Consider the following 144,179-nt stretch of genomic DNA (forward strand, 5'->3'; position numbering starts at 1 on the left):
TACAGTGAATATAGTTGAACGTGGGTGCCAATGTCAGCAGCTTTTTGTAGAGGCTCCCCACAAATCTATGAGACATGCAGTGACAATTCTTAGAACAAGTAATCAAGGTTATTTCAGCAAGCAGCTGTCTTACAAACACCTCCAGGATACCTTTGAACGTTGAAAGATGTTTATCAAAGCAAAGTCTCTTGTGAGACTTCAGAGACATTTCAGCAGGACATTAAAACAAAACGAGGGAACTGACATCAACTTAACTTCCCACCCTGATGTGGTTAGTCCTATTGGCACCATGCCTCTGATGTTACGCATGCCCAATGATTTAGATGACAACGCATTGCTGTCACCATAGCAAAAATAGGATCATAGCTATTAGTGTATGCTCCATGGCCCATAAATGTTTAGGAAAGAAAAACACCAGTTTACTAGGATTAATTTCTCTTTTATAGGCCAGCATGGTACCTTTGAAACTTTGCCTTTCCCCAAGGAAGGGCTAAGGAGAGGTCATTCAGTAGTTCTACAGAATTAATCCTGTTCTATATCAACTTTTCACACATGGACAGACAAACAGAAGACCCCCAATTGTCTATCCCTATCTTGGGCTCCTGAAGAAAACACTTCATTGGGTATTAACTGGTAAGACTCAGAAATGCAGAAAGACATTGATTTAAAAAGGCAAAGTCTTAAAACTCTCTAGTGAATAGATTTGCAAGGGTGAAAATCATTTTCTCATCCACATTCCATTGGGCACATTTGAAGTTTTAAGAAATTCTCTGAACAAAGTATAATATGGATACACATTATCCCGTTCTATTAAAGTCACAGCATTCCCAAACAGCCAAGAACAGGAAATATGTCTGAAGGATGCTGCTGCTGCTGCTGCTGCTAAGTCGCTTCAGTCGTGTCCGACTCTGTGCGACCCCATAGACGGCAGCCCACCAGGCTCCGCCATCCCTGGGATTCTCCAGGCAAGAATACTGGAGTGGGTTGCCATTTCCTTCTCCAGTGCATGAAAGGGAAAGTGAAAGTGAAGTCGCTCAGTCGTGTCCGACTCTTAGCGACCCCATGGACTGTAGCCTACCAGGCTCCTCCATCCATGGGATTTTCCAGGCAAGAGTACTGGAGTGGGGTGCCATGAGCCATCAGAAATTTCAATGTTACAAGATACATATAATAAAATATTTAGTTTTTAAATTCGGATACATGTTACCTCTTCTCTCACCATATTATTGTTTCCCTGAACAAAAAGATTAACTCCAAGTCTCCACTGAAAGAGAAAAATACTGGTTATCCTATCACTATGGACATATGTAGCTTACTTACTTAGTACAGCTCTGCTGAGCTCTGTCGCTCAGCTGTGTCTGACTCTTTGCAACCCATGGACTGTAGCTCGCCAGGCTCCTCTGTCCTTGGGGATTCCAGGCAAGGATACTGGAGTGGGTTGCCGTGCCCTCCTCCAGGGGATATTCCCAACCCAGGGATTGAACCCAGGTCTCCTGCATTGCAGGCAGATTCTTTACTGTCTGAACCACCAGGGAAGCCCACTTAATACAGAGAAAGGGGAAACCATATTCACTTTCCCGCATGCTCCTCCTCCCTTCCTCCTTCCACAGAACTTTCCCCCCACACACTCACATACACACGCAAACAGGAACATTTAGGTGTACCAGAGAACTCTGATGTATCTAGCTCTCCTTCCTTTTTTTTTTCCTTTTTGTCTTTGTATGAGGACAGAATCAGAAGGTTGATTTCAGTTCCTGTTCACATAATTATCAAGGAAAATAGGACATTGTCTCATCCACCAATAAGGTAACCTAAACTTTGAAACTAGGGGGAATACAAGACTATAATTGTGGCTTGTTACACCTAATGGGCTTCCCTTGTGGTTCAGCTGGTAAAGAATCCGCCTGCAATGTGGGAGACCTGGGTTCGATCCCTGAGTTGGGAAGATCCCCTGGAGAAGGGAAAGGCTACCCACTCCAGTATTCTGGCCTGGAGAATTCCATGGACTGTATAGTCCATGGGATCACAAAGAGTCGAACATAACTGAGTGACTTTCACTTCACTTCTTACCTCATGACCTAGGATTACATGGATTGTTCACTTAATTTAGTGAAATCCAGTGTATATTAACTAGATAGAGGAGAAAACATCCATGAAATAGAAGAAGTTCACAAAAGCTGGCGGTCTTAATAGACAATGAACACACTGCTGTGAGAAACTGGATTAAAGTTTGAGTTTTCCTTACCAGAAAGCACCACACATTGATGTTTTCTAATTGTGATTGTAAACTCTAAGACATTTCTTGATTTGGCCTCAAACCGTATTTCCGAGCATCACATTCAACTTGTCATGCTTTTCCTAGCGTGACTTTTATGCTGTCCCAAACCTGTCCCTGCATTTGCTTGCCTGAAGGACTTGGAGTAATTTTCATTGTCCCCAAAGAAAAGTGCAAAATGTGGAATTATTTCAGTCTGTCCTGTTAATGGACTTGGATCATGCCATTATTATAGCACTTAATGCATTCTGATTGTTCTTAAACTGAGTTCTATATGTCTCTAAACTGTAAACTTCTTGAGGGCCAGAGCCATTTGTTACTTAAAGTATTAAGAGAATGAATCCTAGAGTCACATAACCAGAAATAATACCTAGCCTTTATAACCTAGAGGCCGTTTGGACTTGTGAAAAATTCATAACCTCTCTGAGCCTCAGTTTCCTAATTCATGCCTCAGCAATATATCTGATACAGCTGTAATGAGGTTTAAACATGATGGTATATTGAGTTAGGGAGTATGGGGTCGACATGTACACACTGGTAATATTTCAAATGGATAACCAACAAGGTCCTACTGTATAGCACAGGGAACTCTGTTCAATGTTATGTGGCAGCCTGGATGGGAGGGGAGTTTGGGGGAGAATGAATACATGTATATGTATGGCTGAGTTCCTTGGCTGTTCACCTGAAACTCACAGTATCGTTAACCAGATATAGTGAAAAGAAAGTGAAAGTGTTAGTCATTCAGTCATGTCCAGCTCTTTGCCACCCCATGGACTATAGCCTACCAGGTTCCTCTGTCTGTGGAATTCTCCAGACAATTATACTAGAGTGGGTTGTCATTCCCTTCTCCAGGAGATCTTCCCAACCCAGGGATTGAACCCAGGTCTCCCACATTGCAAGCAGGTTCTTTACCAGCTGAGCCACCAGGGAATCTAATATAAAATTAAAAAAAAAAATCTCTTACCACAGTGGCAAACAATGAATACTGTTATTATTATCTATACATCCCAGAGTGCCTAGCATAGGGTTAAGATCATATTGATCCTCACCATAACAGTTTTAATTACTGAATGAGCAAAAATATTTTCTTTTTAAGTCACTGAAGTTTCTTAGTCTTTTAAAAAGTTTGTGACAACTAAGAACAACCAACTAAAAAAGTTAGTTGTGTGTGCAACAAATAAGTCTATGCAAACATCCAGGCCAACGGGGAACAGTGTAAGTGGTGAGCTGGATCAATTTTCTCCTGGAAGCACTTCCTTGGAAGAACAAAGAAATGCAAAGATATGCACAGGACATCATTTATCTGAGATAAGTGTATTAGTGCTCTCATTGACACTACTAGGAAGCCCACCCGCTAAAGCCCTGTCTGGGAATCCTCAGGGACTCTGATGCAAAATAACAGCCAGTGTACATAAAAACCAGGTCACCGGCCTGGAAATGGCCCTTATTCAACCCACCTGTTCTTGTTTGGACTGTGGTGCCACATATAAGAGAAAGAAAATTTTGGCTTTATAGATGAAAGAAAATGATTAACTTTTGCCCCATGGAAATATATCTTTATGATAAAATAAGCACATCGTATGGTTTGACAGTAAACTGGAATGGGAATTACTTATCCAATGGAAACCGAGTTGTCCACTGACAAAGAAAAGTCTTTGAAAGTATTCTTGTTTATTAATCTTACCTTAATGTTAAAAGTATTCATGTAGTTTTCTATTATAACTAAAATAGGTACTTGTGGCATTTGAGCAATGATGCTTCATTATTAAAATTGGCTAATATAGGCCATCCTCATCCTCAATTTTACCCACTCCAGTGTTCTTGACGGGAGAATCCCAGGGACGGGGGAGCCTGGTGGGCTTCCGTCTATGGGGTCGCACAGAGTCAGACACGACTGAAGCGACTTAGCTGCAGCAGCAGCAGCAGCAGCAGCATCCTCAATTTATTGTGGAGAAAAATAAAATATTTTTCTTAACTTGAAATGCTTTCAGCACAGTGTTACAGCCACTGTGGAAAATAGCATGGAAGCGCCTCAGAAAGCTAAAATAGAGTTACTATATGATTCAGCAATACCACTCCTGTGCATATACCTGGACAAGACTATAGTTCAAAAAGATACATGCCCCTCTATGTTCACAGTGGCACTATTCACAGCAGCCAAGTCATGGAAGCAACCTGAATGTCCATCAACAAGTGAATGGATAAAGAAGATGTGGTACATATACACATATACTTGGCCATAAAAAAAGAATGAAATAATGCCAGCTGCAGTAACATGGATGCAACTAGAGATCATCTTACTAAGTGAAGTAAGTCAGAAACAGAAAGATAAATACCATATAACTTATATGTGGAATCTAAAATATGGCGCAAATGAACTTATCTACAAAACAGAAACAACCTCACAGAGAACAGACTTGTGGTTGCCAAGGGGGAGGGAGGGTGGGAGATGGATTGACTAGGAGTTTGGGGTTAGTAGATACAAACTATTACATTTAGAATTGATAGACAAGCTCCTACTGTAAAACACAGAGAACCATATCTAATCTCCTAGGATAAACCATAACTGAACATAATAGAAAAATAGAATGTATGTATGTGTATAACTGAGTCGCTGTGCTGTACAGCAGGCATTAGCTCAATATTGTAAACCAACTACACTTCAATAAAAGGTTTTTTTTTTAATGAAACGCAAGTGTCTATTGGAACTCCCTTCCTCTTGAGATATAGAAAAGTTTTATTTTAACCACAATTCCATAGCCTGGAAGCCCAAAGCCTGATCCAAAATTTCTGAGACTACCTGGGATTATGATTAGCTGATCAATTCTAATTTAGGGCTCTTGCTTCTTTTGTGTGTGTGTGCCCCCATGAAATCTACATTCTGTACAACATTAACCCAGAGGTAAAACTCTACCCCTTTGCTGTTTTCTACAAGACTATGATTTTAGATTTACTATTGATTTGGGCATCATGAGAGGGGGCCATAATATGCACTGAAGAATAAAAGAATGTAAAATGTCATGTAAAACACTCCTTTTCTTATAACAGGGAAGAACAAATCTAACTCCACATTGGATCTATTTTTTTTTTTTTTAGTTTAACCTTTGTATTCTACTGCTTTTGCTGCAAGTTTAGAATATTGCTTATAGACTGAAATATATAGGATAGCCCAGTTCTCAAAGCTCTGACCTTTAAAGATATAACTCTTTCCCAATCATATAGAGATACAAAGTTGCAGAACACATAATAGCATTTGTCCCATCGGAGGATGATAGGAATATCTGGCCTGGTCTATTTGGACAGCTATAAGAATAAAGGATTCTGACCCCAAGAAGTTTATAACAATCAACCACACTCCTCCCCTTTTGTTATGAAAGAAGCCCGAATCCTAACTTGGGCAAGATGGTTCTCTGGTCCACTAACTTCTCAGTCTTCTGGATTTCCAAATCAAGATCTCTTCCCCCGACAGCTTGTCTTACTGGCCTATTGTGCAGCAAGCAGTATGAGATTGTACTTGATGAGTATGAGATTCTCATACTTGTACAGTATGATATTCTTTAAAAAAAACTTTCAGTCACACCAGCTCTCAAGGAAGAGCTTTTTTCCATCTCTATGGTTCCTTCATCCTCCAGATTTTTTTCAATCTCTATGGTTCCTTTCTCTTACTGCTTCATTTTTTCTCCATTTCCCTTCCTTTTCATAGAAAAAAAAATACCAACAATAGTAAACACCTACAAAAAGTTTTATCGATGAAGTCAGTATTGTATGCTGGTTGTGGCACGGACTGTGGGTTGAGGCTTCTTAGTTCAAATCCCAGCACTGCCTACAGAGGCATGACTTTGAATAAGGCACTTAACCTCTATACATCAGGATCATCATCTGTAAAACTGAGGAGAAAATAATTCATCATTCATAAGAGTAGTTATGATAATTAAATGAGTTAACATGTATTAGTACCTACAATAGTTCTTAGCATAAAGTAAGCAACAAAATGTTTATTTAAAAAATCACCTCCTTTGTTATTATTGCGCGGACTCCCCCAGCACCTCATGTTCAGTCTCCAGTGAATTATCAAAATAGTTTCTGGCAGGAGAGTGGGCAAGATGGTTGAGTAGAAAGAGCCTGAACTCATCTCTTCTCATGAACACACCAAAATCACAACTATCTGCAGAACAACCACTGATAAAAAAGATTGAAATCTACCAGAAAATATCTTCTACAACTAGAGACAAAGAAGAAACAACATTGAGATGGGTAGAAGAGATGCGCATGATATAATCAAACCCCATACCTTCCTGTAGGGGGACAAACCACAGATTAGAGAATAATTATATTTTCAGAAGTTCTCCCACAGGAGACAGACCTCAGTGCCCTAGCCTAGGGGTACAGCACTGGGAAGATGAGCCCCTGGAGTATTTGGCTCTGAATGCCAAATGGAGGAGGGCTTAACTTCAGGCCCCAAAGGACTGGGGGAAGTAGAGACTTTGCTTTGAAAAGGTGCACACAAAATCTTATATGCACTGGACCCAGGGCAAAAGCAATAATTTGATAGGAGCCTGGGCCAGACTACCTGCTGGAGAGCCCCCTAGAGAAGTGAGGGGTGGCTGTAACTCACCTTGGAGACATAGATACCAGAGGCAAACATATTTGGGAACATCCAGCCATATGAACACATCTGTTGCTGGCAGTGTGTACCTTGGCTCATTCACACCAAGGCCTGGTCCCACCCAACAGCCTGTGGATGCCAGTGCTGGGATGCTTCAGGCCAAACGAGCTGGGTGGAGGCACAACCCTACCTCTTAGCAGACAGGCTGCCTAAGGACTTTCTGAGCCCACAGTTGCCTGTAGACATGGCCCTGCCTACTAGAGGGCCAAAACCCAGAGCCAACCACCAATTGGCAGGAACTGATTCCTCCTGCCAGGAAGCCTGCATAAGCCTCTAGATGAGCCTCATCTACCAGGGGGCAGACACTAGGTGCAAGAAAACTATGATACCACAGTCTGAGGAATGAGCCTACCAATATAGGCCAGAACCTATCTTGGGACCGGCTAGGCCCAGACTCTACTTACCAGAAGGCCAACATAACCTTCAGGACACCCTGGACAGGACACCACACACAAGTGTATTAGGAACTTCCCCTTCCCCAGAACAATCCGAAATGAGCTCTGGGATCCCTGGGCCTTGCAGCCAGACTCTCTAGGAATCAGCTCTGCCTGCCAGTAGTCTGGCAGTAACCCTAGGACCTGGCTTCACCTGCCAGTGGGTGGCAACAGCCCCAGAGTCTTTGAGGCTCTGATTCCACCCACCAGTGAGCCAGCACTGTCCCTGGGGCCTCTTAGGGTTCCACAACCTGTCACTTCATAACCAGAACTTGCTAAACAGCATCTGGCAGTATCCATACAAAGCAGAGTCTGGAAACCAACTGGACTGCACATGTGTGTGCTAAGTCGCTTCAGTCGTGTCTGACTCTTTGTGATCCTATGGACTGTAGCCTGCCAGGCTCTTCTGGCCATGGGATTCTCAAGGCAAGAACACTGGAGTGGGTTGCCATGCCCTCCTCCAGGGGATCTTCCCAACCCAGGGATTGAATTTGCATCTCTTATGTCTCCTGTGTAAACAGGCAGGTTCTTTACCACTAGTGCCACCTGGGAAGCCCAACCAACTGGACTAGGGCCCAAAAAAACCTACCAAACCTACTAAACTGTCCACACAGTCTACCACAGCAGAAGGACCAGTGTAGCCCTATTAGGGGGAACCCCTGGAGCACACAGCTTAGGTGGTGAGAGGAATACACTGCTGGGATGCATAGAATGTTTCCTACACATAGAGCCACTTCTCTGAGGTTAGGAACTTAACCAACTTACCTCATACAAAAAATACAAATAGAAACATAGATAAAATTAGGTAGCAGAGGAATAAATTCCAAAACCCTAGAAGAAGAACTAAGTTATACTTGGACATAGGCAATCTATCCAAGAAAGAGCTCAAAATTATTATCATAAAGATGATCAAAGAATTCAGGAAGAGAATAGATACACAAAGAGGGGAAGTTAAAAGTTTTTAATACAGAGTTAGAAAATGTAAAGAACAACCAAACAGAGAAGAAGAATACAATAACTAAAGTGAAAAGTACACTAGAATCAGTAGCAGATTAGCTATAAGAGAACTGATCAATGAGCTAGAATTCAGAGTAATGGAAATCTCTGTCACTGAATAGAAAAAAAAATGAAAAGAAATGAGGACTGTTTAAGAGACCTCTGATACAACATCAAGTGCACTATATTCACATTATAGAGGTCCTAGAAGAAGAGAGAAAAGGCCTAAGAAAATATTTGAAGAGAATTATAGCTGAAAAAGTCCTTAACCTGGGAAGAAGGAACAGTCACTAAAGTACAGGAAGCCAGAGTCCCATATAGGATTAACCCAAAGAGGAAGAGACAAAGATACACTGTAATCAAAATGACAAAAATTAAAGATAAAGAGAGAATATTAACAGCTGCAATGGAAAAGCAACAAATCATATACAAGGGAACACCCATAAGGTTATCAGTTGATTTTTCAGCAGAAACTCTGCAGGCCAGAGGGAGTGGCATGATATATTTAAAGGGATAAAAAGGAAAAACTTAACAACTAAGAAAGCTCTACCCTGCAAGGCTCTTGTTCAGATATGATGAAGAAATGAAAAGTTTCACAGATAAGGAAAAGCTAACAGAATTCAGCATCACCAAACCAGCTTTTCAACAAATGTTAAAGATACTTCTCTGGGAGAAAAAGAAAAAGTCACAGCTAGATATAAGAAAATTACAAAAGGAAAAATTCACTGGTAAAGGCAACCATAAAGTAAAGGTAGAAAATAATCCACACACAAAAATAGTGGGAGGTTAAAAGGCAAAACTAGTAAGATCATCTGTATCCACAATAAGCAGTTAAGGGGGCCACAAAAAAATTACATGTAAAATATGATCTCAAAAACAGTAATCATGGAGAGAGGAGAGTACAAATAAAGGGTTTTTAAAAATTCATTTGAAATTAAGAGATCAGCGACTTAAAACAATCATGTGTGTGTGTGTATATATATATATATATATATATATATATAGACTATTAAGCAAACACTTCATGGTAATTGCAAATCAAAAATTTATAAAAATATATATATATGAGAAATGAGTCCAAACATAACACTAAAGATAATTATCAAATCACAAGAGAACAAAAAAAGAATGGGAGAGAAAAGATTCTACCAAAAAAATGCAAAACAGTTAACAAATGGCAATAAGTACATACATATTGATAATTATCTTAAATGTAAAGGGATTAAATGCTCCAGCCAAAAGACATAAACTAGCTGAATGGATAGAAAAATAAGACCCACATATATACTGCCTACAAGAGACTCACTTCAGATCTACAGACATGTCCAGACTGAAAGTGAGGGGATGGAAAATGGTATTCCTTGCAAACAGAAATCACAAGAAAGCCGGAGTAACAATGCTCATATCAGACAAAAGAGACTTTAAAATAAAGACTGTTTTAAGAGACCAGAAGCACACTACATAATGATCAAGAGATCAATCCAAGAAGAAGATATAACAATTGTAAATATATATGCACTCAACATAGAAGTACCTTAATATATAAGGCAAATATTAACAGACATAAAAGGAGAAATCAATAGTAACATGGTAATAGTAGAGGATGTTAACACCTCCTTTATATATATGGATAGATCATTCAGGTAGAAAAATAAGAAGGAAACACAGGCCCTAAATAACTTATTAGGCCAAATGGACTTATTGATATTTTTAGAATGTTCCATATGAAAGCAGCCGAATACATTTTCTTTTCAAGCGCACATGGAATATTCTCCACAATATATCACATTAGGCCACAAAACAACTCTCAATAAATTTAAGAAGATTGAAATTCTATCAAGCATCTTTTCTGACCAAAACATTATGATATTTGAAATCAAATACAAGAAAAAACTACAAAACCCATAAACATATGGAAGATAAATAATATGCTACTAAACAACCAATGGATCACTGGAAGAAATCAGAGGAAATAAAACAAATGAAGATGAAAATGGGACAATTCAAAATCTATGGGATGTGGTAAAAGCAGTTTTAAGAGGGAATTTTACAGCAATATAAACTTACTTCATGAAACAAGAAAAATCTATAATAAGTGACCCAAGCTTACAACTAAAGAAACTAGAGAAAGAAGAACAATCAAAACCCAAAGTTAGCAGAAGGAAAATCATAAATATTAGAGTAGAAAGAAACGGAATAGAGACTAAAAAATAGAAAAGATCAATGAAATTAAAAGCCAGTTTTTTGAAAAGTTAAATGAAATTGATATCCCTCTAGCCAGACTCAAGAAAAAAAAAAAGAAAGAAAGAAAGAAAGTAGAGGGCCCGAATCAATAAAACCAGAAATGAAGGGGAGTTACAACTCACATCACAGAAATACAAAGGCTTATAAGACACTACTACAAGCAACTATATACCAATAAAATTGACAATCTAGAAGAAATGGACAATTTCTTAGAAAAGTACAATCTCCCAAGGCTGAACCCAGAAAGAAATAGAAAATATTAATAGACCAATTACCAGTACTGAAATTGAATCAGTAATTTAAAAGCTTCCGACACATTGGTCCAGACCAAATGGTTTCACAGTTGAATTCTACCAAACATTTATAGAAGAGTTAATGCCTATCCTTTTGAAACTATTCCAGAAAAATTATAGGAGAAGGAATACTTATGAACTCATTATATGAGGCTATCATCACTCTCAAACTAAAATCAGACAAATATGTCACAAAAATGAAAATTACAGGCCAATATGACTGATGAACATAGATGAAAAACACTCAACAAAATACTAGCAAACCAAATCCCCCCCTCTCCCAAAATCCATTAAAAGGATAATACACTGCAGTCAAGTGAGACCTATCCCAAGGAAGCAAGGATTTTTCAAAATCTGTAAATCAATTGATATATTATCAAAATGAAGAATAAAAAATACATGATCATCACAATAGATACAGAAAAGTTTTTGATAAAATTCAATATACATTTATGATAAAAGCTCTCCCCAAAGTGTACATAAAGGGAACATACCTCAACATAAAAAAAGCCATATATGACAAATGCACAGCTAGCATCATACTCAACAGTTAAAAAATAAAAGCATTTCCTCTAAGATCAAAAACAAGACAAAGATGTCCACTCTTACTAGTTTTATTCAACATAGTTTTGGAAGTCCAAGACACAGCAGTCAGAGAAGAAACACGAATAAAATGAATCCAAATTGGAAAGAAGTAAAACTGTTGACAGTTGACATTATAATATAGACAGAAAATCCTAAAGACACTACCAGAAAAGCACTAGAGCTCATTAGTGAATTCAGTAAAGTTGCAGGACACGAAATTAATATTACAGAAGTCTATTGCATGTCTATACACTAACAACAAAAGCTCAGAAAGAGAAAGTAAGGAAACATTCCCATTTACCACTGCAACAACAACAGAAAAATAAAAAACTAAGAATAAGCCTACCTAAGAAGGCAAAAGGCCTGTACTCCGAACATTATAAGATGCTGATGGAAGATATCAAAGATGACATAAACAGATGGAAAGATATACTGGTTTCTTGGATTGGAAGAATCAATATTGTTGAAATGACCATACTACCCAAGGCAATCTACAGGTTCAATGCAATCCCTATTAAATTACCAATGAAATTGTTCACAGAACTGGAACAAATAATTTTAATATTTGTATGTGAATACAAAGAGCCCCAAATAGCCAACAATCTCGAGAAAGAAGAAGGGACCTGGAGAAATCAGGCTCCCTGACAAAGCTACAATAATCAAAATAATATTATATTGGTACAAAAACAAACACATAGATAAGTGAAATAGGAAAGAAAGTCCAGAAATAAACCCATGCATTTATGGTGACAATCAACAACAATGGAGGCAAGATTATACAATGGAGAAAAGACAGTGTCTTTAGTAAGTGGTGCTGAGAAAACTTGACACAACATATAAAAGAATAAAATTAGAATATTTTCTAACACCACATACAAAAATATGTCCTAAATGAATTAAAGACTTATATGTAAAATTGGATACTATAAAACTCCTAGAGGAAAAGATAGGCAGAACACTCTTTGACATAAACTGCAGCAATATTTTTTGGATTTGTGTCCTAGAGTAATGGAAATAAAGACAAAAGTAAACAAATGGGATCTAATTTAACTTAAATGCTCTTGCATAGGAAAAGAAACCATAAACAAAACAAAAAGACAACCTATGGAATGGGAGACATTTTTGAATGATTCAAAAGATGAAGGATTGATTTTCAAAATATAAAAACAGCTCATACTGGTCAATATAATAAATAAATAAACAACTGAATCAAAAAATGGGCACAAGACCTAAATAGACATTTCTTCAAAGAAGTCATACAGGTGGCCAAGAGGCACATGAAAGCCTGATCAACATCACTGATTATTAGAGAAATTCAAATCAATATTACAATGAGATTTCACCTAACTTCAAAGCAAATGGCCATTGTCAAAAAATCTACAAAAAATAAATGCTGAATATGGTGTGGAGACGAGAGAATTCTCCTACACTGTTAGTGTGAATGTAAATTGGTACAGCCACTATGGAGAACAGTATGGAATTTCTCTAAAAAAACTAAAAATAGATATATGATCCAGCAATCACACTCCTGGGCGTATATCCAGAAAAAAAACCACATGATTTTGAAGGATATATGCATCCCTCTTCATTGCAGCACTCTTCACAATACCCAAGACATGGAGGAAGCCAGCTAACTGTCTATCGAGAGATGAATGGATAGCGATGTGGTATACATATACAATGGAATGTTACTGAGCCATAGAAAGAAGGAAATAATATAATTTGCAACAACACAGATGAACCTAGAGACTACCATATACTAAGTGAAGTCAGAAAGACAAATATCACACGATGTCAGTTAGACGTGGAATGAAAAAAAATGATACAAATGAACTTATTTACAGAACAGAAACAGACTCACAGACATAGAAAACAAATTTACAGGTACCAAAGGGGAGAGGCAGGAGGGATAAATTATGAGTTTAGGATTAACAGATATACACTACTATATACACTACTACTAGAGCTTCCCTGGTGGCTCGGATGGTAAAGAATCTGCCTGCAGTGCAGGATACGTGGGTTCAATCCCTGGGTTGCAAAGATCCCCTGGAGAAGGGAATGACAATCCACTCCAGTATTCTTTCCTGGAGAATTCCATGGACAGAGGAGCCTGGCAAGCTATATAGTCCATGGGGTTGTGAAGAGTTGGACATGACTGAGCGACTAACACACACATATAAATTATAAGTATGCATATGTATTTTTTATCCTAGAAATTGTATCATATTTGTATCTGCTATGTTTTTTTTCTGTTAGTCTTACTATACTATATACTTACTTACTATACTATAAATAGATGTCTACACATAAACTGGTAACTAACATAACACTATATGAGTCTTAATCTGTGGAACATGATTTCATAGGAAGTATAATGAGAAAATGGATATTGTATAATTTCTAACAAGTTTGTTAAGGGAGCAAAGCTTTTCAAACTCAAAGACAACATCAGATCAAGACTCTTACTTTGGATTGTGTCACATAAACACTATCACCCAAAGCAAAAAGATTTTTTTGAGGTACTGAAATGAAGATGTCTATAATTCCAGCAGTGTATGGTATAATGACCAAGACCCAGCAGAGGCCATTTAAACTTGTATCTATAGTAGAGTGTTTCTTTCAATGAGATGATAATCAGAACTACTTAAGGTCATCTTCTGGGTAAAGGAATAGCATGTGAACAGTAGCTCCCAGGGCATTTAAAAAAAAAAACTGACATAAAAGCAGGTGTTGTTAAAAGTAAGGGAGAGTGGTGGGAAGGGGGAAAACTGATTAAGGAAAAATTAGTGCCAAATTATCTTAAGACCAAGACAAATTCGACTGGGAATGCTGACTTCTAGCTGCTCCAACTGGCCATTAGCACCACCTGGGAGCTTATTAGAAATGCAAATTCTAGAACTCTCTTCCAAGTGAACTCAATCATACTTTTAGAATCTCTGAGGGAAGGATGTAGGAATCTGTATTTTAACAAACTCTCCTGGTGATTCTTAAGCACGCTCAGATTTGAGAAACAATGAGGTATATGCATTTTTGAGTTGCCCACATTCTCTAAAATAATTTAAGTGAGTAATTTGAGACAGAGCAAACTCAATTTGGCATTTTATTTAACATTTGCTGTTTAATCCTCTCGATTAAACTGAACATCTCCTTTCACTGTTTTGAAAATGGTCACTTGGAAGTTAGTGATTTCATGCAGAATTCTAGGATTATTTAAATAAATAAATTTCTATCAAATTTGTCATTGGCAGGAAGTTCTGAGCAATTGGATGTCAATTTCTGTAGAAAGATGCTATGTCTTCTTTATTTGTCTGAGACATTTGGGGCAATCTATATGGTATCAGGTTGTATGAGAGAACTGAGAAGAGGGGGTCATTCTATCAAGAATTCTATAGATGCTGGTCTTAATCTAGGTAGAGATTAATGAGTATTTTTTTGGTTCAATGATAGCTCTAAAGGGCTGATATGGAATCTGAGTTTCCAACACTAAAAGTGATAGGTTTTTATATATTGAATAATAAAAGTATACCAGAAGCAGGAGTTTAAAAATTTCTTAATAGAATCTAAATTTGAATAAAATGGTATAGAATTCATTATTTATTTAAAAAGGAAAATGTAGCCAAAGTAAGTGATTTTGAAGATGTAGCCAAAGGTAGGATTTAAGTACTAAAATATTGAATGTATACATGATAGATATAATTAAATTGTAATGAAATGGTATAGGTTATTGATTTCAAGTGTAAAAACTAACCACTTTTTATATACAAAAGCTTTCCATTTTTTCATAGACTTGGTTATGCATTAAATCTTTGCTGTACTGAAATAGTACTGTGTTTATATCACAGTGGTTGTAGAATATTAGATTTTCCTTTGGAATATAGCTTTAAAATATCTGTTAATTCTTAAGATCAAAAAATACAGAAATGTATTCTCATGTAATTTTTTAAAATCAGTTTTTAGAATTCTAAAATGGTTCCATCTTTGGCCAGTGGGAATCTTTGACTTGGCTCCTGCGTCTTTTTGTCATGATCCCAGTGGTCTTTGATAAACTTGTTTTCTGGTGTGACAAGTTTTCCTGCCCTAGACCTGGTATCAGCCACTTTTTCCCCCTCAGTAGACCTGATTCTTCGTAATGGTGACTAGTTTTTAGAGACTGTAACTGTGGTTAGGTATTGCTCTGAACAATTTTGGAGTAAACCTTAAAATGTTCAAAAGGATTTTTTTAGTTCTTTAGAGTTGATATCAATTTGCTCTTCCTTACTCACATCCAAACTGGTTACTGTCATTTAAAAAGAGTCCCAGTTTTATAAGGACAAACTAAAGTATTTGAATGGTTTTATGAACACTTGCTAGCAAGATGGAATGTTCTGTTAGTGTTTATCAATTATTTATATTGTTTTGTAACTTTTCTGTTCATGTTCTCATTTGATTTGCTGTATTCTTTCTCCATATATCAAGAATAGAAACTCTTGTCTTTCATTAATTTTTAAAAAATGAAGTCTTATGTGTTGAATCAGCATTCTAAGAATCAATTTTTAATTAAAGATATTAGATAAACATTAATTGAATACCAATTCTTTGCCACACCACAAATATTTATTGGACACCTGTGAGATCCTGGTGATGCAAAGATGAATAAAACAGAAAGTAATTCCTGTTCTTCTTGGGCTTCAATTCTAATTCTAATGGGAATATTAAACTTTTATGATCTCAAAACTACTTGTGTAGGAAGGCCATTGTTATAAACAATTTTAAAAATAAGTAAGAATAAAAATCTTCACTTTGGTTAATATTTGTCTCTTTATTTTAAAATGGCTTATGCCTAAATCCCAACATGATGTAATTCGGAATCCTTAATATTTTTAAGGACTTACAACGTCCTGTAAACTCAAGAATTAGAATTTCAACCCTTTCAGTGAAATAATACTTCCAGTTTTACTTCCTGTTTTTAGAACACACATTAGATAGATTTAGCTATTATTATACAAATATTATTATACAATTATTATGGTGACAATAATAATGAATATAATATTACTATGCATTGTTACATATATACAGATGATTCTGTTTGTAAATAATATTTAATATATTATTTGAAACTCTTATATTGGTTAATATTAGCACATCTGTATATGATGAAGTAACATTTATTGTGAAAAAAACTTGCTTACTCACTCTGAAAATTTAAGAAACAGAAATTAGAAGTGCATTTGTAGATTTTTATCAAGCAATGAAACATGCATCTTGAATTTTCTTAGTCATGCTTTATAATATCCTATTTCATTGACTCTAAAATTATATTCAGAATTTTCCAATATCATGAATCCAATCTTTAGTCATAAAATACATTATTTGTATTTTGTATTATTATTTGTATTTTGTAGTCATAAAATTTATATTTTGTATTCATATTTTGTATTCATTTGTATTTGTATTTTGTAGTCATAAAATACATCATTTGTATTTTGTAATCATTATGGGAAAACATGTGAATGTTTTAAAGAAATAGATGCTTTCATTAAAAAATAAAATTGACTGAATATTAAGTATTAAATAGTGTAATAGTAGAAATAGTTTGTTTAAAACAAATTCACATAATTGTTGTAAAGAGACCTGACCTAGAAAGGAGAATACTAAGAAATTTATAAAATATTATTTGTTTATCTTTACTCTCACAAAGTGACCACCATGAATAACACTGAGAGTGTGTTATGGGGTCATTTTAATTTCCAAATGAGTTTTAAACTGCATAAATTAGCAGATAATTGCTATCTGTGTATGATAGGAGCTAGTTTTACATTGAAAGCACATGAAAAGATCCCCATAATATACATATACATATATTTTTTGTTTACTTTACTATTTAATAAGATGCAAGTTGAATTTATGCTTAAGCCAAAAACATCTTCAAATCCTCTAAGATGGAAAAAACTAAATATGACCCACTGTCATGAAAAATACACAATGCTACAAACTAAAATGACAAAATGGGTTTATCTTAAATATTGAGACAGTTATCAATTAAGATCTATTCCCAAATGTGAGATTGCACAAATATATCAGTTATAGCAAAAGATAAGTGATGCTTTCTTCTCCAAATTTTCAGGGTAATAAAAAAAATGTGTTTTTAAAGGTGTTTTCTTAATGCTATTTTGTTTCTTCTGGAGTTTTGCTGCTTTCAACGATGCTTTCCATACCATACCCTCAGCGCTCCTCCCCCACTGCCCAAAGCACATATTTGCTCTATTTATAATAAAGATGCAAAAATAAAGCAACTACTCTTTTTTGAATGCCTCAGTCATGTTGGTATTATCAAAAGTATAACAAGTGAAAACACTGACAGACAGGATTTGGATCATCACTATCTAGAGCAGAACTATGAGGAAAGGACTTGAGGATCTGGATTAGTTAATAGAACATTGCAGTTGCTTAGGCAAATTATAAGGAGAAGAGAAACAGCAATTTTATATTATCAACAGAGGGAAGGGGACAAGTTAGCCAAACAGTATAGGCAGGAGGTGGTATTGCTGTTTATCAGTAGGATTGTACTCATTGCAGGAATACTAAAATTCTTCCACAGCTTTTGGTATATAGCTACTAGCCAAAGCCCCTGACTTTTATACTCAGCCCATTTCCTGAAACCTCTAGATTTCCCTATGAACCAAAAAACCATAATTTTAAGAAACTTCAGGGTGGGAATCCTGTGTTCTGCTTTAGCCTTAAGGCTTGCAACTCTGCAATGCAATGTTGCCTGTTTCACTCAGATTGTTAACTATTTGAAGTATCACTTCTGTCTTTAAGAAATAGAAGTGGAGTTTTCTATTTACCCTGAACAGCACTTGATATGCACTTTCAGTATAAGGATGCATGTGTCTCTTCCATTCAGGCAGATTCCTAGCTAGTGCCTCTTCAATGATTCCCGCCCCCACCACTTTCTTCTGTTACTACTACTGGACTCCTTTTGAACTCATGAATCTTCTCTACATGTCTCTTAGTATGATTTTCCTATTTTTCAGTTCAGTTCAGTTCAATCACTCAGTCGTATCCGACTCTTTGAAACCCCATGAATTGCAGCACGCCAGGCCTCCCTGTCCATCACCAACTCTCGGAGTTTACCCAAACCCATGTCCATCGAGTTAGTGATGCCATCCAACCATCTCATCCTCTGTCGTCCCCTTCTCCTTCTGCCCCCAATCCTTCCCAGCATTAGGGCATTTTCCAATGAGTCAGCTCTTCGCATCAGGTGGCCAAAGTATTGGAGTTTTAGCTTCAACATCAGTCCTTCCAATGAACACCCAGGACTGATCTCCTTTAGGATGGATTGATTGGATCTCCTTGCAGTCCAAGGGACTCTCAAGAGTCTTCTTCAACGTCACAGTTCAAAAGCATCAAGTCTTCGGCTCTCAGCTTTCGTCATCGTCCAACTCTCACATCCATACATGACCACTGGAAAAACCATAGCCTTGACTAGACGGACTTTTGTTGGCAAAGTAATGTCTCTGCTTTTAAATAAGCTATCTAGCTTAGTCATAACTTTCCTTCCAAGGAGTAAGCGTCTTTTAATTTCATGGCTGCAATCACCATCTGCAGTGATTTTGGAGCCCCCAAAAATAGTCTGACACTGTTGCCACTGTTTCCCCATCTATTTGCCATGAAGTGATGGGACCAGATGCCATGATCTTAGTTTTCTGAATGTTGAGCTTTAAGCCAACTTTTTCACTCTCCTCTTTCACTTTCATCAAGAGGCTCTTTAGTTCTTCTTCACTTTCTGCCATAAGGGTGGTGTCATCCGCATATCTGAGGTTACTGATGTTTCTCCCTGAAATCTTGATTCCAGCTTGTGCTTCTTCCAGCCCAGCATTTCTCATGATGTACTCTGCATATAAGTTAAATAAGTAGGGTGACAATATACAGCCTTGACATACTCCTTTTCCTATTTGGAACCAGTCTGTTGTTCCATGTCCCGTTCTAACTGTTGCTTCCTGACCTGCATACAGGTTTCTCAAGAGACAGGTCAGATGGTCTGGTATTCCCATCTCTTTCAGAATTTTCCACAGTTTATTGTGATCCACACAGTCAAAGGCTTTGGCATAGTCAATAAAGCAGAAATAGATGTTTTTCTGGAACTCTCTTGCTTTTCGATGATCCAGCGGATATTGGCAATTTGATCTCTGGTTCCTCTGCTTTTTCTAAAACCAGCTTGAACATCTGGAAGTTCACGGTTCACGTATTGCTGAAGCCTGGCTTGGAGAATTTTGAACATTACTTTACCAGCGTGTGAGATGAGTGCAATTGTGCGGAAGTTTGAGCATTCTTTGGCATTTCCTATTTTTAATATACAATTATTTTATATCATTAATACAACACGCTAATACACATATTTAAAAGTCATTTTTGATTGTTCTATGGTTTTCAGTTTTTCTAGGGAGAATTCAGCTGGTTGGTTTTATTGCTTCACTTGCAATTAGTTTTACTCATGTGTTTTGAATTGCTCATCAATAAGGAAATCTACATTCTCTTGCTCGTCTTTCTCCTCCTCTTCTCAAACACTGCAATGTCTACAAATTTTGTAAATGTTTCTACCTGTCTCCCTAGGGGTCCCAATCCAGATGCAATTATACCTTTATAGCTCAAAGTTCTTGATGAGGTGATAATTTGGGACACCACAGCCACTGAGAGATACTAGCTTGTCTAAAGTCTTTATCTGCCAGGATATGTCCCACTACCTTCTCTCCTGAGTTTTCAGCTTCATGTTGTTGTTTGGTCACTAAGTTGCATCCAACTCTAGTGCGATGCCATGGACTGTAGTCTGCCAGGCTCCTCTGTCTGTGGGATTTTCCAGGCAAGAATGGGTTTCCATTTCCTTCTCCAGAGGATCTTCCCAACCCAGGGACTGAACCCACGTATCTTGCTTGGCAGGTGGATTCTTTACCACTGGGCCACCAGGGAAACTCTCAGCTTCATGTAAGTAGTGACAATTCAGGGCAAGTTTGAGAGGTTATTTTTGCCTCCTTCAGTAGGTAGATAAGGAAAGCTGCAACCACACTTTTCATGTAGGGGGCCTAGATCCAGTCTGCCTTGCCCTCAGGTGAAAAACTTTTATCCCTCATTATCCAAAGGAATAGAGCTCCTCACTTTCAAGCCTGAGGTTCTATAGATCTGCTTTTGGGGACAGATTATTACTCTGTGTCCCTCTTTCACTTGTGATACCATAGCAGTGCTTATCTTCATATTTGGACACCAATATTTCATTTCACTTTTTATCATTTTATACTTTATTATTTCTGTGGGCTTAGAAGAAGGGGAGATGGTGCTTTTATCAGTCACGGTTCTAGCAGGAAACAGATGGTATGCTCAAATTAGGATAATTCAAGGCAAGTTTTAAAAAGGGACCACTGGAAAAGATGTTTTCAGGGTGTAGGGAATCAAAATTGATACTGTCACTTTCCAGAATACTGTCATATTTCAGTATGGAGTAAGACTTTAAGGCATGAGAAAAGGGACTGGTCAATGGAAGCAGGAGGAAAGAGGACAAGATTGTCCTTTGTACGGACAAAGAACAAAAATCCAGGGTAGAATCTTCTCTCCTTCACACATACACACAATTTTACAGAACACTCATTTGGGGTGATTTTGGCAATTTGCATCTTACCTTACTGTTGGGGTGCACCCTGCAGGCTTGCAAGCCTTGTAGGTGCCCAGCCTTGAGACCAAAGAGCCTGAAGACAGCCACAGAGACCTCAGTTGGTTACTCGACAGGGGACTCTTCACACAGAGTCCTGGGGTGACACCTCACCCTGTGCAGCAGGCGGTGGATAGGACACAGCAGCAGTCTTTGTTTGCTGAGAGAGGAGGAGGTTACCATTTATAGGGAGTTGATGTCAGGTGGGCTCATCAGCTACCAGGGACTAATTAAGCCTAGTAATCAAGAGAATTGGGTAGTGATGTGAGTGAAGGAGGGCCTGGTTGAGCAAGGAATGTACCCAGAGCAAGAGAATAGAATGGCCTGACCATACACATAGCTCTACACTGATTTATGGAGAAATCAAATGTATGGATCCTTTACATGACAACATATGTGTGAGAGAGAGAAAAAGTATGTAAGCTTATGCAATTTTATCACTGTGAAGACTCAGAACAACTTGAAAAGTCTGAAGCAATAAATATGCAATATACATTCAAGAAAATGCATGGAGACTTTTAGTCAAGATGATGCTGTACGTTTGTGTTTTGTATGTTGGGCTAGATGATTTTCTTTGCCACTCCTATGGCAGAAAGCAGGGTAAAGAAGTGTAGAGAAGGATTTGTTTCATAAATATGTGTGTGTGTGTCTGTGTGTCTGGGTAGAAACAGGGGCGGTTACATTTATTCCCTGTGGCAATAGTGTGATATCCATACCTGAACGGTGACACTGTAGATGGTGCTTTTCACCCAAATTTGAATGCCAGCTCTCTTCTCTTCTTCCTCTGATTTCTATCATCTCTTGTTCTTTTCTTTACCCTTCCTAAGTAAAGACTTGACTAGGTTTTCTTTACTTACAGAAAATCTAGGACATGATATACAGAGACAGACCACTGGACTTAGGAGTGAAAAATTTGCTGTTTGCCTTTGGCCACAACAATTTAAGGAACTGGCTGGACCCTCTGCTTCGATGCACTTCACCCAGATACTTGAGTGGTAAACTCCCTATCACTTCAAGTCTTTGCTCATCATTTCCATCATAATGTGGCTTATTTTAATGACTTTATTTGATATTGAAGCTAGAGCCCCCAGCACTTCTAATTCCCTTTCCTGGACTCCATTTTTACCATAACATTTATCACTTCTAATATATACTATAATTTACTTGTTTACTATGTCTTTTTTTTGACACCTCATCATCCCTAGAACACCTATGCTAGAACACAAGCTCTATGTTGGCAGAGATTTCTGTTTGCTCATGAGTGTATGCCAAGCACATAGGATAATGCTTGGGATGTAGACTATGTTTCACAACTATTTTGCTGAATGAATAAATGTGTCACTCTGATAGTTGGAAGCAACCATATCCAGATTTCACTGATCACCAGCTGAAAAATGGCATATAACATAATTGGAAGGTTTAGAAGAAACCTGACCACAGGGGCTGACCATAGGGCTTTTGAAGTCTTCAGTGACTGAGAATGAAGTTAGAGAAGTTCTGTATATTGCTTTCCTACATCTTTCTTCTTTCAACCCACCACCAAGGCAATTTTATCCATCATCTGAGTGTACAATAGAAAAGTTCTTACAAAAACTACCACCATTCTGATGGACAGTCAGATCATGTCCCCTGAGGATGACAAACACATAATTTTATATTCCAAAAGGCAGTAAAAGTTTACTTAAGTTTCAACCTTTGTAGGTTGTTTTGAATCCTCACAGTGATAACGTTGTAGAAGTTCACACAGTTATCTCTCTCATGGTTCATCGTGTAAAGCAGTGTTCCTCAAACTTTTGCACCAGGGACTGGCTTCATGGAAGACAATTTTCCTATGGATGGGGGGGGGATGGTTTCAGAATGATTCAAGAATGTTTTACTTATCATGCACTTTATTTCTATTATTATTACATCAGTTCCACCTCAAATCACCATGCATTAAATCCTGGAGGTTGGGGACTCCTGACATAAAGTGTCCATACATGACCGTGTGACTTATTCATAGAGGATGTTTTATGTGAACTCTTCTTTAAGCATCCTAAAATTAAAAAATAGAAATGTTAAACTTGTTCAGTATAAGATGCTAATTCCAAAAAAAACTGTGCGTGTATGTGTGTGTGTGTTTTGGGAATGGGAGAATAGAGACAGTCATTAAACCACTGTACATAAAACCTTAAATGAAGAAAACTAAGGCAAAGTTTTGAGACTATAGAAAAGCAATTTCTCCAAACTTGAATAAACTGCTTTGGGCAACAGACAAGACACCTCAAGCCGCAGACACAAGACAGAGCCTATAGAGGAAGACTCCTTAAACCTGATACCAATAGTGTCAGAAACATGGAAGAGTTAGTGACAACCAATCAGCTGTGTTTGCCTACAACCTCTCGGTGTATTTGGGCACAGTACTCAAATAAGAAGCTGTTCTTCCAGGTTCACAAGACCCCCTTTTCTTCAAAGGAAGGACTAAATTTAGACTTTCACTACAGAAATGCAGAAATTCGTAAATAATGCTGTCATGTATGTCTATTCAAAAATACTCTCCATCCTTCCAGAAGGTACCATTACCTCACACTGGATGTGAAAACCTGATTTTAATCTGTAGTGGTACAATACAGGTGCCCATTCTTGGTTCCTTCTGATTTACCCTGAATTCAACCTTGGGTATTAAAAATATTTTCTTGTGTTTACTTACTACCTCCACTAATTAATGGGAAATAAGACTTAAATTTTTCCCCACCCATATCTGCAGTGTTTATGAAAGTGAAAGTGTTAATAGCTCCATCATGTCTGATTCTTTGCAAACCCATGAACTATAGCCCACCAGGCTCCTCTGTCCATGGAATTCTCCAGGCAAGAATACTGCAGTGGGTTGCCATTTCCTTCTCCAGGGGATCTTTCCGACCCAGGAACCGTACCCAGTTCTCCTGCACTGCAGGCAGATTCTTTGCTGACTGAGCTATGAAGGAAGCCCTCCCATTATATATGATGAGCAACTGATCACAGTGAATGCTATATTCTCTTCTTCTCTACAACATATGTGTATTTGTATATATATATATATATATATATGTATACCTAGATACATATATATAGGCAAGGTTTATTGTAAATAACTATAGTCTTCTGGTGTTATGTCCCACCTCTTCCCATCTCCAGCTACTCTGATACCAATCTCATCACTTTTAGATATTTAACTGATAAGTTCTAAGTAAATATGATTAGACTGTTTGCTTTTACAATATTAGGCATAATGACAAGATCTATTGATATTTATAATTCTAATTTATTGGAAAATTAGAATTGACTCATTCATGACACTGCCCTCTCGCTTTCTACATACACATACACAAACCTTTCTTCCTCCAAATCTCAACATAATGATATCTAAAATGTTGTCTAAGTCAATATTTATTATAGTATTCAGTTCAGTGGCTCAGTCGTGTCCGACTCTTTGTGACCCCATGAATCGCAGCACGCCAAGCCTCCCCGTCCATCACCAACTCCCGGAGTCCACACAAACCCATGTCCATCGAGTTGGTGATGCCATCCAGCCATCTCATCCTCTGTTGTCCCCTTCTCCTCCTGTCTCCAATCTTTCCCAGCATTAGGGTCTTTTCCAATGAGTCAACTCTTCACATGAGGTGGCCAAAGTATTGGAGTTTCAGCTTCAACATCAGTCCTTCCAATGAACACCCAGGACTGATCTCCTTTAGGAAGGACTCCTTATAACTATGTAAATATAATTCAGCATTAATCTATACAGTAATACATTTATTTCTTTTCCTATAAGTTAAAAATGGTTGTTTTTTTCTCCTGTGAAACTTTTCAATGGATAGATCATAAAATATTCCTTACACTCTTTGACAGAAAGACAAATTCTTTCCATTGGGGACAAGCACACCAACAAACTAAAGGTTCAAAATTCTTCTGAAATATATCACTTCCAGAGCCATCCATATTTCTGTTCCATCTGGACTGATGGCTTGGTGGGCCTTGCATATTTATCCAGTGATTTTTCTTCATTATTTTAGGAATTTCCTTTGTCCCTTTTTTCTTTTTACTGTTGTTTGCCCTGTTTTTGTGGATCCCATTTCTTTCTCTTTCTAGATTTACTCTTTCACTTTAGTGACCACATGCCTACAGTATGGGTAAAAAGAAAGTTAAATTTTTGAGTCTTTTCCTTTTCTGAAGGTGGAGAGGTGCTGCTGTGTTGTTTGTGAGTTCTTAGTTCCCCAGTGAGGGTTTGAACTCAGGCCCTCTGCATTGAAATGGTGCGGTCCTAAACACCGGACGAGCAGAGAATTCCCTTTGATTCTTTTACATGACTAAAAATACCTTTATTCAACCTTGGTTTTATGCAGAATTCCACTTGTCTGTCATCTCACCCAGTTACTTTTATAGAGACCTTACAGTTATTTTATTTTGGAAATTTTGCTATAAATGAGCATTGCTCAAAAGTTAGGCATTCTACAAGTTTCTTTTTTTTTTTTTTTTTTTGGTATGGTTCAGGTAGTCATCTTGGCTATACCTGATGTAAAACTTCTCTAGATGAAAACTGCTATAACTATGCATATGACATAAACCCTTGGGCATTAATTACATATGTAAAATATGTTTACTTAACTAGGGATATAGTCTGAAATTTTATACGTAGAATATGTGGTTATATTTTCTTTATCTAGGTAACTAACTCTACTGGTAAATTATCATAGAAAGAATGACTGCTATTCTAAATCCAATATTACTCTAGGTGTATATTCAGGTTTATAGTCCCTGAGCATATGGGGTTTATGTAGAACTAATAGGATATAGGCCATAGGCTAGTATACAAGAGATTTTGGAAAGTTGAACTGAATTTGGAGCGTTGTGACTAGAAATTTTAAGGCTGGGTTGGATCCCCTCAGTAACACCTAGAATTAAATTATGACGTATTGTCTATCAGGAAGGCTCATTAGAGACTCAGTGCCCAAGGTTTTTCTTGGGGCTTGGTTAGAAAAGCACCCTCTGCCTAGCATGGATGAAAATTTGAGATTCCCAGAAGAAAAGTGGTTGTTCAGCATAAACCATATAGTTTGCACAGGTTAGGCACAGTGAGCCAATAATATCTGTCAGGGAATGGTGGGAACCTACAAGAAAGCCAAATTCTAAGAAGTTAGCCAAGGACCAATCTTGCAAGCAGGACTTTATAGCAGTCTTAGTCTTGCTCTGTTAACTCTTTTCTGGGGAAAAAAAGGCAAAATAAGGGAACTGAATTTTATCAAGTATCTCTGTGTCAAAATTATTGATAGGCGTTTTAACAAGCATGCATGCTAAGTCGCTCCAGTCATGTAGTGTCAGGTGACGTTCAACTTTTAAGGGATCCAATATGTTGTTTTCTTCCTTTGTGTGCCGTTTCTCAGGACTCTCTGTTCCTTATCAGTTCCTGGAAAACAGGACGAGCAGAGCTGCACGCAGTTCTCAGGACTCAGATCATGGGAAAGGGCACCTGCTTGGATTCCCTTCAGTGACTCCCCTCAGTGACCTTTTAGGACTATCCATTTTGCTGCAACTGGTGGAGTTTCATTCTTTTTAATGGCTGAGTAATCATTTTATTGAAGATATATAAGCATGCTTTTCTGCCAATAAAATACCCTTGTTTCACTCGAGACTTGGGTCCCCTGCGTCCTTCTTCTCATCTACTCCAGTCCCCAGGTCCCGGTCTACGAAGACCGTGACAATGTAGGACTCTTTGTGACCCCATGGACTATAGCTTGCCAGGCTCCTCTGTCCCTGGGATTCTTCAGGCAAGAATACTGGAGTGAGTAGTCATATCCTCCTCCAGGGGATCTTCCTGACCCAGGGACTGAACCCACAACTCCTGCATTGGCAGGCGGGTTCTTTACCACTAGCGCCACCTGGGAAGCATTAAAATGTTTTTAATGTATTAAAATGTTTTTAATGCATTAAAATATATAGTAGCTCATTTCATTTTCATGAAATCTCCATGAGGTACAGTGACAGGAGTGCTGAGGCTGAAGGGTGAGGAGAAGTAATGAGGAGTTCCCTTTGTCCCAACCCTTGATTGCCTAGAGATCCTGCTTTCTATATTATGGCAATTACAAAAGTCTAGAATTGCCATTCAATACACTCAATCAGTTTAGGACTCATTTCCTGATTTAGGAATTTCTTTTTTCCTGTGGATTGCAGTAGGTCATGTCAATTATTCTTTGAAAAATTAAAGTTGGTTTCTATATTGTCTCCCATCCAGTACAATGCGCACCCATATTCTGTTTGGGGTTTCTAAGCTTTCTGTGTTTTATCTTGGCCTCTGAACCTCCCGCAGAGAGTGTAAGCACACAGAGGTAATTTTGTATTTTTCTGAGGAATGGGTGAATTTGGTAAATGGCAGAGAAATCAAACATATGTAAATGTGTTTAATTTGATGAATTGTATCCCTAATAGCCATCTGCCCATGGCACAGGAAGATGTAGCAGGGATCAATGCTTTCTGTTATCCCCACTCCCTTAACTTTCTTTGATAACGCAGACCTGCATCACCATTTCTCCCCAACTGGAACCTTTGGGGAAACTCTTTATCTTTCACATGCGGTTCAAGCAGAGTCTGACATTTGTAACACGTCATTTACTGACCACAGATAACGTTGAACGTGTGTTCAAGCCAATCAGAATCTATTTCTGTCTCCCCCAAATCTTTTGGAAGTGCAGTGGGGTAGGAAGAACCCTTTTCTCTCTGCAGGGTTTGGAAGGGGTGAGCATAGAAGCTGTTGGTGACATATAGTGGGGGAGGGGAGGAAGGTGACTGGTGGGGAACATCAAGAAAAGGAAATAATATGCTGTCCCTGGTCCATCTCAGGGTCTTCCTCATCCTCCCCATGTTCATAAGCCTTTTTTATTGGCCTAATTAAAGTTACATTTCTGCCTCTACCAACCTCAATGGCCCTGACCACTAGAAGGGCCCTGACCTCTATTGTACCTAGAGGGTATTCTTGGAGAGAAGAAAATTAAACTTGGTATCCAAGCTCTCTAAGTGAAATAATAAGGAAAATTATTCTAGGAATACATATTCATGAATAGAACAGAGATAAATCAAGACTATAGGATTAGGCCTACTCTCTCTAAAATATCTCAGGACGAATTTTCTTTTGCTTAGAATTATAGATCAGGGACCTCATTGCAGGCCTGCTTGAACTAGTCCTCCTGAAGCCTGCCAGGCTCCTCTCTCCATGGAATTCTCCACCAAGAATACTGGAGTGGGTTGCCATTTCCTTCTCCAGGGGATCTTCCCGACCTTGGGATAGAACCTGGATCTCCTGCATTGCAGGCAGATTCTTTACTGTTTGAGCCACCTGCGATTCCCTCCTAGTATTAAAGGGAGGATCACGTTCCAGAGCAGCTCTTACCCTGAGGTGGGTATGAAGCTGAAGCTTTCCTCTGATAAGTCTGTATTCTTGGTAGAAGTTCTGAGCAGGTACCTTTAAAATTATAAGAATGCTTCTCAAACAAGATGAATGTCTACTTTTATTTTGTTACCTTTATGATCTTTTAAAATATTTATCTCTATAATAAACCTGAAATATGTTTTGTTTCCTGGCATAGGACTCTAACTAAGAGGAAGACTTTTCTACAAACATATAGAAAAAAGTATTCTGAATATTTTCTTTTAGAAGTGCTTTAAAGTATGATTTTATATAGTCTCTCTAGATGATCTGAAAGAGAATTCTGTACAATTCTTTTTAAGCAACAGGAATAAATTGCAGCATTTTGTTTTCATATCATACAGCAAGTATGTCTACCTCTTGGAAACATATTGAGGATTGCTATTTCCAAATAATACTTGTTTGTGCCAAAGTGAGTTGGTACTTTTTGCTCTATTTTTCTAACAAGAGAGCCGGTTAATGCAAATTGTGTTTAGGTAGACATCAATATTTTGCTGGGATAAACGCTGGCAGATTTAATTTCTCTTGAAAAGTGGCAGTCATATGATGTTTCTAACTGATTAAATAGAAATTTGATTATTTGGAAGTAATAGCAAAAATCCATCTTTAATTTCATGCATTTTGGTGAGGAGTCATGCAGTTTCCATGCCAGGTTAATGGGAGTTTTCTTACCTGAATGACAAATCTAAAAAGGCACCTCATAATATAATTATAATGGCCTAGGTAGCTTTTCATTCACAAACTCATATTTAGGTAGTTGAGCTGTATTCTCAAACTGCTTTCAGCAAGTAAATGTTACCATAGCTAGTCATTAATCTTGCTTTTACTTTTTATTTTGTTAAATGTTAGTTCATTGTTCCCCAATTTCCTAACCCAAATTACCCTTTTCTATTAATTTATTTGGGCACAATAGACTACTATCTGGCTATCTGTGAATGGTTTATAAATAATTACATTTTCACCAACACATGCATACCAAATCACAGAATAATGTAGTGAGATTATGTGCTTTAAGAGTTTATTTCCAAACTCCTTTTACTCTATGTCATCCTGGGTGTAACTCTGAGGTTGTATCTTTTCCTCAGTAACTTGGAGAAATGCTCTCTTTCTCACTGTTGTTCAGGAAAGCAATTTCCCCTCAAATGTGCTACTGCAAAGTAGCAGGAGCTGGTTGCTGTGGGATGTTTGTGTGTTTGCATGGTGCACATTTTTCCCCTGATGACTGCTGTCATATCGACTCACTTTGATAGTCAAAATAAGTCTTTTAAAATGTTTCTCTATACACTCCAGATTAATCCAAACCTAAAACAATCAAGCTGACTTTGTTTGCCTCTTGCAGCACCAGCAACATCAAGATAGCAAACAACACTTTCAGCTTCAAAAATGATTGCCATTGTTGAACATGTGAGAACCTGATAGAAGGAAGCTTGACTTTCATAAAAGAAATTGTCTCTGGAGGGCTTAGAATGGCTCAGAAAGAGCTTGCCTGGGGAGTCAGGAAGATGCTATCAATGGCACATACTCGAGGTGCCATTTCACAAAGAGTCTCTTTTCTCTTTCTTCCCCTCTACTCTCCCCACCCTTGCCAATGTTAACAGAAATTCTTGCAAAGTTATAGAATGAAGGTGAACAGGACAAAATTAGTAGATTTCTGTGAGTCATGACAGTTTCAACACAACCCCTAGCTGTTCTTCATGTTAAATTATAGTGTGGTGTATTTTAGCGTGCATGGGGATGATTAACCATGAGGCAGGCTCACCTCCAAAAGTGGTACTTTATGTCATTGTGCTACAAAAACTGAGAGAGAAGTAGAGATGAGGTAGGGGGCCAAATGATTTGAATTTATATGATTTTCATCTCATTATCTTAATGCATGGTATGGACAGCAGACTTGCTAACTTCAAACGTCCCCATTAATAAAAGAAATCCGTAATAAGACCTGGGTTACACAATGCCAGTGCTCAAACGGCCCCAGGGATCTTTCTTAAAGACCTGATATTAACTATGGGGATCCTGACATGACATTTAAAACAAAACAAAACAAAAGAGGTATCTTTACAGAATGAAGCATCAAAATGATCTCTTATAATTAGTGAAGTTTAGGAAGAAAGGATAATACCTTTTCTACTTGAGATAGACCTGCATTCAGACAGGAAGCCAGAATTTTTGTTTTAGATGTCCTAGAGTAGTGGGATGACTTTGAAATAGCAGTAGCTAACAATTATTGAGCTCTTATTACATGCCAGAAATTATGCTAATTGTTTGTACCAGTACACGATGGACTCACATCGCCTCTATGAATTAAGTATGTACTTAGTAGGTCCATTTTATAGAGGAGGGTACTAAGGCTTAGAGAGATTAATTTCTTTGCCACCTTGCTAGTCAGTGGTGGGCCTTTGAGGGTTTTCCCTCTCTTAGTGGGGAAGAAACCAAAGTGAGAGCTGTACTGCTTTGAAAATGTAAAATCATTGGTATAATTGGGAGGCAAAACTCCATGGTTCATCTTGCCGCATTTAGTGTCCTAACTGAAATAGGACCCTGGTTTTCTGAGGCAAGCTCACCAGTATCAAACACAATTTTTGTTTCACTGCAGATGAGAACTATGAATGCATTTGTTTCTGTTTGCACCCTTTTCCAGCTGAAAACCTCTCTTGTTAGCTGTCAACAATGTCACTTCCACATTTTCATGTGATGGGTTTCTACTGCTGCTTATTTTGAAACAGAGGTGATAATTAATCTTCCCACATTCACGCATGCAAACATATTTCAATTTCAAATGAGATAAGACCCAAGCTGAAACACCCACACTTGTATTTTACATAGCTTTGTACATGCATTGTAACTGGCCTGATTTTTCTCTGTGGCAGTCACATTATTGATGATGAGTATAGAAGTCTTATTTCTAACGGACAGCATCAGCAGAAAAGGAAGTAGACACATTAGCAAAAGCTGGAAGGAAGAAAGGAAATGGGAATCAGGTTAGTCATTTTGCTGATCCTATACATTTCTCTGATTCATCTACTTGTTTTTAAACAACAGCATAATTTTGAAACTTACCTATAGTATCAGGTAAATACATCTTTTCCTACATTCACTGTCACTGATTTTGAAGTCAAATCTGATCACAGCACAGAATCAGAACTGTAAGAGATTTGTCATCATATTGTTTATATTTACATGTATGTGTCTGGATACTGATTTCTGGACTAGGATTTTAATAAAGATTATTTATTGGGGGCTTCATACCGCTAGTTTAGGATAAGTTCACCTCAAGCCATAAGAATAGAGAATAAAATTTTAAGGGGTTACATTCTATTATCTTCTGTTTGTGTATATCATATATCGTTCAGTTTTTTTCATGGAGTTTCTTTTGAAGAAACCACAAATCCCACTTAGAACCCTAAATAACATGATGTGTTGTAGGTGTGAGCATACATGCTAAGTTGCTTCACTTGTGTCCAACTCTTTGCAACCCTATGGACTGCAGCCCTCCAGGCTCCTGTGTCCATGGGATTCTCCAAGCAAGAATCCTGGAGTGGGTTGCCATGCCTTCCTCCAGGGAATCTTCCTGACCCAGGGATCGAACCTGTGTCTTCTGCAGCTCCTGTATTGCAGGCAGATTCTTTACTGCTGAGCCACCAGGGAAGCCCCTTCTTATAGGTATATATTCCTAAGGAGGCCAGCCCAGGGTCTTACACACATAACACGCAGTTCTTAGCAGGCACATATTCTGGGTTCTCATATTTCACAGAGAACTGCAATAAATCTATCTCTTTTTCTCACTTCTTTTTGTTTCCTCTGGTCTTTTACATACTTTCCAGCTGGAAGTGACTTCCAGGATATCTGCAGCCACTCATGAATGATGAAGGCTGCTTTGGTGATGGTTGGAGGTTCAGCAACTTCATAGCACCTGTACAAGGAAGTGTACAATTTTCTCACTCTGAATGCTGTTATTAAGATCTTCTGGTAAATACATTTTTTTCTTCATTTTATAGATATGTACATATACATGTGTAGATTTATAAGTTTGTATTTATAAAAACAAAGATGGTAATTTAGAGTCATAGCTGAAACAAAATAGAAATATTAAGCAAAGGAAAAGGAAAAAAAAGGTGAAATAAAAGTTGTGTACTGCCTTTTTCTTATTTGTCCTATGACTCAAAATTTTATTTGTCATGTTTTGCTTCTAGATCAAGTTTTAAGATAGTCATTTTAGTATAAAATATTATTAATAATTATCTATTTAGGTTTTAATAATTATCTATTTAGGTATTATCCAATTAGGTTTTAAATTTTACTTAAAAATAAATGAGGCAATTCTGAAGAAAAAATCCGATTTACGGTTGTTTGGGAGGCATATTCTGATTTGGACTCTTTTTCTGTATGTAGAGAATAGTATAAGAAAAGTAATGATATAGATGGTCCAGCAAACATGGAAGGTGTGATTTGGAGAAGAATAAATAGTAAAGTTGGGACATAATAATTTGAGGTACTGGGATTTTGATCTAGGAAGACATTCTCAACATAAATCAGGAAATATAAAGATAAATCTTAGAACAGAATTGAGAACCTATACTGTTAACTTAAAAACCTGTAATCTACTGTACAAGAAGGTGACATTTAAGACTAATAATAATGGCTAACACACATTGAGCATATTTTGTATGCCACAGATTGTCCTAAATGCTTTGCATAAATTAACTCACTTAATTTGCACAACAAGCCTAGGAAGTAGGTATTATTATTGTGCTTATTTAACAGACAAGGGAAGAGAGAACAAAAGGTTAAGTAAATTCCACAAAATCATTCAGCTGGCAAGTGTCAGAGTCATGGTTTCAAACCGAGGCAATCTACTCACAAAGCCAGAATTTTAGCCAGTAAATAGGATGGCAGAGAAAGAGAGATGGATCACAGAACATGATAATTCGCACTACTGGGCAAAATGAAGTCGGAGTTGGTGAAGAAGAGAGCAAAAGAGAGCATGACTTGGAGAATTATTAGGAAAATCTGAATTGTGTAGTTTCTCAAAATCCAAGATAGAAAGGCATTTCATAACAGATCAACAGTGATGGGGAGATCAAGGAGAATGAGGACCTAGTGAGGTTTGCTAGCTCAGGTGACTTAGGAGCATGGTCTCTGCAGGAGAGCTACTTCTGGAACACCTAGGACTGAAGAAATGTGGCCTCATCTATGGCCACACTGTCAATGATATACAAAGTCAGCATTAGTTTCATAGAATTGAAGATTCTAATGGTTGTAGGCAATCAAAAAAAAAAATACACTGATTTGGTGCACAAGTACTGATAAGGACTGAGGAGATAAGTACATGGCCCACTTCTTCCAGTTTGCACTTAAATGTTACTGAAGCTGTCCCTGAAGACACTGCAGAAAATAACAACTTTCCTTTCCTCCTTATCTCCCTATTCCCTATCCACCATTTCCTTTTATATTTTAAGGGGCTAATAAAATATAATCCCTTTATTCAATATTATAGTTGTAAACATAAATAAATTTTCTCTAAGAAATTAAAAAAAACAAAGAAGAAAATGCCACTTAACATTGTTGGTATGTAAGTATAGGCCAGAAGGAAAAATATTGATAATATTCATTATCAGGTGACAAAGCTACTAACTTAGTAGCTGAGTACTCCTAAGCTCTCAGTTTCCACAACCTGAGTTGTCAAACTTCATAAAATGCACAAGATTAAGGTGCTTGATTTTCTGGGATACGTATACTGGGTACCAAGGATGCTACTTTTTGTTCTTGTGCAATGGCACCCTACTCCAGTACACTTGCCTGGAAAATCCCATGGACAGAGGAGCCTGGTAGGCTGCAGTCCACGGGGTCACTAGGAGTCGGACACGACTGAGTGACTTCACTTTTACTTTTCACTTTCATGCATTGGAGAAGGAAATGGCAACCCACTCCAGTATTCTTGCCTGGAGAATCCCAGGGACGGGGGATCCCGGGGGGCTGCCATCTATGGGGTCGCACAGAATCAGACAGGACTGAAACGACTTAGCAACAACAGCATATCATGAGTGGCTTCCAGGTTTGTTTTTTTTAAAAAAGCCTGGTTTCTGAAGGAACCAAATTTCTATTTCCAGGACTTCCTGGCTACTATCTGGATATCTTTTCTATTTATGAGAATAGACTTTAAACAGTTGATTTTGCTTTTCAGGAAATGGGCAAAAAAAAAAAAAAGGAGGGCAGTACCAGGGAATTGTTTTCTGGAAAAGGTATGTCATGTGCCTGTACTTATTTTAGTATAGAAGAGGCAAATTGGGACGATGACTATGGTATTGCCAGGTGCTTTTATGTTCCTTGTGAAGAACAGAGGAAAGTGGGTTATAGTCTAGGTCTTCTGGCTGTAGGGAAAATTTAATCATATCCCTCAATCCATTGGCATGATGTATCAGGATTTCTGCAGGATATTTTATAAACATTTTATTGGTTACTTAAGGACAAAGTAGAAAAGTGTGGACTGGGTGTTCAGGCAATTAAGAGGCTCTGTTGCAAGCTAAAATCTTCACCCCAAGAATGTTTTTTAATCAAGTCACTCAAAAAGATATAAATGAATGATGAAAGAATTCATGTCATCCTGGAAGAGGATTTCAGTGTTGTACTCCTGAAACCATTTTAAAGGCTTTATTTTTGTAGTTAATAAAGACTTAGAGAACTATATTGTAATTATCTCCCCAACTAGAGGGACTTGTTCAGTAGATGATACTGTTTTTTCTTCACATTGAATTGCCTTAGTGTGAATTATTTTCACTAAACTACCAATGTGGACAGTCTGTAAAGAATGTCAGCTCATCCTTCAAGAGCAACCAATTTTAAGATGAACACCTGGGTATTGTCCATGACATCAGGAGCATCTTCAAAGTCAATATACCTCTTCATAGACTCCCAGCAATTTCTGACATATATATCTGTGTAATATATGAGAATATGAGGGACATGTAGCAAAGGAGAGAGAGAAGTGAAAAGAATGGGCACTTCAATTTGTAACTTCAATTCTAATGAGAATACTGGGGGAAATGACTATGTCTATTTGTAAAAGTCAGAAAAACAATATGATTCACTACCTTAACCTTTTTCATTAAAATAGATTGTTTTCTTCCTGTATCTGTGTTCATCTTCAACCACAGAAAATTAATCTGAATGTCAAAATAGAATAAAGTGTCTTGCACTAAAATAGCATTGCTTATCAATAACATATCTTCAAACGCATGCTCTAAAAGGTGTTTTATTTCCACTTCGTACTCTTAGAAACATTCTCTGGTGATCAGACACCTTTTCTCTGGACCTTTCTCTTGGACCTTTTCTCTGCCTTTCTGTAAACAAAACTGGAAAATGAAAGGACAGAATGAGAAGGCAGACTGCTATGAGAACAAAAAGAAATGGCACTAGGCAAAGTAAAAGGGAACAGTTTAAATCAATTAGTTGAGAGATACAGATGATTAATACGTTCAGAACATACCTCCTTGGTTTGCATGAGAGTCCTGTTTGAACTCTATTATAACCAGTAAATAATTTCTTGCCTCAGATGCTTGTAATGTATGGGCCAAAACAGCTGGAAGCTATGAATACACAGTTACTCGTGTGCTACTGCTTCTCCAATAAAGTCCTCCAAATAGCGCCTGTAAATGTCCAAAAACCACAGGCCTTCCTCAGAAAGAACTGACAAAGAATATCAATTATATTTTTAGATCTTTAAATGGAAATAAGTGAATAATTTAATTCACTTCTAGATGGCTGTGGATTTGAGCTACCTAAGATTTTCTGGGTAGATACAAGCAATATGGCTATATATAGAAGGAGAAGTAATATTTTTAGTAGTGTAATTACAAAGCAGACAGGACTCACAAAAATTATACCTGGAAAAAAAGAGGCTTCTGCTTTTGTTTTTCTGGAGCTTTTCAGCGATCAATTTTGGATCAATTCTGAAACATTTTCAAAACGTTAAATACAGGAAAGAAAAAAACACTGGTAAAAAGGAAATGGATAGCACAGTTTCTTTAATTTGAGTTTCATATATTAACTTGCTCCTAGACTTCCTAAAGATCATTCTGAAACTTTTAATCTATAGTATTTGTTTATAAATACATAGGAAAACAATAAATGTCTTGAACACCATCTGCCTGTATTTTCCCTGAAGGGCTTTGCATATTTTCAGCAAAAAACAAGTCTACATGTCTTGTAATTTTCACCAAAATGTTTCATAATTTCACAGCAGCCCCACTAATGAAATACAGTATGAGCCCTTATAATAAGCCAGAATGATTCCAAATTGCACACAGTGCTTCCTAATATTGTGAAAACAGCAAGAATTGCTTGGGAGTAGGAGAGTTGCTTCCTGCTCTGGGTAGAAAAGAAGGTTGAGAGGAAATTTCATTTTGAAAGCAGAATGAGAAAGATTGATATGTGTATCCACCTTAGATGAAGTTCAAGGAACTCAGAAACTTAGAGAAATGAGTCTGAGAGGACTCAATATTAGCTGTGATCACTGAGATCTAGCAACGATTTTGGGAATAGATACCAGATCATTTCCTCATATATGGTATATGAACATCGATGTAGAAAATCAACATCTAGATACCTGAAGAAAAGGATACTGCAGGTTGCAAAATTGAATCTGAAATTAATTTCCTGGTTTGCCACTGTCATAAATCCGAGCTTTCAACATGGGAAGGAGATAGGCCAGCACATGAACGCTTATTAAGTAAGATTGGATTCATCAGTATTAAAAAGTTACTCTAGGAAACAACAAGATGGTGGAGGAGTAGGTGGACCGGGAGTACATCTCTCTCCATGGATACATCAGGAATGTACCTTCAGACACAAGCGCTTGCAGAACACCAGCTGAGAGCAGACACGAGTACCTGATCAGAGGAAAAGAATATATAGAACCATGCAAAACTCGGTAGGATGAAGGAACTAGGGGGAAAAACAGGAGTGTTAGTAGGACTGGACCTGCCCTTGGGAGGTGGGGGAACTGAAGCAGGGGTCCGGTCCCCACACTGGGGCAATTGTCTGAGTCAGAGGAGAAACATTTAAGGGTGAGAGTGTAATAGCTGATCTGTGGCAGCCTAAATAGAGTGAGAATCAGACAGTCCTTGCTGCAGCCGTACATACCCTGGACAGGAACGATGATCCCCCGGAAGGTGCAGCAGCTGGGAGCTGGAGTTTAGGGATTGTGAAGAAATCCCAGGGCGAGGGCTGCTGTTGATTGTGAGAGACTGATTGAGGGGATGTAAGGGAGGAGACTGTGGAGGAAAATGCCTGTGGAGGAAAGCTGGGCAGCCATGGAAGCAAGGCAATACTACTTAGTCACGTGTAGGGGGTGGAGCCATCACCAGAGCCTCTCTCTCCCCACATGCCAACATGGGGACTGAACAATAGAGAGGCTGGCCCAGCAAACATCTGATGCCCTGAACTGCAGAGTAGGACCCCAGCCAGGGGACCCCCTCTATGTGCCTGATGCACTGAACAACAGAGAAGGACCTCAGGCAAGGGAACCCTCTATGTGTCTGAATGGGTGGAGCTACAGAGAAAGACTGGCCAAAGAGGCCTACTGATTGCCAGCTACAAGAGGCTAGAAAAAAGTCTCTGATAGGGCCATAACTCCTGTGGTGGAGGGTGTCCCTGCATACTTGGAGCTGCCAGGGTCTCCGTAAACCAAGCAGCTGTGCCATCTTCATGCTCAACTCTCACTGGGGCAGAGCTCCCACAGGCAAAAAATATCTCGCGTCTATGCATGCAGGGCTGCTTCGGTCGTGTCCGACTATTTGCGACACTGTAGACTGTGGCTGTCATGGAGGGGGCTCTCCAGGGAAGAATATTGGAGCGTATTGGCCACTACTGGTTGTCATACCCTTCTAGAGCACTGTATTTCCTGCTCCCCTAGCCGCCAGCTCCCCTGAGTACCTGGTACTGCCAGAACCCCTGAAACCGAAGCAGATGCAACACCTTTACACCTGGCCCTCACAGGGGCAAACCCAAGTCCTCCAGGGAAGCCTCAGGAACAAACCCACAGTGGATGACCCACATGTAGAGGTGGAAATGAAACCACAATTGAAATCCAGGGGCAGTTTGGCTAAGCCTGCTGATGCTGCTAAGTCACTTCAGTCGTGTCCGACTCTTAGCGACCCCATGGACTGTAGCCTACCAGGCTCCTTCATCCATGGGATTCTCCAGGCAAGAATACTGGAGTAAGTTGCCATTTCCTTCTCCATGCAGCTAAGGAAGGAGACCCAAAACCTTCCCACCAGCTGTACAAGCTGCAGATTAAATCTACATAATCAACTAGGCAGACTCTGTGTCTATGAAATATATAAAGTGTCACTGAGAGTTCCCACAAAAGAAAACACACTAGTTCTGATAGCTGTGGACATTGAAGGCAAGAACACACAGGAGTAGGACCAGATTAGAATCTGAGCTGCCCACACAGCAGGTCCAGAGATCAGCACAGTGTTGGAGGGAATCCTAGGGAGGTAAGGTGGACTGTGCCTCCCAGCAAGGGAAAGGACAGCAGTGACTCAAGAAAAACATTATTCTTATTTTTTGACTTGTTCTGTAGAATTTTGGGGGTTTCTTTTTCTTTTTCCTTTTATTCCCCCCTCTATTGTAGTTGTCGATTTTCTTGGCAGTATGAAATCAAATTAAGCTTTTGAGCTTCCCCCCCCCCACCGTCACATTTTTTATTGTTGTTATAAACATCTGCCTCTATCTTGGGCTTTTGCAGTTCTGTGGAGTTTTCCTTTTTTTTTTTCCTTTTCACTTTATTTTTGTTGTACTGTTTTGACTTTGCTCATGGGTGTATATGTATATGTGTATATTCCATTATTTTAATTATTATTTGCCTGATTTTGTAACTGCCATTTGTCTGGGGTTCAACTTCGGTTTCTCATTTTTGCATATTTGTTTTAATATCACTTAATGCCACAACACACCACTTATGGAATCTCCATTCCTGACCAGAGATCAAGCCCCAAGCCTTTGGAGTGGGAGCACTGATTCCAAGACACTAGACTACCAGAGAACTAACCCTAGGGAGTATCAGATACTGAGAACTCACACAAATGAAACCACTTGAATATAAGACCCAGCATCACCCAACCACCAGTAGCACCCTGTGCAGGGCACCTCATCTAAACAACAAGCAAAACAAAAATACAAACCCAATCATCAGCAGACAAGATTACCACCTCATTCAACCTTGCCCATCAGAGGAAAAACAAACAAAGAAACAAACAAACAAAAACTCAGCACAAATCTCACCCTATATTAAGGTTGCACATACCACTGGATCAACCTTAGGAGGGAAGAAACCAAAAGGAAGAAAGAATTCAACCTTCTTCAAGGAAAGAATTTAACTTTCCTTGAAATATGGGGAAAAAATTTTAAAAAAAAGTAATGAAAAAGCAGAGAAATACACACAAATGAAGGAACAAACTAGAAACACAGAAGTCCAAATAAATGAAGAGGAAATAGGCAAGCTACTTGAAAAAGAATTCAGAATAATGATATTAAAGATGATAAAAAGCCTTGAAAACAAAATGGAGAAAATGCAAGAATCGATTAACAAAGACCTGGAAGAATTAAAGAATAACCATACAGAGACAAGCGACACAATTACTGAAATTAAAAATACTCTAGAAGAAATCAATAGCAGAATATCTGAATCAGAAGAACGAATCAGTGAGCTGGAAGATAAAAAGGTAGAAATAACTTCTGAAGAGCAGAATAAAGTAAAAAGAATCAAAAGAACCCAGGATAGTCTCAGAGACCTCTGGGACCATATTAAATGCACCAACATTTGAATTATAGGGGTCCCAGAAGAAGAAGAGAGAAAGAAAGGGTATTGGAAAATTTTTGAAGAGATTATAGTTGAAAATTTCCACAACATGGAAAAGGAAACAGTCAATCAAGTCCAAGAGGCACGAGTCCCATACGGGATAAACCCAAGGAGAAACATGCCAAGACACATACTAATCAAACTGACAAAGACTAAACACAAAGAGAGAATATTAAAGCAGCAAGGGAGAAGCAGCAAGTAACATACAAGGGAAATCCCATATGCTTAACAGCTGATCTTTCAGCAGAAACTCTGCAGGCCAGAAGGAAATGGCAGGATATATTCAAAGTACTGAAAGGGAAACATCTACAATCAAGATTACTGTACCCAGCAAGGATCTCATTCAAAATTGATGGAGAAATAAAAAGCTTTTCAGACAAGCAAAAGTTAGGAGAATTCAGTACCACCAAACCAGCTTTACTACAAATGTTAAAGGGACTTAAATAGTTAAGAAATACAACAGAAGAAAAATGATCTACAAAATCAACCCCAAACAATTAAGAAAATGGCAATAGGAACATACATATCAATAATTACTTTAAATGTAAATGGATTAAATGCACCAACCAAAAGACACAGACTGGCTGAATGGATCCAAAAACAAGACCCATATATATGCTGTCTACAAGAAACCCACTTCAGACCTCAAGACACATATAGACTGAAAGTGAGAGGATGGAAAAATATATTCTTTGCAAATGAGAAGCAAGAAAGCTAGAGTGGCAATCCTCATATCAGACAAAATAGACCTTAAAATAAAGAAGATTACAAGAGATAAGGAAGGACATTACATAATGATCAAAGGATTAATCAAAGAGGAAGACATAACAATTGTAAATATCTATGCACCCAACATAAGAGCACCTCAATACATAAGACAAACACTAACAGACATAAAAGAAGAAATTGACAGTAACACAATAACTGTAGGAGACTTTAACATCCTACTCACACCAATGGACAGATCATCAAAACAGAAAACTACTAAGGAAACACAAGTCTTAAAATGATAAACTAGATGAGATGGATTTCACTGATATTTTCAAGATATTTCATCCAAACACAGAAGAATACACCTTCTTCTTAAATACACATGGAACATTCTCCAGGATAGAACACATCTTGGGTCACGGGTCAAATCTCAGTAAATTTAAGAAAATTGAAATCATATCAAGCATCTTCTCCAACCACAAGGCCATGAGACTAGATATCAATTACAAGAAAAAAAATGTCAGAAAGAGAAACACATGGAGATTAAACAATACATTTCTAAATAACCAACAAGTTACTGAAGAAATCAAAAGGGAAATAAAAAAATTTCTAGACAGAAATGACAATGAAAACATGACAACTCAAAAAAACCTATGGGATGCAGCAAAAGCAGTCCTAAGAGGGAAGTTTATAGCAATACAATCCTACCTCAAGAAACAAGAAAAACATCAAATAGACAACCTAACTTTACACCTAAAACTACTGAATAAAGAAGAACAAAAAGAGCCCAAAATTAGTAGAAGGAAAGAAATCATAATGATCTGAAAGGAAATAAATGAAAAAGAAATGAAAGAAACAACAGTAAAGATTAATAAAACTAAAAGCTGGCTCTTTGAGAAGATAAGCAAAATTGGCATTCTTTTGCCACACTCATCAAGAACAAAAGAGAGAAGAATCACATCAACAAAACAGAAATGAAAAAGGAGAGGTTACAACAGACAATGCAGAAATACAAAGGATTATAAGAGACTATTATGAACAACTGCTGCTGCTGCTGCTGCTGCTGCTAAGTCGCTCCAGTCGTGTCCGACTCTGTGCGACCCCAAAGACGGCAGCCCACTAGGCTCCGCCGTTCCTGGGATTCTCCAGGCAAGAATACTGGAGTGGGTTGCCATTTCCTTCTCCAGTGCATGAAAGGGAAAAGTGAAAGTAAAGTCGCTCAGTCGTGTCCGACTCTTAGCGACCCCATGGACTATAGCCTACCAGGCTCCTCCATCCATGGCAATAAAATAGATAACCTGGAAGAAATGGACAGATTCTTAGAAAAGTTCAATCTTCCAAGACTGAACCAGGAAGAAATAGAAATTATGAACAACAAAATTACAAGCACAGAAATTGAAGCTGTGATCAGAAATCTCCCCAAAAACAAAAGCCCAGGACCAGATGGCTTCACAGGAGAATTCTATCAAACATTTAGAGAAGAGCTAATGCCTATTGTTCTAAAACTCTTTCAAAAAATTGAAGAGGAAGGAACACTTCCAAACTCATTCTAAGAGGCCACCATCACCCTGCTACCAAAACCAGACAAATGCAACGCACAAAAAAGAAAACTACAGGCCAATATCATGGATGAACATTGATGCAAAAATCCTCAACAAAATTTTAGCAAACAGAGCTCAGCAACATATCAAAAAGCTCATACACCATAATCAAGTTAGGTTTATTCCAGGGATGCAAGGATTCTTCAATATATGCAAATCAATCAATGTGATACACCATATTAATAAATTGAAAGATAAAAACCAACAGATAATCTCAATAGATGCAGAAAAAGCCTTTGACAAAATTCAGCACCCATTTATTATTAAAACTCTTCAAAAAATGGGCTAAAAGGAACCTACCTCAACATAGTAAAGGCCATATATGATAAGCCTATAGCAACATTATTCTCAATGGTGAAAAACTGAAAGCATTCCCAAGATCAGGAATAAGACAAGGGTGTCCACTTTCACCACTATTCAACATAGTTCTGGAAGTCCTAGCTACAGCAATCAGAGAAGAAAAAGAAATAAAAGGAGTCCAGATAGGAAAAGAAGTAAAGCTCTCACTGTTTGCAGATGACATGATACTGAACTTAGAAAACCTAGTATCAGAAAATTACTAGAACTAATCAGTGAATTTAAAAAGTTTCAGGATACAAAATCAATACACAGAAATCACTTACATTTCTAAGTGCTAACAATGAAAAATCAGAAATGGAAATTAAGGAATCAATCCCATTCACCATTGCAACAAAAAGAATTAAATATCTAGGAATAAACCAACCTAAGGAGACAAAAGAACTGTACACAGAAAATTATAAGACACTAATGAAAGAAATCAAACAGGACATAAACAGATGGAGAGATATTCCATGTTCCTGGGCAGGAAGAATCAATATTGTGAAAATGACTATATTACCAAATGCAATCTACAGATTCAATGTGATCCCTATCAAATTACCAATGGGATTTTTCACAGAACTAGAACAAAAAATTTGACAATTCATATGGAAACACAAAAGACCCCAAATAGCCAAAGCAATCTTGAGAAAGAAGAATGCAACTGGAGGAATCAATCTTTCTGACTTCAGATTATACTTCAAAGCTACAGTCATCAAAATGCTATGGTACTGGCACCAAAACAGAAATATAGACCCATGGAACAAGATAGAAAGCCCAGAAATAAACCCATGCACCTCCTTTTGACAAAGGAGGCAAGAATATACAATGGGGCAAAGACAGCCTCTTCAATAAATGGTGCTGGGAAAACTGGACAGCTACATGTAAAAGAATGAAATTAGAACACTTCCCAAAAACATATACAAAGATAAACTCAAAATGGATTAAAGACCTAAATGTAAGCCCAGAAACTACAAAACTCTTAGAGAAAAACATAGGCAGAATGCTTCATATCATAAATCAAAGCACAATCCTCTATGACCCACTTCCTATGGAAATAAATAATGGCAATAAAGTAAATAATGGAAATAAAAACAAAAGTAAACAAGTGGGACCTGATTAAACTTAAAAGCTTTTGCACAGAAAACGACACTATAAGCATGATGAAAAGACAAATCTCAGAATGGGAGAAAATAATAACAAATGAAACAACAGACAGAGGATTAATTTCCAAAATATACAAGCAGCTCATACAACTCAATATCAGAAAAACAAACAAACCAACCAAAAAGTGGGAAAAGACCTAAACAGACATTTCTCCAAAAAAGATGTAAAGATGTCTAACAAACACATGAAAAGATGCTCAACATTGCTCATTATTAGAGAAATGCAAATCAAAACTACAATGAGATATCAGCTCATATCAGTCAGAATGGCCATCCTCAAAAAGTCTACAAACAATAAATGCTGGAAAGGATGTGGAGAAAAGGGAATGCTCTTACACTCTTGTTGGGAATGTAAATTGATACAGGCACTATGGAAGACGGTATGAAGATTCCTTAAAAAACTAGGAAGAAAACCACCATATGACTTAGCAATCCCACTCCTAGGCATATGCCCTGAGAAAACCAAAATTGAAAAAGACACATGTATCCCAAAGTTCATTACAGCACTATTTACAATAGCTAGAACATGGACGCAATCAGGAAGTCCATTGACAGATGAATGGATAAAGAAGCTGTGCTACATATATACAATGGAATATTAGTCAGCCATAAAAAGGAACACATTTGAGTCAGTTCTAATGAGGTAGATGAACCTAGAACCTATTATGTAGAGTGAAGTAAGTCAGAAAATGAAAGATAAATACAGTATTCTAACACATATATATGGAATCTAGAAAAATAGTACTAAAAAAATTTACAGGGCAGCAATGGAGAGACAGACATAGAGAATAGACATACGGACATGGGGAGAGGGGAACAGAGGATGAGATGTATGAAAAGAGTAACAGGGAAACTTACATTACCATATATAAAATAGATCGCCAATGTGAATTTGCTATATGGCTCAGGAAACTCAAACATGGGCTCTGTACCAACCTAGAGCGGTGGGATGGGGTGGGAGGTGGGAGGGAGGTTCAAAAGGAAAGGTATATGTGTATACCTATGGCTGATTCATGTTGAGGTTTCACAGAAAACCACAATATTCTGTAAAACAACTATTCTTCAATAAAAAAAAATTAAAAAAATAAAAACACTTCAAAAAAAAAATTACTCTGACCAAGTGGAAATGCAAACAAAAGTACAGTAATAGTAGCTGGTTCAGTTCAGTTCAGTCGCTCAGTTGTGTCCGACTCATAGCGACCCCATGAATCGCAGCACGCCAGGCCTCCCTGTCCATCACCAACCTGCCGTAGTTTACCCAAACTCATGTCCATTGAGTCGGTGATGCCATCCAGCCATCTCATCCTCTGTTGTCCCCTTCTCCTCCTGCCCTCAATCCTTCCCAGCATCAAGGTCTTTTCTAATGAGTCAACTCTTTGCATGAGGTGGCCAAAGTATTAGAGTTTCAGCTTCAGCATCAGTCCTTCCAATGAACACCCAGGACTGATGTCCTTTAGGATGGACTGGTTGGATCTCCTTGCAGTCCAAGGGACTCTCAAGAGTCTCCTCCAACACCACAGTTCAAAAGCATCAATTCTTCAGGCTCAGCTTTCTTCCCAGTCCAACTCTCATATCCATACACGACCACTGGAAAAACCATAGCCTTGACTAGACGGACCTTTGTTGGCAAAGTAATGTCTCTGCTCTTTCATATGCTATCTAGGTTGGTCACAACTTTCCTTCCAAGGTGTAAGCGTCTTTTAATTTCATGGCTGCAATCACTCTCTGCAGTGATTTTGGAGCCCAAAAAAATAAAGTCTGACACTGTTTCCATTGTTTCCCCATCTATTTCCCATGAAGTGATGGGACCAGATGCCGTGATCTTAGTTTTCTGAATGTTGAGCTTTAAGCCAACTTTTCCACTCTCCTCTTTCACTTTCATCAAGAGGCTCTTTAGTTCTTCTTCACTTTCTGCCGTAAGGGCGGTGTCATCTGCGTATCTGAGGTTATTGATACTTCTCATGGCAATCTTGATTCCAACTTGTGCTTCATCCAGCCCAGTGTTTCTCATGATGTACTCTGCATATAAGTTAAATAAGCAGGGTGACAATATACAGCCTTGACGTACTCCTTTTCCTATTTGGAACCAGTCTGTTGTTCCATGTCCAGTTCTAACTGTTGCTTCCTGACCTGTATACAGGTTTCTCAAGAGGCAGGTCAGGTGGTCTGGCATTCCCATCTCTTTCAGAATTTTCCACAGTTTATTGTGATCCACACAGTCAAAGGCATTGGCATAGTCCACCTCATTAGAACTGACTCAAATGCATTCCTTTTTGTGGCTGAGTAATAATCCATTGTGTATATGTAGCACAGCTTCTTTATCCATTCATTTGTCAATGGACTTCTAGGTTGCTTCCATGTTCTAGCCTTGTAAATAGTGCTGCAATGAACTTTGGGATACATGTGTCTTTTTCAGTTTTGGTATCCTCAGCGTATATGCCTAGGAGTGGGATTGCTGGGTCATATGGTGGTTTTATTCCTAGTTTTTTAAGGAATCTCCATACCGTCTTCCATAGTGCCTGTATCAATTTACATTCCCCAAGAGTGTAAGAGCATTCCCTTTTCTCCACATCCTCTCCAGCATTTATTGTTTGTAGACTTTTTGAGGATGGCCATTCTGACTGATGTGAGCTGATATCTCACTGTAGTTTTGATTTGCATTTCTCTAATAATGAGCAATGTTGAGCATCTTTTCATGTGTTTGTTAGCCATCTGTACATCTTCTTTGGAGAAATGTCTGTTTAGGTCTTTTCCCACTTTTTGATTGGTTTGTTTGTTTTTCTGATATTGAGTTGTATGAGCTGCTTGTATATTTTGGAAATTAATCCTCTGTCTGTTGTTTCACTTGCTATTGTTTTCTCCCATTCTGATCTGCTGGTTTTAATAACCTTGTAATCATATGCAGTGGTGTCTCATAGGCTTGGTTAAGCATGGGTCTTAGCTTTTTGTTGTTGTTGTTGCTATTCTACTGGATGTTTTGTAGCATTTTTGGAGAATATAAGGATGAATTAAAATTTAGATAGCCACTTTTGTCGTACAGAGATCTGGAAAGGTCACATACATTTTAACTATAACAAAATTGTGTGGTTAACTTGAGAATTTAATAGTTTTACATCTGATCTTACTAAACCATGAAAAATAACTTGCACCACAGAAACTAGTCAGTTGAGCTCTGAGAAGATATTTTAAACCTTGCAGAAACATATTTGTTTTTCACTATTTGTTTTTACTTTTTTTCAAGTATGATAGTTTCTAGCAGGTCTATATCATATTGCAAACTTTTCAAAGTACATTCTATATGTCAACTACATACTTTAGCTTATACTGAGCGAGCTCGCTAGTTGCATTGTGGTGAAGAAAATGGTGGTAATCCCTTAAAAAAACAAAAATTCTGCCAATTATCACCTTGTGAAACAAGCTTTAAATAATGGCAAAATTATCTTCACAAAACTATTCTTAACATATTTTTAGTTTGTTAGTGATTGAAATTTTATTCAGGAGTGTATCGCAGACTACTATTTTCTATATCCAATATTCTAGACTTTCTTTGAGAGCAAAGGGGATATTAAAGTTGTTTGAATAGCCAGGGAAACATATGTGGTAATTTAATTGTCTGTTCCAGTTCTCATTCAGTTCATCATTTCACACAGGCAGAAATTTGATCCTTGCTTCTCAGTGGGGCTGATTACAATGTTAAAGAGCTTCAGTTTGCTTTCCAAGAATCATTTTTATTACCATCATTTTGTGACAGTGGAAATTGAGGTGGAAACTAGAACAAGTGGAAAATTATGATGGTTCCTTTAATTTTAGTAATAATAATAGACTGAGATGTTTTTAAGAGTTCTATGATGTTAATGTGTTCTATAGAGTGTTCCTTCCATCAAGGTGTTAATTTCCTTGCCTTCACTTAAAAGAAAACAGAGAATAAATAAAAGTGACATTCTCTTATATCCAACTGTTAGGCTATCAAAGGAAGCAAAATAAAAGGAAGGAATCATTTCTTTCAAAAAGAAATGATTGTACACTATATAAAGAGAAAAGCACACAGAGTGATAATGAAATGAAAAATTATATACCAACTTGGAAATTAGTGAGGAGAAAAATGATGACAGCTAAAATTCATGTGAGCTTTGTGAGTCTCTGCCAATGTATTTTAAACAATTATTATGGTTGGAGAAATGTTATATTTAACCACTAACCCCAATATCATCAAGAAATATAGATATAGGATCAAAGCCACAGTGTAATACTGATCTCCTAGCACTCAATAACACCTAGAAGTAGGTACTCAGTGTGTTTTTCCACTATAATATTCCTAAAACCAGATACTATACCCAGGGAGTAATACTAAGTTCCACAATATTTTATGGTAAACGTGATAAGTTATAAAATTCAGGATAATAATAAACAGGTACTATTCAATGAAATATTTTTTAAATCAGCATGTTTCTGGCTTAAATAAAAGAAGTATACCAACATAAAATAATCTATAATTCAAATGGTTAGTGATACTCATTAGATTTCTATGAAACCAAGGCAAATGAGTGATCGAAAAACAAGTCTATCCCTCTTTACAGTCTTTTTTATTCTATTAATAAAGTATGCTACATTGAATGCTATCATGTTTTAGGCACCAGTCAATAAAGACAAGGTAACAGACTAAGCAGACTTGCTTCTTAGACCCACTCAGTTGGAAAATTTACAGAAAATGAAGAAAATATACACCAAGAATATGCAAATCAAGAATGTCCCATATGAGAATACTGGAGCAAGCACAGTAGAATATCATGGAGAGACCACTGATAAAGTTTTATTACATTCATGGTGGGTAATTTTAGGATTATCCAGGGTTTTAATTCCTTATTGTCTAGTTCTAGAAAGATATTTTTACTTGGATGTAATTTAAAGAGTATGGATTTTGAAGTCAAGTAGACATGTATTCAAATTTTGACTCTTCTTCATCTATTAATTGTTTATTTTTAGAAATTTATTCAGTTATACTAAGCCACATTTTCCCCATTGTATAAAATTTATTAATGTTTTGATTATTATACTCCTATTAAGATTAAAAGCACTAACATGTGTAAAGAGCCTAGTTGAACCTTCTTAGTAAGTCTTTATTGTTAGCTACCTTCACTTTGTTACTGAAGGCAAGAATTCTAGCAGAGGAAAACATGGCATGTTCTACTTATTCCATCTAATTTATTTCATCCATGGAAATAAAATGCTTTCATGTTAAATATTACATGTTTTAAGAATTACCTTTCAAAAGATCAGGATAGCAGGATTTTCTCAGGTAAGGTTGAAGTTCCAATAATAGAGGTAGCTGTAATCCATCAAATTCAATAAGCTTCAATATTCTATGCAAATAATCTTAATTTTCCATATTCCATGTAAGTCACACTATCCCTCTTAAGTCATGAGTAGCTAAAGATCAGGTTATCATATTATCTTTTGCTATATCACTGATACCTAGAATATATCCAAGATAATGAAACACAATATACAATATTATCCTCTTTTCTCTCTCATTATGTATATATGCATCTAGATTTATAAATCATTGATTACATTGCACTTTTCCCATATACTCTAGCAATGCCTATGCATTTTAATAATAACCTAAAAGAAAGAGAGAAAAACAACTTTACTTGTAGTTTTACAGGAAGTAATTTGCAAACCAGACACCTGAGCTTGGACTCACTGTGTCAGTACTATAACACACTAAAGAGCCTACCAGCAGGGCTGAAAACTTGGCCTAAAAAAAAAGCATAGATATTCTGAATTTGTTACTCTAGGCTTGGTATCTTGCCAGGAAGAACTTTAAGCAGTTCAGATCATTTAGGGAAAGGCAGTCAGCTGAAACAAAGCTGGCAGAATAGGTCACTAAGTCCAAAATATCAACATGGGTAAGAGGGAGTTAAAAGTCAGGGAAGCCAGTGAGGACAAAAGCAGGCAAGAAGCTGGATGGAGGACATTCCCAGGTACTAAACATCCAGTGAACAGCATGCAGTGTGCATGTGAAGTAATGATTATGCAGATCCTGGTACAAAGGAATGCTATCTCAACCAGGAGGGTTTCTGCTCATACAGCAAAAAGTATCTGGGCAAGCTGACAATTTCCTTCAATAGCAGAGGACTTTGTGGTGTACGTGTCGTGTTAGGGAAGCCAAATGTTCAGATACAACTAGGATGCTTTGAGCTGAGCAACTAGTGTCAGGAGCAAACCAATTAAGAAACCACTTAACTTCTCTTACATTTATTTTCTGAGCCAGAAATGCTTGGTGAAAAGATTGCAAGATTAGTCCCATTAATAGGATCTTGAGGACTTACTTCTAGTTTCTTTATTCTCCTTGTTAAAGGAGGTTAAAAAAAAGCAGAGACATTATTTTGTTGACAAAGGTCCATATGGTCAAAGCTCTGGTCCTTCCAGTAATCATGTATGGATGTGAGAGTTGGACTATAAAGAAGGCTGAGCACTGAAGAATTGATGCTTTTGAACTGTAGTGTTGGAGAAGACTCTTGAGAGTCCCTTGGACTGCAAGGAGATCCAACCAGTCCATCCTAAAGGAAATCAGTCCTGAATATTCATTGGAGGGACTGATTCTGAGCTGAAGTTCCAATACTTTGGCCACATGATGTGAAGAACTGATTCTTTAGAAAAGACCCTGATTCTGGTAAAGATTGAAGGCAGGAGGAGAAGGGGATGACAGAGGACACAATGGTTGGATGGCATCACCAACTCATTGGACAGGAGTATGAGCAAGCTCTGGAAGACGGTGGAGAACAGGGAAACCTGGTGTGCTGCGTCCATGGGGTTGCAAAGAATTGGACACGACTGAGTGACTGAACAGCAAAGGTGGTTTACTTGACTAAAATCTCTGTGATCGCATAGACTGAAACTTCTCATTCTCATTTTTTTATTATGAATGTCTTATATGATTATGCCAAGTGTAGTTGTTGCTCCAAACATATTATGAAATAGAATAATTATTTTTGACAGGGAAAATGTCCTCTTATCTCTTGTCTTTTCTGCATCTAAATAGAGGCCCTTGATTGGCTCAAGAGAGTTCAAAATGTCATTTTTAAGTATGTTTAGGTTATTATAAAATAGCAAATCTCTATATTCATTTTTTTATGTGGCATCAGTGCAAATGCTTTTTGGCATATGAAAACTAAACACTGTATTCTAATACATAGGAAGAGCCAGGTCATTTATATCCTACTTAGTAACAGTATAAATAATGAGATACTAAATGTTCACACACAAAACTGATAAAAACCTTAAAAGAGAAATTCGAAAAGAAGTTATAAAGGATTTTTATTCTACCTTTCTTAGAGAAAAGTGCTGTTTATTATGCTTGTGAGTAGTTTTGGTAGTGAAAATAGAGTTGGAAAAAGGATAGGGCAATATAAAATGGAATGTCATCTCTTCCTGTGTTTTATTTTCTTATGGGGTGGGGGAAAACAGGAGGGCAAATCATACAAATGTTATAGCAATAATAAAAACATGATTTATTTCAGTCTCTTTTTAAAATGCCATTCTGCTTCAGTCAGAGAGTGAGATGGTCATGTAAACAAATTAGGAACCTGATGATACAACTTTTCAAAAAGAAATGATTGCTACAGGTTAAGTAAGTATGCACATTCATAATGCAAGCTGTGTTTTCTCTAGCTATACATATAGACGTTTATGGTGAAATATTACTATATAATATTTATGAGACCACACACAAACAGAATTCCTGAAATCATAGGATATTGCAACCTGGACTGCTGCCTTGCATTTAGGCCAACATTTGGGGGCTTAAGATGGTTAATTTTATGTGTCAACTTGGCAAGGCCATGGCTCCCAGATATATGGTCAAACATGAGTCTAGATGTTTCCATGAAGGTATTTTTTAGATAGGCTTAACATTTATTCAGCCAACTTTGAGTAAAGCAGATTACCTTCTATAATGTGGGTGGGCCTCATTCAATCCGTTAAAGACCTTAGGAGAAGAGGTTCCTGGAAGAAGGAGGAATTCTGTCTCCAGACTGCCTTTGGCCTCCAGAGACAACATGAATGCTTTCTTTAGTCATCAGTATGCTGGACTGCTTGGCACATTTTGGACTTGCTAGCATGTTTCAGAATGGAATGACACATTTGAAAGTCACTTACACAATTTCCTATTAATATTAGTTCTTGGATATGAACACTTCCAGTCATTAAATCAACTCATTGTCATTCAGAACTCATTTCCTGTAGTGCTTTTGGAAATTCTGACTACGAGCTCATCTTTAGCAGGAGTTATTTTTTTGGTGGAGATTCCTTATACCTTGTAATCTCAGATTCAAAGTTCCCCGACAAGGCATTTTCCAAGTTTTCCCTTCAGAACGGGTTCCAGACCAGTTTTTACATTCAGCTTTGTTCTGGGATAAATAGTATCAACTTCACATTGAGGCATAACCTTTGCATTTGGATTTTTCTCAGATGACCCTATTTCCATGTCTGTATGTGTAGGATTTAGCCAATTTCTCTTATATAACTTGCATTTGAAATGGTGCACTGATATTAAGGTGACACACAATTCTATATGGTTCTTTTTGATAAGTTACATTTGAGAAGAATGGAGAAACTTACCAGGCAGAGGGCACTGCAAGTGTAATATGCTTGGAGTGTTGGAGGAGCAGCAAAGAGTCACGTGTGGCTAGAACATAATGAAAATGAGTGTCAGATTGATGAGATCATGTTAGAAGAGTAGTAGAAGACAGTTCGTGTAAAGTCTTGTGTGCTATCCTTGTATGCAAGGAGGAAAGCAGAGAGAGAGAGGATGGTGGCTCAGAAGAGGGATGTAACAGTGGAAATGGTGAGGAGCTTTCAGAAAGTGGATATATTTTAAAGTTAAAATTTGCTGTTGGGACGAGTATGAGTTTTTAAAGAAAAGAGAGGATTTAATTTTAGGAATTTTATAGTTATGTAATCTCGGGATACTAATTTTAACTTTTGTAGGTATGTTTTCTCATTCTGTGTGTGTGTGTGTGTTTTGTTTTGTTTTTTGTTTTCTCATTTATGAAACCTATTTTACAGTAGCCACTAGCTACATACAAATATGGCTATTTACATTAAAATTAAAGCTAATTAAATAGAATTAAAATTCAGTTCATGAGTAATATTAGGCACATTTCAAGTGCTCAGTAGCTACATGCATAGAACATTTCCATCATTGCAGCCACCTTTATTGGAATGTGCTGGACCAGAATGTTTTTAAAGTCCCCCTCTACACAAAATTTAATAATTAAATAAACTAGTGGAACAATAATGGACTTACATTATGCTATTTGTCAGTTAGCTTATCTTGGCCAATATGCAGGCTTGTTTAGGTTGTCAGTAGTGCTTACTGAATTCATTTGAGCCAGTACAGAAAATCACAAATGACCTGAACTGAAGGCTAACAGCCACAATAGGAAAAAACAGGTTGGGGGAATGTGAGACATCAAGAAGAAGAATGGTCAGCTCTTGAAAACTGATGAGTTAGGAAGTTGAGAAAGAAGTAGAGGTCAACTAGAAGTTTACAACTGCTGTGGAAAGGAGAAAATGGGTCAGGAGAAAGAGCAGTAATGGGCCAGATGGGAAGTTGTAGCCCTCACAGTGCAGGCGAGTACTCTGAATGCTAAAATCCAGTCTACAAGTGATAGTGCTCTCAAAGAGACCAGGAAGAATAGAGACAAAGAGAAATGATGTAAAGCAATTGATTGATTTTATGGAAATCATCTTAATTATCCAGAATTGCTCTTACTCTAATATAGTTACCAGGAAATACATTTCCTCCTCTAATGGGGCATTTGACAACCTACAGAAAGAAAATGTTGAGGTCAGCTTGCAGATGTCACTTCATTTAACAAAGAGGCAGTTCAGGCCCTAGTGATGACAGTTGTTACTAGTATTTTCTATTATTAGCAAATAATTACCATTTTTTTTCCCTACTGGTGGAGAGTTAACTTACTAACTACATAAGCCATTCCTCTCACTTCTGTTTTTGTTACAACATTGGCCTCCATATTAAGTTATAGCTCTATTATCTTAGCTCCTCCTTAAGGAATAATCATTTAAAAACTCCTTATAATCAACATTCTACCTTAAAACTGCAAATAAAGGAACAGAATTCAATTCAGTGAATTTCTGCCTACACAGTAAAAAATGAGAGTAAGAGATGGAAGAAACCTTAGCAAAAAAAGTATTCCATTTTACCTTTCATTTTACAGATGGGGGTCCTAAGACTCAGGAAGTATAACATTTCACCCAAGTTACATAGCTAGCTCATGGCAGAACAGAAGCTAAAACTAAATTCTCTTGACACCTACCCATTCAACTAGTTTGTTACCAAATCACCATTATCATCAACACCATCATCAATTACAGTTTTTGAGTGCTTATTATGTGTCAGTACCACTTCCTTTAAATTTTTAGCTCTTCAACTAGTTCCAGATCATGGTTACAATTAACTTCTCATGCATTATCTCATTTCATTCTTGTAAAATGCTATGAGGCAAACTCTATCATTATACCTTTTTTTAGAGATGGGGAAACCAAGGCACAGAAGGTGAATGCTAAAGTTTAATGATCCCCATTCTGCACATTTTCCTACATATATTCATAATCTCATAATTTCTTTAATTTCTTTAATTTTTTTTCTCACAGTGTTTGCTGTTTCAATAATAATAATACCTTATCCATTTCTTGAGCAGAATAATACATCTTCCCTGAATCCAAGGAACCTATATCCTACTGGCTGACACTTCCACCTAAACCAATAATTACTACATTCTGAGAATATGTTTTATAATATATTTTTATCAAGTGCATATATGAACTGCAGCAAATGAATTATCTTACTAGCTGGGGAGACGGAGGAAATGCCCTTGAATTTTGCTTTCAAGAAAACATATACAGGGCTGAAAAGTGGGGGGATGCATTCCAGATCCCAGGCCAAAATTAGCTCACCTGGGCAAGATGTGCATAATAAGATATTTGGTTGAAAGGGATTAATCTGGAAATAATCTTTGGTGTGTATCTATTTTTCTTCTTTAAATTCCTGTATATTCAGCTACTACCTCTTAAAATACATAATAAAATGTATACATTGTATAAATTGCTAAACTAAATTGAAAATGTATTGATCGATTGAATACAACTATTTTTGCACTTTTCTGTCAAATGTATGCAGGGTTATGTGTCGAAATATTTTAGTCTAACAAACAAGGAAAAACCTTGGAATTCTTAAACTACTTTACGCATATTAGCAATAAATTATGCATTCCCAGTTGGCATCTGTTTATTAAATAATTCTCTTAGTTTAAATTTTGTCAAATATCTTTCTCCAATAATTGATAAAATCTCCTGACAGTCAATGAAATGAAATAAACCAAATTCATTTTCTTTTTTTCCATCCTTCCTCCTTGTCTTCCTATTCCTCTCTCCTTTCCTTCTACTAACTAACCTCTCTGCCCGCCAAGATGAGAACAGGAGGGGTTTGAGATATACCAAAGATGTTATTAATTTATTCTGTGTTATATAACAGTGTCAGAATTGATAGAACATTTTAGATGACTGAAACACATGATTCTTATATTTAAGAGCCCTGGGAAGTTTTTAACAGAGCTCTAGTTTTTTAAAAAAGACTATTAACTCTCCTTCCGTCCTTTTTCTGCCATCTGCTCCCAATTCTTTTTACCAATATTGCTACAAAAATTGAGGAAAATACATTCTCACTGAGTTCAAGCAGGGCTCTCCTGTAGTTCACTTTTATTGTCTTGATAACACAGTTCTAAAATACACCATGTGTTTTTGCTCTTCAGTTACTTTGAGGCAAGGCACAATTGGTGAATTGGCTGTCAAGTGGTTTTCAAAGGAGTCACTGCTTGTGCCCTGATAGAGAGATGAGAGCGCAAGACCCAAATGGTAAATATTTAACAATGGGGAATTCTCCTTCCCTTGCTTGTACTCTGGCAAAGATTTGTAATACTAATAATCAGCTTTAATTAATAGGTGGTTGTGCCTGAAGTCACAAGTCTCCCAACAACAACAAATTACATACACATCTTATTAAACCTTTTATTGTTGATGTCTCTTTTGCTGCAATAATGTACTCATCCTAAGATATGAACACAATAAACATTACCTGATCCATCATAGATGCTGAAAATTTGTTGAATGAACAAATATATAAATAAATGAAGGCTGAACCCTACTACAACTTTATGAGTGATTGTATTCCACTATTTATGTAATAACAAAATTGCCAGGTTTGATGAGGATGACAATGATAATAGCAAAGTAAATCCCCTGCATTTTAGATTGTATTGTGATTTGCAAAATATCTTCACAAATATCGATTCAACCACTTTTCATAGAGAAAGGAGAGTTACGCTCCCTTATGTATTTACAGGTCATTAGTATTGGTAACTCATATCCAGGTAAGTCTCTTTTTCACTGGTTCTAGAACTTTTTAAATCATACTAAATTGTAACCATAATGGTTTATCTTGAGCTGAAAGGTGTTCAGGAGTGAGGAGGTTTCCTGATGTTAAACATGAAAGGTTTTATTTAAAGGAGGCAGTAGGAGAAAAGAGAATATTATCATCAAAAATATTAACTGTCTATCTACAATTCCAGCTTCTGGAATTTCAACTGAGCTATTTCAAATCCTAAAAGATGATGCTATTAAAATGCTGCATTCAACATGCCAGCAAATTTGGAAAACTCAGCAGTGGCCACAGGACTGGAAAAGGTCAGTTTTCATTCCAACCCCAAAGAAGGGCAATGCCAAAGAATGTTCAAACTACCGCACAATTGCACTCATTTCACATGAGAGCAAGGTCATGTGCAAAATCCTTCGAGCTAGGCTTCAACAGTATGTGAACCAAGAACTTCCAGATGTACAATCTGGATTCAGAAAAGAAAGATGAATCAGACATCAAATTGCCAACATCCATTGAATCACAGAAAAAGCAAAGGGATTCCAGAAATAACATCTACTTCTGCTTCATTGACTATGCTAAAGCCTTTGACTGTGTGGATCATAAAAAACTGTGGAAAATGCTTCAAAAGATGGGAATAATAGACGACTTTACTACCTCCTGAGAAACCCGTGTGCAGGTCAAGAAGCAATAGTTAAAGGACGGACATGGAACAACAGACAGGTTCAAAACTGGGAAAGGAGTACGTCAAGGCTGTATATTGTCATCCTGCTTATTTAATTCATATGCAGAGTACATCATGTGAAATGCTGGGCTGGATGAAGCATAAGCTGGAATCAAGATTGCCTGGAGAAATATAAATAACCTCAGATATACATATGATACCACCCTTATGGCAGAAAGTGATAAAGGAACTAAAGAGCCTCTTTATGAAGGTGGAAAATGAGAGTGAAAAAGCTGACTTAAAACTCAACATTCACAAAACAAAGATCATGGCATCACTTCATGGCAAAAAGATAAGGAAACAATGGAAACAGTGACAGACTTTATTTTCTTGGGCTCCAAAATCACTGCAGATGGTGACTGAAGCCATGAAATTAAAAGACGCTTACTCCCTGTAAGAAAAAATATGGCAAACCTAGACAGCATATTAAAAAGCAGACATTACTTTGCTGACAAAGATCCATCTAGTCAAAGCTATGGTTTTTCCAGTAGTCATGTACAGATGTGAACTGGACCATAAAGAAGGCTGAGTGCTGAAGAATTGATGCTTTTGAGCTGTACAGTTGGAGAAGACTCTTGAAAACCCCTTGGACTGCAAGGAGATAAAACCAGTCAATCCTAAAGGAAATCAACCCTGAATATTCATTGGAAGGACTGATTTTTGAAGTTCCAATACTTTGGCCATCTGATCCAAAGGCCTGACTCATTGGAAGAGACCCTGACGCTGGGAAAGATTGAAGGCAGGAGGAGAAGGGAATGACAGAGGATGAGTATGTTCAATGGCATCGGCATCGCTGACTCAATGGACATGAATTTGAGCAAGCTCCAGGAGTTGGTGATGGACAGGGAAACCTGGTGTGCTGCAGTCCATGGGGGTCACAAAGAGTCAGACACGACTGAGTGATTGAACAACAACAACAACTTCTACAATGCTGTGTAAACACTATGACAAACAGTATACTCCTTGAACAACTTATAAGCAGTTACCAGAATCTTATCACTGGGGGCAGACAGAGAAGAATGAAAGAAAAGTTACTTTTGAAAGCAATTAATGTATACTTCAGTGTTCTGTTTTTGGCAGTTTAATTAATATTTGGTTTGAGAGATAACCTGTTTGCTCTTAACAGTTTAAAGCATCATTTCCTAAAGTTTATTATGCAGGATGGAGATTGTTGTAACTAAATGTGATCAGCATGGAGATAGGCTCTCTCCATAAGGAAGGACTTGTGTCTGGGCTACAGGAAGTGCCGGGGGCAGGTAGCATTCATTAGATTTCCTCCCACTCTCTGCTCCTTCTGGGTGGGCCTCAGTTGCAGAGAACTGGGTTCTTGGTCTCCTCCATCTGGTGACTGAGTTAGGACACTTTCCCTGGCACCCTAGAACACTCTTTCAATGTCTACATCAGGGAGTACAACACAGGACATCAGAAAAATGACTACTTACTAAACGTTTGTGAAATCATCCAGGTTTTTCCTTCTGAATTCTTAGAACCTATAACATGCCTGTATACATCAAGAATCTCTGAGACCAGACTCTGCTGTGCAGCATTTCCCAATGCTGTGACTTTTTTCCCCCAGGAACATTTAATCAGATTATTGCTCTGCAAAAAATCGGTTAGAGAATTAGCATAGGAATTTTCCTGGTCCACTGCAGGTTGATTTCTCAGCCGTGAACACAGATAAATAGTTTTGAACATATTACTTTTTGCTGTACCACCTGTTGGGGAATAATGAGTTTTCTTTCTGCCCATTAATAAAATTGTGTCTGATTTTTTTTTCCTATATCTATCTTTTGTGAGCCACAAAGGGACACCTTCTTCATCTTATACCTCTCCTATTTTCCCAGGGTGAATTCAAATTGTTCTTAGGTGCTTCTCTGTACTTCAAGCAACCCCTAACTCCCCTCCACACTCTTGGTTGCAGTGCTGCCAAACTAGCTGTGTTTACATTGTCTTTGAAAGTGAAAGCGCCAATCTCTCAGTCTTGTCTGACTCTTTGTGACCAAATAGATTGTAGCCAGCCAGGCTCCTCTGTCAATGGACTTCTCCAGGCAAGAATACTGGTTGTGGGTTGCCGTTCCCTTCTCCAGGGGATCTTCCCAACCCAGGGATTGAACCTGGGTCTTCTGCATTGCAGGCAGATTTTTTACCATCTGAGCCACCAGGGACTTCTATCATAACTTTAGTTTTTATTAGTAAGTTTTTATTTCAGACTTAGAGAAGATACAAGAATAGTATCAAAAATCTATATAGTATTTCCCCAGGTTCAATTATTGCCAATCTATTGCTCCATTTGCTTGCCACATGCCCTCTCTTTCTCTCTCTTTCTCCATTATTAAATATCTATATGTGAGTGTACATACGTACATATAGATGTGTGTATTTTTTCTGAATAATTTGATAATAAACTGTTTGGGTGTGTATTTGATAAGAGTAACAATTTCTTACATACCCATAGTATAGTTCCCAACTTCAGTAGATTTATCATTGATCCAACAACTCTATCTTATTTACTATCCATATTCCAATTTTGTCAGTTGATATAGTAATGTCCCTTAGAGCACTGTGTTCTCAGTGAGAAGGCCCTTACTGATTATGGAAAAATTAACAGAGAGGTAAGAATTTCATTGTAACTGTTTTTGTTTTTTTTTTTAATATTGAATCTGGAGTGAAAACATCACCAGCTAGTTTTCCTTGAACAGTTGGCATGTACTAGGCACTTTTACGTAGATAATCTTGTTTAATCCTCTCAATAAGGCTATAAAGTAGCAGCGTCCCATTCAGTAACTGCTAGAACTGGAACTGAGGGAGTTTAAGTGACTTGCCTAGAAGAGCAAATAAGAGATGACTGATCCATTAAGTTAGCCCTCGAGGTGTTTATCTTTTCATCTTTGACTATTAGACAAGCTCTACAGATAAAAAAATATTTCAATATTATTTGTTAAATCAACTGACTGAGTGGACAGCTGGATGAAGAGACAGTGCCAAGTTGAGGTGATGAATTCTCAAAGTCCAAATTCAGCAATGACATGTATTTAGAGGAGGTCTGTATGCCATCTTCTCTGTGCGTTGCAGTATTCTGGGATATAATGATGATACTTTGCTGGGAAAAATGTTAATCCTGGAAAATTCTCTACCAAACTGTGTTTGTTGATATGCCTTCCATTTTATGAAGAATTACATTTCTTGGCCACTGGATTAATTTAAAGTAATTGTCATGTTCATGTTAGGACATGTTCCAGCCCTGTGGATAATGAAAGCTCATGAAATAATTCACAAAATAGTAAAATAAAAATAAAATAAATCAGAATAGGGATAAAAAAGGGACAAATTAATGAGACTGTTACAAGGGATATAACTCCTCAAAATGGAGAGCCTATTTTTGTAAGGAGGCATCATTAATTATTCTAATCATGTGTACTCAAAGAAGAATATTGAAAAACTTTTAAAGGAGGGTTCAAGCAAATTTATACATTATTTTTCCTAAGGAACCTATTAAAGAAATTTCATAAATCTGCAGCTCAAAGTGTGTGTGTGTGTGTGTGTGTGTATGTATATGTGTGTGTTAAAGTCGTTTGCACAGAGTACCATAATTATTGAGGAGGTGACAATGTTAGATTTGTCTCGGCAAGGGATTAGTTTATCAACTAGAGCTATCTGAATTTCCAGAAACTTCCCTTCTGCTCCTGGATCCAATCTGGCTGTATACTTATTTAATTTTGACAGAACCTTTGTGTTCTTTTCTTCCTATTCTAACTTAGAGATCTGTATGAGAGTGGAGCTACGGTCTTTTCTTTTTAACTGTTCTGAATATGAGTAAATTGAATTCATAAACCCCCACTGTTACACATCTCTGTAGCCTTGCCCCTTAGAAACAGCACTCAGGAGCTCTTGTTTGTGAGACTGTCCTTCCGGCATTCAGATTCAGGTACAGCAGGGGATGGAAGAAACAATTTTCAGATTCCATGGTGGGCTGGATTAAATTACTCCACAGGCCATATGTCTCACAGATCTACTAGAGTGGATTAAGTGTTTTGCTTCCTCTTTGCATTTGAATCTTTTTTTCATAAAAGAAAGAAAATGTTAATGCAGACCTAGTAGGGGAGAGACAGACAAACAAACAAACAAATTCAGTTAGCAAAGAAACATCCTGGATATTTCCTATTGGTGCAGGTCAGCCAGAAGTAGATGGATTTGAAGATGAAAAGGCTCAAGTAGCGATTCTGGTTGGAAAAATTCATTAACAATTAATACATGTTCCATCAAGGACCAAGAATAACCAGCAGGTTTGGATTTTTTTAGAAAAGATTTGTTTGTTTTAAATTCCTTCTCATGGTTTTATGACCTGGACTATTAGAATTTAAAAATAAAAGACCTAATATACCAATAATTGCCTATGGAAGAAAAACATATTTTGGAGTTAAAAAGAATTGGATTGTGGTGGTTCAAACACTGATATGGTATTTAATACTTTGAGTCTCTATTTTTCTATAGTAACTTGGGAATAACAGTAACTGTCATGATAAGCTTTGGTAGATATTACTAATACAAGACTTAAATCCTATTTTTTAAACTCTTGAACACAGGTTCTCAACTACAATACTGTACTTCCATTTCTGTAGAGAATGAGAATAAAGTTTTAACCTATGATGTTAGCTTCCTTTCTTTCATTAAATTTAAAATGATAGGATGCTGTGGAAGTGGAAGAAGGAAAAAAGTGAATACATTGAGAAAGATTTAGAGATTTCTAGATGCTTCTGTTATTCTTTTTTTTAAACCAAAGAAAAGACAGTAAAGATGAGTTCATCAGTTATAAAGAAATAAATTTCAAATCACAACAAAACATTTTCCCTGTGGCCCTCATGGCTTTCCAAGGTAATTTAGTCTAAAGAGGAAAACAGAAACATATTATAAATAGAAACTATATGTATTTGTATTATATTTTTATATTATATATATGTATGTATTTATTTATTGGGCTCCAAAATCACTGCAGATGGTGACTGCAGCCATGAAATTAAAAGACGCTTGATCCTTAGAAAAAAAGCTATGACCAAAGACAGCATATTAAAAAGCAGAGATATTACTTTGTCCAACAAAGGTCCATCTAGTCAAAGCCATGGTTTTTCCAGTAGTTATATATGGATGTGAAAGCTTGACTATAAAGAAAGCTGAGTGCCGAAAAATTGATGCTTTTGAACTGTTGGAGAAAACTCTTGAGAGTCCCTTGAACTACAAGATCAAACCAGTCCATCCTAAAGGAAATCAGTCCTGAATATTCATTTGAAGGACTGATGTTGAAGCTGAAACTCCAATATTTTGGCCACCTGGTGCGAAGAACTGACTCACTGGAAAAGACACTGATGCTGGGAAAGATTGAAGGCAGGAGGAGAAGAGGATGACGGAGGATGAGATAGTTGGATGGCATCACCTATTTAGATGGACATGAGTTTGAGCAAGCTCCGGGAGTTGGTGATGGACAGGGAAGCCTGGTGTTCTGCAGTCCATGGGGTCGCAAAGAGTCGGACACGACTGAGCCACTGAACTGAACTGATGTATTATATATATAGTTATGACTGATCCGGGGCTTCCCAGGTAGTGCTAGTGGCAAAGAACCTGCTTACCAATGCAGCACACGTAAGAGACGCAGGTTCAGTCCCTGGGTAGGGAAGATTTGACTGATTTGCCTTGTTGTATAGCAGAAACCAACACAACATTGTAAAGCAATTATCCTACAATTTTAAAAAAAGTATATAGCAAAAAAGTAGAAACTAATAGACTAAATAGAAATAGGGTTTGGATTTTTTTTAAGGGAAACACATACTGATGATATAATCAATTGAGTTAATGAGTGCTTATACACCCATAGAGAAAGTCAGCCACCCTACTAAAGAACTCTCCAGTGGGGGATCCTCCAGTATTAGCACATGTTGTTTCTAAAATGAACCTGACAGTGTCATTTAGGCATACCCTACCTGTGACTATCAGACATACTTTGGTGGGGGCAAATATTAAGTCTACTTTTTGAATCAAGAGAATGAGAGATCTTCCTAGGATTGTAAATAGATAAGGATAGTTGCACCTCCTGGATACCATGTCTGGGCTTTACTTTTGGCTCCCATACTAGCTCTCAGAGACTATTATATAAAAAATGCAATATTTCCCTTTTGGTTCCTCTGAAGAGATTAGTAAGGTCAAATGCACACATCTAATTAGTGGAAAGTGAAATAAACACTCTTCAAGGTCTCTTAGCCCTATGATGGGGTAAGATGCTAGCCAGGGCAGCATATTGACTGAAGACACAAAGCAGGGTGTTTAAAGAACTGTGTGCACTAGGTTTTGCTTAGTGCCAAAGCAAATACTAAATGAATTGCATTTTAAGTCATCTGCAGATTAGCCCATTAGTCAAAGAGGCAGCTAAGTAGGCAGAGACACTGCCTCTGTATATTTAATGATTTTTGCTTTCCTACTAAATATCTTAAATCTTCTTCCTTTGTGTTAAATTCTCATAATTGTGATGAATTTAGAGGAGGAAAAATGCTATTTGGTTAACCCTTTGCTTCCCAGTCTTTTTACTATCATAGCAAATACAGATATTGTGTATTAAAAATACAAATGCCACTCATAAAGCAAGTTTGGATACCATTGAAAGTGGTCATCAGCTGCAAAATGAAATGACTATTTTAAGTGTGATGATTTGTGCTTGACCCAGTGCATGCTGAGAGCCTGCCTTGGCCTTTTTCTGTCCCCTACACCTGAACCCAATTGCATATAACTGGGATTGAACACAATGCTCCGTAGATTGGCACACAACTTTCTTTTGCGGTCTTTACTGCCTTGTTTGATCAAAGACGGTTCACCTTCAGCACTGAGGTGCTGCAGCAGAGTCAGTGTGTGCACCCGTAAAGAACAGTGTGTGCTGAACGTGGCTTACAACGCCTGCTCCCTGTGGGGATAGCAGGGTGCTGCCTTGGTCTACTAACCAAGAATTCCTTGATGAGCCTTTTTAAAAGAGGTCTTCACCAACCTTGTAGCTCAGACTTAGAATCTGTCTGCAATGGAGGAGACCCAGGTTCAATTCCTGGGTCAGGAAGATCTCCTGGTGAAGGAAATGGCAACCTACTCTAGTATTCTTGTCTGGAGAATTCCATGGACAGAGGAGCCTCGCAGGCTATAGTCCATGGGGGTCACAAAGTCACATGACTGAGTGACTAACACTTTCACTTTCATACTTGACCAACCTAGGGTTTCTGCCTATCCTGGGGCCCACCTGGCAGTTCTGAAGATGTAATGATTCAATATCATGTACCATCCTTTTAAAGCATTTGCCAAGCACCAACATGAGCACAGATGCCTTTCATGGAGCATCTGTTTTGTACCCTTCTAATGCCACCTTAAAGCCAGAGTAATAATGTCAAGAATTAGCAAGTAAGATCAGCTCTCTCCTACCTGGTCTGTTCCATAAAGGATCTCTTGTACTAAACATTCTGTGGGGAACAAGAACAATGGCAGCTGCAAAGCCACAGAACTTGAAACTGGTTCAGGTGAAGAAATATTTTATGAATTGCTTCTATTATATTATAGTAGGCAGTATGTCACCAGAACCTGACAAGGTTAGGAATAATCTCATAATTTACACTCTAGGAGAACTCACAAAAGCATTTTGAGGTTGAGAGTTCATCAGAACAGAGAAATAGTTTCACTTATAGTGATCTGAGTTAGAGAACTATAAATCACTATAGATGTTAGCAGATTCTTTTCCAGTGTTTGTCAGTTCACTCAGACAATATTTATTAATATTATTTTTCCTAAATATAGGAAACTATATAAATAGAAATTAAAGTTAATTAGATATTACTCATAATTCAACTGCCCCAAAGTAACTATCATAAATATATTAGAGCACATCCTTCCAGTCATTTTCTATGAATATGTAAACATATATACAATATTAACATATGTTGTTTGTAAGTAAAAGTTCTAGCCACCAATTCCAATATGTGGGGGAAGCGTTTCCAAAATATCAAGCAATTCTCTGACACCAACTAGTTGTCCTACAGTTTAACTTCACTGAGTTGACAGTATCCACCAAGAGATAGCATCAGGTTCCACAAGGTTAAGAGTTCAGTCCCATAGGACAGCCCCCACCTCTGTTTCAGATTACAGTCACAAGCTCAGGTTATCATCTCTCATATAGGCATGATTGATGAAATCACTGGCCATTGGCAATTGAACTCAATCTCTAGCACCGCTCCCAGTGATGGGGAGAAGCACTGAAAGTTCCAACCCTTCAAACACATAATTGATTCTCTGTCAACCAGCCCCATCCTTAGGTTACCTAGGAGCTTTACAAAAGTGTTGTGATTAACATACCAAAAAATAATTTAGGAAATTCCGAAGGTTTTTTTAAGAGCTCTGTGCCACAAACAGTGGATGAAGACCAAATATGCATTTCTTATTATAAATCACAACATCATAGTAAGTTGTTGCTTTAAACTAGAACATGTTGCAGCTATCTCTTCTTATTACTTTCATAATAGTGCTATGGACTAAATTATGTCCTCCCTGATAAATTCACATGTTGAAACCTTAATCTACAATGGATCTGGAGCTAGATAGGTCTTTAGGAGGTAATTAGCATAAAATTAAGTCATAAGGGTGAGACTCTGATTAGACTGAAGCCTTGTAAAAAGAACAGAAAAAGCTTGGTTGTGAAGGCTGGGTCTAAGATGTGGAACAGCTTAGGCTGGGTGGCAGTGTTTAGGCGGAGGTGGGGTTTAGGCAGGGGTGGGGTCCTGACTCAAGACCCAAGGCTCCAGAAAAAGCCCTGGGTAGGAATGGGGGGTGGCATGGGCTCCGCCCAACCGAGGGGACCTCTGCAGTGCCTCTGGGTTTGGTGTGTGGACGATAGGGCCTGGGTCCCCAGGAGACTCCCTGGGGGCCGAGTGGGTAGGGGAATACCTCCTGTATTCCCCTCTCTTCCACATCTGCAGGGACCCTTCCCCAGCCAGCCCTGCTCCATCTCCCCTCCCTCTTCCGCCCACAGTACCTATGTGGGCAGCACATGGCCAATAAACACATGAAAAGATGCTTAACATCACTAATTATTAGAGAAATGCAAATCAAAACTACAACAAAGTATTACCTCACATCAGTCAGAATGGCCATCATCAAAAAGTCAACAAACAATAACTGCTGGAGAGGATGTGGAGAAAAGGGGACCTTCCTGCACTGTTGGTGGGCACGTAAACTGATACAGCCATTATGGAAAACAGTATGGAGATTCCTTAAAAAGCTACAAATAAATCTACCATATGACCTAGAAACTCCACTACTGGGTACATACACTGAGAAAACCACAAATGAAAAAGACCACATGTACCCCTAATACAGCACTATTTACAATAACCAGGATATGGAAACAACCTAGATGTCCATCAACAGAGGAACGGATGAAGAAGATGAGGTACATATATACAATAGAATATTACTCAGCCATAAAATAGAATGAATCTGAGTCAGTTCTAGCGAGGTGGATGAACCTAGAGCCTGTTATACAGAGTGAAGTAAGTCAGAAAGGGAAAAACAAAATGCAGTGTATTAATGCATATATACGTAATCTAGAGAAATGGCATTGATGAACCTATTTTTAGGGAAGGAATGGAGACAGATGTAGAGAAAGGACTTGTGGACGCAGTGTAGGAGAAAGAGTGGAATGAATGGACAAAGTATCATTGACATATATACACTTTCAGGTGTAAGATGGATAGCTGGTGAGAAATTGCTGTGTAGCACAGGGAGCCCAGTCTGCAATGACTTGGAGGGATGGGATGGGGGAGGGGAGGGAGGCTCACGAGGAAGGGGATATATGTATAATTATAGCTGATTCGCGTTGTGTGGCAGAAATCAAAAAAATATTGTAAAAATTTTAAAAAACACACAAAACAACAACAAAAAAGAAGAGACCTCTCTCTCTTTCTGCCATGTGAGAATGTAGTGAGGTGGCTGTCTATAAATCAGGAAGATAACTCTTACCGGAACCGGACCAGGCTGGCACCATGATCCAAACTTGCAGCCTCCAGGGCTGTGAGGAAAATACATTTCTGTTGTTTAAACCACTCATTTTATGACATTATGTTATTGCAGCCCAAACAGACGAAGACATAGACAGAGTTAATTTGTATATAGTTTCTACTTATCTTTGGTCATCTTTTTCCTTTTGTAGTTCCTTTTATTCCCTTCATACCTGAATTTGCACACTGTCCTGGTACTCAGAAATTGTATGTGTTCTTTTTCTCAAAGAAAGACCTTTCCCAAATGGCATGAGGTATTGAAAGGGCACCCTTGGAATGTCCTTAAAAATGACTTGTGAGTATCTTCTAGATGAGAGTTATGATATAGCACCTAAAACATGAGAATGAGTCTCCTAAATCAAAGATGGTTCGTGCTTTTAGCAGCATACTTGGTAGATAAAAGGAAGGCATTTATATATCAACTTTAAGTTTATTTGTTAGCAGAAGTATGGAGAAATTACAAAAAATATTATGGGACCTATGTGAAAAGATGTGAAAGTGACTTCTAATGGGAAATCACACATTTGTAGGACTCAAATGGTACTTCATTATAAACCTTTCAATACTGCTTGCGAATGGTGGGCTACAGAGCCAATAGTAATTCTTAAGTATTCTGTTTATTTATGATTTGATAATTAACATATTATTTTACTACTTATATATCTAATAGTAAAATGAATTTTCTTTCCTCAGTTTACATCAAATATTGCTGGAGGGAAGCAATTTCCAGAATGTGCTGAGAGAATCGGCAAAGGAAAATCATGTCAAGATTTTAAAACACTCCAGAAGAAGGTAAGAAAGAAAATTTCTCCTTAGGATGGTATGTGCGTTACCAGTAGGCAGATTAAAAGTTTATTTCTAATAACAGTGTCTGTTTCTCAGGTTTATGTCATGAAAATAGAGAAGAGAATGAACATGGAAGGAAGTATGGAGAGAAGAACTCTCTATAGGTCACAGCTGGGTGAGGAGTCCTTATTCTGGAATTGAGGCTCCTGAGGAGGATATCAGGCCATAATCTGCAGTTCTCCAAAGTTAAAATGAAGGAAATGGAATCCCAGGTTGCTGAACAACTTTTCCAAGGTCTCACAACTAGCGATGAATCCAGAACTAGAATTAAACTCTTCAGATGCCTGAGTTTAGTTTTCTTTCCATTCCACACGATGACACCCATAACATTCCCTATCTGCAAGTGTGACAGTTTTCACTTGTAAGATTTCAAGTCTATATTTACCATATACACCTAATCCTTAAATCAAAATATGAAGCTAATCTAAAAATAAAACTGATGTTATTTCTATTTCCAATATCTCTTCCTTCTCTTTCTTTTTGGTCCCTAATATTTATGCTAAAAGACATTTATAGAAAATGTTACATACTGCAGAAAAATATAATACCTCCAAATCCCTTAGTGAATATTCTTCATCAATTAATTTGGTTTCATAAGCACTCTACAGGGAATACAAATAGCACCTGTATTTAGAATTGATTTTTCTTTTTTTTTCTGCAGTGCCTTGGCAGGAGGGGTAAGCTGAAAGAGTGGGACTATTTGGTAAAACTCTTTGCCCTTTTCTTTTTGTAAATGTTGTCTTTTTTGTAAATGTCAAGTCCAAATTATAGGTGAGTATTGGCAGAGTTGCACAGAGTATCTGAGGCCCATTACAGCCTCTGGCATTTGTGCTGCTAAATTTGTAATGAGTTGCAGGTGTTTGTGATTGAATTTTGTGTTGCCTTTGTGATTGGCTCACTGCTTCACAGTCCATTAAGGCTACGCTTTTTTCTTTTTTGGTGGATGTTAAAATTGTGGTGATACAAAAACTCCAGCAAAAATAAGGTAGATAGTAATAATTTTAACAGAGAGAAAGGTCTGTAGGTTTTAAACAAGTGTCAATTTTCACAGTAATCCAAGGGCACAGTCACCAGTTCAAGAATATATCTCAAATATAATGATAATAGTTGGACATATTCCATTGAGGATTGAAATTGGAAGATACCATTTAGACCATCTTCTGCTCAAGCGGTTCTCAGAGATGAAATCCTTCTTAAGAAAAAAAGGGATAGTTCTGTTGCTTCCTTTTCTAAGATTCAGACTTGACAGATGTGGGCACAGAAGCCAGCAGTCTGTATATTAAAAAGCACATCCTATATGAAACATATGTGTTTCATATATGACTCTGAAAAATACTATATTTAGCTCATTTCCTTTACTTTGTAGGTGTGGGATAAAGACCAGAAATTATAGACAAAAAGATCTGTTTGTGTTTCCTGAAGATTTCACACAAGAGACCAGTTTAGTAAGACGGCTTCATTCCAACTTTAGAACTGTTGCTGTTTCTCTGTTAGTTTAGTTTATCCACAGACTTCATAGGGGCTTGCAGAGCTTAGTAATCATCCTGGGTTAGCACAGAGTAGCATATACTATACTTGGTCAATAAAGTCTCTATATATAATTTGAAATATGCATCTATGTATTTTATAGGCATGTGTGTATAGTAGACAAAGAGAATAAAATGTTAACATAGAATAGTTCATAGAATGTCTGATATATAAGGCCTATTAAGTGTCATGCTGCTGCTGCTGCTGCTGCTGCTAAGTCGCTTCAGTCATGTCCAACTCTGTGTGACCCCATGGACTGCAGCCTACCAGGCTCCTCTGTTCATAGGATTTTCCAGGCAAGAGTACTGGAGTGGGTTGCCATTGCCTTCTCCATTAAGTGTCATATGCTGTTGCAAACATGGATATTCTACAGCTTTTACCTATGTGAATATCTTTCAGGATCTTACCCAGTTTCAGGATCATCACTAATAATACATTAGTAATAAGTATTTTATGAATATTTACCATGGTCTTTTGATGAGCACTTTGAATGTATTATTTCAGTTTATCATCACAACAGCATTATGAAGCTGGTACAATTATTTATTTAGCCTTTTTGTTTGTTTGACATGTGAGAAAATTGAGATTTGGAAAGTTTAAGTAACTTGGTGCCTGTTACTTGTTTAGTTGAATCTGATTCTTTGCAACCCCCTGCACTGTAGCCCCCCAAGCTCCTCTGTCCATGGAATTTTCCAGGCAACAATACTGGAGGGGGTAGCTATTGCCTTCTCTAGGGAATCTTCCCAATCCAGGGATCGAACCTGTGTCTGCTGTGTCCCTTGCATTGGCAGGTGAATTCTTTACCACTGAACCATCTGGGAAACCCTTAAGTAACTTATTCAAGGTCAAAGAGCTAGTAAGATGTGAAGCTGGTGTTTGAACCTGAGAACTCCAATTCCAGAGTCAGAGCCCTTGAGAAATGTGTGCCAATGCCAACCTGTTTTGGATAAGTGGGAACATCACTACAGTATGATCCTAAAGATAGCTGATTACCAGGAAGTTCTGCTTAGTGAAACAAAAATTAAATAAGCACTATTGTATTTACCTCATTTGATTCAGTACTGCATTGTAGATCATGCCAGTGAATGCATATATACTGGAGCTTCCCAGGTGGCACTAGTGGTAAAGAAACTGCCTGCCAATGCAGGACACATAAGACATGTAGGTTTGACTCCTGGGTCTGGGAGATCCCCTGGAGGAGGGCATGGCAACCCACTCTGGTATTATTGTTTGGAGAATCCCATGGAAAGAGGAGCCTGGTAGGCTACAGTCCATAGGGTCACAAAAAGTTGGACACAACTGAAGCAACTTAGCACACATGCATATATCTCGAGCTTAACAAGCTTATACCTTATACACTTATACCTCCAGTCTGATAAACTGCAGCTGCTGAAGCTCTGAATAAGATCAAGTATAAAAAAACCTATGTATAAAATTAATGTAAACCTTAACAGGAACACACCAGAACACAAATCATTTGCTGTATTTTCTTAACCTGCATTTTAATTTGGTGGTATTTTATTTTGAATTTTAATTTTGCCCAAGGCTTGCTATTTTATTTAATTAAAATTTTACATATGACTCATGTATATATATGTCAGATACAAGTAGTGTTGATTGGATTCTTAGTGCCTAATATGCAGTAGACCCTCAATATTTGTTGAAATAAGGTATGTTTGGGAAGCATAAAGAATGCCCATATACTGTATCTCTGTTAGTCGTGGTCCTGGCAGGAAAAAATGCTCACCTAAGGGTTTAGCTATGCTACCTAAGGAACGGACTATTTGCAAAAATTTGAGCAGTGAGGTGTTCAGTTACTAAAACAGTAGGAAAACATTACTACCTCCAAAAGAGCAAGAGGAAGGAATGGAGTTACCAGTGCCTGAGAAAAGCTGGGGCTGGAAGAGGAGAGCTGCCAGGCTGAAGCTGTTACCATGGTCAGCTGGTGAGGAAACCATAGTCACACAATGAAAGGGATAGGGGCCCAACAGGAAGAGGAAGTTTCCCTCATTGTTGGACCTCAAAGAGAAGCTTAAGGGAAAAACGAATCTACGCGATACATATCATGGATGCCAGGCATGGCAAACAGCAGAGCAGAGAGGTGTACAAAATGAATTCGAGGTGGACGCAAAGTGAGAATAAGCTTTGCATCATTTCATGCCATCTTCTCAGCAATAATGTATCTTGGTAATTATCGCCATTACAAGTAAAATGTTTATTTATTTAATATTATCAAAAAATACGTACTATGTCGCCCAATACCCAGATGCTGCGGAAAAATTCACTTCACAGGAAAGTCAAAATCCATGGTCTTGCTGAGATTATCTTCTATAAAATAAGAGAAAATAAAACAAATGAATGGAAAAAAATTCCTTTCAGATAGTGATAAGTGCTATAAAGACAGTGCAACATGGTTTTCCTAAGATGGTTGGTGGGACAGGAGATGACTTTAGACTGGGTTAGTAGGAAAAGACTCTGATGAGATACTATTTAAGCAGAGACTGGTTGAATACGAAGAGACTATGAAGAGGACAGCCTTTTAAAATCTGACAGAAAAGTGCTCCAAGAAAAGGTAACAGAGAGTACAAATGCATAAGACAGGAGCCAGCTTGGCGAGTTATGTGAAGAACAGTCTAACAGTAGCAGAGAGCCACATGTTTGGTGAATGTGGAGTAGAGTAACACAGGAGGTGGAGGACTTGATATTCACCGCCCTGGGATGAATTTGGATTGCATTTGTAAGACAATACAACTCCCTTGGAGGATTCTGAGCAGGAAAGAGGTGCTATCTGATTTATGTTTTTAAAAGATCCCTCAAATTACTGCACTGAGAATAGATTATTTTTAACAAGGCAAGAGAGGGAGACTGAGATGGTCATGGGTGAGAAAATAAAGAGAATTGGTACATTTTATGTTGGAGATGTTTATGAGATATCCATGTGGAGTTTAAAGCCATGGGGCTGGAACTGGACTGAATCATCTAGAGAGAGAGTCTTAGACAGCGATAGTTGCTCAGTCATGTCCGAGTCTTTGCTACCCCATGGACTGGAGCCTTCCAGGCTTCTCTGTGCATGGAATTCTTCAGGCAAGAATACTGGAGTGGGTTGCCATTTCCTTCTCCAGGGGATATTCCCAACCCAGGAATGACACACGGGTCTCCTGCATTGCAGGCAAATTCTTTACCTGCAGAGAGAGAGTGTGTATAGACAGAAATGAGAAAGTTAAGCACACAACTGACTAGAAATTGAAGTGCTTTGAATATATGACATTCTTTTGGATACCTTAACTCAAAGTGATGGCTAAGAAAAATTTTATTTTTTGCTAGAAGGTATTCATCCTATGGGCTTCCCAGGTGGTGCTAGGGGTAAAGAACCCAGCTGCCAATGCAGGAGACACAAGAGATGTAGGTTCGATCCCTGGGTCAAGAAGATCCCCTGGAGGAGAGCACAGCAACCCGTTCTAGTATTCTTGCCTGGAGAATCCCATGGATAGAAGAGCCTGGCGGGCTGCGGTCCATAGAGTCACAGAGTCAGACACGACTGAGTGAATTAGCACACATGCATTCACCCTATGTCAGGGGGTTTCAAATTTATTATTTCTTTAGCATCAGAAATACTTTGCAAGTCAAATCTTGTGAAGGAAAACATTACAAAAACATACTGAAATGTTAACTATATAAAGCTGGGTGATGGGTATATGCAGGGTTATTATACTGTTCTAACTGCTCGTGAATGGGTTTAAACCTCTCAATATAAAAAAGCATGAAAGAAATTGGGTAGAACTGTCCTAAAAGCAGAGAATAGAGAATCTTAAGCCTGTTTCCTCATCTCCTCAGCTGCTCTTCTATGGAATCCTTAGAATTCCTTGAATAAACTTTAAAGTTCCTGCCATTGATCAATACTTTTGACATCTCTATGATAAATTAATTGATTATGAGTTGGAAATATTGTACAATTGTTTACCATGGAAAACACTTTACAATTTTTATTTTATTAATGTTTATGACCATCTTATATAATGGGCACTATTAGCATCCCCCTTTTGCAAATGGAGCAACTGTGATTTAGAGAGGTCGTGTAATTGGCTCAAGTTCAAGTAGCTGGTAATTGGAGGAGCTGTGATTCAAGCTCATGATACCCGATTTCACATTAATAACTACATTAATTATAGCAGTTGACACTCAAATTAACAACAACAACAAAAAATAACAACCATGAATTCAATCAGTCCTTTCTTTAGGGTGAGAATTTTCCAATTAAGAACAGTAACGATGTTAAATCCTGTCTGCGCATTTCTTTACATCTTGAACTTTCTCTGCATTGTGTTTCTCAGACCCATGAGTTTCTACTCTTTCTCCTTCTATTTACTATTTCTGTTAAGCATGAAAAATGAATGTCAAATAAAGTAACAGTGACTGGCATTTACTCCTAACTTAGTGACAGCAGAATATGGAAGCTCAAAAAAATGATTAATTAACTCAGCAATGCACCAACCACATACAGTAACACCAATTCAAAGGCATTTATACCAGGTTGCTTTTCCTTGACTAGACTATTATCACTTTATTTTAGCTGAGATTTATGTCCAATCAGGGAAAACTTTGATCCTGCTATTTTTTTGGAGATCAAAGTTTCACAAGTAACACTGAGCTTTACAAGGTCTCAATGCAATGCATGCTGTTGTAAAGTATTAAACTAATGCAAAAGAATAGTTTGCATTGGTGCTGGGAAATGTACCTTGGATATATGCAGGTACTCCCATGCTCTATTATAAACAATAATCAAGTTGAAATATGGAAAGAAAAGTGAATCCTGTATGACAAAACACCTCAGTCCACTCTTTTCCTTTTTCTCTTAGCATTTTGCTCCTAGATTATAAAAGACCAGTTTGCCTGTTTGTGTAAGTACATTTGTTTGTGCTTTTCATTGTTTTTTTTCTTAGTATTTGTTGGGGAAAAGGAAACTGTCAAAGCTATTTTCATAGTCTTTCTTGTTCTTTTGATTGCTACATGATGTAGAATATATATTATTATTTTTTCTAACATATGCTCAATTCATATGTAAGACATCCAAGCAGATGCTATAAACACTGTGTCACTTTCAACCTCACAGTTTCAGCCAGCAGAATGACTTTTCGTTTTTTAAATCATGATGATCACAGCAGAACTTTGATTCTTCAGTTGTGAAAGGAGGTGGAGAAGCTCTTCCCATCTAAAGTAATTATATTACAACTCCATCTGAACATCGATTTTGAAATAAAACCACATATGAAATGACATCTTTCTAACCAAAACGATTCTGTGACTATCTCAGAATCTCTCTGCTCTCTCCCCCTCTCTTTCTCCCTCTTTCTTGCCCTCCCTCCATTTTCTTCACTCTGTTCCTCTCTCTTCCTTTTCCTTCTTCTATTTCTCTCATCTTATATCTTTCCTTCTTTTCCCCTTCTTCTGTCTCTCTTCTCTCCATTGTGGTATAAAGTACTGGAAAAGATTTGCAATTACAATATTAAGTCTTTCATCAGTGTGGTATATATCTTTGTCTATTTAATTCTTTAAGTGTTAACAAAGCTTTATAGTTTTCTACATTTATATTTTATACTCTTCTGGCAGATTTATTCTCAGGTATTTGACAATTTTCATGCTATACCTAATTTTATCAAATGTTTTATCAAGCATGAGAACTGAAATCAGATTGGAAATTTAAAAGCTAATAGAAATTCCTACAGTAGCCATCTGTGCCTCAATTTTTTTGTGTGTAAATATTCTAAATTAAAGAAACATACTTTCACGAATAGTTATAAGATTATCCAGATTTACCATATCTTCTAATTTCAGTTTAAGTTACTTCCACTCAGGAATGTTTTAAATATTTACATTTTAAAATTTATTGTCATTAAGTGATGTATAATGTCATATTATGCTAGTTTTAGTAACTATAGTATTTTAAATGATGTCCTTTAAAATTCTCAATATCAGTCATTTGTACTTTCTCTTTATTTTTCATTGATTAGTGTTCTTGGCAGCATATCTATTTTATTATTTTTTACAAACATCCAGCATTTGTATTTGTTGATGCTTTCATTATATAATTTTTATCAGTATTTTTATCTTTATTTCCTTCTTTCTAATTTCTTTGTATCTCTTTTGATGAGAATTGCAGAATTTTCCACTTATAAAGATTTACTGTTCACGGTGAAGCACAGCATGGATGTGCTATCATAGTTACTGAAAGTGGTAAAGAGGATCATAATATGCCACCCTCCAAAATATCACTTTTCTTGTATTATTTTGAGCTTCAGGCCATGAAAATCAATAGATGCAAAAAGAAGCATTCTCAGAGCTTCCCTTATCTGACTGAGTGTAGAAACCTCTGAGACATGAGGACTACCATAAATCGCCTTTCCCAGTGGAGTTTTATTGCTATGAAAAAACAAAAAAGTCAGCACTAAGATGGGCTTGCACAAACAAACTTGACTAAATAACCCTTATCTTCCATTGGTTTCCCCCATATGTTTGCTTTTCAACTATTTATTGACCCTAGAAGCTCAAAATCATTTTCCTTTCTCTTGTCACTTCTCCATAGATCTACTGTCCTTTGTAAAAATGGTGTAGAAACCTCCAGGTCTGATTGCCTCTTTGGGGTTTTTCCTTTCATTTTTGTTAGCCCTATATACATATGAAATAACCATTTTTACTCCTGTTAATCTGTCTTCTGCCCATTCAATTTTAGACCTCTGATTCTGAACCTAAGAGGCTACAGGAAAAAAATGTGTGTGTGTGTGTGTGTGTGTGTGTGTGTGTGTTTTCCCTCCCTGTCAGCGATGTGTCTAGAGTATATGAAAATACAGGCATTCCCTTTTTCTAAATGTTACCTTTAAGCCACTTTGCTTTTAGGATACACCTACATGAGTACCCATTTTCACTGACCAAAAGAAAACTGAGAGGGGTTCTTCTTTCACGTAAAAGGCAAGAGACAAGAATAGTGTTCAGTGTTTGTTTTGCAGTGAGCCTGAGCAGTAAGAGTGGAATCACCTATCTCCTTCTGGGGAACTGCACTCAGTATCTCAGCATCAAGCCACAGAAGCTCTGAACTGTTTGTGAGCATTTTTGTTTGTCTTGATTTATTTTGTGTATCTGTGGGCAAGACGTCCCTGGTGGCAGGACTTCCCTGGCAGCTCAGACGGTAAAGTGTCTGTCTACAATGAGGGAGACCTGGGTTCGATCTCTGGGTTGGGAAGATCCCCTGGAGAAGGAAATGGCAACCCACTCCAGTACTATTGCCTGGAAAATCCCATGGATGGAGGAGCCTGGTGGGCTACAGTTGCAAAGAATCGGGCACGACTGAGCAACTTTACTTTCTTGCACTTAGCAAGATGGGTCCTAAAGGTGTTGTGTCTTTACACTGTTTTGGCTTATGAAAAGTCTCATAGGAATGCTCTACTTTCATAGTGGGGGAAACATTTATAGGTCTGCTCAGTACTTACAGCCTCACCAAGTAGATGGCATAGTTATATTTCCAAATAGGGGCTTGGGGGGAAGAAATATGGATAATATTAGGCAATGAAAACAAGGGAGACAGTGGAAATAAGATAGGAAATTAAATGACATATTTAAGAGGTAGTGGAAATCGTGACATTTGTCATAGGACTGGAACAAAATAGAGAACCCAGAAATAAACTCAGACAACTATAGTCAAGTAATCTACAACAAATGAGGCCAGAATATATAAGGGAGAAAAGAAAGTCTCTTCAACAAGTGGTGCTGGGAAAACTGGACAGCAACACGTAAAACAATGAGATCAGAATATTTCCTCACACCATATTATAAAAATAAATTCAAAATGGCTTAAAGTCCTAAATATAAGATCTGAAACCATAAAATTCCTAGAAGAGAACAGAGGCATAAGGCTCTTTGACATCAGTTTAGTTCAGTTTAGTCACTCAGTCGTGTCCAACTCTTTGCAACCCCATGATTGCACCACGCCAGGCCCCCCTGTCTATCACCACCTCCCAGAGCCTACCCAAACTCATGCTCATTGAGTCGGTGATGCCATCCAGCCATCTCATCCTCGGTCGTCCCTTTCTCCTCCTGCCCCCAATCCTTCCCAGCATCAGGGTCTTTGCCAATGAGTCAACTCTTCTCATGAGGTGGCCAAAGTATTGGAGTTTTAGCTTCAACATCAGTCCTTCCAATGAACACCCAGGACTGATCTCCTTTAGGATGGACTGGTTGGATCTCCTTGCAGTCCAAGGGACTCTCAAGAGTCTTCTCCAACACCACAGTTCAAAAGCATGAATTCTTCAGCGCTCAGCTTTCTTTATAGTCCAACTCTCACATCCATATATGACTGCTGGAAAAATCATAGCCTTGACTAGACGGATCTTTGTGGGCAAAATAATGTCTCTGCTTTTTAATATGCTGTCTAGTTTGGTCATAATTTTTCTTCCAAGGAGTAAGCATCTTTTAATTTCATGGCTGCAATCACCATCAGCAGTGATTTTGGAGCCTAATAAAATAAAGTCTTACACCCAGTTGTGGATGTGACTGGTGATGGAAGGAAGGTCCAATGCTATAAAGAGCAATATTGCATAGGAACCTGGAATGTTAGGTCCGTGAATCAAGGCAAATTGGAAGTGATCAAACAGGAGATGGCAACAGTGAACATCAACATTTTAGGAATCAGTGAACTCAAATGGACTGGAAGGGGTGAATTTAACTCAGATGACCATTATATCTACTACTGTGGGCAAGAATGCCTTAGAAGAAATACAGTAGCCCTCATAGTCAACAAAAGAGTCCAAAATACAGTACTTGGATGCAGTCTCAAAAACGACAGAATGATCTCTGTTCATTTCCAAAGCAAACCATTCAATATCACGGTAATCCAAGTCTATGCCCTCACCAGTAATGCTGAAGAAGCTGGCGTTGAATGGTTCTATGAAGACCTACAAGACCTTCTAGAATTAACACCCAAAAAAGATGTCCTGTTCATTATAGGGGACGGGAATGCAAAAGTAGGAAGTCAAGAAATACCTGGAGTAACAGGCAAATTTGGCCTTGGAGTGCAGAATGAAGCAGGGCAAAGGCTAACAGAGTTCTGCCAAGAGAATGCACTGGTCAAAGCAAACACCCTCCTCTTTGACATAAATCATAGCAATATTTTCTTAGGTCAGTCTGCTAAGGCAAAAGAAATACAAGCAAAAACAAATAGATGATACCTAAATAAACTTAAAAACGTTTGCACAGTAAGGGAAACTACTTACAAAATGAAAAGACAACCTACTGAGTGGGAGAAAATATTTGCAAATAATCCAACTAACAAGGAATTAATATCCAAAGTATACAGCTCATACAGCTCAATATCAAAAAAGTAAACAACCCAATCAAAAAATGGATAGATGGTCTAGATAGACACTTCTCCAAATACATACAGATGACCAACAGGCACATGAAAATATGCTCAACATCATTAATATTTGGAGAAATGCAAATCAAAACAACGAGATAACACCTCACACTTGTCAGAATGGCTATTATTTAAAAGGACACAGAACAACAAATGTTGGCAAGGATTTGGAGAAAAGGGAACCCTGTATACTGTTGGTGAGAATGTAAATTGGTGCACCTACTATGGAAAACTGTATGGAGGTTCCTCAAAAAAGTGAAAATAGAACTATCATATGACTCAGTATTTTCACTCCTGGGTATATATCTGGAAAAAATGAAAATACTAATTAGAACATATGCATGTACCCCAATATTCACAGCACTATTTTCAAATAACCAAAACATGAAACCAACCCAAATGACCATCAACAGGTGATTAGATGAAGCAGATATGGTATATGTATACAATAGAATATTACTCAGCCATAAAAAGAATGAAATAATGCCATTTTCAGCCACATGAATGGACCTAGAGAATATTATCCTTAGTGAAATAAGTCAGATAGTGAAAGATACTATGCGATATCACATATATGTAGACTCCAGAAAATATTACTATGGAATGTATATGTAAAACAGAAAGAGATTCGTAGACAAAGAAAACAAATTTGTGGGGGGAGGGGAAGGGACAGATTAAAGGTATGGGATTAACAGATACAAACTACTATACATAAAAAAGATAAGCAACAAGGATATACTGTGTAGCACAGGGAATTACAGCCATTATCTTGTAATAACCTATAATAAAGTATTATCTGCAAAAATACTGAATCACTATGCTGTATACCTGAAACTAACATAATATTATAAATCTACCATATTTCAATTAAAAGAAAAGGAAGTAGTGGGTAGGTCAATTTGGCTAGAATCAAGACTGCAGGAACATAAGAGTAGAAAATGAGGCTAGTAAATTGGGAACAAGCTGTGTAAACTGAACCATGTCACTCCCTTGTATAGCATAAAACACTTCTCTTAATAAAAACAACAAAAGCCTTAACCTGTCCTTACAAGGATCTGAATAACCTGGCTTTGCCACCTGCACAAAGCTAAATTCCTGATTTTTACTCCCTTTATTATATGGGCTCTAGCTCACAGGGCTTGTTTAGGTTCCTCAAAAATGCTTTGCCTCTACAAAATATCTTCATGACTTTGTATATGCTATTACCTTGGCTGAACCTTACTTTCAACATTTTTTTTTTTTAATTAAAGCTAACTCTAACTCTTCAGATCTCAGCTAAATTTTTCTTTTTAAAAAAGTTTTTGATTCCTCCCTTCAATAACTTGACAAAATCCTATTACATTCTCTGATAACATTCTATAATTCTATTTCATAGTATTCAACACACAATAATTGAATAATTGATTCTGTAATAGTTCTTTGAGTTGTTTCTCCCCTGACAGAAGAACAGATGCTTTACCAGGACAGGAACTGTGGCTGTCATATTCAGTGACTGGAGATTATAGAGAAGAATTTAAATTCCCATTTTGAGGACTTTTTAAAGCATAAAACTCAAACCAAAGACATAATGATAACTAAGATAATAAAAGTAAACATAAACATTTGAAAAAATCAACCTCTTATTTGTACATTTATTTCCCACCTAAAATTTTAAGTTAATTGATGGAGGTGATTCTTTATTTCATTTTCAGTTATAAACCTGAAAATGTTTACCATTTATTTTTACAAATATGCTGTGGATTTGTATAGTAAAAGACACTGAATTAGAAATTGGATAATCTTTACTCTGATTCCTATCATTAACTGGATGATTTACCTTACCTCTTTCATGAACCTATATCATTATCAGAACATGAAGTTTGAATAAGACCATGTATATAAGTTGTTTTTGATATTTTAATATATTTTCTCCTTTAGCTGCTATTGTTATTTTCTTAGTGTTTTGAAGTATTTAAGAAATTATAATCATTGTACTAAGTGTTGGAGTTTTGTTATCAATTTCCTCAAATATCTCTGAATTAAACATATCCTGTAGAGGCCAACATAATTTTGGGCTAAAAAATTAATGGACTTTTGTATTATTGTTTTTGGTATAGTCTCGATTCTTACTGAAAAGTGTCTTCTCCCACTTTGATAGAATGCTACCATGTTGCTATTTTTGTTTGGGTCATTTTTGGAGCCTTGGGTATGTATTTCTTGGTTGGATCATGGCATACTCAGCTATGAATGTAACTAGATCAATCCTAGGCACCCTAATATCAGAGTCCTCTTTTAGAGCGCCAGGTGCTATTGGGATGCTTGCATCTAGATCAGATTTCTGGTAAAGAGAGTGGCTTTTGATAAATGAATGTTGATAATGGTGAGGGTTGACCTGGGCCAACAAAATTATTCTCAGCTAATTTGTTTTCAGCTCTTTGTACAGATGAGGAGTGTGTCTCCCCACATCAACAATAGCCAGAAGGAAAAAGATATGTTTTGTTTCTCACTAGAATCCTTTCAATGAGATGTCAATCAAAGTATGTTAGTCGAGTTGTCAGTACCCACATTAATATTGAAAGGAGTGTTAAGCTTTACAAGACAAGAAAGACAAGCTGGAGAGGCACCAGCAAGTCATTGATTTCAATCTTAGTCAGATTAAATATTCATTTTGACAAACTAAAAAAAAAATTCATCTTAAAAAAAAAGAAAGAAGAAAGCTCTTGCTTTTCAGGTCATTCTTCTAAAGGATCAAGGGAGGAGGGACTGGCAACTATTCTCCGTAAATGCTATCTTAGTGTTGGTAGTTTGCAAATATGGAGCATTCATTGTTTGATTTCTGTGCCTTCCTTAAAACCTAAGTTTGGCAGAAACCCTACAGCATGTTCTCAGGAAAAAAGAAAAAAACTTAGACATTTCAACCATCTGCCAGATATACCTATCAAATTATTCATTTCTCAGGCTGCTTAAGGTTATTTAAATTCATAGCTTTTCAAACTACTGACAAGGTTTGCACACTGTGAAGAAAATGAATATTGTTAAGGGTTAAATGGACGGCTTCACACTTTAAATGCATTATATATTCACCCCAGGCACTCTCCTACTGATTTTTCTTTATTATTTTATTTTACAATCAGAGACTCTTCATAATTGTGGACCATGCTGACAATCTGCATGACAACGGAAAGATTCAAACAAAACTGACCCTGGAATAGGACAACAGATGCATTATACCTCTCTGGAAACAAGCGTTCACATAAATTTTAGATGTACAAACAGTGCTTTCAGAACGAAAGGTACACAAAGTTGAATCCACATTCTGCCTTGCTGGGCATACATACTCTACTCTAATGCAATTTGCATGAGTTGATGTGTAGACAGGCAAGATCACCTTTAGAAGTGGTCATCATTAAAATGCAGGCTGTCTATCAAGAGAAATGGTCTCCCAGAAATCAATACCTTAAAAACCCTTGTGGCTAACTGTTCTGCCAGACACTTTCAAATTTTTATAGCACTGAAAATAGTGTAGAGTAAGTAAAGGTTTCATTTCTTTGATTTCTTTTTATCACATTCTGTCAGTCCTCGATCAGGTTTCATAACTCAAAGACATACATTTACCACCAGGGGTAGTTCAAAGGGATGTTGACCTTTGATTTACAAAACCCTTAGATTTACTCTGTGCTTTTCCTGAGAAGTTCTCCCTCTCCACATACCACCAGTTATACAAACAAGAAAAGGCCTGCTGAGTTTGGTACGTGACTAACTGCTGAGCTGGACCTTACTCCCCCTGGTGGCCAAGGGCTCATATTTCATGAGCCTTCTTTCTGTTGATTGGTTTGCAAATTTGGTCTGGGGAGAGATTACAAAGTATTTTAATAAACTTTGATGCAGAAGGGCATTCGTGCTGTGAGTGTTTGACAAGTATTGCATGTTTGTAAATAATTATACTTAGACCACAGGATTTGGATTATGACACCTCTATCATACCACCTTGCTCTTTCCTGTTAGGCTCACTTGGCAAAGGAAATTCTAATCCTACTTCAGAACTAAATAAATCAGTTTAAGCCAGTTACTTAACTTTCTTGAGGCTTGATTTTTCTTACTTGTAAAACAGGACTAATAATTCTCTCTAGGTCATAGAATTCATGGGTGCAGTAAATGAGAAAGCATATTACAAAGGACTTGGATCCATGATCTTGTAGTGTAGGAAAAATGTTGAAACTAAGAGTTGTGACATGATAGTTGATAGGATGATATCATTATTCAAAATAATTGCTATAATGATACCTGGTAGTTGTAAGGATAGTTCTCACCAGTTTTATGTAAAATTAAAAAAAGAAAAACTTCTTAATTTGCAGATTACAAATACTGGTCATTTATTTGAAGTCCTCAAGTTCATATATACAAAAAGTGGAAATTGTTTTTAATTTTCCTTCTGCCCATAGATACAGGATCACAATTATGAAGTGCTAAGTCTAGGCAAGCTGACATAAGTCTGAAACTAAAACACTGTCCCTTTGCACTGAAAACAATAGAAAATTATGTGATTATAATAGCACTCATAAATCAAAATACTCAAATTTTATATAAAATAGGCAGCATTATAGTAGATATTGTTGTTTCAGTAAAATCACATTACTTAGAAGATAAGTAAAAAAGAAATTTCTACAAAGATTGGAGACATTTGGTGGCTTGCACAGGCCTTCAAATTTAGAGGCTACAATATAGCATACTTAGGTTCTGGGGTCAGATGTTCAGAGTGGATTCTGGTTCCATTACTTGAAAGTGAAAGTGACCATGAGAATATTCCTAGATATTTGTTTCCACATCTGCACTAGAGGCATAAGAACAGCTCCACCGTATAATGTTTTTTTAGAGTATTATGGAAATTCATACATGTAAGTATATGTAAGATAACTGACAGTAAATAATAATAACACTAGCTAACCTTGTTTGTCCTTCCTCCACATGCATTGCTTGATGGATGTTTGGTGACATATTTAAAACTTAAAGAATATGTCATTTGAGTATTCTTAAAATGCTTAGACCTGGGATTATGGTTATTGATTGATCATCTTCAAAATAATGAAGAGGGGACGAATATATGTTCTTTTCTACCTTTAAGCCTTAATAATTATCTTAATATAAAGCAACAAGGCTTTAGTTAGATACAAAAAGGACTTCCTAAACCTGGAATACCTTGTAAATTGGAGTGGATTGTTGGAGAAAATATTAACAGTTCTTTCTTTGAAGAACTTTAAAAATGAGTTTGTTAAAGATGAGAAAGATGCTTTGGAAGCTGATTGTATCTGAAGGCCCACAAATGAAAGATTACACTGTCTTACTTTGCTTTTTATAAGTCATATTCAGTCACACAGAGTAGACTGAGAAGACTTAGACCCTAGACCATTCTCCCCCACATCCTAGGGCAGATACTGTGGACACAGACCTACGTGTAGATTCCGAAGACCAGCAGTCAGAGGAGAAGATGTAGAGGGGGGCGCTTTCCCCCTGATGTCACTGGCATTGCATGATAGCAGGCTGGAACAGCAAGCAGTGTTTCTATACTACTTATCCATTTTATCCCTCCTTTATCCTCTCCAAAACTATAAACAGCTTATAAAACTACACTCAATTTAGCAAGATAAAAGCAAACTAAAAATAAATAGGTGAGCCTTTCTGGACTTTGGGGAGATGAACTTGCTAGAAAAAGTCAGGGATGAGATTATTGCAAACAAATATTGGCTGTGTGGTCCTGCATAATTGATAGAAGTGGATGTTTTTCTAACAGCTGTCAAAAGGTAGAGAACACAATCACTTACATAACTCAGGGGTCCAAAAACTAATAACAAACAAGCCAATAAACAAAAAATAATATTTCAGCTAAAGATTAATGATTCCTCATTCTGGGTTCAAACAGCAGCATTCTAATGCTCACAGAAATGACCTTCACAGAGTTGGCTAATTCATATAATGCCCTTTAGTGTTGGCTAAGGGTGGACAAAACAAGCCTGTGCAACATGGGAATGATAACATAAATTACCAGGAAAGGGTTGGTCGGTCAGTGAGTACCAGGGCTCCAGTATGTGGCTAGATCCAGAGGCCAGACTCTCTTCCTTGGTTAGGGGACTATGATGAACAAGTAAAGGTGCAGATCTAATGGCATTAGGGAATTTCTCAGGTGATAAAAATAGGGACTAAGGTAGCAGAAAGAAGATAGAAACCCAGTTCTTTGAACTGAGGAGCAACATGAAGATGTTGTCTGAGTAACAATGCATAATTCCAGTTACAGACCTGATAGACAAGGTCAGAGACAAATCAGAAGTGAGAGATTCAGGAGGCATAGTCCCCAAACAGTTGGTTGGGAAGGAACCCTTAAGTCCATTCTGATTCAAATGTGAATAGAACTCGAATAAACTTAGAGGTTGAGGTCCAGCAACCCTAGATGGAAGGCGTGACAGCATATTATTGTGAGATATTATGAGAGTACTTGTTCTGCCTTTCTTTCAAAACAAATCTAAAGTCTCAGCAGACTCAAGTAGAGAATATTGTAAATGGATGTGAACACATTAAAATTTTTCAGAAGGCAATTCAAAGTTATTCCTTTGTCATTAAGCTTGTTTTGACTACTTGTTTTGAGGCTCCAATAACTTTGATATAACTCCGAGATGTGCTACTATTTCAGAAACCCTGTAACATCCTCATGTCTACATTTCTATTACGATTTCAATTTGCCTTTTAAAGCCCTTTAGTCTTTCTTTTAGCTGTTTCATTGCTTCCCTTCCCTACTACATATTCTATAAAATTATTGCCTTTTTCATACTTGGACCATATTATTCCTGCTTACAATAGAGGACAATAAATTTATTTATTTAACCCAAATGAAAATATTACTTTATCTGTTTTCTATCACATTCTGTACAGGCATCCTCAGTAGTTTAATTATCCCCTGGTGCTTTAGTGTTCTGTGGCAGGCTGCACAGAAATTAAGTAATAGGACCCAGTAGGTACAACAATAAAGGCAAATAAGTTTATCTAACATACTGAAAAATATTTATCTCTTCTGAGGGCTGATTTAACAAAAACAAAATGGAAAACTCAAACATCTATTTTTAAATTGTTGCCATCACATAGGTGACACTGGTAGCAAGGGAAATCATTTTGTGCTTTAGAAAACAATTGTCTGCTGTTACTTTTTCTTTGTTGTGCAAGAAAATTCCCCTGAAGGTATACATATGAGGGTGAAGTTCAATAACATTTGGAGTTGCCTGACTTGGTGTCAGTTTGAAACTTTGGATTTCTAAATAAAATTGACAAAGTCATTTATAGAAACTTCACATTTTTATCCTTGGGACTAAAAGCAGCAGGGAATAGAAGCATCTAACCATCAAGACAGAAAGAAAGCTCCCCTGATGCTTTGTGATTTTTAAATGAAAATAATACAAGATGAAAGCAAATCTTCATTTTATCTTGTTTGTGATGTCTAATAATTGTCTTGAGGGGATAAAAATACTCATTGAAGGAAACATTTAAAAACTCGATAGGCTAAGCTACACTGACTCAGGCTTGAGTATAATTCTTGTTAATCCTTTTAGAAAGGGTCCTTCTCTCAGACATCTCCCTGAAAATGGCTTGAGATGGAGTTGTTTTATTTTTATTTTCTGGTAATTCATTCATTCAATATTGAGCAACATTTTACAATTACTATATTCAAGGAAAGCACTGTGGAAGATGCAAGAAAAGCATATGGTGAGATATGGGATATTTCTTGTCCATAAATGAGACAATATATTCTTACCTTTGTAACCTAAGTACTTAGCACGCTACTTATAAAGTAGGCATCCAAATTTTGTTGAATTTTAATGAGGAATCTCAGTCTGGTAAGAGAAAGGAATAGTTATAATATGCTAAGAAAAATCTATAATAGCATGTGAAATACAATGGGTGCACAGAAAAAGAAGTTCATGCTCCTACTTGGAGTAGTCAGCCCTGGTAAGAGCATAGTTGAGATGAGTATTATAGGGGGTATAGTTGTTTATTCATGAGGTAAGGGAAAGGAAGAACAGGCCAGGAGGGAGCCATGATATGCAAGATGCTTGTGTTGTAAATTAATCTTGTGCTGTTTATATCATTGACTTTTAACATTTAGAAGGTTATCTTTTAGAATTAAGTGAAAACAAATGTTGGCTTATCAGATTTGGAAAAAGATGAAAGATATTTATAAAAAGTAAATGTACTTAACAAGTAATACAATACTCAAGGCAGCAGGAAGCTAAAACAAATGAGATGGCATTTGCAGTACTGACAAGACTTTTAAAATCATAAATCCAAGATTGGTTGAAAAAGCCAACAAAGTGAAAAATATTTCTGGAAAACATCTTGTCAAACTAACTCACCACACACTTTAAATATATTTGACCCAGTGATTCTACTTCTAGAAATTTATATAACCCAGGTATGTACCAATATTTATATAACAACAGCATCCTTGATTATTTATTTATGAAATGAGTAAAAATACACAAAATACCTAACAGTAACAATGGTCAAGAAATTGGATACCTCATTTAAAGAAATACTACCTAGAACTTGAATATTCTATTATTCAAAACATCTAATGACAGAGAAGTTTGCTCAAGATACAATATTAAGTCAATAAAAAGGATATACAGCAGCATATATGTAATTACATCAATGTATTCAAGCAAATATATCTATTGCAGCACTCACTCTATTCAGCCAAAAGCAATGGTCTTGATTTTAGATTCATAAGAAAAGATTCAGCTCCCCCAGCACCAAGATTATCTTGTTAAGAAAGGACATAAAACAGGCAGCACAATAAATCCTGTATTCCTAGAGACCAATGATTCTCTACTCAACCCACAAATTATTTCCCCCGCTCTATGTACACATCTTTCTCCAGTCAAAAGGTGGAGCTATATCCTTTCTCCTTGAATTGGGCCGAACCTTTAACTGCTTCCTGATATTCTTGGATTTTGAGTTTAACTATCATGAAAGTCTAACAGTTTATGCTTCTTCCTTATTATGACCTCACTGATAAGAAGCAACATGAATAGTGTCATCTCATGAATCAAGATGCCAAGATCACAGCCCCAGCTGACTTCCGGTGAACATTAGCATCAGCCATGTGAATGTCTATACTCCAGCCCCAGTTGAGCTGTCAGGCTGATGTCAAAGGGAGCAAAGTTGGGCTTCCTCCTGCCCTGTCCAGATAGCAAATAAATGGCGCTAATTTAAACCACCAAGTTTTGATACACAGCAGTAGAAAAACAACACAAGAGACAACTGCACAGTGGAGTTGAGCTCCAAATTCCCTTCCATGAGACTTTTGAATGCCCCATCCACTTCATCCACTTTGCAGTTGGGATCTTTATAGACACAAAATTCTAAACTGTGTTTGAGTATTAACCAACTCAGTTCAGGGATGCTAACAGCTCTGTGGTGCCTTCAGTGTTTGTGCCTCATGGTTCTGTAGTCTCTTGAGGGATATATGATTAACCCATTTACTAGTATAACTACATTTCATAAATACCATTACTCAGTAAACAATCTGAGCAACAAGTTTCAGGTACTTGAAGATTCTGTATGCGTTTCTTTGACTAGCTTCTCATTTTTCTGAGATCTTATTATATTCCAAAAATTCCTTGAATTATCATTAAAAGGAGTATTCAATCTAAGGACAAGTCCTCAAGTGTCTTGAGATAAAGAAGGTAGCTGCTATTTATCTTTTATTTCCATCTATCTAACTGGATTTATATTAGACCTTCTTCAAGCCTTGCATTATCTCACTTTATCCTATTAAGAACATACAGAGTAGATCTTATTTACCTGTATTATTAATAAGGACACTGAATTTCAAAAATATTGTGCCCGGGTAATGGTGAAGCCAGAATTTGAATTTAGGCCTATTTGGGTCCACAGTTCACGTGGTTAATTGTGGTGTTATGCTGCCTTACTGTTCAGCTCACGGTGGCTGATAATTGAGTTGGGAATTGATAGCTCATTTCTCATTTTACTCTATGTCATTATGGCTGGTTCCTGTGTGAAGATAAGTGCACCTGAGCTCAGTTCTCAGATCAGCAGTGAGCATTCATTTCTAATTACCAAGAATATCTAGTATAATATTTTCATAGTCATAGAACAATTCCTTCACATCTAACAGCCACACTCCTACCTCAGTGGAAATTTTACTACTAAGTTTGGATGTCTTGCTTTCTATTTAGTCCTCATATGATTGATTCACATGTCTTGGATATAGCATTAAACACATTTAGTCATCTCTCAATTTTGCAATATTTAGCACATTTTCTGCTAGTTTTTTGTTTCATAAATTGTACAGTCAACAAATGTGTGGATGTACCTGAGTACAAGATTGATTAAGGACAATGTACTCCATTCAGTTGTGTGTGCCGACGACTGGAACTAAATTTCACATGAAATCTTGCTTTCCATGTAATGGCTCACTTATCTTTTTAAGGAAAAATTTACTTATGCTAAAAAATCAGCTGTGAATTAATTAGATTTAGAGAGGCCAGAATGAAGGCCTATGGAAATGACTGTGTGATCTTTTATGTATGCTACAGATAGATGTTCCTCATTCAACTCTAGACATGTTCTTCTTAAAAACACATGAGTTTTACTGAAAAAAATAATCTCTACTAGGACAATATGTATTGATTTTTAAATACTAGTATTTTAATTGATATTGGAATACTCTTTGCTTTGGATTCAAAATTGAAATTGATCTTACACTGAAGAGATGCAACATAGTGATCAGTTCTGAAAGAAAGTCGTGAAAATCAAGAAAAGCTGGTAGGAGGAAGGAAGTTGAGTGATCACTCGTACCAGTACGAACGCTGCCTATTGGCAGGAGGACATTTGGGAGGCCTTTCTAGTTTATCTACTGAAATTCTTACTTAGTCAATCTACCCCTTCATTTTACTTATTATAAAGATGATAATAAGGGATATGTTCCATAGGAAAACTTTAAAGAAAACAGAATTATTTTGAAAGTACTTATGGTCATATGTAGCACAAATCTTCATGAATATATTGACATTACTTTTTGAAACAGAAATAATATGATAACAGCCACCTAAAAATTAAGTTCCTTTAACTAATTTGTCTAGTAAGTTTAAGTATGGCCGGTTGTTAGATATTTAAAAAGTTCATATAAATTTCCATTGAATATTATGACCAGCATACTTTGAAATATTATTTTTCTTTAAGTGGAAACTTATTTCTCTATCTAGTAAACAGATATTCAATTCATAGACTACAGATAAAGAGAGGTACTTCTTACCCGCTGCCGCCGCTGCGGCTAAGTCGCTTCAGTCGTGTCCGACTCTGTGCGACCCCATAGACGGCAGCCCACCAGGCTACCCCATCCCTGGGATTCTCCAGGCAAGAACATGGAGTAGGTTGCCATTTCCTTCTCCAATGCATGAAAGTGAAAAGTGAAACTGAAGTCGCTCAGTCGTGTCCGACTCTTAGCGATCCCATGGACTGCAACCTACCAGGCTCCTCCGTCCATGGGATTTTCCAGGCAAGAGGACTGGAGTGGGTTGCCATTGCCTTCTCCATTCTTACCTGCAGGAGTTCATTATCTTGTTGGAGGGAATAAGCATCACCCTGTTAGGAAAAAAATGAATTCTTTAAGAATGAAAACTGCTTCGGTTTCTCTAGGTTGAAGTAAACTGAAATGCTTTTATTTCTAGAATGATCAGACAACTTGAGAAAAATTGATACGTTTTTTTTTTTCTTGTGCAATTCATATTTAAAAAACCCTAAGTTGCCTATGTTCAATACAAACCATCATATATTAAAGTAGTAAAATTTCACCTAGTACCAAACACTTAGAGGTTTACAAATATTTTGGCACATGAGCTAGGGAGTCGACGGTTCACAGGAAGGGATCAATGTTTTTCTCCCCCCTGTACTCAAATTGCATTGGTGTTTATCGTTTAATGTAGAGTGATTTTAAAAATATGATTAAAAAATGAAAGCATTCTTTCACAGAACATTTTACTTTAGTCTTAGATCTCAACTTTGAAAAAGAACCTTGACATAAAAATTGTATTAATAATTCATGGACGATATTAATGGCTGAGTTAAAACTTTAACAAGTTGGTGTTACAAAACTGTCAAAAACGTAACAGCCCTGCCTTCTTTAATTTCAACTGCCTCTGATGAAGCGTAGGGAAATGCCTTATTGGTGTGCAGTGTTACCAATTATCTGACAGAGGCAGAGTGTATTTCCAGCTAATCAGAAATAAGAGTGCAGAATTAAATCTCCCATGTGAAACTCATCATTTACATATTTATGATTCAGAAATGATAATAAGGCTAATGAGAAACTCACATACTGCCTTTAAAAGTCAAGTCAGTCTTACAGTTAATTTTCAACAGATAAAGCTTCTGATACATGGTTGTCAAAAGATGATGTCTGTCGATAACAATTCATTTTAATTAAACATTACAAATTATTTGTATGGACATATCCATACATTATAATATAAGGGAGTTTGTTTTTAAACTGTCACCTTTGAGCTAAGACTGAGATACAAGGTGAATGGAAAGGGTGTAACACAAGGAGTGTATACAAATAAAATACTTTGGGGAAAATGGTGATAATATACGCATGCATTCACACACCTAACCCCAGCACTGTTTTATATGTGTCTGGGAGGATCAGAGGGGAGGTGACCAGTAGTAGTTTGTGAGGGTTCTTTAAAGCTGTTAAGAGTTTGAGGTTGTGAGTTGCATATACATTTCTGAATTGAGACAATATGTTATGTGCTATGATTATGCTCATTAAATGGCACTATCTTCAGAGCCAAATCATTTGAATATGCTCACTGTTGCAACATCATTAACTAAAAGGTGACATGCTCCCACCCTCACATCCACTCTCACTAAGAAAATCCTTATACAAGTCATTAATCTGCTGATGTTAGCAGATGACCCTTTCTGTATTTAACATGGATTTTAGTTTTCTGTGGGTGTTCTTATTTGTGCAAGTATTTGGGGGTGCTCTAGCACTGTCACAGACCTTATTTTCAAAGCATACTTTTTTCCCCCTCCAAGGTGGCTTTAAAATAAATTTGAATTTATTACCATAAAATGTGTTTATTTCTATTTTGCTTTCCTATTTAACGCATTTCCTAAGAATTTTTGCATTGAATAACATTGCTGTGTGAAAAAGAATAGCCTTAGTGTTTTAATCTCTGTTACAATACTGTTTAATGCCTTACTGTTTTAACATCATTATGATGATGATAACGTAACAATAACAATGCTGCTGCTAAGTCGCTTCAGTCGTGTCCAACTCTGTGTGACCCCATAGACAGCAGCCCACCAGGCTCCCCCGTCCCTGGGATTCTCCAGGCAAGAACACTGGAGTGGGTTGCCATTTCCTCCTCCAATGCATGAAAGTGAAAAGTGAAAGTGAAGTTGCTCAGTTGTGTCTGACTCTTCGCGACCCCATGGACTGCAGCCTACCAGGCTCTTATGTCCATGGGATTTTCCAGGCAAGAGTACTGGAGTGGGGTGCCATCACCTTCTTCGTAACAATAACAATAAAAAATAACAAAAGCAACAATAGCTTGTATGGTCATGGGAACAATAGAGGACTAACATAGCTCTAGAAAAGGTAAATATCATATCTACATTGCTGTATTTGTTTTCTATTGCTGCATAAGAAATTACAACAAACAGTGGCTTAAACAGAACACATTTTATTTCACAGTTTCTTTGGGTCAGAAGTCTGAGCACAGCCTAACCTGGTTCCTTGCTCAGGGACTAATAAGCTGCTACCCAGGTGTCCATTGGACACCTCTGAGGCTTATTGTCTCTTCCAAGATAAAATGGTGCTGGCAGAATTCAGTTCCTTTAGTTGTAGGACTGAGGCTATAATCCCATAGAGGTTATCTATAATTCGCTTCTATGTGGCCCTGTTCCATAGCTGGTTCACATCATATCAACTTGCTTATTTGAAATCAACTGAGGAGTCTATTGCTCCAGCCACTAAGACAGTGTCTTCTGTAATGCAGCATCATCATGGAGGTGACATCCCATCACCTTTGCCATGTTCTGTTGGTTACAAGTAAGTCACAAGTTTTGCTCTCACTCAAGAGGACAGGTTTGTGAATCACGGTGGATGACTTTACAATGTGTCCACTTGTCCATGATAGTCACTGAAAGGCAGCATAGAACTAGTTAACAATATAGACCCTAGCTCACACATGCTCAAATATCAGCTCTATCATTTTCTGGCTTACTTGATATTTGCAAGGTACTGAACCATTTTGGGACTCATTATTTTCATGTTTCAAAGAAGGCTAATGATAAGATCTGTACCTAATATTTTTATGAGGACTAAGTGTATTGATTCATTTTAAACATTTAGAAGATTGCCTGGTATATAGTAAGGTCTTTATAAAAATTACTGTTGCTGACTATTATGAATAAATAATCTCATTTTTATACTCTTTAGGAAAGTGATAACACTTTATATCACTGTTTGTGTTTCCAGTAAAATGACAAAAGCCATAGTTAACCACTACATTATTTCCCCTGTGCCTCCCAAGATATCAGGGCTTCTTTAGTAACTCAGCAATAAATAATTTGTCTGCAATGCAGGAGCTGCAGGAGAGGTGGGTTCAATCCTGGGTCAGGAAGATCCCCTAGAGGAGGGCATGGCAATCCAACCCAGTGTTCTTGCCTGGAGAAACCTATGGACAGAGGAGCCTGGTGGGTTACAGTCCATAGGGTCACAAAGAGTCAGACATGACTGTGTGACTTAGCATGCATGCATGCACCAAGGTTTCTGTGACTTTAATCTTTGAGATTATTTATACTAAGCCCTTGTATCTTGGCTTTTGGAGAAGGTGACCGAACAAATAAAGTTTATACCCTGAAATCTCATTTGCTTTAAAAATAGCAATGCTAGATAAAATTAAAAACAAACAAAACAACAACAGCAAGAACCCTGAAAACCAAAATGATCTAAGTGGAGTTAAAAAAAAAAATCACACCTAAGATAAAACACCAGGAAAATGTTAAACAGCTGTTAAGGAAGGAATGACTCTATAACTAGAATCAAGCAGAGATATCTAGAGTACAGTTGATATGGACCAAAGATGACAAAACATTCTATGAAAAACAGAGGGCTAAAGCTAGTTCAGTTCAGTTCAGTCAAAACAAAGAAACAATCTTGAAGTTGATTGGAAAAAAACAAGAGATACATATGGGTATTATTACATATGGGTATTATTAGCAAGAGTATTTTCCAAAAGAAAATGATGTATTTGCTTTAAATAATCATAGTTAACTACACTTTGGATTTAGCCTTCATTCTAAGTAATCTGTATATCTTTTGACATGGCTAATATTAAAATATTGTTCCCATTTTACAAATGAGGAAATTGAGGCCCTGAGAAATTAAGAAACTTTCTTAAACTTACAAGCAATTAAAAGGTAAAGCTATTTATCTTATATTTTTATAACTAGCTTAATTATATTAGAGTAAGCGTTAAATCAATATTTTCCAAGATCATATAATAGACGGAATTTAGAATCCTAAGTCATACAAATAACTCTTGGAAATTGCACTTAATTAAGATGAGTGACCCCAGAGAGAAGCATAGAGCTTGACAAAGGATGTCAGTAAATTTGTGTAACTACAAATTTGATTTACAGTCAAATTTTATAGACTGTGAAAATAATAACAATTTTCTGAATTTAAAAAAGTAAAATAAAAACTCTGAAATATTACGATGTGCTAATGGGGATGGTAGTTATAATAAGGAGTTGGCAAGTTGAGGAACAAGGCAAGTTTTACTGCCATTTTGGGAGGAAGACAAAAATACTGAATAAAAATTGACTTTATTGGATAAATATGTCAAAATTTTATATTAAAATTATATTATAAAATATGTGTATATATATCATAATTTATATATACTATGTATTATATATAAGATTATGGGTTGTAGAAAATAGTACTAATTTAGTAGTGGCAAAAAAGAAGGGTAAACATAAAATGCAGAATAAAATGATAGAAAAAGTTGAACAGTAAATGTAAACAAATTATATACACCTACTATATTACTAGTATAAGGCTACTCCTATACTACTACTATAAGGCACAAAGACTTTTTAATAGGAAAAACTTATATAGCTATTGCCTGCTTTAAAAAATATGAGTGAGTGTGAGTGAAAGTAGCTCAGTCATGTCCAACTCTTTGCAATGCCAAGGACTGTAGCCCACCAGGCTCTGCTGTCCATGGAATTCTCCTGGCAAGAATACTGGAGTGGGTTGCCATTCCCTTTTCCAGGGGATAAAACCACACAGAAACGTTCCAAACAAAAAAAAATGCCAAAGGATATGTCAAACAAGTCAGTTTTAATGAGGGAGATGAACCTAGAGCCTATTATACTGAGTGAAGTAAGTCAGAAAGAGAAAGACAAATACCATGTATTAATGCATATATATGGAATCTAGAAAGATGGTACCAATGATCCCATGTGCAGGGCAGCAAAGGAGACAGAGACATAAAGGACTCAGTGGGAGAAGGAAAGGGTGGGATGATTTGAGAGAATAGCATTGAAGAATATACATTACCATATGTAAAATAGATAACCAGTAAAAGTTTGATATATGTATGAAGCAGGGGACCCAAAGCCAGTGCTCTGTGACAACCTGGAGATATAGGGTGGGGAGGGATATGGGAAGGGGTTTCAGGATGGGGGGGACACACGTATACCTATGGCCAATTCATACCAATGTATGGAAAAAACTATCACAATATTATAAAGTAATTATTCTCCAATTAAAATAAATTAATTAATTTGAAAAAACACTGCTCAGAAGAATGCTATTTGCCAATAAAATAATAGGCAAAACTAAAATTAAGGCAAAGTATTAACATAGATAAATCAGTATATGCCATAATAATCGAAAGAAAATTTATATAGAAGATATAACAATTATAAAATTTTATGTACATAACATAATCAAGAAATCAATAAATGAAAAGTTTTACCAGACACTGATAAACCAAGCACATAAAGAAAGAAATCCTTAAAGCTCAACATATTTTTATACAAAACTGATTATAATTTTAAAGAAATGATTATTCACAAAGCACATACTTAATTATAAGGCAATTAAAATAGAAATCAACTCTTAAAAGATGGATTTAAAAAATAAGTTATGGTTCAAAGTGTTAAAAACTTTTAGAAATAATTTACAGTTTCTTAGAAACTTCACTCTTTTGAATGCATTTTATAAACCTAGATGCAGCATTTTATATTCTTTTATTTTCATCTTGTTAAACACTTGGCCCTTTTGTTTCAACCTGACAAGATCATCTCAGGTCTTAACTCTCTAACCCATGTAAATTTTATTCCTCCATGATTGGTGTCTATATTCTACGTTAATATGTCTTCTATGCACTCCTTTTAGTCATTCACAAGAATGATAAATCTGTTAACATGAAGGACAGACTTAAAATCCTAATGTATCTAACTAGTGATGGAATAATGCATTAACCCTTTCAGATTATGAAGATCTATATTTTGATTATCTTTTTTATTCTCTGATACTGCTTAATACAGGAGTAATATAGCTTCCCTTTTAGGACTGTGCTCAATTACAGACCTAAACTGTTTTTGTTTTGCTTTTTTTTACTTATCCATAACATAACCAAGAAAACACTGATACACTAAAAGAGGAAAAAGATTTTGTTAAAGGCATAAGAGAGCAAAGAAGAAACACATTATTTTCTGATATGCAAATATATATTAATAGCTTGTTTTTTGAGGCATACAGATTTTCTGTTAAGATATAGCAAAGATTAGAGAAAACCTTCCGGAGTACTGACTTTGCAGTTTCTTATTACCCTACTTATAGGATAAACACTAATCATAAATTTCACCTCTAAGGAGTGTCCTCAGACATTTAAATCCATTAGTAAAGGCCAAGAGAAAGGACAATTTTATTCCCCATACAATTTTCTGACTGATCTCTCCAATTTTGGATACCTCAACAAGACAGCTATATGTTAAGAGATCAAAATAAGCATAAAATTCATACCAAAGGAATTCTACTCATATGGTCATGGAGGAAATTAGTCTGGAAATACAGTGCATTATTTAGGTGTTAAGGAGCTTGGGTACCAATCTTCACTGGAGTCAAGCACTGTAGAGTGAGTTAGAGGAAGAGCAAGGTTTTCCCCTCTCTCGGCCCAAGTTCTCTTATCTCCAAATGACCGGGTTGGGCTACTTTAGGTACAAGGCTTCTTCTTGTTCTAATCTTTTGCCAGGTTATGATCTTCCCCACTGAACCCCATCTGTTTAAAGCTTGGCTCCCCATAAAACACAGAAAAACTTTCTATCTCAGCTATCTAGAAATTTTTTCTTTCTTCTTCCTTCTTTTTTAAACTATCTCTTGGCATAAATATCTCAGTCTTTTCTGATTTAAGCTTATGCTCCTCTTCCTTTAGTGGCTCTTCATGAGTGTCCCAATTGTGTATGTATTCTGGTTTCTCCGCAGCTATGCTTAGTCTGCTGGCTTTTTTACTCTCTTGATAGAGAATTAAATGCTCTCTGCTCTCTCAGTCTCTATGAGGCAAATCAAGGTTTCCTTTTATTGCTTGAATCTTCATGTAGGATGGGCTCCGCTATTTCCCTAAGCCTATTGAAGGTAGGGTTTTAGTCAAAAGCAATTATTCCCCAGTGGAATTGGCAATATGGCCTCAATCTTCTTTAGGCATATCCTTAATCTACAGTCTCTGCTGGCCCTGCAAAGCTGTTTATAATACCTTCTCTTAAATATACATTTCCAGAGCTAAGTCATTAACTTTCCACTCAAATGGCTGTATCAACAACTTTTGTGCACAGATATTAAAGGACACCAACTATCTGACATAAGTGATCAGGTCCTTGTTGCAGTAAGGTGATATCCTAGACATTCATGGAATTATACTGCCTGGTCATCTTCCTCTTCAGTATGCTATGAATTGGTGGGAAACATAGCTAAATTTAAGAAAGCCAACTATCATTTGGAAGACTTGTATAACAGATTATAAATTAACATATTCATCAGGAGCAGTTATTTTTTATTTGCTAGCGAAATACACACCTTATCTTGGAGGGGTAGCGACATTTTAACTTGGCAATTAAGAATAAGTAGTAATTACATAATAGGGTACGTCCATGGAGTCACAAAGAGTCAGACATGACTGAGTGACTCAACTGAACTGAACTGAACATAGTAGAGGGAGAAAAAGGAAGATAGAATATAGTATAAAAGAAAGAATAAATGTGTTGTGCTTAGAACATTTTGAGAAGTATTACATGATGAAGTTAAAATGATAGGCTGGTAAATACTATCAAAGATATAATCTTGAGTTATAGTGAAAGGCAAGATTTTCCTTTGAGGAGAGTAACATAATCAGGTTTGTATTCTAGCATGATCATCAAGAGGATAAAATGGAGGGAAAGAGACTAGAGGTAAGATAAAGTTAGGAAACATTAACCAAAGTAGTGACATAGGAGAGGAGAAAAAGATACTTCAGGATTTGGTAATCACTGGAAATGGAGATGACAAAGAGATACCTGGAGGAATTGAGAGTGTGAGGCCACGTCTTACTCTTTAGTAAAGGTGTAGATGGTGGTGTTATTACCAAAATCAGAAAACTGAAAAGAGGTGCAAGTTTATGGGAACCTGGGAAGGCATGATTTCAACTTTAGCAGTTTTGAGTTTAAAGCTGCAAATAAAAATGTGAGTCTTAAGAGAAAGCTGAGATGAAGAGGTATGGTGTTTGAAAGGTGGTTGAAAAACAGTCAGTCTGTGTTAATCATTGGGTCAATAAAATGAAAGACAGTCTTTATGGATACAGAGTTTAGAAGTCACTATTATTAGCAAAGTTACTTACAGTCACATCTTAAATCCTAAATCTGTAAATGAACTGTATGTTCATTTGACCTGTAGAGTATAAACTTTTTCTTTAAGATCCGTATTTATTCAAGAGTCCTCAGCATGATCCAGTAACACATTTGCTTGGTTAGGTTTAACCACATCACTTAAAATGAATCCATGAGATATTTTAATAATACAGTAAGTAAAGACAAATTACATGTTGAAACTATTAAACACTATATAAGATCAAAGTACTCTTAATTGCTTATTATAGTTCAACCAAGAAATTCTGTCTTTAGAAATTTTGATTAAATTTGACAGAAACTTTAGTGAAAAATGTTTCTTGAAATATCTGAATATTTATTGATTGATTGTTAGAGTGGCAGGGAGTTTCTGCTTCTGTAGGGTATTTCGGCACTTCAAATCTCTGAACTCAGTCTTGATGATTTCTTTGAACCCATGCTTGTTCTGTGTTCCACATTTCTTTATTCTATTAGATCCCAATTTTTTGCCTTTTATAAGGAGTTTCAGCATAAGACTTGGTGTAAAGTAACTATTTACTAATTTTTTGACATAATGGAAATAACACATTGTTAGACATGTAGCATATCAATATTACAAACATCATTTATTTCACTCTCCTAAAAATTATTTTTCCATTCCTTTCCTCAGAAGCTTTCAGCACTCATTCCTTCATATAAAATCCTGGCTCACCACACACTTTTGGTTCATCGTCTATTATCCCAAGCTTGACAAATCTCAATCACTCACACAAAATCATATTCATATATTTATATTTATAATATAAAATTTATATTAGAGTTTATAATATATTAATGTAAATATTTTAATTAATATTAAAATTATATTTATATTCATATTTTATATATTAGAAAAATATATTTTTAGCTACCTGTAGGGTCTCATCTCAGTGTTTCAGAATATACTCAGAGAGTCTCAAGTTCATACCAAATAAGCCCATTAAAATATATTTCAGAAAGACAATTTTTCTCCTTGGGAAAAGTTCTAGGGGTGACTTCTTAAAAATAACACTTCTCCTAGTTCCAACACTGTAAATTATTTATCAGTCTCATTTGTGGCAAATTATAGTGAATAAAATTTTTCTCAATGTATGAAACTCTAGTAGGTGTTTTTTTTCCCCTTAAACATGTTACAAAAACTAAAAAATAAAACGTGTCATTTAAATAGTTCATTTTGTGGAAATGAGATATATTGCAAGAAACATTCTCTCAGCAATTGATAACAGAAATATAAAAGTGGTCATTTCCTTTCAAGAACAAATTCTATGTTCCTTAAAACTGTGATAAAGATAAATATTTTGGAGTTGTGACAGAGATGTTTATTTATGGAATAACACAAACAAAAATTGTCTCTCAGAGAGTGTAGAGTCCAGGAATAGAGCATATGTGAGAAATGGTGAAAAGAAAACACTGAAGAGGGAATAATCCTGCTTAAAACCAGTGGTGCTATCACACACTGAAAGTATTGTGACTTTGTGTTGTCCCATCCACTTGAAGTACTTCATGGGAGAAGGAATCAGGATTATACCCTGGCATGAGTAATATTTCCTCTAGGAGAAAGGGAGACATCATGGATGAATAATGAGGGTTCTGCGGTATAATAATATTCTGCATCTTAGAGAATCTTGTCAATTTATCAGAGAATAAATACCAAAGAAGACAAAATTAACAAAGAGTGAAACCTCTAAGGAGAAATATAATTCCCCAAATTCACGGGAAAAATTCCTCTAAAAATAATACAGAGCCAATTCTCAAAGAAATAATAGCAGTCTGGAATAACCCTGGAGCTTTAAAGGTGAATGCTCAGATAAAAATGGAGTGTCCAGAAGCCATTTTCTCACAAGGAATTTTCCATGGTACTGACAGTCCCATGCCAAAATCTCTTAGGATTACAGGAGATCTAAACTTTTCCAGGAAAACTATCTATTCTAATGTTCATTCTGTTTTGACTTGATGAACTCTAAAACCATCTAGTGTACTTAAAACTTATTTCAATAATACATTCATGTGTTGACCTCCTATTTTATCCCAGGCAGGTATGACTGATTTTTAATTGTCATAAATGTATAAAATTAAGACTATCAATAACTAAATTAAGATTTAGCTTATAAAACTTGCCAAATGTTATACAAATACTAACTGTAATGAGTATTGAGATTTGAATCTTAGTCTATCTGGAGTTAAATCATATAGTCACAATTTGCTTTGCCTTAATAGAATAGAGGGCTGGGCTTTAAGAGGAAGGAAAAATGTATTAAACTAGTCACAAATTTTAAGGTCAATTAAGACTCTCTTGTATGTAATATCTACATTTTCCATTTTCTGTCATATAATGACTGACAAACTCCTTCACTCTTAAGAGACTGAGACCATGGATAAGTATCATAGAGTGAGATACTCTGGGAAAGGATTTATGCATGTTTAGGGTCACACAGAGCACTTTATTCATCGTTTAAGTCTAGAAGAGACAGTCCACTGAAGAATGTAGAAAATGAGACACTTTGGGAAGTGTTGTGTTTAAATGTACGTGAGAATGAAACCCTATGGATTCGATGACATCAGCAGCACCAGACACTGTTGAATGGGAAAATAATGGTTTGCTTAGTTGTTTAAGAAGTGCTTGTTCTCATAAGAGGACATTTTTAATGGGACTTCAATTATTCCCATACTTAAAACCTACAATGGCTAAAGTAACGATTAGTTGTTAAGGTCTCTTGAGTATAGAAGGTTTACATAGAAATCTTCATATATAATTCCAATGAGCCGCTGTTGCTAAGTGAAAGTTGCTCAGTTGTGTCCGACTCTTTGCAACCCCATGGACTATACAGTCCATGGAATTCTCCAGGCTAGAATACTGGAGTGGGTAGCCTTTCCCTTCACCAGGGGATCTTCCCAACCCAGGAATCGAACTGGGGTCTCCTGCATTGCAGGAGGATTCTTTACCAACTGAGCTATCAAGGAAGCCCAATTCCAATGAGAACCTTTGTATTTAATGATTATGATACTAATCATGATCAAAATCAATATAACCTGTAGCATTTTTCTAAATTAAATCTCAAATTATGAAGAGCAAATCTTAAGTTATATGTATTTTATTATATTAATATTACATTAGATATATGAATGGTAGCAACCTATATATATATCACAAATACTCTAGTATATATATATAGAATAGGAGAATTTGTAAAATTTTTGAAAAATGTGGTTTTCACACAATTGAGAGATACTAGGTTTCCCTGATGGCTCAGATGGTAAAGAATCCACCTGCAATGTGCAAGACCTGGGTTCGACCCATGGGTTGGGAAGATCCTCTGAAAGAGGGCATGACAACCCGCCCCAGTATTCTTGCCTGGAGAATCCCCAAGGACAGAGGAGCCTGGCGGGCTACAGTCCGTGGAGTCACAAAAAGTCAGACATGACTGAACAACTAAGCACATCACAACAGGTCAATAAGTTCAAAACACATGTTTTTACTATCTAGTTTTCTTCTTCCCTGATGGCTCAGCAGATAAGGAATCTGCCTGCAATGCAGGAGACGCAGGTTTGATCCCTGGGTTGGGAAGATCCCTTGCAGGAGGAAATGCCAACCCACTCCAGTATTTTTATTGGAAAAATCCCATGGACAGAGAAGCCTTGTGGGCTACAGTCCAAAGGGTTGAGAAGAGTTGGACACGACTGACCACTCAGGCAATCACTCCATATCTTAAAAATTCTTTACAAAAAGATACATTTCCTTATCCTCAACCCTATATATAGGTGGCCTATTCTTCCTAGTCTGGAAAGTGAAATCATTTTACACTCTAATGTATATTTTTGAGGTTTGAATACTTGCTGAAAATAATGAATGCCTAAAATTCATAAGGACAAAAAGGTTGGTCTACATTAGAAGCTTTTTATAATAATCTGATGCTGTATTTCACCACCTGGTACTATGCTGATGAGCACTCTCTGTGTATATTTAACATAATGGGGCAAAGTCAACTATTTTAGAGAAATAATGATTCTTTTATCTTAGTACTATTCTTTTTTTAATTCAATCTGTGTGCTATGGTAAAGTGGAAAAGGTATTTTTGATCTTCTAGAAATAAGTATCATGTTCCATGGTACATGCATGCTAAGTTGCTTCAGTCGTCTCCAGCTCTTTCTGACCCTATGGACGGTAGCCCACCAGATCTTCTGTCCATGGCATTCTCCAGCCAAGAATACTGGAGTGGGTTGCCATGCCCTCCTCCAGGGGATCTTTCCGATCCAGGGATCGAACCCATTCCTCTTATGTCTCCAGCATTGGCAGACAGGTTCTTTACTGCTAGCGCCACCTAGGAAGCCCGTTCTATGGTACCATGAGGTGAATTAATTCAAAATAATACTTTTCTTTATAAGCTTTAATGCTATGCTAATAAACAACCACATGTCTTGAGTGAGCCATTAAAGTTATTATCTGTTTTATTCTTTCACCATGCATAGGTTAGATGAAGACAGAGGTCCAGAAACCTGCAAAGGGCCCATTGAATCTTTCCCTGGATACAAGTCTGTGAAGAGGATAAAACCCAACATTGTTGGGTAAGAGTAACTTATGGGAAACAAATACTTAATAGGATCAACGTACAAAAACAGTTTCCAGAGCAGACACAGAGCTGGTAATCATTCATGTTCCTTCCAAGTCAGAGTGGAGAAACCTCACTGACTTTACAGAATTGAGTAGAGACTGCAGTAGGCCACGTGAAGAAGTGGAGATGAATGAGCCTAAGAGGAAAGCTAAATTTGATCTCCCCATAACAAAACATTTCAAAATTTGTAAAGCATAACTAAAGAAGTATTTAGAGGGAAATCTATAGCATTTAAAGCTTAAGTTAGAAAAGAATCATCTTAAGATGATTGATACAAACTTTTACTTTAGGAAATTATTAAACAAATGAGTCAAAGAAATAGAAAACAAAATTCAACAGGAAAAAAAATCCATTACATCGAAAGTTGTTTCTTAGAAAAGACTGATAAAACTGATAAATCTCTACTCAAACCAATCTGGAGGGAATTTTTTAAAAATCCACTAATTTTAAAAATCATAAATGGAAGAAGAGACATAGCTATAGATTCTACAGACATTTAAAAACTAAGTAAGGGAGGGAGGAATTAAAAAGGAGCATAAAGAAACCTTTGGGGATGATGCATATGTTCTTCTGGTCACACATGTATTCACGTGCTACAAAACTTATCAAAATGTAAATATAGATATATACAGCTTATTGTATGTCAATTACTTCTCAATACAGATGTTAACAATTTCAGTTATTCCTGTTCATGAAAATATTACTGGACATATGTTGTGATACATGTGTATGTACATGCACATGTGTTTGTGACTAATGTATGTGTCAATAAAGATACATTACAGTTTTACTAAGAATTATTTATAACATTTACTTCTGAATGATCTTTTCCTATCATTACTAAGAATACATGCTATCTCCATAATTATCTTTATTTTATGTTACAAGGTAATGGCATAGTTTGGATTTCTAGTTCTCTGACCTGAAAATCATCAACATAATTAATATTGCAGTATATATATGATTAAAACATTAAGTTTTTCTTCAGGAAATAGAAATTTCATAACTGCATATGGCTCTTCCAGGAAATAATTAATATTTATTATGTACTGACACAAACATTGTTAATTTAATCAATGAAACACCCTCCTTTGAGGTAGTTATTTTTATTATTAGATTTTATAATTAAGGATTCTGAGACAGAAAAGTAAAGTAATTGCATGAGTAATTACTCATAACTGATAAAATTTAGCAACTAAGTCTAGTTGACTCAGGGCCTGCATCTTTACAAGCATACACTGCCATAACTGCCATGGTGGATAACTGTAGTTGGGTATTTTAACTGGGGTTGAAGAATTTGGAAAGAAATAAAAATCATGGAACATTAATGGAAATTGATTACACTCAAGAAACATTTACAGAACATCTGCTATATGCCATATATTGTGCTTGACCAGATAACCTAGAAATATGTTTTCATCTGGTTAGGCACAGAATGAGGAATAAGATGTTCAGTACATATAAACATAAAATCCTTATTATTTCATTTGTAGACAGAAATATCAACAGAAGTCAACGTTTGGACTGATAGTATGAGGAAACTTGATGTAAATTTTCCTGGTTGCTGGACATTTTTGTTGCCCATTTTCACTGCATGTATTTTATTTAAATAGTTGATACAAATGTACCTGTATTAAGAATTGCTTCATTTATTTTGTTTATTGTTATTCTCACTTTTTGATTCCTGCTTGTTCTTGTCATTCACAGAGAGAGCTCACCAAAATCAGAGTCTAAAAGCATTCTTGAAAGTGTGAATCAAAAGAAGCATATTTCAAAGTCACTGTACATGCACTAAGGTCTCCTAGGATGCACACTAACATGCAGATTCCTGGCTAACCTCAAACTGAGTGAATCAGAATTTCTGTTTGCGATGGCCAAGGAGCCTACGTTTTATCAACCTCTCCAGGTAATACTACAATCAGAGAGATCCAAATCAGAGAAGTGGGCTTCAGGAATCGAAACTACTGACCTCAAAATATACTGTTATCAACAATTTCCGTATTTCTAAAAGCTACTTCTATGATGTTATCTTTTTAGATCTTATTTCTAGAAATGTCTTCCTTTTGCTTCTTCTTTTAATATTTATGTCATCTAAATGAAATCCACTGACCCTGAAGAGTGCTAACCCAGTCTAATGGCTTTTGTCACTTCCCAGAAATCAGAAGTGTTGCACCTCAGTTGTAGGTTGCTGCTGCTGCTGCTGCTGCTAAGTCGCGTCAGTCGTGTTCAACTCTGTGCGACCCCATAGACGGCAGCCCACCAGGCTCCCCCGTCCCTGGGATTCTCCAGGCGAGAGTACTGGAGACGGTTGCCACTTCCTTCTCCAGGGCAGTTGTAGGTTATCATAGGTTAATTCTCTGAAATCAGGTGCTCGAATATCCCATCATCACTGACTCCCTTCTAAAAGCTTTGTGAAATTTTACAACCATGACAGAGCCATGAGATCTCAGATTTGCTTCGAACTAGAAACTTTTCATACAGCTCTAATTAAAAGGAAGTTTCAAACCTACGAAGTAACAGTTTTAATATGCCATTCCTGGTGATTAACTGCTTCATTTTAACTGGCATTCACTGTTAACACTGTAACTGTTAATTTTAACGCTCGATTTTTAAATTCCAAGAGGAGTAAAACTAGTTCAAAATGATTCCTATAATTTTTACCATTGACCTAACAGTCTCTATTTAGAAAATCTTTAATAACATTTTCTCCTTTTAAGAATTTTATCTTCTTTAGCTAGAATTGAATAGACACTTAGAAGAAATCTGTTTTTTTTTTTTTTTTCATTTCTTGGACTATACTCTAAAACTAACCTTGCATGTTACTATGCCTCTGATGGTTGGGTAAGGAGAAAATGTTTTAATGAAAATGTTCTTTTTAAATCAAGCATTTACATGTGTAGTTTTTACACAATACATTGTAATTTTTAGAAATAAACTTTAAAAAATTGAGCCACAATATAACTAATTTATAACAATAGATATAAAAACGTGATAAATCTCTCAAAAAATCTGAAATAAACACATAAGGCCAGCTTTATAGAAGCTGACTTCTAACTTACAGAATTTTGCTTGTTCATTTGTATCTTGAGAGGACACTTAGTTCCTGATTATCAAGGATATCAAATCCACAGATAATCCAAAAAATTCCTTGTCATCTCTAATTATAAAGATTTCCTTCTGCAAAGCTGTTAATCAGCAGTCAGAGTGACTGATTTAAAATGCATGTCAGATAATGACATCTTACATATTTATGCCAAATGTCACTCTTCTAGTATCCATTCTTTCACATTTTAATGTCTCCATCATTTTTAACCTATTTCCACCCACATCCTTCACAAAACTAATCTCATTAATTTCTAATTTATTCTTTCTGTTTATTTCTATTTACTCTCTGTTTGCTTCTCTTTACTCTTTCTGTTCATTTCTTTACACAAAAAAGAGCAAATATATATCTACATAGACTATACATTCATGTATATGCAATATACATGTATGTATGCTTATATAATTATACATGTGCATGTGTGCTAAGTCACTTCAGTGTGTCCAACTCTTTGCAGTCCTATGGACTATAGCTCACCAGGCTCCTCTGTCCATGGGATTCTCCAGGCAAGAATACTGGAGTGGGTTGCCACGCCCTCCTCCAGGGTATCTTTCCCACCCACAGATCAAACCCACATCTCCTGCAGTTCTTGCATTCCAGGCAGATTCTTTACCACTGAGCAACCAGGGAATCCCACTTATTATACATATATGTTTTATATATGTTGCTTTTGAACTGTGGTGTTGGAGAAGACTCTTGGGAGTCCCTTGGACTGAAAGGAGATCCAACCAGTCCATTCTAAAGGAAATCAGTCCTGAATATTCATTGGAAGGATTTATGCTAAAGCTGAAACTCCAATACTTTGGCCACCTGATAGGAAGAACAGACTCATTGGAAAAGACCCTGATGTTGGGAAAGATTGAAGGCAGGAGGAGAAGGGGACTACAGAGGATAAGATGGTTGGATGGCATCACTAAATAGATGGACATGAGTTTGAGCAAGCTCCAGGAGTCAATGAAGGACAGGGAAGCTTGGTGTGCTGCAGTCCATGGGGTCGCAAAGAGTTGGACACGACTGAGTGACTGAACTGAACTGAATGTTTTATATACTATATATGCATATAATTTCTAAATATTTTCTTACAAAAATGTAATGCCATTGATATTCTTTAACCCTTTGCCCCTTGAAATATGTATTTTGAAAATTCCTTCATATTAAACTTATGATTATTGGCAGGGAAGGGGAGAAGGATAAAATGGATGATTGGTATTGACACACACATTCCTACTGAGAGCAAGGAACTCTACTCAATGCTCTATAATGACATATGGGAAAAGAATCTTACAAAGAGTAGGTTTATGTCCATGTATAACAGATTCACTTTGCTATATACCTAAAACTAACACAATATTGTAAATAAACTATAATAAATTTTAAAAATAAAATAAAATGTATGTTGATATTTAAAAAAAGACTCCTCCATAACAGTTCACTGACCTAAATCTTATACTTTTATATAGTTTCACTATACTTCGTTATGTGTACTATAGTTGATTCATTCACTTTTCTATGTATGGCCATTCATTTTATTTTCAATCTTTTGCAATTGCAAACTATGCTATAATGAATAACCTTATACATAGTAAGGTTATATATATATATATATGTACATACATGTTTCCATGTTGTTGGCAGTATATTTTCATGGTAAATTTAAAAAGTGGAAATGTAGGATCAAAACAGAAATGTATGAGAGTTCTTGTCTTTCTACAACTCCTCTAACAGAAAATTACTAATTTGTAGTGATTTTATCAGGAATTTACATTTTAATTTTTGCCAATGTGACGTCTTAGAAATATCTCATTATAACTTTCATATATATATATATATCCAAGTATGACTGATGTTAAACATCATTTCATATGTTTAAGTCACATTTTAATGTTTAGGAGGCTATCATACCATCACAACTTTTTGTTCTTAGTATTTACATGGCTTGAATGTTAGTTTTTCAGTGTCAATTTTAGCATCAAATTCTCTAGTTTGATTGAAAAATCAAACTTGTTAGTAATTTTAATTGTATTGAATTCAACTCATAATTAACATAAGGATGCCTTTGCATTTGTTATCTCTATGTCTTTCAATCAATTTTTTCATAAAATTTCTGTGCTATTGTTAAGTTTACATTGAATTATTTAGTAGTTTGTGATGTTCTTATGGACTTCCCTTGTAGCTTAGTCAGTAAACAATCTGCCTGCAGTGCAGGAGACCAGGGTTCAATCCCTGGGTCGGGAAGATTCTTTATGATTTCCCTCTGAAGAAGAGGACAGTTTTGTGGGACTGAGCCCCAAAACTTTGGGGGTCTGCACTGATTCCATGTAATTAGTGTCAGAATGAATTATATTTCAGGACACTCAATTGGTATCCACAAAGAAATGAAGAATTGCTTGGTGCTATAATCCCACACATTTGGTGTCAGAAACATTGTGAGAGCAGACAAAAATAGATTTTCTTTTACTCATATACATGGAAAGTCTAGAAAGCTTTTTAGTGCTTCATTTTTAAATATGAATACAAAACACAGACCAAAATTCACTTTGGAAAAGCCTCACATAAAAATGACAATAACAGAAAAACTATATATTGGTCTCTGCCTCCTGGCAAAGAGCTCCCGAAACCCTTATAAATTCCTATGTGATAAGAGTAGCAGGAGCATCTTTTATTCTAGTAAGATGACTTTGGATGGTCTCCTGCTTGGCTCCTGCATAGGGGCAGCTCACCAGGAACACCAAGCCCTAATTAGAAACTTGGAATTTTCTGTCCAACTCCCCCAACCTCCAGAGAGGGGAGAGGAATTATAATAATAATTAATCATTCCTAGTTGAGGCAGCCTCCATAAAACCTGATAAGCATGAGGTTTGGAGAGCTTCCAGGTTGGAGGATGCATTCACACCAACAAGATGATACACCCCAACTCCATGGGGACAGAAGCCCCTGAACTCAGGATTCTCTCAGATGTTGCCCTCTGAGTGTTTTACTCTAAGTGTCCACCTGTATCTTTTGTCATATCCTTTAATAAACTGGCAAATATAACTGTTTTGCTGAGTTCTATGTGCCTCTACCAATTTAATTGAAACAAAAGAAGGGGTTGTTGGAACCTGGTTGGAAGTGCTGATCTGTAGCTTTTTGGTCAGAAATACAGATAGTAACCTGGACTTTTGATTGGCATTGGAAAGGGTTAGTGTGGGCGAAGGTTGTGGCATGGACACACTTGTGGGACTGAGCCCTTAACGTGTGAAATCTGGTGCTATCTCCAGGTCAGTCGTGTTAGAATTGAGTTAAATTCTCAAACACCCTATTGGGGTCACAGAATTGCTTGTTGCATGGAAAAACTTTCACATGTTTGGAGATCAGAAGTGTCAGAAATGAAGTGTTCTGTGTGAGTAGTAAAAAAAGATACACAGAGAAGAAACACACAGTGGGGAAGAACTAGGTTTTTCCTACATAGGAAGGAAAATGATTGGGCTGTTTTTCTATTACATTTTGTTTGTAGTCTACCCAGAAGCCAAAAATATCATGACACTTTTATAAAAGATATAGCTTTAATTTCCAGAAGATCTCAACATTGTCACTGTTTTGGTTTGTAAAGTAGACTTTGGCTAAGTTGGGTGTTTGTTTCTTTGTCTCCCTATGGAACAAATTTCTGTATATTTCATGATGGTTTCTGTTTTTGATGGTTACATTTACTTGGCCAAAAGTTATCAGTGTTACTTTTGAAAATGAGTCTTATATAATGTATTGGCATTGTCTCTACATAGCAGTATTGACATATATCTGATCTAATAAATTAGCATAAGGATATAGCAAGGCTATTTGTCAATATAATGAGTTCATATTCTAATGTACGAATAACATAAAATTTTTCTAGAAAATATAAGACATAATATTTTTATATTCAAAACATTAAGCCTCAATATTTCCTTTTCTTATCTTCCAATAGCACAATCTTGACTTAAATTAGAAATTGTCATTCAGTGTGGAAGAAGGAAAGAGTCATTGACAAATGAAAGTAACAGAACATGAATATCTTTATGAGTATGATAATCTATATTTTTGACCCAGTTAGGTACCGAAAATTATTACTCAAGTTAAGTTCAAGTGATGTTTGTTCTCCTTTCTTCAGAAATTGAAGTCTCTTCTTCCAGAATAAGTATTCCAAAAACTATTTAAATGATTAAAGCATCAAACATAAAGAAAATCTTACATTATCACTACAAAAATATAAAAACATAATAAACATTAATATTACTAAGCATTTACTATTAGATATAGTTTGATTGGGGCTAGATTAAAAGACATGATTTAGAGCTGACTCATAACTCTCTTTCCTAAGAAAGTAGGTCAATATTCCTATCAGACAGTGAGTACTCAAGAGCAGGGATTTGGTCTATTTTGTTCACTGCTGTATCTCCAAGACCCAAAACATTACATAAAACATAACAATAACTCAATTATTGATTTACTAAGTCATTTAGTAAGTAAATGAAACAGGGATATGAATAAATGAAATTCATGGATTACAGGCTAAAATATTAGCAGAATTTATCAATTATCCTATAATTTGAAGAATCATTACTGGAATTCTGATTAAGGTGAGGGCTTTTTCATTTGGACATCCTTTTCAATGGGGGTTTAACAACACTTGGCATCTGAGGTGGAAAGCCAAGAATAAATAACTATTTAACCTGAAGTCCTAGAGTTGCAGAGTTTCCATTTAAATGTAGCTTTCCCTCTCTGAATGGCCACATTTTGATTTTTCCCAATGGGGTGGAGTCTTCTCTAAATGGAGCAAGCATTCTCCCGTGAAAGAAGCAATAGCACTGGAGAGGATGCCAGTTTCACACTTGGAGAGACCTAGCATAGTTTCCACATCACACTGACTATTAAGTATGGAAAACTGGTCATGACTCAGCAGTTTAGCCTATCATACACATAGTATGAATCATGCTGTGCTCAGTCACTCAGTCTTGTCCAACTCTTTGCAACCCCATGGACTATAGCCCGTCAGGCTCCTTTGTCTATGGGATTTTTCAGGCAAGAACACTGCAGTGGGTTGCCATTTCCTACTCCAGGGCATCTTTCCAAACCAGGGATTGAACCCACGTCTCTTGTATCTCCTGCATTGGCAGGTTGATGGATTCTTTACCACTGCACTACCTGGGAAGCCCTAATATGAATCATAAGTACATTTTAATAGCATCAGTTTTCACTCTCAAGGAAATGGATGACAACATAGACAATAAGATCTGAAAGAGTAATGAAGTAAACCAGTATACCGATATGAAAAGGGAGTTTTAGATTTACAAACATAAACATATGTATTTGTATTAATTTTGTTTGCATATATACAGAGGTCTTAACCCCTTTCTTTCTTTCTTCCTTATATTTGCAAATATCTGATTAAATAAGGAATTTTTCCCCTCAAACCTCTAGGGATTATTGATAAATTTCTGTAGCGAAAATTGTTTTGTACTGGTTAAAAAAGCTATAGTCAGTTCTTGATGTCTGATAATCTATATCTGAGTGAAAGCAATTTAAAATTAAGAGTTTAGCAAATTACTTTTGGGAATTCACTAGAGAACATTACTTCACCTGTCTGATAAAATATGATGAAACAAATAATTCTAAAGCATCAATATTGCATTGGCAAAGTAACATTGAATCAGGTTCATAAATCTACCAGCAAAGCAGAGATTCATCATTTTAGGTATGTACCCTTGAAATTATGAGCCATTAATATGCAAGCAAATAGTGCAAATGGGACTAATTAGCAAGGGGCTTTGGAAGTGTAAAATCTGTTAGAAAGAAATTTCTTTTGTATGATATAGGTGAACAATTTTTAATGTGACAAATTTGCCTGGCATGGAAATATGGCTTTTTCTGTGGACATGAATATAAAATTGGAGGTGCTGTGAAGTTCACCAATGAGCATTTGTAACTATATTGCTGAAACTTCCCAAATATTTCCCATGTCAATTTTTATATTTTTTCCTTTATTGTCTAAATTCATCACTCTGACAAGAGTCAAATAACTTTCTTTATCACTGTCTTTCCAATCTCAAGCAATATATGCATCTGGAAGTCAGTCATTCTCACCAATATAATCCCTAAAGAAATTTTTTCACAATGAGGTTGACATTCCCAAGACAGATTTTGTTAACTACTGTGTAGTCTCTGTGACTCTTCACTGTGCATACCAACAATGTTCATTTATAAGCAACCTTTAACATTTACAAAAAAAATTAGGTTAAATAAGCTACATAAATTATTATGGGAAAGCAGTGGATTCTTTTCTGAGAGCTTGACCTGAAAGTGACAGTAATTCAACTATGTGCAATTTTGATCAGTAATTTAAGCAGTAATTTAACTATTTGCTTCTATATGGCTACATTTCATATACATATATAGCTATACACATTCTCTTTTAAACAGATTCTCAGAAATGACCAAGGCCATCTATTTAAACAATTCAATATATCCATGACCATTTAGGAAATGATAGTCATTTGAGTATTATTTCCTTAAAGAGATTTTTAACTCAATGACCCTTAAGGAGCTTGTTAAACTGTGGTAATAATTCAATGAGAAAATATAGGTAAAATTCAATGAAAAAATATGGGTAAAACTAGCTGAAACTGTACAGGCACTGTATAGACACTAAAATATAAGGATGGCTTATTCTATGAAGAAACTATGACTAGATTTTCTTTCGAGTGTCTTTTTTTTTTTCTTTCTTTCTCTCTGTGATTGTCCAGCATCCTTGTGAAGCAAGTACTCTGAATTGGAAGTCAAGAAAAAGGTTCAGGGAAACTACAACTATCTAAGCCAGATTCAAGGTAATATCTATAACTAACTTTGAGTGAGCTAGTCACTTAGTTGTATCTTTGTGACCCTGTGGACAGTGACCCACCAGGCTCCTCTGTCCATGAATTTCTCCAGACAAGAATATTGGAGTGGGTTGCCATTCCCTTCTCTAGCAAATCTCCTCAGCCCAGGGATAGAATCCAGGTATCCTGCATTGCAGGCAGATTATCTACTGTCTGAGCCACCAGGGAAGCTTTTGAACTTTGAAGCCTTGTAAAACTGATTCATAGTAAAAGAGAGCAAAATAATTAGAATTGTTTTGATTAATTCACTAGCTTAATTTATTTATTCCTTTCCATTATCACCCTTTATTTTAATTGTAAATACAAGCCATTTAAAATTCAACAAGTATTTATATGTTTACCACATAGGTACTATTCTTTGCACTGGTGATACTTTACTGAAACAGATAAAAGATCTTAGCCCTTGTGAAATTTTATATTTTTACAAAAGCAGGCAAACAACAGAATACAATGAATATGGTAAGTAAGATTGGGAGTGCCAAAGGATTGGTCATAAACTGATCACCTTTAAACAGAGAGGTGTAGGTAGGCTACTATTACGTTGCTAAATTCACTTATTAGTTCTAGTGAAATTTTTTTTTTTTGATTTGTTAGGATTTTCTCCATAAAGAGTGTTCTCAGTTATGTTTGCCTCTTTGAGACTTCATGGACTGTAGCCCTTCAAGCTCCTCTGTCTGTGGAGTATTCCAAGCAAGAATACTGGAGTGAGTTTTCATTTCCCCCTCCAAGAGATCTTTTTGACCCAGGGATCCAACCCGTGTCTCCCGTGTTCCCTGCTTTGGCAGGCAGATTCTTTACGACTGAGCTACCTGGGAAATCGTTTCTATATAAATAACGCTATTATATGTGAATGAAGATAACTTTATTTCTTCCTCCTTAATATTCACACATTTTGTATCATTTTCATGCTTATTGCCCTGGATAGAACCTCCATCATGATGCTGATTAAAAATGATGAGTGGATATCCTCGTCTTGTTCCTGTAAGGGATAAAGATTCAATATTTCACTATTAAGTTCTTGCCTCTACCATTTCTGAAGAAGTTACCTTCTATATTTAGAAAACAATCATGCCATTTCCTTAACCTTGTCACATCACTGTTATGCATCTATTATGTTAAATTTTAATGATAAACTAACCTTGCATTCCTTCTGTAAATCTACATGGTCAAGTTTTATATTTTATATGTTTCTGGGTTCCTTTTGCTAATATACTGTTTACATTTTTAATATCCATGTACAAGAGGGACACTGGTCTCTAATTTTCTTGTTTTCTTGCCTGGAAAATCCCATGGACGGAGGAGCCTGGTAGGCTACAGTCCATGGGGTCGCTAACAGTCTGACACGACTGAGCGACTTCACTTTCACTTTTCCCTTTCATGCACTGGAGAAGGAAATGGCAACCCACTCCAGTGTTCTTGCCTGGGGAATCCCAGGGACGCCGGAGCCTGGTGGGCTGCCGTCTATGGGGTCGCACAGAGTCAGACATGACTGAAGCGTTAGCAGCAGCAGCATGATATGTTTGCAATATATTAATAAACTTGTAATAGATTTTAGTGTCATGGTTGTATTGAATTCATAAAAACAGATTAAAAATATTTCCTTCTTTTATATTTTTTGTAAGAGATTATGTGAGATTGGTACTACTTATTAGAAGTTTGATAGAATTCACCAATGAGATATGTCTTTGTAATATTTTTTATTGAAATCTTTTTATAATGAATTCAATTTTTAAAATAGATATAGAACCATATACATTTTTACCGCTTTTTATTACTCTTTCACTCTAGGGCTTAGCCTTTAGTTAGGTTTCAAAAGTCCTCAACTGCACGGAGAGAAAAGAGAAAGGAAAAGAGAGAAGAGAGAAAAAAAGTCTTTTTTTTTTTTTGGTTAGGAGCACCCTCTGTAGTAACCTTGACCTTGAATCTCTACTGCCCACTACCAACAGGAAAGAATTTCTTGGAGACTTAGTTCTAAAATCCAAGGATATGTGTGTAATCAGTCTAGCAGGGCTCTACAAGTGGTATTCTAGACTTCCTTTATGAAAATAAAGGGGAAAAAATTAGGGGCTCCCTTCATAGCTCAGTTGGTAAAGAATCCACCTGCAATTCAGGAGACCCCAGTTCGATTCCTGGGTGGGGAAGACCCACTGGAGAAGGGATAGGCTACCCACACCAGTATTCTTAGGCTTCCCTTGTGGCTCAGCTGGTAAAGAATCTGCCTGCAATGTGGGAAACTTGCATTCATTCCCTGGGTTAGGAAGATCCCCTGGAGAAGGAAAAGGCTACCCACTCCAGTATTCCGGCCTGGAGAATTCTGGACTGTATAGTCCATGGGGTTGCAAAGAGTCGGACATGACTGAGTGCCTTTCACTTTCACTTTATGAAAATATGTAATTTTAATCACTGAGTTACCATAGTATTTTGTTATGCAAGTCATAAAGAAGATTAACTATATGTTTGCCCTCTGTAAAGAAGGGGCACAAGGGAGTTACCAGAGGTTAAGACAGACTCTCACACATATTTTAATATTTGCCTAGGACTATTCTTTAAAAAATTCAGCATATTTAAAATAATGAACCAAGGAAAACAAGCAACCTAAATGGAGATTTAGGTCACAATAGCTGAGGAACTTCATTGAAAATAATCAAAGAAGGCTGATCCACATCATGTGCTTTGTGCCTGCCTTACTCAAAGCTGGCAGTGCAATTTTTCTCTTCCAAACTTGACCCACTTGTGCATAGTGCTGATAATTATTTCAGTTTAAATTCAGTAATTTTAAAAGCCTCCCAAGTTTTGCATAGTGCTGCATAAGACAATCATTAACAGAGATACAAGCTAAGTATAAACATTTTATAGGAAATCAAATGACTTATATGATAAAATATCTGTATTTGAAGCTTGCACTTAAGATGTCTGGGGCATCTATCAGTTGAAGTGTATGGCCTTCATTTTCTCAGATTAGCTACTAAGCCAGGGGAAAGTTATGTACTATATAGATTTTTCCTATAAAACTAGAAAAAATTATTTCATATAGAGAGTCATTTATTTTTAAATGAGGCATAACAGTTGTTGCAAAAGGAAAAGCTGACTTTGAAACTAAGTGAAAGGAAAAGAATTAAAACTTCCAAAAGCACAGAACTTACAATTGAGAAACTAAGTTTTCCAAGTTAGTAATTAAAAAGTGCAAAGAAATAGAGGAAAACAACAGATTGGGAAAGACTAGAGATCTCTTCAAGAAAATTAGAGATACCAAAGGAATATTTCATGCAAAGATAGGCTCGATAAAGGACAGAAATAGTATGGACTTAACAGAAGCAGAAGACATTAAGAAGAGGTGGCAAGAATACACAGAAGAACTGTACAAAAAAGATCTTCATGACACAGATAATCATGATGGTATGATCACTCACCTAGAGCCAGACATCCTGGAATGTGAAGTCAAGTGGGCCTTAGGAAGAATAACTATGAACAAAGCTAGTGGAGGTGATGGAATTCCAGTTGAGCTATTTCAAATCCTGAAAGAAGATGCTGTGAAAGTGCTGCACTCGATATGCCAGCAAATTTGGAAAACTCAGCAGTGGCCACAGGACTGGAAAAGGTCAGTTTTCATTCCAATCCCAAAGAAAGGCAATGCCAAAGAATGCTCAAACTACTGCACAATTGCACTCATCTCACATGCTAGTAAAGTAATGCTCAAAATTCTCCAAGCCAGGCTTCAGCAATACGTGAACCGTGAACTTCCAGATGTTCAAGCTGGTTTTAGAAAAGGCAGAGGAACCAGAGATCAAATTGCCAATATCCGCTGGATCATCGAAAAAGCAAGAGAGTTCCAGAAAAACATCTATTTCTGCTTTATTGACTATGCCAAAGCCTTTGACTGTGTGGATCACAATAAACTGTGGAAAATTCTTAAAGAGATAGGAATACCAGACCATCTGACCTGTCTCTTGAGAAATCTGTATGCAGGTCAGGAAGCAACGGTTAGAACTGGACATGGAACAACAGACTGGTTCCAAATAGGAGAAGGAGTACGTCCAGGCTGTATATTGTCACCCTGCTTATTTAACTTATATGCAGAGTACATCATGAGAAACACTGGGCTGGAAGAAACACAAGGTGGAATCAAGATTGCCGGGAGAAATATCAATAACCTCAGATATGCGGATGACACCACCCTTATGGCAGAAAGTGAAGAACTAAAGTGCCTCTTGATGAAGGTGAAAGAGGAGAGTGAAAAAGTTGGCTTAAAGCTCAACATTCAGAAAACTAAGATCATGGCATCTGGTCCCATCATTTCATGGGAAATAGATGGGGAAACAGTGGAAACAGTGTCAGACTTTAATTTTTTGGGCTCCAGAATCACTGCTGATGGTGACTGCAGCCATGAAATTAAAAGATGCTTACTCCTTGGAAGGAAGGTTATGGCCAACCTAGATAGCATATTTAAAAGCAGAGACATTACTTTGCCAACAAAAGTCCGTCTAGTCAAGGCTATGGTTTTTCCAGTGGTCATGTATGTATGTGAGAGTTGGACGGTGAAGAAAGCTGAGCGCCGAAGAATTGATGCTTTTGAACTGTGGTGTTGGAGGAGACTCTTGAGAGTACCTTGGACTGCAAGGAGATCCAATCAATCCATCCTAAAGGAGATCAATCCTGGGTGTTCACTGGAAGGACTGATGTTGAAGCTGAAACTCCAATACTTTGGCCACCTCATGCGAAGGGTTGACTCATTGGAAAAGACCCTAGTGGTAGGTAGGATTGGGGGCGGGAGGAGAAGGGGACGACAGAGGATGAGATGGTTGGATGGCATCACTGACTCGATGGACATGGGTTTGGGTGGACTCCGGGAGTTGGTGATGGACAGAGAGGCCTGGCATGCTGTGATTCATGGGGTCACAAAGAGTCGGACACGACTGAGCAACTGAACTCAACTGAACTGAACTGAACTAAAAAGTTATCCACCTGGCCCCATATAGTCTTCAAAAGTCAACATGCCCCCTAATTCAACAGATTAATAAGAATATTGAAGAAGGCTTACTTTAAGTTACTCAAAAATATTTTACAGTCTGTGGGATTGCAAAGAGTTGGACATGACTGAGGGACTAAGCACAAAAACACATAAACATTACATGAGAATATAGAGCTGTGGCAATAAAATCCAATGAGAAAAGACATGCTGTCCATTAGTGAGGTAACAACATAGTGAGTAATGTAACAGTATATTGAAACTGATCATTGGTTATTGGCCGAAAGTTCAACAAATTCATTAATTTTAATTATTTGCTATTAAGAAAAGCTATGCTAAATATTCCAAATTAGAAAAGGGTCATTAACTCAAAAGTTATCCACATGATGATTACTAAGAAAAAACTTACTTAATGAATACTGAGACATTTTAATTAAATCCTTTGAAAAATAGAAATGAGGGATATAAATAATTTAATAGTAGGTAGATGAACTAAGATAAATTCAGTGAAAGAAAAAATGAAATTGGTTAAGAGTTGTTTCCTTGACTGATAGAGTCAGCACTAAAATATATTAATGCTTTTAAGATTAAGAAAACATATTCCCTATCAGAACTAATAATGGAAATATGAGTGCATGCTTTATGTTTCATCATTCCATAGAGTTATCGTTTTTGGGAAAAGTAACAAGTATGTATATAGTGTTTAATATATATGTAAACATATGTAGATGCAGGATACATAAAATAAAAATTGATTCTAATTTCAAAAAGTTAAGATACACACACACACACAAAAATAAAAAGCAAAAACAAGAATCTCCATTAGCCTACATAACTCTTTGAAATATTTTGTAGAGCAATAATAAGTGTTAAGTGTTAGTCACTCAGTCATGCCTGACTCTTTGCGACCCCATGGACTACAGCCCACCAGGCTCCTCTGTTCATGAGATTTTCCAGGCAAGGATACTAGAGTGGGTTGCCATTTCCTTCTCCAGGGGATCTTCCCAATAGCTAATAAATTATTATTTAAATATTAGTTATAAAATTCAATAATTTTAGAAGTGAAGGCTCTAACACTTTCATGAAATCCATATTATCTCTGACATACATTTTATTCTAGACATTAATAAATAATCATTTTTCTCAAATTAGTAAAATTGTGAAATTAAATATAGGCAAAATTGTAAAAATTTGCAAAAAATTACCATTTCCCATGCTTTTCATTCTATAAACATACTTTATTGTAAAAATAAGCTAAATAAAATCAGCGATAAATTAAAATTGTAGTGAACTATGACCAAAGAAATGGTATTAAACTTTTAAAAAATAATTTTTATTAAAATAGATAGTAATTTATATATCTATACTTCTTGAGAGAAACAATGATCTTTATAGAGGCTGAACAAACATCCTGATTAGAAAACATAACAAAAAGAAATTAATAAATTTTATTGAGCCAAGAATGGAAAGATTTTAAATAAAATGAAAAATATCCTTAAAAAGATCCACCTTTGTACTTAATAATGAATGAATAGATATCTTCCCATTGAAACCAGAATCTAGAAAACATTAAAATCCATATCATGATGCCTATAGAGGAAATAATAAAAAGAGAGATTTTATATACTATAGGAAAAAAATACAATATTATCAATACACACATGATTATTTACTTGGAAAACTTGAGGATCAACTGAAAACTAACTACAGATATGACAGACTTAAGCAAGATGTATAATGCAAAGAGGTGAAAATAGCAAAAAGTAAAATGCTGAAAAGTCTATTTAATGTATGGATAGTAACTATTTTAAATAGCTATAATAATTTATCCTCAATTTAAAGATAGGTGTATAGATAATTGCCATAGAAAAGACTCTCCTCTCCAAATACCTAGTATATTAAAAGGTAGTAAATATTAAAGACATTACTTGAAATAAGTGAATAAGTCTGGACTATATTTTCAATCAATAGTTGAGAAAATGAATTAATTATTAGGTAACATAAAGTGACGTTCTTATTCACAGCATATAATGCAATTTCTGGGTCTACTAATTATTTTTATAATGTAGAAATATAAAATAATTAACCCATAAAATATGTAGAATAAATATAATTTTTATTCATTAACCATCAAGGTAGTTACAGAATTGCTGACATAAAAGGGAACTAGAGTACATCATGAGAAACCCTGGGTTGGATGAAGCACAAGCTGGAATCAAGATTGCTGGGAGAAATATCAATAACCTCAGATATGCAGATGACACCACCCTTACAGCAGAAAGTGAAGAACTAAGGAGCCTCTTGATGAAAGTGAAAGAGGAGAGTGAAAAAGTTGGCTTAAAGCTCAACATTCAGAAAACTAAGATCATGGCATCTGGTCTCATTACCTCATGGCAAATAGATGGGAAAACAGTGGAAACAGTGGCTGACTTTGTTTATTTGGGTTCCAAAATCACTGCAGATGGTGATCACAGCCATGAAATTAAAAGACGCTTAATCCTTGGAAGGAAAGTTATGACCAACCTAGACAGCATATTAAAAAGCAGAGACATTACTTTGTCAACAAAGGTCCGTCTAGTTAAGGCTATGGTTTTTCCAGTAGTCATGTATGGATGTGAGAGTTGGACTATAAAGAAAGCTGAGCACGGAAGAATTGATGCTTTTGAACTGTGGTGTTGGTGAAGACTCTTAAGAGTCCCTTGGACTGCAAGGAGATCCAACCAGTCCATCCTAAAGGAGATCAGTCCTGGTGTTCATTGGAAGGACTGATGTTAAAGCTGAAAGTCCAATACTTTGGCCACCTGATGCAAAGAGCTGACTCATTTGAAAAGACCCTGATGCTGGGAAAGATTGAGGGCAGGAGGAGAAGGGGACGACAGAGGATGAGATGGCTGGATGGCATCACTGACACAATGGACATGAGTTTGGGTAGGCTCTGGGAGTTGGTGATGGACAGGGAGGCCTGGCGTACTGCAGTTCATGGGGTCGCAAAGAGTCGGACATGACTGAGTGACTGAACTGAACTGAACTGATACATAAAATGTTTCATAGATTTGAAGACACACAATTTTAAAAATTGTGTTCAAAATGCCAAAGTCAAATGGCAGTGAAAAGTGGCCTTTTTATTTCACATATTAATGGATAATGGCCTTATAAAATAATGCTGAGGGTATGTTTGCCAGTTTGCAAAATATATTTTAAAAGAGCCAATTATTTGCTTAAAAAGAAACACTAAACAATGTTTTCAAGGTATGTGAAACCAGTACTCCTATATTCTGTTTGATCAAAGACTATGGTGGTTAAATTATATGTTTTTCTTCTATATTCCTCTCATAATGCCTACCTCTAAGATAGTAATATCCTCATTTTAGGTGAAGTGAAATAGCTTGGCAGAGTTTAAATGACCTACTCATGGTCACGCAGCAAGGTGCAGAATAACATACCTACTCCAAAGTCCTTACTTTTCCACATGCTTTTCCTTGATTCCCATATTTGTTCTCTGAGTGAAAAGACAAGAGAGGCAACAATGAAGTGTTAGGAATTTCTGATTAGAACTGCTAACTGTAAACCCTTCTACTTCTTTATTCTAAATTATTCTTTGGAACAATCAAAATAACAAACAGAATGAGGAAAAGATCCTAATGCTGGGAAAGATTGAAGGCAGAGGAGAAGGGAACAACAGAGGATCAGATGGTTGGATGGCATCACGGACTCAATGGACATGAGTTTGAGCAAGCTCTGGGAGATGGTGAAGGACATGGAAACCTGGTGTGCTGCAGTCCATGGGGTCACAAAGGGTAGGACACGACTGAGTGACTGAACAACAACAAAACTGAATATTCTCAGAAGTAAAGAAATATCTCTTTAGAATTAGAAGTATCAGGCAATTAAGGAAAGGAAACAGAGCCGTCAGTTTAAGGAATTAAAGGGCTGTGCATCTAAAATTAAAATGCATCTAAATCTAAAATTAAAGGGCTATGCAGCTAACATCTACATGCACATAGGCGTAATCTATGTGCACGTAGATGTTAAAACATCAAGCAAGGTTTTTCAAATGAAAGAGGAAATCCTGACCCAGGTTAGTTTCTGAGATCTGCTGAGTAGAGAAGTGTAAGTCTAGAGTTAAATAATAGCCAGTACAAAAGACTGAGAGTTCCTTTACTCTCCAAATTAGCTAATCTGACACTCTCAAAACTATTATTTTGGACACATGTTATGCACTTGTACCCCGGCTTTGCAAACACAAGAACCAGGATATCTTTTACAGACATAGCCTTATTAAGATTGAATCAGGGAATTTCTTGTGATCTTGGACAAATATCCTCAGATTACCAATATTGATCAACATAGTCTTTTACGTTTAAACATAGCACTACAACAAAGAATCACCAAATTTATGAGGAAATCAGCATTATGAAAAGGAGAGATAACCAATCACAAGAAGAGAAAAATTAATATATGGAATGAGAATATATCAAATAAATAAAAGATAAACGCATGCAATTCAAATCTGCTGAGATTACAGAAAGATTGTCATATTGACAAAATTAAAAGTTACTATTATACAAACAATAAAACAATTAGAGCACTGAAAATCAATGGGTGAAATTTTAAAAGCAACTAGACAATAAACAAAAAATTTGGACAACACAATTGCAAAAGAAATTTGTAAATGTAAAACTTTATGTACTTCAAAAATATCATTCACTTTTGAGGGTAAGAAAAGAATATTTTCCAACTAGCAAGATGTTCTTTTAGAAACAAATAATGACTTACTCCAAAGATTTTTTTTTTTAAATTGAGATCAAAACCTATTAAGCTCATAAAATACAAAAAACAGAGTTGAGCAAAGAAGCCAGCAAAAATTAGAGTTGAATATATACAATGTTTGGGATTGTGAGTATAAACCTTAAGACAATCAATAAAATTTACTCTATAAAAGTAGAAGCATACTGAAAATATAATAAAACCCAGAAATTAAAACTCCAGAAGGTTTCAACAAAATATGGGATATTGGAAGGAAATGGAGAAAAAGACAGCTTGCAAAAAGTATTTTTATTTGGAAGGAAATGTTATAGTTGCTGATTAGTTCACCATATTGATAGAGAAATATGTTTAAATATTAAACAAATGTTTAATATAAATGCTACATAAATAATAGTGGAGTCACCATATTAGCACTGGATCACCGACCTCAAGTTTATTTTGAAAAATTACTTATTACTGTATGTAGTAGAAGCTCATTTTGACCAATATATCTTTTATTTGGGTGAAAAAAATGAGCTCACTATGTTATTGTTTGTTTTTTTTTTTAACATCTGAGATTTTAGCTTCAAACCTCTATTTAATTTTTACAGTTACCTTAACATGTAATAGGGGATCATTTTCCCACCTTCTGTTTGTTTGTTGTATTACATTTTCTACTAGATATACAGTTCTTTCTAAAATGCATTATTTAGTAATATTTAAACATCCATTTTCTTTGTATTTCTGAAAAAGATTCATATTTTTCTCTCTCACTATTAATGATAGTTTAGGTATTATTATTTCTATAAATGTATAAAACTTTAAGTAAATTTTTTATGACAGTAATCTGAAGACAAATTACTTATTTCTTAAATTCAATGCAACAAATAGGAAAGTTAAGGTCAATGCAATTTCTGTTATTTAAATGCTACTTCTCATTAGGAAGCTTCCATAATTTTTATCTTTTACTACAGGATTCTAAAATTTTCCTATGATATGTATGAGTGATTTTTACTTATCTGGCTTGGAACTTTTTGTGCCCTTTACAATTGAGGATTATGCCTTTCAAACAACACATTTTTTTTTCTTTTTCTTAATGTATCTTTTATTTTTGGTAAGAACATTTAAGTTATATTCTCTTAGAAAATATCAATTTTATAATATAGTGTTATCAATAATAATATATAACTATTAACAATGTATTTTATGAGATTTATGTTGGGAGAGGAATAACCAATTGGCCTAATTCTTCTTGAAACTTAAGTGTAAATCACCTATACTTTCAACAAGAGGATATGTGTGCACAAACTTTCTTCTGAAAAATACTATGGTTTGACTTTTGTCCCCAAAAACTTGAGCTGATGTGGCAAGCAGCCCAACTGTTTATATAAACATAGAGATTATAAATAATACAATTTTCAAAATAAATAAATTCCTTAGAATAAAGTGAAATTCTGAGAGCTAAAGACAAAGAGCAAAATCAAAACCAGTTCATCAGAAAATGAGAGCAGGTAATGCCAGTGACCCTCAGGGGTTTTAGACTTAGATATGGACCCTAGATCCCTAGAAAGCAAATGACATGAATGGAATCCCTAACATAAAACTTGCAGCTCCAAAAAAATCACCTCTGAGGAATCAAGTGGAACCTATAATATGTAGAAGGAGTTAGAATGTTAAAAAGTAAAATGTAAGAGATTTTGGGGTTATCGACTCCTTCAGAGTCAAGGCAAACAAAGAAAGTGCATTTTTAATTTCTGGGGAACATACACATGTATTAAAAGAAAAATAAACATAACCTCACAATAACAATATTAAAGTTTACAGAGGAAAATCAATCAGTGGCTGAAAGTTTCAGTAAATACAACAAACAAAAAATTAGTATCCCAGGAATAGAATATCAGAAAGTTCTGAAAAAAAGAAATCTAAAGTTCAAAGTGCTCTTGATAGCTAATGATCTAAAGCTATTAGTGTTTTATATTGTTCAGTGTCCAATAATTATATATCCCTTGTGACAAAATTAAATTTAGCTTGGATCTATAAAAATAAAGTAAAATTTCACAATTGTTACTTCTTAGAATAGTATAAAAATAAGACCAAGACATTGTTAAAGTGGTTATACTACCCAAAGAAATCTACATACTTAATGCAACCACTATCAAGTTACATGTGATTTTTTCACAGAACAAATAATCCTGAAATTTATATGGAACAACAAAAGATCAACAGTTGTCAAAGCAACTATGAGGAAAAGAACAAAGCTGGAGGTATAATCCTCCTGGATTTTAGCTAATACTACAAAGCTACAGTAATCAAAACAACATAGTATTAACACAAAAACAGACATAAAAATCAACAGAACAGGATAGAGAGCTCTGAAACAAACCTATACACCTACAATCAACTAATATTTACAAAAGGAGGCAAGAATATGCAACAGTATCTTCAGCAAGTGGTATTGTGAAAGCTGGAGAGTCTCATGTAAATCAATGATATTAGGAAACTCCCTCACACCATATACAAAAGTAAACTCAAATGGTTTAAAGACCTAAATATAAAACATGACACTGTAGAAACTCCTAAAAGAGAACATAGGCAGAACAGTCTTTAACATAAGTTGTAGCAATATTTTCTTGGATTAGTTTCCTAAATTAAAAGAAGTAAAAGGAAAAACAAACAATTAAACTTAAAAGTGCTTGCACAGCAAAGGAAACCACAAACAAGACAAAAGACAACCTACAGAGTGGAGAAAAATGTGCAAATGATGTGACTAAACAGGATTAACTTCCACAACCAGCTAGTACAACTCATTATTGCATAAACAAATAATCCAATCAGTAAATGGGCAGAAGACCTAAATAGACATTTGTCCAAAGATATACAGATGTCCAACAGGCCCATGAAAAGATGCTCAACATTATTAATTATTAGAGAAACACAAAACTACAATGAGGTATCACCTCATAGCAGTCAGAATGGCCATCATCAAAACGTCTGCAGATAATAAATGCTGGAGATGGTGTGGAGAAAAGGAAACCTTCATACCCTGTTGGTAGGACTGTAAACTGATGCAACCACTATGGAGAACAGTATGGAAGTTTCTTAAAAAACTAAAAATAAGGTTACCATATGATCCAGCAATCCCAAGTCTCAGCATATATCCAGGAAAGACAAAAACTCTAATTTGAAAAGATACATGTACCTCAATGGCAGCACTATTTACAGTAGCTGAGACATGGAAGCAACCTGTGTCTATCAACAGATGAATGGATAAAGAATATGTGGTGTGATACACACACATACATGCATGCACTCATACAACGGAATATCACTCATATACAGGAGAGAAATATTGCCAGTTGGAAATAAGTCAGATAAAGACAAATATATGACACTCATATGTGGAGTCTAAAAAATAATACAAATGAATTTATTTACAAGACAGACTTACAGACACAGAAAACAAACTTATGGTTCAGTTCTGAAGTTGCTCAGTCGTGTCTGACTCTTTGCGACCCCATGGACTTCAGCGTGCCAGGCCTCCCTGTCCATCACCAACTCCCGGAGCCTACCCAAACTCGTGTCCATCGCGTTGGTGATGCCATCCAGCCATCTCATCCTCTGTCATCCCCTTCTCCTCCCACCCTCAATCTTTCCCAGCATCAGGGTCTTTTCCAATGAGTCAGCTCTTCGCATCAGGTGGCCAAAGTATTGGAGTTTCAGCTTCAACATCGGTCCTTCCAGTGAACACCCAGGACTGATCTCCTTTAGGGTGGACTGGTTGGATCTTCTTGGTTACCAAAGGGAAAGGGAGGTGGGAGGGAAAATTAGGAGTATGGGATTAACAGATACATACTATTTTATAGAAAATAAATAAGCAACAAGGATGTATAATAACCTGTAATGGAAAATAATCTGAAAATATGTATATATAAATAAATAACTGAATCACTTTGCTGTATACCTGAAACCAAAAATATTGTAAATTAACTATACTTCAATATAAAATTAAAAAAAAACATTTAAAAATCAGTGTGAAGATGTGATTCAAATGTTTGTAACAAATTTTCTTAGGCTAAGTAAAGTAGGAAATTAAAGAAGGTTATCTTCATGCTTTTTGTCACAAGGAAACCTGAACAGTTTTTACCTTGAAAAGAGTAATATAATATTGCCACCATCCACTTTACTAATATATACAAATGGCTAGATTAAATTATCTGACCATGAGTAGTAAATCTAAAAATTGCTCTTGAGTCTGTAAATTTGTCACATTTTATGAAACTCCAACAGGTTTTTACAAAGCAAGGATTTTTCTCAAATATTTAATCACATTCTGTTTTTCTGTTTGGTATGTCATATTTTTATGTATATAAGTTTAAAATATTTAACAATAAATCAAATGGATGTATGAACAAAGCTGCTTATATAACATTAGAAGGAAGTCAATTGGGTAATGTATTCAAATCAAATTCTATTTTCTGCCAATATATTAGTGAAGTCATAGATTCATAAACAAGATATTTCTATATTTTTCATAAAATGAATGAAGCAAGAATGAATTTGGTTGATTGAAACAACTAGAATATTCAAATCAGAAATAGTCACATTTGGAAGATAGCTGGTTAAGTGCCTCTTTTTTTCTAAAATCAAGATACACAGTAAAGGTACATTTTATAATAATCCAGAACACACACTGACAAACACACACATATGAATTGAAAATTAAGTTTTATAATATTTTACTTATCCTTATATATATATATATATATATATAATACCCTATAAAAATCTTTTTTCTATTTCATTTTATAAATCCTTAAATGCTGATTGTAATCACCTGATTGTTTTTATGATCTAATAACAGGCTGTAAAAATCCATTTTGAAAATCATTAATAAATTAATCTCTTCATTTTACAGACAGAAAAGTAAAATCTTTTGACAAATAAACTCACTTTTTTGAGCACTCATGCCAGAAGTTGGAAAAATCCATTTTTTATTTTTATTCTCTTTATTATTCTCATAATATATTACCCTGCTCTGTTTGAGAGCGTAACCATAATAAGAATATATATAATTCAATTTAATCATGTGGAGAAATTTCATAATACATTTCTGAAATATAAGGGGTTGACCTCTTGCAATTTAATAGCATAAAACTGCATTTTGTGGAAAAGTTAAGTCTTTTTTATTTTGAACTCTAGCCACTCATTTCAGAACAGTGGTGAAGTCACAGAAAGTTACTTTCCAGAAAGTCTACAAGGTCACAGGTCAAGCCATTTGCTTCTTGCAGTTTAAGACTGGTGTGCCTTTGACTCATTCCCACCTCTGAGGCAAGACAAGCTTTTTCTGACAAACTAAATGAACTTACTCATTACTGTATAAAACATTCATTGAATTCTTACCTGTGTTAAGCCAAGAACTACAAAAACAGTAATGACCAAGACATGGGACCTATCCTACAATATAGTTCATTGAATTTTGGTACAAATCTTGAATTTCTTAGGTCAAGCTGCCTGTAGAAAATGTTTTCCAAGTTCCATTCTGCTCCAAATGATTCTCTCCTGTGGCCCACTCCCCTGATGTGACAATTTGTCTATGTGTTGGCTACTCTCCAGGATTTACTTGGAGAAGAAAATATGAAATAAAGGATTATGATTATGACTATGATTTCATAAAGATGTCGGAAATGTTTTATGTGGAAAATATACATATACATTTCATAAAGGAACTGGGAATATTTTATATGAAAAGAAAATACCATTCCTATGACTGAGTGTATTGTAGTGAAAGCAGAATTGTGAAGGTGGTTTTTATGTCTACTTTTTCCTAGATTACTCTTAAGGAATTTTAAATCAGATGATTCATTTTTGAAGGGAGTATAGAAATCAACAGAAGATGGCTGATAGATTTTGTGCAGTTGTATTTGTAAAGAAAATGCTTCAATATGCCTCAGGGCATGGACAATCTCCATTATGACTCCTATTCCAAAATGATTTTTATACTTGATAATAACAAAGAAGGATGACAGAAGAATTTATCAGAAATAGATAAAATTAGCAATGGGGATGTTACTGAAGATAAAATATTGAGCCTGTCACGTAAAGAGTAAAATAAAATGATAAAATAAAACTTCAGAATACATAAAAATATAGTGGTACAGATACAGTAGGGAATCTAGATTGAGAAAGAAGATAAAATAATAAAAAATGACAGAAATAAAAACTATAAACAGGTTGATATCACCTAAGATAAAGAGCAATATGAAAAATGAATAAAAAGTGAAATTACAATGGGAAAAGTTGTTTATAAGTTATATTAACAAACCAGCTAATTGAAGAAATTAAAAGAGAATGGATAGGAGGACAAATACAGAAGCAAAAGAGGATACTAGGTGTTTACAAGATTAAGGACCAATAGCAGTCATATGATTATCTTCCAAATCTGATGACTCATGATAAATTTCTTCTAAGAAGAATCTAACAAATTAAATTCAACTTGTTTAATTCATTTAAGCTTTTCCTTCCCTTTTTTAATAATCAAATATTTCAAAGAGAAATAAAGTTTCAGTTTTCCTCATAAATATAAAATCAATCCTGAATATTCATTGGAAGGACTGATGCTGAAACTGAAGATCCAATAATTTGGCCACCTGATGTGATGAATAACTTACTGGAAAAGACCCTGATGTTCGGAAAGATTGAAGGCAAGGGGACGACAGAGGATGAGACGGTTGGGTGGCCTCACTGACTCAATGGACATGAGGCTTGAGCAAGCTTTCGGAAACGGTGAGGAAAAGGGAAGTCTGGCGTGCTGCAGTCCATGGGGTTTCAGAGAGTCGGACAAGACTGAGCAACTGAACAACATAATGCATTCCAAATAAAAAATGTTAAATATCAGCCAGTAAATTTTTTCTACTGATATGTCAGAAATAACTATTATCCATATTTGCTTCAGATCTATATTTTAAAACAATATGAAACATTAGAGCTGAGGCTAGAGGTCTGCATAAGGGATCTCATTTGCCTTGCTTAAACTCTTGGAAAAAACCACTATTTTAGAGTGGTTATATAATTCATTACAATCTATACTTTCAATTTTACTATAGTGACAGAGACATTAATAACATGTAATACTGGGATTTGTTGTGATAGTTTTTTAAAAATATATATAAGTGTAAATGTGCTATTAATTATTTTGTAACTTGAAACACAATTTTAGAATATATCCATTATTTATATATCTAGGATATTCACTTTAACTGGAGCCTTCTATCTTGTTATCTGAGCATGTTCTTGTATTCACTAATTTCCCTCTTTAAATCATTTACATTATGTATATGAGATAATATATAATATATTACATATACATACATATATACATATACATTCATAGGTATATACATATACATAAAAATGCAATTAACCTTTTTCTTTTGCATTTTCTCTTTCAATTAATAAATTATTTTGATACATATGGAATTGATGGATCATAAAGAACTTACCTCTTCCCTTTATTAGATATCACCAAATATTTATAAAAAATTCACACCACTTTACACACTCCTAATAACAGTGTGAATGCTCCCAGTTCCTCACATCTTCATTGATATTTAATATTACCAGTGCTTTTTGTTTATGCCAATATGCTAAATCTGACAAAGTATTTTATGTTTTTAACTTGAACTTTTCCTAAATTTTAGCAAGGCTGAGCATCTTTTCACATGTTTATGATCATTTAGAGGTTCTTCTTTGTGAATTGAGGGTTCAGACATTTTATCCACTTTAAAAATTGGGTTGCTTGCTTTTTCTTACTGATTTGCACACATTTCTTGTATAGTGTAAGTAATAATCTGTTCTTAATTAAAAGCATTACACTTATCTTGCCTACCTTTTGTCAGTACGTGGCTAGTCTTTTACATTTTTGTGACTCTATATGTATATATTCTGAAATACATCATTTTGTAATTGAATATTTAAAATAGATTTTAAAATATGTAATTGTTATAAATGGCAGTAATGGTGACCTCCTTCTGAGGAGTTATGCCAGGACTATTGTATTCAGTGTTCCTGACCTCAAGGCAGGCCACTGTCGACCCACGCCTCTGCCAGAGATTCCTGGACACTCACAGGAAGTCTGGCTCAGTCTCTTGTGGGGTCACTGCTCCTTTCTCCTGGGTCCAGGTGCACATTTCTTCAGTCCTGTGGAAGTTCTGTAATCAAATCCCACCGGCCTTCAAAGTCAAATTGCCTGGGGGTTCTCAGTCCTTTTGCCAGATCCCCAGGTTGGGAAATCTGTTGTTAGCCCTAGCACTTTTGCAACAGTGCAAGCACTTCTTTGGTATAACTGTTCTCCAGTTTGTGGGTTGTCTGCTTGGTGGCTCTCTGGTGGGGCTCCCACAGCAAGCCTCTCAGATCTGCTGCAGCAGGAGCCCCTGTCTCCGTGGCAGGCCACTCTGACTTGGGCCTCCACAGGAGATAGGCAGGTCTGGCTCAGTTTCTTGTGGGGTCCCTGGGTCCTGGTGCCCACAAGGTTTTGTTTGAGCCCTCTGAGTGTCTCTGGCAAGTATGGGGTTTGTTTCTAAATGTGATTTCGCTCTTCCTACCATCTTGTTGGGGCTTCTCCTCTGCCCTTGGACGTGGAGTATCTTTTTTTGGTGGGATCCAACATTCTCCTGTCGATGACTATTCAGCAGTTGGTAGCAACTTTGGAGTTCTCAGAGAAGATGAGTGTTACCCCTACCATAGTTTGGCCTCAGGCCAAACTACAGGGAGGGAGCACAGCACCCACTTCCCATCAACAGAAAATTGGATTAAAGATTTACTGAGCATGGCCCCCCCAACAGACCAATACCCAAATTCCCCCACAGCCAGTCCTTCCTATCAAGAAGCTTCCATAAGCCTCTTATCCTTATCCATCAGAGGGCAGACAGAATGGAAACCATAATTAAAGAAAACCAGCCTGACTGAAAACTTGCATCATAGCCTAGCCTAAATCAATGAAACTATGAGCCATGCCATGTAGGGCCACTCAAGATGGACGGGTCATGGTGGAAAGTTCTGATAAAACAGGGTTCACTGAAAAAGGGAATGGCAACCTACTTCAATATTCTTGCCTTGATGACAACACCATGAACAGAATGAAAAGGCAGAAAGATATGACACTGAAAGATGAACTCCCCAGGTTGGTAGGTGCCCAATATGCTACTGGAGAAGAGTGGAGAAATAACTCCAGAGAATGAAGAGGCTGAGCCAAAGTGAAAACAACACCTAGTTGTGGATGTCACTGGTGATGGAAGTTAGATGCTGTAAAGAACAATATTGCATAGGAAACTGAAAGTTTATGTCCATGAGTCAAGGTAAATTGGAAGTGGTCAAATAGGAGATGTCAAGAATGAACATCAACATTTTAGGAATCAGTGAACTAAAATATACTGGAATTGGCGAATTTAATTCAGATGACCATTATATCAACTGCTGTGGGCAAGAATCCCTAGAAGAAAGGGAGTATCCCTCACAGTAAACAAAAGAGTCCAAAATGCAGTACTTGGGTACAGTCTCAAAAACGACAGAATGATCTCTGTTCTTTTCCAAAGAAACCATTCAATATTACAGTAATCCAAGTTTATGCCCCAACCACTAAAGTCGAAGAAGCTGAAGGTGAATGGTTCTATAAAGACCTGCAAAACCTTCTAGAACTAACACCCAAAAAGATGTCCTTTAGATTACAGGAGACTGGAATGCAAAAGTAGGAAGTCAAGAGATACCTGGAGTAACAGGCAAGTTTGGCCTTGGAGTACAAAATGAAGCAGGGCAAAGGCTAACAGAGTTTTGCCAAGAGAATGCACTGGTCATAGCAAACACCCTCTTCCAACAACACAAAAGAAGACTCTGCACAGGGACATCACCAGATGGTCAATACCAAAATCAGATTGATTATATTCTTTGCAGCCAAAGATGCAGAAGCTCTATACAGTCAGCAAAAACAATACGGGGAGCTGACTGTGGCTCAGATCATGAACTCCTTATTGCCAAATTCAGACTGAAATAGAAGAAAGTAAGGAAAATCACTATATCATTCAGGGATGACCTAAATCAAATTCATTAGGATTACACAGTACAAGTGAAAAATAGATTCAAGGGATTAGATCTGATAGATAGAGTGCCTAAAGAACTATGGACAGAGGTTCATGCCATGGTATAGGAGTCAGTGATCAAAACCATTACCAAGAAGAAAAAATTTAAAAAGGAAAAACTGTTATCTGAAGAGGCCTTACAAATAGCTCAGAAAAGAAGAGAAGCAAAAGGCAAAAGAGAAAAGGAAAGCTATACCCATTTGAATGCAGAGTACCAAGGAATAAAAAGGAGAGATAAGAAAGACTTCCTCAGCAATCAAAGCAAAGAAATAGAGGAAAACAATAGAATGGGAAAGACTAGAGGTCTCTTCAAGAAAATTAGAGATACCAAAGGAATAGTTCATGCAAAGATGGGCATAATAAAGGAAAGAAATGTTATGGACCTAACAGAAGCAGAAGATATTAAGAAGAGGTGACAAGAATAAACAGAAGAATGATAAAAAATCACCTTCATGACCCAGATAACCACGATGATGTGATCACTCACCTAGAGCCAGACATCCTGGAATGCTAAGTCAGGTGGGCCTTAGGGAGCATCACTATGAACAAAGCTAGTGGAGGTGATAGAATTCCAGTTGAGCTATTTCAAACCCTAAAAGATGATGCTGTGAAAGTGCTGCATTCAATACACCAGCAAATTTGGAAAACTCAGCAGTGGCCACAGGACTGGAAAATGTCAGTTTTTATTCTGCTCTCGAAGAAAGGCAATGCCAAAGAATGCTCGAACTACCGCACAATTGCACTCATCTCATATGCTAGCTAGCAAAATAATACTCAAAATTCTCCAAGCCAGGCTTCAACAGTATGTTTACTGTGAACTTCCAGATGCTCAAGCTGGATTTAGAAAAGGCAGAGGAACCAGAGATCAAATTACCAACATCTGTTGCACCATCGAAAAAGCAAGAGTCCCAGAAAAACATCTTTTCTGCTCTATTGACTATGCCGAAGCATTTGACTGTGTGATCATTCAAAGCGGAATGATTCTTCAAGAGATGGGAATACCAGAACACCTGACCTGCCTCCTGAGAAATATGTATGCAGGTCAAGAAGCAACAATAGAACTGGATATTGAACAACAGACTGGTTCCAAATTGAGAAAGGAGTATGTCACAATTGTATATTGTCACTCTACTTATTTAACTTATATGCAGAGTACATCATGAGAAACCCTGGACTGGATGAAGCACAAGCTGGGATCAAGATTGCTGGGAGAAATATCAATAACCTCAGATATGCCGATGACACCACCTTTATGGCAGAAAGTATAGAAGAACTAAAGAGCCTCTTGATGAAAGTGAAAGAGGAGAGTGAAAAAGTTGGCTTAAAGCTCAACATTCAGAAAACAAAGATCATGGCATCCAGTCCCATCACTTCATGGCAAATAGATGGGGAAACAATGGAAACAGTGACAGACTCTAATTTTTTGGGCTTCAAAATCACTGCAGATGGTGATTGCAGCCATAGAATGAAAAGATGTTTGATCCTTGGAAGGAATGTTATGACCAAGCTAGATAGCATATTAAAAACAGAAACATTACTTTACTGACAAAGTTCTGTCTAGTCAAAGCTATGATTTTTCCAGTAGTCATATGGACTTAGAGTTGGACTATAAAGAAACCTGAACTCCAAAGAATTGATGCTTTTGAACTGTGGTGTTGGTGAAGACTCTTGACAGTCCCTTGGACAGCAGGGAGAGCCAACCAGTCCATCCTAAAGGAAATGAGTCCTGAATATTCATTGGAAGGACTGATGGTGAATCTGAAACTCCAATACTTTGGCCACCTGATGCAAAGAACTGATTCATTTGAAAAGACTCTGATGCTGGGAAAGATTGAAGGTGGGAGGAAAAGGGGATGACAGAGGATGAGATGGTTGGATGGCATCACTGACTCAGTGGACATACGTTTGAGTAAACTCCAGGAGTTGGTGATGGCCAGGGAGGCCTGGTGTTCTGCGGTCCATGGCGTCACAAAGAGTCAGACACGACTGAGTGATTTAACTGAACTTAAGAAATGTAATTTTATTTTGCTATTTTAATTTTTCTTTTGTTTAGGTTGTTCATTTTTCTGGCCAATTTCATTTGAATATTTAGATCACTTTCCCCAATGTTTCATATTTTGTTATAAATGATAAGAAGAAGAAATGCAATCATTTGTTTTAAGTCACTCTATTTTCAAGTTTCTTTTTACAGCACTATATTATGAATACTAGACAACAGCATTACTATTATTGATAAACTTCCTAGTGTATTCTAATATTTCTCAGTTGAGAGACAAACACTCAATGTAGTATAATTTAATACTTTTTTTAAAATTTCTGTGCTTTTAATCTATAAACTATACTTTTGTGTGTGCACCTGACAAATCTGTGAAATCAAGTATAAGATATGTTAAATATTTTACTATTTTATCATATTCATGTCAGAAACTTCATTATCCCTGTGGTACTTTAAAGGACACAGTGTGTCGCCTATTTGACACACGACTCTTTCTTAAGTCCGTGCCTATGATTTTAATCAGTCTATACTTACTGATGGAAATGACTGGACTATCATCATCTTAAGCCTAGGAAAAAAGTCAACTCAATGCTATGATTTGGTCATAAGTAAGGACTCTATTTATGTCACGTTATTAAATACACGTACTTTTGCTATGACAGTGAAATTCACTTTTCTCACACTTAGAGTGTTGGAGCAGCCCAAAATTCTAGGTACCTTGCATTTCCTAAGCTATAGTCTCTGATGTCAGTTCAGTTAGATTGTGATTCTAGGCATTAAGCTGGTGAAATCATATATCTTACTTTGTTTCTTTGTCTTTCCTAAGGCTCACAATCCTGCATAGTTTAATTGCCAAATGACTGGAAATTTTTTAATATATTTTAGTTTCTTCATATCTTTTAGCTGTTTAGTTGCTTCATGTGTCCTGTTTAATATGTGTCCTATACAAAAATCTTTCGTAAACCAAAGTCATGAAGACCATCTCTTATGTTTTCTTTCAAGTGCTTCATTGTTTCCTATTTTCCATTTGTGTCTATGATTCATTGTGAACAAATTTTTGTGTACTATGAAAGGCAATTTTTTCCAAATATATGTCCAACAAATCTAGCATCATTTATTGAAAAGATATGTTTACCCACTGAATTGAAGTAACACCTTTGCCATAACTAGCTGACTGAATATATGATCCTGGGTTCTTTCTACTGTGCTTTGGTCCATTTGTCTATCTTTGCACCAGAATGAGACTATCATAAATATGTTAAGTATTTAATCTGATAACATGAGTCCTCAAACTTTATTCTTTTCTCAACAATTGTATTACATATCCAAGCTTTCTTAATTTAAAAAATCATAATAGAATCAGCTTGTTAATTTATGCACACATGTGCTGTTTTGTGTGCTTAGTTGCTCAGCCGTGTCTGACTCTTTGTGACCCCATGAACTGTAGTGTGCCAGGCTCCTCTGTCCAAGAGGATTCTCCAGGCAAAAATAGTGGAGTGGGTTGCCATGCCCTCCTCCAGGGGATCTTTCCAACCCAGGGATTGAACTCAGGTCTCCCGCACTGAAGGCAGATTCTTTAGCATCTGAGCCACCAAGGAAGCCCATGCACACATACCTGCAGTGAATCTACAGGTAATTTGCAGAGATTGTAATTTTAATAATATTGAGTTTTCAATACATGAGAAGGGCATAAAAACCCACTCCAGTATTCTTGCCTGGAGAACCCCATGGATAGAGGAATCTGGTGGGCTACAGTCCATGGGGTCACAAAGTGTTGGACACAACTGAAGCAATTTAGCACACATTAATACATAGGGGCTTCCCTAGTGGCTCAGCAGTAAAGAATCAACCTGAAATGCAGGAGACTCAGGAAACACAGGTTCAGTCCCTGTGTGGGGAAGATCTCCTCGAGGAAGTCATGGCAACTCACTCTAGTATTCTTGCCAGGAGAATCCTATGGACAGAGGAACCTGGTGAGCAACAGTCCATAAGGTTGCAAAGAGTTGGACATCACTGAAGTGACGAAGCATGCATGCATGCATCAATATAGAAACATGGTATGTTTGTCTATTTATTTATTTCTTCTTTTAATTAAGCTTATAGTATATTTTTTAATTATTTGCTCCATCCTTTGCATTTTTAAAACCTTGTAGTTTTACCTATCAGCTTGATTATCTTCAAGTTAAACTTCACTATCTTAATTATAAGAAAAACTTTTATATTTTTATAAAAATTGTGAAAGTAATATACATTTGCTCTTATCCATTGAATATGAGGAAAATAAAAGGTTTTGCCAGAACACTCACTCCTGTTGCAGAAAAACAATATTTATCTTAATGTACAAATCTCTGGTGTCTTTTCTCATACAAATTTAGATTACTATATAGTCAGCCTCCGTTGTGTTTTTTGTACATGAGTAGCATCATGTTAATCACATTACTATTGAATTTGCTTTTGTTGCTGAAAAGTAAAACATAAGTATTTCTACAAGTTAGGGGATTAGAGCATGGCATTTTTTTCTTGAATATCTGCAAAATTCTAGTTCATAAGGAAGTTACACAATATAATGAAACATTTTCCTACCATTATGTCTCAGCATTTTGGCTAATATCAACTGAAACACTTTCCTACTGATGAACATCATGCTTGTTTACAGTTCAAACATAATGCACATGTCAGGATGATTCTTTCTACGTCACTATTTTGTGGTTGCTGTGACATCAAAGGGCTATGATTTCATACTATTTACAGAGTTAATTTTCATAATTTCTGTATATATATGGCTATATATTCCTTTGATTTGAATAAATGGAGTCCTAAAACCCCATAAAGTTCAACTATTTTATTTCTCTGCTTGGTTGCATTTTGTATTTCTTTGTTTCTCTGAAGACATTTTAATATATTTCCATTTGGCACTGAGACAGTTTAATGTCTCCATTCAGACCCTTAAATCATTATTTTCTCTAATTTGAATAAACAAGTCTTCACTCCACTACACATGTCACTAAGGTTGCAGCCAAGTTTTTCATCAGTCTCTTTATAACCTGATTGAATTCTGTATTTTTTCCACTTTCTTCCTTCTTGTCAAATATGTAGATCTTCCAACTGTGTATGCTTTGTGAATTTAAGGTCACAAAAATAGTTTTATTTGGCATCTACTCAAATAAAGCATTTGCTACTTCACTCCCTGCAATGAGGAAGAAGCCCGTCCTCAATGGTCTGTCTTAATTACTATGAAATCAGCAAATCTATAAAACATTTATTGTTCTTAAGATTTAAAATTCTTACTCATGAACAATTAAAAAATAACAAAAAAACCAAACATTTTAATATTTATGAACTAGAAAATTTATTTTTTGAATAAGAAAATGCATTTGCAAAGATGTAATAAAGGGTTTGCTATTTAATAAAGCATATTGATTGATATAACTCATCTAATTTGTAATAAAATAAAATGTCATGCTATAACTTTGGCTTTATATAATAGCAAGTTTTAGTTTTTCTTTTGCTGAGTAAGTGGGCAAGATTGCTATAATAACTATTGCTTTCATACATACTCAGAACCTCCAAAGAGTTTATTATATCTGTTTATACTAGGCATGCAATGAGTGTTGAGCTATGTAAACCTGTTCTCAATGCAGATAGATCAAACATAAAGTTATGAAAATTATGAACTATTTTCTTTAATTGAAAGTTAGTCATTCAGTCATGTCCAACTCTTTGTGACCCCATGGACTGTAGCCCACAAGGCTCCTCTGTCCGTGGGATTCTCCAGGCAAGAATATTGGAGTGGGTTGCCATTTCTTTCTCCAGTTTCTTTAATTATTATTTTAAAATAGCTTTTGTGTTTTGAGTAATCTTATATGTATCTCACTTAGATTCCATTATTTCAGTGGTTTATGAAAGATGAGTCTAGGGTAGGGGGACATAAAGCCTTCTTAAAGTAAAAACTAAGGAATTAAATCTTGTATTCATAATTCTTAGCTGAAAAACATGCACCATCTCTTTGACTTCTGTAAGAATGAGAGATCTAAAACAGAGAATTTCTCCAGGTTCTCCAGAAGCTGATGATGTCATAAAGGAGACAGGTCTTCCAAGAACCTTGGCTCAATCAGCATATTACTAGATATGTACCAAAATGACAATGACCTTCTTTTCTCTTTTTCTTCTATTTCTTGTGATTATATTACTCTTACTCTATTCGTTTAAGGTTTACATTGAAAACTTCTTTTAGGAGGCAGAATTTGGGGCAACTGACATATATCTATTTGGCATCTGTTATTTAATAAACTGGGAACATGTTAAGATGCAGATTCTGATTCAGTATGTCTGCGGTCATACCTGAGATTCTGTGTTTTAACAAGTTTCTAGGATGTGCAGATGCTGCTGGTCCATGATATAACTTTGAAGAGCAAGAATCTTGAGAGAGCTTTGCATTTGGTATTGTATGTGTTAGTAGCAAAAGCACTGAAAATTAAAGCTAGTACAGCTTGAAGTTCCTATATTAACATTTACTCTCCTATTCTAACACTATTCAGGCAAAATATAGCAAATATAAAAAGGAAACTAAAAAGCTAGACTTGAAAGTATTCCTTTAACTAACTAGAATTAGATCATGATTCCGCATAACAAGAGTTATTCTTATACCAGAGAATCTTACCCTTGACATGTTGTTCCTAATTACTGTGTTAAAAGAGTGACTAACTTCTTGCCAGAAAATATTGCTTCTTTATGAAGCTCTCTTAAGGTAATTATCTTACAATGGAGTAAGCTTTTCAATAGGGGATAGAATATTAATGATCAAAAAGGAAATATCTTCAAAATTTAATTACATTTCAGAATTCTCTGACTGCTGATTCTGGTTAGGTTTGCAAAACAGATGCAAAGTATCATTAAACAAATTGTACAAGAACCAAAAAGACCGCCCCCCCACCCACAAATTGAGAGAAAGAATTCATTACAAAGTCATGAAATTAATTATAGTATTATATGGCTAAGCATTATATTTTATGGAGCTGTAGATATCTCTGATCTGTATGATGATACCCTAGAAAGTTAGCCATTCAACATATGTCATAATTGAGTCCACAAGATCAGTTAAAGAATGAAATAGGGAAATATCAGGCAAATTTATAAACTTGGATTATATTTCCAACCACAGACACATTCTTTGTTTAACTAATAGGTTGTGAATACATAGGCCATTAGTGATCATTAAACTATGAAACAGTTCTTAAATTTCACAAGTAGGTTTGACTTTCACAAGGTGCATTTCACAACAGGGAGTCAAGATTATCCACTACTTTCATATGCTGACACCTGTGATCAAGGCATAAAGGCTGATAAACAGCATTTAGCTCTTTGTATAAACACACAAGCAGAAGGATAAGTCATGAATTTGCCAATTGCTCTCCCCTAGTGAGAATATTAGTTAATATTCATAACATATGTAGATAAAGGTTTGAAAATTTTTGTATCCTCCATCATAGCAAAACAGAGTATTAAAATGCTGGTGCCCATAATCAAATCCAAAAGAAGAAACTGGACTCAGTATTTAGGATAGCATCATTTTCTTCACTGCTTTTTATTATGTATGGTATAGTAGAGGCTCTAAGGAAACCAGACATTAAATTTGGCAAGTTAACTCTATACTTCTCTGAATTAAAAGAGACAATGCTCAAATATTTTTTTCTAAAATTTTAAAATAGGTGAAATATGCATAATCATTGTAGATATTCCTTCATTTGATGGAAAATGTGGATTTTGGTTTTACCCAAATCGATAGCTTTATATCTCCATGTCTTGTTTCATGTTTCATGTTTTATAGAAAGACTCTAAGTAGAAACAGTATCATTGTCTTTATTGAGGTAAGATGGCAGAGTAGGAGGCCTTAAGCTCACCTCCTCTCATAGGGACACCAAAATCATTACTAACTGATAAATAATCAAGAAAAAAAAAAAAAAGACGGGAATCTACCCAAAAAAGATACTCTACATTCAAAGACATAGAGAAGAAATGGTAAGATGGCAGGAAGAGCACTCTCATGATATAATCAAATCCCATACCATCTGGGTGGGTGCCTCACAAACTGGAGAATAATTATAATGTAGAAGTTTTCCTACAGGAGTGAGAGCTCTGAGTCCCATGCCAGGCCCCCAGCATAGGGGCCTGGCATCAAGAGGCGGAGTCCCTAGAACTTCCAGCTTTGAAGGCTGGCAGGGCTTAACTGCAGGAATTTCACAGATTGGGGAAAACAGAGACTCCACTCTTGGAGGGTGCACACAAAGGTCCTGTGCACACTGGGTCGCAGAGCAAAAGCAGTGACTCCACAGAAGCCTGGGCCAGACCTACCTGCTGGTCTTGCTGGATCTCCTTGGAAGGGAAGGGGCAGCTGTGGCTCTCTGGGGTGATAAAACCTGGTGGCAGACATAGTGGGAAACTATGTGAACTCTGGCTAGAGGCAGACATTTTGGGTCCTTAGCACTGAAACCTGGTCCCATCCAACGGCTTGTAAGCTCCAGTGCTGGGATACCTCAGGCCAAAAAACTGACAGGGTGGGAAAACAGCCACATCCATCAGCAAACAAGATGCTTAAAGACATCTTGAGCCTAAAGTCACCTCTAGACACCACTTGACATGAGCCTGCCCACCACAGGGTTAGGCCCAGCCCCACTCACCAGTGAGCAGGCATCAGCCCCTTCCATCAGGAAGCCTTTGCAAACATCTAGAACAGCCTCACCCATCAGGAGGCAGACACTGAAAGCAAGGAGACTAAGATCCTGCTGTTTGCAGAACTGAATCCACAAACACAGATTAGAATGTACCCTAGGAGCACCAGGTCCTAGGCCCTTGGGTTATGAGAGGGGAGTATGCTGCTGGAACATATAGGATATCTCATACAGAGGGCCACTTCTCCAAGGTTGAGAAATGTAACCAAACTATCACAACCATAAAAATACATATGACAACTTAAACAAAATGAGACAGTAAAGGAATATATTCCAGGCTAAGGAACAAGATAAAACCCCTAAAGGACAATTAAGTGAAGTGGAGACAGCTTATCTACCTGAAAAAAAGTTCAGAGTAATGATAGTAAAGATGATTCAAGAACTTGGGAAAAGAATGAATGCATCGAATAAGAAAGTAAGGAAAGGGTTAGGAAGCATAAAGAACAACCAAACAGAGTTGAAGAATACAATAGCTGAAATGAAAATACATTAGAAGGAACAATAGAATAAAGATGGCAAGAATGAATCAGTGAGCTGAAAGATAGGATGGTATAAATTACTGCTGCAGAAAAAGAAAATAAGACAAGGAAAAGTAATGAGGACAGTTTAAGACACCTATGGGACAATGTCAAATGCACCAACAGTTGCATTATAGGGGCCCCAGAAGGAGCAAAGGGAGAGAAAGGGCATGAGAAAACATTTAAAGAGATAATAGCTGAAAAAGTCTCTAACATGAGAAAGGAAATAGTCATCAAAGTTCAGGAAGCACAGAGATGATAAAACCCAGGAGCAACACAAAGATACATAGTAGTCAAATTGACAAAAATTCAAAACAAAACAAAGATAAAATATTAGAAGTAATGATGGAAAAGCAACAAATAACTAACAAGGGTATCCCCATAGTCTAGAAGCTGATTTTTCAGCAGAAACTCTACAGGCCAGAAGGGAATAGCATGATATAGTTAAAGGGATAAAAGGGAAAAGCAACGAAGAATACCCAGCAAGGCTCTCATCAAATTTGATGTAGAAATCAAAAGTTTTACAGACAAGCAAAAGCTAAAAAAAGTCAGCATTATCAAAGCAACTTTAAAACAAATGCTAAAGGAACTTCTCTAAGAAGAAAAGAAATGACCACAACTAGAAACAAGAAAATTACAAAATAGGAAAGCTCACAGATAAAGGCAAATATATAGTGAAGTTAGCAAATCATCCACACACAACTATGATATCAAAACCAGTAATTGTGACAGGAGGAGAGTACCAGTGTGGGAAATTTGAAATGCATTTAAAATTAAGTGATGAGCAACATAAAACAATCACATATGTATATAGACTGCTATATAAAAAAATCAGTAATAGATATACACATGAAAATGAAAACAGAATCCAAACACAACACTAAAGACAGCCATAACATTATAAGATAAGAAAACAAAAGAGGAAAGCAAGAAAAAAGACCTACAAAAACAAATCTTTGCTGACTGAGCCACCAGGGAAGTCCAACAAATCCATAACAGTTAACAGAATGGCAATAAAAATATACATTACCTTACAGGTAAATGGATTAAATGCAGCAACTATGTCTAAAAAGACATAGACTGGCTAAAATGGATACAAAAACAAAACTCATATATATGTTATCTATAAGAAACCCACTTCAGATCTAGAGATACATAAAGATTGAAAGTGAGGGGGTGGAAAAAGTATTCTATGCAAGTAGAAATAAAAGAAACTTGAGTA

The 144,179-nt window shown here is 36.4% G+C and overlaps 1 long non-coding RNA gene across 1 annotated transcript; it reads right to left on the minus strand.

Annotated features, from left to right (window-relative positions):
• Positions 1–23,044: 23,044 nt before the first annotated feature.
• LOC145538038 (uncharacterized) lies at positions 23,045–90,939 on the minus strand. The gene is made up of 10 exons (XR_014076595.1): positions 88,018–90,939; positions 87,086–87,164; positions 79,535–79,617; positions 72,156–72,236; positions 54,063–54,116; positions 52,907–52,973; positions 49,547–49,610; positions 31,455–31,556; positions 24,693–24,901; positions 23,045–23,210 (listed from the first exon to the last, which is right to left on the minus strand). It is a non-coding gene; the product is annotated as an uncharacterized LOC145538038 (long non-coding RNA).
• Positions 90,940–144,179: the final 53,240 nt, after the last annotated feature.

The sequence above is a fragment of the Giraffa tippelskirchi genome, chromosome 1 (assembly GCF_054371585.1).
Source record: "Giraffa tippelskirchi isolate mGirTip1 chromosome 1, T2T-mGirTip1v1.2.pri, whole genome shotgun sequence".
Lineage (NCBI taxonomy): Eukaryota > Metazoa > Chordata > Mammalia > Artiodactyla > Giraffidae > Giraffa > Giraffa tippelskirchi.